Source organism: Euleptes europaea, chromosome 3 (assembly GCF_029931775.1).
Source record: "Euleptes europaea isolate rEulEur1 chromosome 3, rEulEur1.hap1, whole genome shotgun sequence".
NCBI lineage: Eukaryota > Metazoa > Chordata > Lepidosauria > Squamata > Sphaerodactylidae > Euleptes > Euleptes europaea.
In genome coordinates, this window is record NC_079314.1 from 72775369 (window position 1) to 72897264 (window position 121896).

The 121896-nt window shown below is 40.9% G+C and overlaps 1 protein-coding gene across 1 annotated transcript; it reads left to right on the forward strand.

Moving 5' to 3' along the window:
• Positions 1-36582: 36582 nt before the first annotated feature.
• Positions 36583-118455, forward strand: LGR5 (leucine rich repeat containing G protein-coupled receptor 5). Its single transcript, XM_056847310.1, has 18 exons — positions 36583-36803; positions 67448-67519; positions 73583-73654; positions 74820-74891; positions 88881-89096; positions 91061-91132; positions 92667-92735; positions 101575-101646; positions 104703-104774; positions 104876-104944; positions 105535-105606; positions 108883-108948; positions 109675-109746; positions 110966-111037; positions 112327-112452; positions 114814-114959; positions 116314-116391; positions 117365-118455. Exons 1-18 carry the CDS (start codon positions 36583-36585, stop codon positions 118453-118455), a joined length of 2730 nt encoding a protein of 909 aa, XP_056703288.1.
• Positions 118456-121896: the final 3441 nt, after the last annotated feature.

Genomic DNA, 121896 nt, shown 5'->3' on the forward strand with positions numbered 1-121896 from the left:
GTCTCTTCTGCTGGCCCCCCCATCCCCCCATCCCCTTTTTTTCTCGGTTCCTGGAAACAGAAGGCTTAATACCCCCCCCCCCAAAAAAGTGGTGGCCCTCGTCCTTTCAGAGCGGATCCGCTTTCCAGTTGGGCTGGCGCAGAAAAGGGCCAGAGGTCTCTCTGGCAGCGGCTTCTCTGCTCAGGCGTCGGGAGCGAGTTGAGCGAGGGAGCCGCTGCGGGTCACCGGCCAGCCGGGCCCTCCCCACGGCCGGGAGCCCAGCTACTCGGGAACCCCGGGGGCGGGCTGGAAAGGCAGGCTGGAGGGTGCCGAGTTGAGGAAGAGTGGGGGGATTGCAGAGGGAGGCTGGGTGGGGGTTTTCCCCCTTCCCGGGCAGGGGGAGGAGGAGAAGGTCTTGGGCTCCTTGGCCATTGATGCACAGGAGGTTTTGCCTTGGGTTTGCACAATTCCAGATGCACATTTTCCCCATCCAAATTCTCAAAACTCAACAGTAAGTGCCCCATGCAGAGTTTTGAGAATTCGGATGGGGGAAATGTGCATCTAGAGAGCGGCAAATCCAAGGCGGAACCTCCCAGGCATAACACACATTGGGAGGAAGGGAGCCTCCGGGTTTTAGGCAGGGACTGGTTACTCATTTTAACTAACAGTGCAGAATGCAAGGCGGGGTCAACCTTGCGCTAGCCCACTGAAGCCGACCTCACTGTGGGTTCAGTTCTTTAGTATCTAAACAACAACTTTGCTATTTACACACCATCTCTGCAGCAAATGCAAAAGCAAGTCATGATGGCACCTCTGCAGATTTGTCACCTGGGAAACAAATGGGTCTTTATGGTCCCCAATCAGGGAAAAGGATATTGCCTGAAAGGCAGCTTTGACTGAGCTTCCGTCCTAGTTCCCACATGCTACAAACACAAAGTAACATTACACCAAAGTGCGTTTGCAAGGGGGCTTGTTTTCTGTATGGAGCCCTCAAAGGTTTGATATTAATCCCTGTTAGGCCGCAGTCTGAACAAATCTTTTGTAGCAAAAGGAAACCAAGGTGGTTTTTCGTTTACGTCTGTCCCCTCGGGGAATATTAAACTACAGATGTGAGCTGAGTTTCATCCTAAGAAAGGGCTAATCTACCATGGTCAATGAAACTCAAACAACACTCTGAATTTGGATATAAAACAGTTCTCTTAAACACATATGAGTTGGTTTGGTGTTGTAGCTGCACTTACATTCATGGATTCATACACAAATAGACCGTCAAAGACAGAAAGCAAAATAAGGTTACACATCCAAACCTCTGTTAACATCAGAATCCACATATAGGCGGGAGAGGGGGTCAGCAACTGTTTTGTCTCTCCCTTTAATGTGTACTATTGTGAAATCAAAGTCTTGCCGGGTAAGACTCTATCACAAAAAAATTCTGGTTTGTGCTCTTCACCCTATCCAATCAACAAAGAGGGGCATTATCAGTTTGCAACTCAAATTTTGGTCCACACAAGTAAGGTCTCAGCTTGGTCAGGCCCCAGAAAATAGGTACACATTCCCATTCTATTACAGTCAGGTATCTTTTTCTGGGAAGTAATTTTTGAAATACAATATCCATGAGTCAGCATAAGCAGTTCATGGGGGGGGGGGTAAGCATAAGGAAGGGTATGAGCCAGTGAAAATTGTGTGCTTGCATTCCAAAATAGCACAGATAATGCAAATTGGGGCATTCAATCACATCTTGTGTTGGTGGTGGCGGATACCTCAGTGAAGATTTAAACACTGTGTGTGGCTGCTGTAAATGTGGATAACTCCAGGCTTGCCAAAATTATATTAAAAAAAACATAACAACATAGGAACACACAAAAGGCCCTGCTGGATCAGACCAAGGTCCATCAAGTCAAGCAGTCCGTTTACACAGTGGGCAAACAGGTGCCTCTAGGAAGCCACAGACAAGACGAGTGCAGTAGCACCATCCTACCTGTGTTCCACCGCACCCAAAATAATAGGCATGCTCCTCTGATACCAGAGAGAGTAGGTATGCAGCATGACTACTATCCATTCTAACTAACAGCCATGAAGACCCCTTTCCGCAATGAATATGTCCACTCCCCCCTTCCACCCCTCCAAGCTGGCAGCCTTCACCACATCCTGGGGCAGGGAGTTCCACAATTTAACTATGTGTTGTGTGAAGAAATATTTCCTTTTATCTGTTTATAATCTTTCTATCTCCAGCTTTAGCAGATGACCCCGTGTTCTAGTATTATGTGAGAGGGAGAACAACTTCTCCCTGACCACTATCTGTACACAATACACAATTATCCAGACCTCTGTCATATCTCCCCTTAGCCGCCTTCTGTCAAAGCTACACAGCCCTAAGCGTCCTAAACGCTCCACCATGGACAGTTGCTCTAGTCCCCTAATCATTTTGGCAGCTGTTTTCTGCACCTTCTGCACCTTCTCAAGCTCTGTAATCTCCTTTTTTAGGTGTGGTGACCAGAACTGCACACAGTATTCCAAGTGTGGTCTCACCAAACATATGTACAATGGCAGTATGATATCAGCAGTTTCAATCTGTATTCCTTGTCTAGTTATGGCAAGCTTGGAATTTGCCTGTTTTATAGCAGCCGCACTGTGGTTTCTCATCTTCATTCAGCTGTCCACTAACTCCCCAAGATCCCTCTCTTGGTCTGTCGCTGCAAGTACAGATCCCATAAGTGTTTATGTGAAGTTGTGATTTTTTTCCCCCAATTTGCCTCACTTTCCCCCCCTTTTGCCAATGAGCGCTTGCGCAGGGGGCTCTAGGTGCAGGAGGGCAGAGCACTGTACTTTGCAAGCACGCGCGGTGTAGTCTCATGTGATGGTGTCATTGCGAGGGGCAGTAGGGTTGGGGAGAGAGCCATTGGAGGCCACATAACTTTGGTCCCTCCGCCACAATCATCATGGACAATGCATGGTTAAAACGCAGAACTCCATGCCCACGATGAGTTGATGGTAGTAGCCAACTTTGCAGCCTGGAAGAGGGGAGTAACAGTATTCAATGGGAAGAGGGATATCCATGGCCACAAGCAGAAAGAGAGCTGGTGCATACTACGTACCTGACCAATCAGATTCAGGGACCTCGGCTTAGCAAGTCCGAGGGAGGCAGAGAGTCCATGTACATATGGCACAAGGCATTCTGCACTGCTGTTTTCCTTTTTGCTTACAAATTGTACAGCAAGAGGAGAGAGGTTGGCAAGGCTGCACTATTGGAATCACCCCTAATGGAGGGAGCGGACGTTGTGGGTGGCAGTAACATACAACCACCTGTAAACGTGCACCCACCAACTGCAATACTAATGGAATGATTATGCCAAAGTAGGCAATTGCGGGGGGGGGGGGAATGAGACAATTTCGAGTCAGTGCCCGGGCACGTCCGGGAAAGTGTTGTGAAATCAACAGCGAGGGAGCGACATCTATAGGCCAGATGGAGCAAAGCAGCAGCATGGGTAAAGTGGGCGGGGTTGGGCGGATTTGGGGCAGTGAGACACGAGCAGAATGGAAGGGGAAGGACAAGGGAGCAGAGGTAAGCGGTGCAGAATACTGCGCAGTTCTTCCTGTGAAAAATCAAAACTGCTTCAGGATGGGGGGGGGAAGGTACGCTGTCATGAAAAAGTAATTTAAATCGGGGGGGGGTTGCTCCACGGCAAAAAAGAAGCAAAATCTACTGTGAAAAATGCCCCTCTGAGAGCAACAGTTGCAAAGAGCTGTTACACCACTGGCCCAGCAAACCATAAAGGGGCAGTTCTGCCACTGCTTTTGCCTCCTAACGGATGGTGCAACTGCATCAGTTCTCGTGGCAAACCTGAGTATTCAATATCCAAAATATCTGATGACTTATTGCTGGTTTATAGACAACTGTCTAAAATGGATTACTTTGAATAAATATAGAAGTTACATTTAGAGAGCAATCTTAAGCCGACCTACTCAGAATACTACTCAGGTCTACTCAATGGGAAAGTATTGCAGTCATTTGACTTTCTAATTAGTTACTGAAACCTTCTCAATGTCATAACCATTGACAACCCACCACAAGCCTTTGTGTAATCAACCCATAGCAGATGCAACAAAGCCTTCCATTTTTTTCACTTTTACTATGTAATGTAGGCTGTTTTGCTCATTGTCATAAATCTAAAGGGGAAAACCCCTGGATAATTCATAAATAAGATGAACTATTCCTCTGAAAATTGCTAACGGTTTCTGTTTGCCTTTTATGTTTTTATAAACAAGTCCACCGGGATACTCTGATAGATACTATTTTGGTTCATTTAGCAATTTTATTTGTCCTTCAGTCTTCTGGAGACATAAAGTGGCAGAAGAGTCAGAGCTGTGGTAATAAAAAAAATTACATAGTAAAATTGGTATAACAGAAATGTTTGTGTCAAAGTAAATAATTCAACCAGCAGGGCAGAAAGAGGGATGTTGCTTGGCTATTTTACTCCTAAGAGTTTCTTATAATAAATGCATTGGCCTAATACTAGACTGCAATTTGTCTCTCATGGTCACATGAAGCTGCCTTCTACTGCGTCAAACCATTGGTTTATCAAGGTCAGTATTGTCTGCTCTGACTGGCAGCAGCTCTCCAGGGTCTTAGGGCCAGGTCTTTCACGTCACCTACTGGCCCTTTTTTAAATGGAGATGCCAGATACTAAAAATATGGCATGCAAAGCAGACACGTTACCACTGAGTCTCTCACTAACCCATGGTACATGTTACCAAATTCCTACAGAGAAAGGACCACCATGTAGGAAATAGTGAAATAGTCATAATTAGATTATCATATGATGGCCGCTGTTCAACCATTTTGTGCATTCAGATCATTCATGATTCCCCAGTGCATATGCATGCAGACACTGAGACCTAGAGTTGGAAAGGGCTTTCTAGGCCATCTAGTCCAACCCCTTGTTCAATGTAAGAAATCCCAAGTGAGAGCATCCCAAACAGAAGGGTATCCAGTCTCTGCTTGAAGGCTTCATCATGAGAGAGCCCACCAGCTCCCTAGTTAATTGGTTCCACTGGTGAATCACTCCTACTGTTAGAAAGTTTCTCTAGTGATATACACCCACTTGTTGAATTAACAAAAATTATTCTCCACATGCAAGTTTCAATCTATTGCCTACATGAAAGGACGTTCCAGACAGATGATGTGCGTCGTTTGAAGGAGCCTTCGAAAACAATCTGGAACTGAAACTGATATCATGCTGAGGTTTCATATTTTAACATTTTGAAATGATTGGGATGTTTGTATGGGTTTGAAGCCTATATTAACTGTTATCAATGGTTTTCGGCCAGAAGAGGGAAATTATTAATTTAGTATTGCTGTGTGCTTCAAATTCAACAGCCAACTGATAAAGTAAATATAATTGAATAGAAAGAAAATGAGGGGTATAATGTAGCTCAGGAAGGGCAAGATAGTTCAAATCCACTGCAATAACATGTAACTTTAAAAAATGGACTATGCAAGAATAAAAATATCAATGGGAAATTGTAATAAGTTTATTAATAATGAAAGCCCATGTCATACCTAAAGAGTTATTTTCCATGTATATTCCATTCATACTTGTTTCTCCTGATGGCTCATACATGTCTATTTGTTCACATACCACTTCACAAAGATTTTATCTTTTTTTTTAAATGGGCATCTTTTCACCACGTTCCTCTCTCTTTCAAGTGATTCCTATGCAAAATATCTCCCCTTTTATTTGTTTAGATCTTAGGAGTTTAGGACCACAACAAACCAACATAGCCGTATATCTGCTTTTTAATAATAATAAAAAACAACAACAAATGCACAAATGAAGACAGCTAAACTTTGCCTGGTAACCTTTCATACATTGCTGCATTCTGTCATGGTAAGGATTTTTCTGCTAGCCCAACTCTGATATCAGAAGTAAGATATGGCAAAAGGATAAGAAGAAAAGTGCTGAAAGCAGTGCAGTTTAAGGTGGGAAAGGGGTCAGGATTTAGCTCTCCTCACCTGAACTTTTGTTAAAAAATGATCACATATTTCTGATGTGAACACGTGTATAAATAAACATTGATCTGTCCTTCTAGGACATCTACTTTGGTTGTTGGTATTAGCTGAGCTCCAGTGTTCATACTATAGTGGAAAGAAATTGAGGATCTCACAATGTGTCCAAATGGTTTCACCAGTGCATTCTTCTGACAGCTACATTTGTACCTGGTCCTTTGTCTGAAGAGTTCAGAGCTGCATTTCATAAGGAAGGTTAGGCTAAAGGCAGAACTACACATAGGTCAGTTATGCATGGGTACTTTCACTCACATTTGTTTTCCATCCATCAAAGATGACCTCACTGCCAACCCTCACAAATCACAGGACTTTCCATCCCTCTATTAACCCAATTCTTCCCTCTCCCCTGAGCTCAGCCTGCTTCAAACCCCCCCCCCCCATGCATAAGTCAAAGCATGGGACAAGGAAGCTTGGGGGAGGGACGTTTTTCTCACAGAAAGAACTACAGCCAATTACAAAGCGTGTCAAGAGGTGGGGATTCAAATGCTTCCTGTTTCCTAGGAGTTATTTCTTAACCGGACAAAGGCATTTAGAAATGAGGCTTGGGTTTCCCCCCACCATTCCTTTTAGGGAGCTCCATTTTTTTTTTAAATGCTTTTTGACCTGGCACTTTGGTTTCTGGGGAGGGGGGATTTCTAAGCACTACAATTACAAAGTGGCATTTCAAGGGGCGGGAACTCACAAGTTTCTTGTTTTGAGCTTGGAGACTGCTGGCGCATAGCTTCACGAGAAGAAAGCATGGGTCCAGCAAGGGTCCAGCAAGCAACAAACTCTCATGCATAAGCGACCATAATGTTTAGTTCTGTGATTGTTTTTAAAAATAGTTTTTTCTTCTTCTTTTCAAAATGCAGCCCCTAGAGAAGGCAGGTGTTTAAACCTTTTTAAACCTTTTCCTTATTGCCATTTGTCTTTCTGTTCAACATCATGCATACCCCAAATTGCTTGCTCATCCTGTGGATGAAAAGCTGGGGAGTGGGGTGATTTTCAACTAGGGTTGCCAAAAGACCTAGAGAAAAATATCTTATCCTTTTAATAGAGGCTCAATTGAATAATTTATCCAGCAATGTTATTTACCTCCATACCACAAAAAGCTTCAACTGTCCATTTCCACCCGTTGAGATTTTATTAAAGGAACAGGACATTTTACTCCAGGCTTGTTGGCAATCCTTTTCTAAGGAAATAAGTGTCAGGAAAAGAAATATTTACACAGCTACTCCAACTGCTACTCTTGTTTGCTCTGAGAGGCTCCTTGGCATTCATTAAAGAACACAATGGAGGGCTGGACAATCATATAACTGAGCACTGCTCCAGGATACCCTGTGAGTTTCACAACCGAGCAGGGATTTAGACCTGGCATTCCATCTCAAAGCTAAACATTCTACCCATTATACCAGTTTGGCTGGCTTTCTACAACATATTCATAAAGTTGTTGAACATAGAGAATAATTTTCTCTACTGCTGAAACAACACAAAACAAAGCACCAAACATACATCCACACCCAAAAAGTGATAGCAACATAGAGCTAATTTGCACAGGGATATAGAAACAGACAGGTAAGTGTCACACTCCTGACTAGGGCTGTGCATATCGGGTTTACTGACCTGAAAATAAACCACAAAAAAGGCATTTTAGCTTTTCCCGGGTTTATTTGGAGCTGAATATTGAAAAAGAGAATTAAGCCTAAGCCAAATAGCCAATTGCCAAATCAGCCAAATAGGTATTCTCTATGGGATTTTTTTTAAGTAACTTTGGGGAAAACATTTTTAGAGGTAGAGTTACCACATTTTCAGGGTAGCTGGAAGGGACTCTTATTGCATGAAGCCCGAAGTTTGGTAAAGTTTGGGACAGGGTGTCCAGTTTTATGGGGGCCTGAAGGGGTCGTCCCCTTCTCCATAGAAAAGCATTCTTATAGGTTAAAATGGACCCGAATGTTTTCAGGAAAACCTTTAAAAAGCCAGCATACCAGTTTACTAGTATGGGTATTCAGCTTATTTCGGGTTTCCCCCAAAAAAATCAGATACAGTAAACCCGAACACAAAATTTACCAATTTTTTCCCCACAACCCTACTCCTGACTCAAAAGTATAGTTATGTAGGGAAACATTGTGTCATGTCATTCTCAATTATATTAAAGGATTTTTCCAGCTTTTGGCAGAACATGTAAACTGCATAGAAAAGAAATCCAAGAAGACAATAATTCTGTTTTCTGTGGTCAAAAGTGCATATTGAATTGGGAGTAAGTGATTGAATCCCGTGAAGTGTAGCTTAGCTGATCCAAATCCTCCCCATCCTTTCTGAGGCTAAAGTACACATCAGGGAATCTGATCACAATCTTCAGGACTTCTATTATTTGTCCTATATAATTATAAATATAATTAGTAGACCCTATTGTGAGTTTCTAAATCAGACATTTAAAAGTCCATCCAAATAGTATATAAATACCATATCTATGAATTATTCAATAACGTAGAAAATAAAGTATACCAAAGACAGAGATTATCATATTGCTATATATATGTCAAATAATTATGCCTTTTAAATTAATATATCAGACTTCACAAAGGTTATGATATGCATTTCAAAACAAATGGAAAAAATCAGATCCTGTTGCATTTGTGACCTCTAGAGGCCATGAAGAATTCAATTGATTTTATTCATTCAAAAGCTTTAGAAGCTTTTGTCTGGAACATTATCATTTTCTGAACACAGACAAGGCTAGATTTCTGTACACCTTCAAGGTCCACTTCTCTACTAAGCAGTGGGGTTGACAAGAATTCCATCTGTTGGTGGATCTTTAACAGAGGAATTGAGTAAGCACCTGGAGCAGAGAAGGGGAGTTTTTTTGTTTGTTTTTTAGAGGTTTTTTTTCCTGCCTTCAGAATTCTCATCAGTTATGTATATATTCCTGCATGGATATTCTTTCCAGCATGAATTCCCATTATGTAGAAAACACAATGGTAACAGCTACCAAGCTATTTCTATGAAGAACAGAATCTGATCAGAGTGACTCTGTGCATTTTATGTGAAATGAGTAAGGACTAAATATGCCTGTTTTTAAAATATCGGACCTACATCTCTTCTCCTGTCCCATCTTTTTTGTGTGACTGCAGACCTCATTGTCTAAGCCAAGACTTTTTTAAAAAAAATCTGAAAATTAGACCTCTGGAGGATGTTAAGGGAAACTATTTGTGGTTAAAAGTGTGGTTCTAAGTAGAGTTAGACCCTTCTAAATCAATTAAAATCAGTGGGTTTAGAACAGTGTAACTCTGCTTAGGATTGTACCATAAATCACATTAAATTTGAAGAGAAACTGTTTCATTTCAAACAGTGGGTAAACATCTTTTGCACTGGCATAATCCACTTTGAGGAGAAAATGCCTGTACTCATTAATCAAGACAATGTTTTTGAAAACAGAGCCTGCAGAATCAGGAAAATAGCCTGCAGAAATAATAAAAATATTTTAATAAGTATCTTAAGACACAATTTGTTGTTGTGATTATTGATTCCGTTTCGCCAGCTCAGTAAAATATAAACGATCCAAACCTTGATTACCCTGATGATTTCAACCAGGAATCAGCAATTGGCAAACCTTCCCCTGAATCATGGCCACAAGGCAAGCCTTTATTTGGCTTCCTGACTCCCAACTCATCTTCTTAAACTTCTGGAGGTAACAGCAACGCTGCAGCCAACCCTGCTACTTGTAGCTTCCAGCTTCACACCAGAAGGGATCTTTACATAGACTTCAATACAAAAGGAAATACTTGCGTAGCTGCCCAGTAAGGGCTCATGCAAAAATCCATTTGTTTGCCCTTTCACATTTCCTGTGGGGTGGGGAGGAAAATGTATGTTTTTGACCGTTACCAGCATTTACTTGGCAAAGGACACAAAATCTAAACAATATCAAATTTTATACAAATTAGGAGTCTGAAATGTTTAAGAAGAAGAAAAGAAGGAGAATCTACATTTAAGGAAAGGAAAATAAGTGTTTATGGAGAGAATTTAGAAGGGCTCATCTTTCTGCAAATAGGGCTGAATTAAAATGTATCACATATGGCCACAACAAAGCTAGCAGTTTGTGTGCACTGTATCGAGATCGGCCTAGGTCATTAATAATATACTCTATCAATACGGTTTCAGCAGTGAAATGGAGAAAAGAGTAAATTTTAGTGTCAAAAAGGCCTTTGATAAGATGTGTTGGAACTTCCTGTTCAGCACATTAGAAAATATGTAATTTGCTTTCAGATGTTATTCATTGGATCAAAATTACATAACTTTTAAAGTAATCAGTGGGTTTCTTTGGTCCTTTCATTCTTCTTATTATTTCATCTGGTGATTGAACCTGTAGCTTGGGCCACTGATAAACTGAGTGCATTCAAAGGGTTAATATTACAGGATTTGAACATAAATTGCTTTTATATGGGGAGGATGCTGTACTCTTTCTTCCCAATCCAGAATCTTTGATCTTCTCAATGATACAGTAGGTTAGCTATTTTGAAGAATTATTCCAGTAATAAAATTAACCAGGACAAGGTGAGGCCAAGGCTTTCCTGTCCAATCATCTGATAATGTAAACTTCCAATGAGTATCAGCTCATAGTAAATATCTGAGTCTCATTATTCCTAGAGATATCAGAAAGATCATGACACTCAGTTACGGTCATTGCATTGTTTAAGGTTCAACAGATTTCAACATGTTTGGAGGGGGGGAAGGAAACACATTCAAAATCAATGCCATACTATTTCCAGAAGCCTTGGCACGTGTCATTTTCAGAGCCCCTCACATCTACTGAAAAGATATGAGGCGCCACAGAAAACCACATTTCCAATGTCTCCTGATGCCCAAGATTCTGCCATAGCCACTTTCAAGCTAAGGAGGGAGAAAAGGAAGCCAAAACACTTCCCTGAAACTGCTGCCACTGTTATCAATGCTAGGCCAGGTAAGTGGATGACGGCTGGTCAGCTAGGCAGCTGGAGAGCTTGTGTGTTGGAAGGTTTATGGGACTTAGGTAAGATTTGACCCCATTGTGTTCCTGGCAGTGTCATCAGAAACAAGAAACATAACAGGTATGAATTTGGCTTGGAATAAACTAACCTATTTTCTTTTCTTTTTTTAAATTGTATGATGAATGAAATCAAATTGGAGTGGACTAAAAGGAGGATTTCATCTATTCTGAGTTCAAACTGTCAAAACACCTCTTGTAGCAAAGCTTATTATTGTACAGATGTGGAAATCATGATCTGAACCTTTTATTGGAAATTGGGTAAAAGACTGCTTATATCTGTCCATTAAAGAACAAACAATATATTACAAGAGGGATAAATCAGAGTGCAATTGGGCTGCTTTTTCTGGATATTTTCTGGATATGTTCTCTGACTGAACAGTAAATTTCTGCTGGAATCTCCATGCGCACAGCAATCTTTCTCCTCATCATTGTCCCCCTTAACAATATAGTCTATGTTTGATTCTTTTTATCCTTTTCAAAACTGTTTATATAAAGTTCTGGGGAAATGGAATGGATAAGGAAATCAGGAAAGGAGGACTTCATAGATCAGTATGAAAATAAACAATTATAAATATAATCTCCCTTTTAGAAAATATCCACATAAACATTCCAACTACCTTTAATGTGGAATGTTTATAGTAATTTTGATGTGCAATGTACTTGCATGTACCTCATTCCATCAGCGCAACAACATTTAACTTTTATGTACATGGTCAGTTAATTGCGTTGGGCTGCAGCCATATGCAAAATTATTTGAAAAGGAGTTCCATTTAATGTACTGGAACTTTATTTTGAGTAAACAGCCCTGGGAGAGGGATATCACAGTGCAACCTTAAACAGAGGTACACCTTTCAAAGTCCATTGATATCAATGTGATTCAAAGGATGTAACTGCTCAGGCTTGCACTGTAGCCCTGCTAAATATCTAGTGATATCAAGGACTTTAAAAAAAAACCTGATGGGCAGAAGTTGCAAATCTCTTTGAGCCTTCATGTGTGGCTGTAAATTGGTTTTTTGACCCCACTGGGACGTGTAACTTAAACTTCCTTAAAAGCATTAAGAATTCTAACCAGAACGTAAGTTACATTTTGAAGCTTTTTGGAATCAAGAATCCCTAAAAATAATCCCTGAACTGAATTTGGCATGATTAGCATGTGCAAATCCAATGTAAAGGTTAACTTGTAGTAACTTCAGCATGATAAAAATGGCCATAGGAGTCAACATTTACTCATGTTTGTGAAAGAAATAACCATATTATGTCATCATAACATTAGATGAAATGGAAGCATGCAATTGGTGCAATATTGTTGTTGTTGTTTCCACACTTTTGCTTTAAAATCTGTGAATAGGGTGTATCTAGACCAGGGAGTCTCTCGCTGGTGCCCATTGGGAGTGGTAGGGTAGAAGGATTCTGCACTACTGATCTACAAAATGGTGAAGGTACATATTGTCCAGATGGTAATTTTACATTTAGTTCATACTGTGGAAGCAGGCAGCCTGCTCTAACCTTTACAAACCAATGTTAAATTGCTGAACGGGTGGGTTTATGGAGTGATTGCTGTGGACTCTGGTGCAATTACTGTGCTCTCTGCACCTTCTTTTGTCCCTCTGCCTTTCTCCTCTGCTGAGTGTTGGCAATGCACTAGTCTCAGGATCAGTTTAAAATCCTGGAAATTAGCATACGATTAATGCAGAGAAGTCTGAAATCTGGGATCAAGGAATGGAGGTGTTATAAACACCACAACTAGAAGGCATTGTGATGGAACAATATAAAACTTTAGCTGGGCAAACTGTTGAAATGATCACATTTAAAACAATAGCTAGTGGATTAAGGTGAACATTTTGGCTTGGCATCACCTTTTGATACGTTTGAATTGACTGAAGCATTTTGCCAAGTAACTGACACGACAAAACTATTTTTAAACTGAGTTTGGTTTCGACAAGTCATTTCACTCTCCATGGTATCTTCTATATGCCATTAATATACCTTGAAGTCCAAACAAAATAGTGTACAACAGCTGTTGGCTTTGGAAACTAACATAAAACATACTTCTGAAGGAACAAATGGAAATTGAATAAAACAAGCTAATGGTTGCTGGAAGTCAGACATCAAAATTCCATGCCCTAGTTATAACTTCATCTTTAAAAATTATTTGCGGGTGAAATGTTTCTTGGGGAAGACAACACCAATGACAATAATCTTTAGCAAAGAATCCTGTTCCTGAGACAACTTCCTATCATGTAAATTGGCTTGTTTGTTACCAAGAGTTGTTTGAAGTCTTGCGAATAAAGACTTAATTGATGGGAAAATGTCATAATAAATAGGCATGAAACAAGATGACTGGCCAAGAACAGGTCTATGTTCCATATTTTTCATCCTAGAGTTTTTTCTCCACCTGTTAAAACTGGTTTATTTCAGATTTCTAATAAAGATACAGTGACAATTGTTGCAGTCTTCAGGAAGGGTGTTGCCAAAGTAAAGCAAATTGCATACACAGCTTGATCCTATGCAGGCTTACTTTGAAGTAAGTCCCATTTAATCCAGTGGGGTTTACTCTGAAGTGTTTTCAGGATTGTAGCTCATCAATGCATTGATTTCAATTGCAGAGATTTAAGATGTGATTCTCTTCTGCTGAAATACTTGGGCAGAGTCATCCTCTTTGCTAATATTGCTACCCCAACCACAGCATAATGAATAAAAGTGAAAGGTGACATCCATTCAAATAAGAAAAACTCAGGTTAGTTGCATATAATGCTCAATACATTCTTAAATCAACAGATTATAATGACAAGATTATTCATTAGGTCAAGCTGTATGTGTCTTTTTTTATATATACTCTTTCAGTACTCCAAACAAGCCCTGGTATCTGGCCATTCAAAAATCTGCTGCTTAGCACCCAAGAATCTGAAAACATTTTTTCAGGGCTGGTGCCTAAAAACGTTATGATGGTAGTGTTTAAAAATGTGAAATAAATTTCCACTCCTATCCATTTCACTGCTTTTACCCTCCTGCATGAGTAATAGTGTACACAGACCTATTTAGATCCATAAAAAACAATCAAAATAGCTGAGTGGGAAGGTAATAGAAGGCAATTCTTTCCAGTAACATGCAGTGAAGATGGAACTGACACATTTAGATATTTCTAACTGATTCATTTATGAAATAAAATAAGGGCCCATTCCAAGGCAGCATTTTAAACACCCCCACTGATTTCAATAAGAGAGTTAAGCACATGCACAATTTATCTTCCAGTGAAATAGACAAGATTTTTCATCTTTTGAAAAAAAAAAATCTGTATTGTGCTAAAGAAGCACACTAGTTCCATGTGCTTAAGGAGACATTGAGCTTGTGTTTCTTGATCGCCTACTGCTATCCACAATGTATGACAAACTCAGCGAACACTTTCCAAGCAATGTGGGGAGGGGGCAGTTTTGCTGGCCAAAAGAGGGGGGGTGTTTATTAATATTTGTGTGGACCCTAGCCACAATTTCAATTATCTTCAAAATTATAGTATATTGAGTAGAATGCAGGAAGGACTGTGGAACCCCATGAGAGATGCTTTTACGGTCATTCCTGAAAGGTGGAAGAACAAAACCTTTTCTACCCCCACCCTGAAGTCTGTCTGACTTCAGAGGAAATGCCTTTCAAACCACTAATATACCAGTTACTAAACCCCTGAACACACAAGTAAGGTTTAATAGTCACTCAAGATGTATTCTGTAGGGGAAGGTTGAACATTAGCCTCTATAATCACTTTAGTGTAGAAAATGAATACAAAAATAAGAACAAAAAAGCAAAGAGATTTATTTTTCCAGTGGTAATTCACCATATGAGCAGATTAAAAAAATTGACTGATGATGAAACAGACTTAATAGTTAATATCTCCAATCCACTTACCAGCTATGAGGCACATACAAGTCTAAAGAAAAGGAAATCCCAAAGTACATCTGGTACAAGAATGTGAGTCCAACTGCACCTTGGAAAGTGATCAGTAATGCTTTTAGACCTCCATATCCGTTTGATATTTTTATCAGATTTGGCATTATACCTTTGCTTTGTTTGAATTGTCAGTGCGTTTAGGAAATGTTTTCCAAGGACCTTAGCGCAACACATGTGTTGGGCTGTGAATGTTATCAAATGCATTTCTTAATACTAACATATACTTTTGTCCAAGAACTCTCACAATCATGCAGTGTTATGCAAATAGTACCGTTTGCTGAACAAGAGTATGCTTTGCATAGCAAGTTGGGGTTTTTTTTTTTTACATAGACGCTTTTACTTTCAGCCTATTTCTTCTTTACTGAGTTCCAGTTCATCATTAAGAATTGGGAACATCTGCAAGGTACATGTGTAGGCAAACCATTACTAGGGCTTAGTTTACACCTTGTGGTATAACAGCACTTTGTGTATCTAAATTTGCATCCAAGCAGCTTTTCTTCTGGTGCAAAAGGAAGCCGGTGCCATCTTTGACCACCCCCGAAGGCTATGCTGCAAATCATGGGACCTGCATGTACAACATCCATTTGTGATGGCATCTGTAGCATGGAGAGGAATTTGGTGAGACTGAATGAAGGTAGCTAGATCCAAATCTGGTTGCGAAGCACTGGGTCAGCAGTTGAAAGGATCGAGTTTATGGGTCACAGCAGTGGCACGAGGGCTCAGCTAGTAAACTGAGACCTAACAAGCAACACCAATGCCAACATTTTTATTTGTTTGTTTTTATTTTTTAGATTTATAACTCACCTTTCACCTAAAAGGTCCTATGGTATAAACAAAAAGGTAACCAAATACAATTCTCCCCACCCACCCCCACAAATATAAACATTAAATATAAACCGGAAACATTAAATATAAACCGGAAACATCAGCAGCAAAAAGAAGTATAAACAAAATCCCCACAGTTTAAGGCATAAACACTTCACACAATAAGAACTTCCAGAAAGTTGCCAATTGAACAAATCCAATATGATTCCCCTCTGAGGAAATTCCCCAACTGAGATTTACCAGTAAAAAAGCTCATGTCTTCGTAGTCACCAGCCTCACTTAAGAAGGTGACATCACCAGAACGGCCTCATCTGCTATCTTAACGGCTGTTCAACAATTGGAAGAATTGTGCAGAATTTTTTTTTATTGCAGGAGTGGAGAGAACCACATTTTATAATGCTCCTTCACATTTAAAAATCCCTCCATGTAGTAAATTATAATATCACAGTAAAAGACTGTTTGGCCCTCTCCTTGAAAACCTTGGCTCAGGTGAGAAGAGCCCAAAATGCAGCTCATTCCATATAAGAGGTTCTCATGTGACTTAGGCTACATTCAAACATCACACTAAACCATGGTTTGCTCAACAAACTCCGGCCAGTCTACCAGATGTCAGTCAAAATTCCTTTTTTGTGCTTGTGAAGCCCAGTTTCTTGTCTATCACCACCTCCCAGCAAGGAAGTCATCCTCCCTGTTCTGCTATCTCTGTGGTCATAGACAACACTACTCAACAACTATGGTTTTACAATCCTGCTACAAAATCCTGTTTTAAAATCCTAGTTTGGTGTCAGAGATTACACATCTAACGGGGGTGTGTGTGATCATACCATGGTTATTATGATGCCTGAACAAGGATGGATTGGCCTTTAAGTTCCTAGTGGGCTGATGCCCTGCCGAACAGGAGCAAGCTAAGCTGAGTCCCAGCAGCACCGGCAGTGCCACAGGGATTGCTCAGATTGTCCTGGATTAATATTTTAATGTCCTTGTGCCCAAATGTTGGGTTTCTGATACCTACCTTTGTGGTGTGGGAAGGAATCACACTACAATGGCCTCCCTGTGGTAAAACTACTTGCAAAATGTGCCCTGAGATTCAGCATCATCCATTTTATCCAGTCTAGCAGTAAAGAGATACATTCAAAATAGAATGTGTTGCTTCATGGATCCTATCATGCATTGGTAGTAAAAAGTGCCATCAAGTCACAGCTAACTTATGGTGACCCTGTAGGGCTTTCAAGGCATCTGTGTAGCAACCCTGGACTTCCTTGGTGGTCTCTCACCCAAGTACTAACCAAGGCCTGCTTAGCTTTTGAGATATAAGAGCCTTTTATGCACGGGTTGTTTTTGTGGCAACCCCCCCCCCACACACACACACACACACTACTTTGGAGCTTCATATTCATTCTGCACATCTTCTGATCTTTAGAAATCACTTTGCTCTCTCCCCACGTTTTCTGGATGATGTTCTGGCAGCATCCAGAAAACATGGGGGAAATGCAGGGAGAAAGCAAAGTGACTTCTAAAGGTTGGAAATGATGTGCATAATGAAGATGAAACCCAAACGTAGTTGGGATGTGTGTGACTGCCACGAAAACAACCCTTGCCTAAAAGGCCAATGAGATCAGGCTAGCCTGGGCCACCCGGGTCAGGGCATATCATGCATTATTAGTCCTTAAGTAAAGGAGAAGAATGCCTCGAGAATATTTGAGCACTGAAACAATAATCAACAGTCAGGATAAGGTTTTCTTTATATACTAACGGACTGGTACTCTGCCTCCTCAGCCACCCTGGGAATCACCCCTGCTAAATTCCTGTGCAAGCAGTTCAGTTGATTTGAGGAAATCATGCATAGAAATACAATGTGTAAATTACAACCTGAATTGTACCATTTTTACCTGGAAATAGAGTTGGTGAATCTGGAATTACTGTTCCTATTCAGCTTTCATTCCATGAATCATTCTGTAGGTGCTAAACTCTAGCCTAGTGTAAGATTACCAGTAACTCACATTTTCCTTAGTGCCATATAAGGCAAAGCTGACATTTTTTTCTTTTTTAGCTGAAGACATTCAAATTCATTCCTGAGCTCTGAATAATGGTAATGTGGCATTCTGTGGTTTTAATAATGAAGTCTTTCATGCTTTCTCATATTTTGAGAATATGTAGTCATAAAACACCTGCCTAGCCCAGCAGCAGATAGCAAAATGCTCCACAGACCAGATATTTTTATTATGTTGATAAAATATAAAATGCTCCAATCTTTTTGTGCAAGCTTTAACAATTGCATTTCACAATATACCTGTTTTCTTCTTTTAATGAAAAATAATACCTTTGTACAGACAATGTTTAGGTTACAGCTTTAAAGTGTTTATAATTTTGTTTGCATTCTTGTTAGATTGAAGAGTGTCTACTTTGTCACTTGCATAAAGCTATTCAGATTAATGATAACTGCAGACACCCATTAGGGTTGATTCTCATCTTAATTTCTGATGAGGTAATCTCCGTTAAGTGATTTTATCAACCCTTTCCATAGCGAGCATTTAGTTTGAAGGTGCCATCAAAAGAGAAGAAGTTAAATTTGTTCCAGCAGTAGGAACCAGCCCAGGGAAGGGAGGAGAAAGAACACTTAATTCAAACAAATAAGGCAACAACTTAACTGACCACAGATTTCTTCCATTTTGGCACTGCATGAGCAATAACAATAGCTGGCACTACTTGGAGATAGCGAACACCCCCAATCCTCCTGTTTGGATTCACCAAAGGAAGTAAAACTGGGTTAAGACAGAAAGTAGCAGGCAGGTCTGATTGTGTGCCTCCTCCCAGAGTCCCTTAAGAAGACTCCTACAAGGTCATGAGAGGAACGTACGCTCACATACCCCTGTACTAACTTCCCTACTGAATGGTCAAGTGCCTTAGCCAATAAGTGAGATAAAAAACCAGCAAAGAACACTGGATATTTGCTCTGAGGAAGACACAAACTGGGGTTGCCAGACTCTCAGTGAGGCCTGGAGATCTCCTGGAATCGCAACTGATCTTCAGACTACAGAGGTCAGTTCCCCTGGGAAAAAATGGCTGCTTTGGAGGCTGCGTTCTATGGCATTATACCCAATGAGGTCCCACCCCTCCTCAAACCCAGCCCTTTCCAGGCTCCACCCCCAAATCACCAGGAATTTCCCAACCCAGAGCTGGCAACCCTAGCACACACTGTAAGGCACCTGCTGCCAATCTAACCTCCTAGATTCCCTCCTAACTCTGTTAATCATGGCTATTAATTCAGGCACAGCAATTCAGCCGGATGTTTGGGAAAGCAGCTGTAAAGAGGCACTGAATACCCAACTCAGGTCACTCTTTATCCTTTGTGCAGGATAGGTCAGAAGGAAATAGTCTGGCTCAGCCTGACCCAACCTCCCTCCACCTACCCAGCTGGTCTCCAGGTAATTGGCCTGAAGGGTAGTCCACCTGCAGCAGGAATGGAGCTAGAGGCAAGAGCCAAATAGCTCAGGCTTCTGCCCTGCCCAACTGACCCCTCATCCTTCCATCTCCCCCCTCCCCCTATACTGGGCACAAGAGGGCATCCCCACATATGGTAAGGGACCAGACTTCATATTGTTACCAACAGTATTTTGGGGTACAAGCAACAGTATTTTGGGGTACAAGCAATACTATTACATAATATTGTCGAAGGCTTTCACAGTCAGAGTTCATCAGTTCTTGTAGGTTATCCGGGCTGTATGACCGTGGTCTTGGTATTTTCTTTCCTGATGTTTCGCCAGCAGCTGTGGCAGGCATCTTCAGAGGAGTAACACTGAGACACTGTCCTTCAGTGTTACTCCTCTGAAGATGCCTGCCACAGCTGCTGGTGAAACGTCAGGAAAGAAAATACCAAGACCACGGTCACACAGCAGCCCGGATAACCTACAAGAACCAATACTATTACATGTTGAACTATCTATGATATATCTAAATCAGTAGATATACTCATGAATATATGAGTAGTACAACACAAAGTCATTTTTGGTGGATTTTAGGAGTGGAGAAAAAAGTGACAAATTTTCAAAAAATTTCATTTTTGAATGAAACACAGCATCTGAGGAAAAAACAGGATTGAACTTACCTGTAACTGTTGTTCATTGAGTGGTCTTCTGTGCAGGCACTAGGGTTGCCAACAAGTGCCAGCTGGAGACCCCCTGCTATTAAAACATCTCCCTAGAGATCAGTTCACCTGGAGAAAATGGCCGCTTTAGCAATTGGACTCTATGGCATTGAAGTCCCTCCCCTCCCCAAACCCCACCCTCCTCAGGCTCCACCCCAAAAACCTCCCAGCGGTGGTAAAGGGGGATCTGGCAACCCTAGCAGGCACACATGGAACTGCACAGCCTCAGGCCAGCCACAAAGAGGTCTTACAAGCTTCCTGGAAGATTTTAGGCTCTAGGAGCGCTCCCCTTCCCCATTCGGAGGGGTCGTTTCCAGCCCAAATGGTCACATAATGGAGATGGGAGAATGCCCCCCCATCCCCGATCTCTCTTCGCTGCCATGAAGCATACCACATAGAAAATAAAAAGCCCACAGCGGGGAAAGGAAGGAGGGATGTGTGCCTGCCAGAAGACTTCGGTGCTGTGAGAGTAGCAAGCTCACTTACCGAGGAGGTGGATGTGGGCCCTTCACCTCAAAATTGATTGCAGAACTGCTTTTTCCACAGCTGCTTCCTATTTGGAGTCCACATCCACAGAGTAACGCTTGATTAACATGGCTGGCATCGGCCAGGATGCAGCTCTGCAGACTTCTAGCAAAGAGACGTTGCTCAACGTCACCGCTGAAGAAGCCTGGGCCCTGGTGGAGTGAGCTTTTAATGGTAATGGACACTGCCCTTCAGCTGCTGAATATGAGAGTCTAATGGCTGATACCACCCATCTGGCTAATGATTGTGCAGAGGTTGCCTTTCCTTTATTGAAGTGGCAAAACACAAAGAGGTTTTTGTCCTTCCTAAAGCTTTTTAGCCTATGTAAGTAAAATAAAAGTGCTCTTCTCACATCAAATGTGTGGAGTGTTTGTTCTGCTGGGAAAGATGGGCTGGGGGGGAAATTCTGGGAGGGCTATATCCTGGGCTAAGTGGAACTTGGAGACTACTTTTGGGCGCAACTCAAGGGTGGGATGGAGAATGTCCTTATCTGTTTGTTTTTTATAACAATTTTTAATTATTTTTCTGTAACATTACAAATAGACATTTCAAAAAAGAAAAGAAAAAAGATACATTATTGTTGAAGATACATTTTGGCTATTAGATAAATATAAAAAAACCCTCCCCCTTCATCTTCCTCCATCTTGTTAAATCTATTTGCTCTTTTGTATTAAGGATTCTAATCCTAATTTACTTTGTGTAACTAAATGTAATCACTTTGCTCAATATCTGTACAGCTATAATTACTAAATATTTCAAATCAAAAATGCTTATTTCATTATTTTAAACCAAATATAATGTAACCATTATGTTTTTATTATTAAGCCTTGTAAGTAATAGGGAAAAGGTGTTTAAAAATTAAAAAACAAACAAAATTAATATATCACATTTCTTTAACTATGTCTTTGAAAAATAGATTAGATCAATGAGTAACCTTTAAATTCTCCCAACTGAAGTTCATTTTCACAGTAAACCCTCTATGCCTCCCATTCACCCATAAATTGTACATTGTCTTTTTGATTTATCAATGCAGTAAGTTTTGCCATTTCCGCCATTTCTAACATCTTTTGTATCCAGTCTTTTCTGTCTGGAATTTCCATTGTCTTCCATTTAGCTGCATAAACTAGTCTCGCAGCTGTAGTGGCATATATCAAGAATGCTCTCTGAGTTAAAATAGAGTCAGGTATCATACTTACTAGCATCATTTCAGGTGTTTTAGGTACTTTTGTATAATTAACCTTATTTCATTGTAGATCATGTCCCAATAATTTTTTGCTTTATTACATGTCCACCACATATGATGAAATGAGCCTATTTCATTGTTACACTTCCAGCACTTCGGGGACATCGTTTTATAGGTCATTGCTAGTTTTTTAGGTGTCAGATACCATCTGTACATCATTTTGTAGATGTTTTCCCTTAATGATTGAGAAAGTATAAGTTTCATATCTCATGACCAAAGTCTTTCTCATTTATTTAATAATATATTATGGCCCAGCATCTGTGCCCAGCTAATCATAGTGGGTTTTATTTGATCTTGCTCACAATAAAGCTCCAACAATAACTTGTACATTTTGGATATTAAATGGTCATTTGTATCCAGTAAGAGTTTTTGGAAAGTTGATTTATTTTTATGAAATCCTGATTTCAAATCCTGAGTAAAAACAGAGTTTATCTGATGGAGAATGTCCTTATCTGGATGAAAATAAACGGAGGGTCACAAGACAGTGCTTTTAGTTCCACGGTCCTTCGTGCCAATGTGACGGCCACTGGGAATGCCGTCTTTAATGACAGGAGTGACAGTTCACAAGTGGCTATTGGTTCAAATGGCTTCTGTATGAGTTGCATTAAGACCAAAGAAAGGCTCCATTGAGAAAGTGGAGGGGACACTGGAGGGAAAAGATCGTTTAGTCCTTTTAGGAACTTTTTAGATTGTGGTGCTTAGAAGACAGTAAATTTGTCCACATTAATATAAACAGCTGAAATTGCTGCTAAATGAACTTTAATAGATGAGACTGACAATCCTCCATGATAGCGAATAATCAAAAATGACTGCCGAAGGGCATGCATTAGGGCTATACCCCTGGCATCAGCCATGAAGTAAACCTATTCCATTTGTTACTATAGGAAGAGCAGGAAGACTGCATCCTAGCTGACAACAACACATAAGCTACTCTATCAGAAATGTCTCCTAGGTGAGAATGAGCCACGCCGTTAAGTGTAACGGCTTTACCTTGTGGTGTACAATTGGACCAATATTCAACAGATCGTCTGTTGGTGGAAGTCAAGAAAAAAATCTTATTTATTTCTAAAATAATTTCTTGTGACTGTATAATTTTTCTAATAAAATAAAGTGTTCATCATCATGGTGTGGTATGTGTCAAGCTTGTACTAGCCCAAAACAAATGATGCTTTAATGGTGCTGGGGAGAGCAGTTTAACCTCTTCTTCCATGCAGCAGATCCACAGCACAATCCTAAGCAGGTCCTAATGTCACGTCTGCAATATTAGTAAAAGCTGGCCAGACAAAACCAACAGTCCATTTGCTCCAGAGTATTTACTGATTTCAAGGCACTGCTTCAAAGTAGGTTGCGGAGTACAGATTTTCATTTTACACTAATTTAGAACCATCAACCAGCAGGGGGAGCTCACCTTTTCAACTTTTTTGCTTTCTCTCTTCAGTTCAGGAACAGAATTGTAAAAGTAGAAGTATAAAAGAAACGCTCCATTTCACTATATACTAATAAAGAAGAAGGCCCAGTTTATCTTGACTATCCCTTATATTTATGAGGAGTATTTGCCATTGCTTCTCAGTCATACCTTTTTACTTGGCTGTATTGTGAAGGTAGAATGTTGATTCCTTATTCCTCAACAAGCCTAAAGGTAAACCTGGTTTAAAATTGGCTTGTTTATTTAACATATACTGATAGGCGAGGTCTGCTTGTGTCATTCTGCTGCATGGCAACCTGTTCACAACTCACTATAGCAATTATTACATTTACACGACATTTGTGTCATTAACATCCAATTGCTTTGCATAGGAACCTGTCAACAAAGTATCTTGTAGAAAGAAACTAGTCAGAAAATCTACAGAACTGTATATTCCTTTGCAGATGCATTTCAAAACCAAATATTTCATTTTTGATACATTATTCCTGGGCTATAATAAAGTTTTCCAAAGAACCAAAGTATTATATTTGACCCTTAGCTATTTATGCTGTGAAAAGCTTTGACCATGTGTGCCCTTTCAGGAATGGAGTGTTAGAATACATTATTTTGCTCTGTTTTCCTGGGTGCTGGAAAGTTGATGGTGGTATTTGCAGAGGGTGGTAGTTACAGCGAGCACTGGGATCTTTAGAGAACAGACACAAGAGTAAGGATACAAAAACAAGAAAATGCCATGCTTCTCCCAAAGACACAACCATGTAGGTCCAAAACTTAACCTGCTGTGCAGCAGACCAGGCTAGGATGCTTTTCTCAAGCTTTTATTATAAAAACTTCACTCAACCTTAATTGACTGTGGTCATGATTGTGGTATTCCTTGGAGGTTTTCCCCCATATATGTTACCCCCACTATTTCCTTTTTGCCTTCTCTGGCAGCCCCCAAAGCCTGTCCCCTTTTCATGAATCCTTCTCTTTTCCTCACCTACCCACCCACCAACCTGCCTTTATCTGCCTCCCATCTTCAGATTTCCCTTCTTCCCTCCCTTGGGGCAGCCTTTCCCTGGGAAAAGTCTGGCCAAACTGAGCAGTGGCCACCCCTAGGCCAGCAAAGGCTTTTCAGGGTGTGAAGGGGGCTGCTGGGGAAATGGAAAGGCAAGCAAGAGCCTCCTGTAAAAGCTTTTTCTTCTCACACATGTTTGGGTCCAACCCAATAAATATCTCCTCTTGAACCCTGCATGGGAGAGAGCATAACTTTATCGCTGAGGTATTTTACTTCTGAATTTCTTGGAATAACAAGTTTCTGGAAAAATGATCAAAATTACACTGACCTAGAAGTGGACAAAGAGACAACACCCTATCAAATTAAATTATATGTTGTAATATCAAACAACTGTTTTCCATAAACCCTAGTATACAGGAGAGGGATTAATTCTGAAAAGTTCATGGAACATTTTTGGTAAAACAAAACAGAGAATATCCATTCAGATCTTGCCCTCCCACCCCTTCATATTTTGCACAGACTTTAAAAAAAGTATCAGTTCATAATAAGGCACTCATCTGACTCTGAACGTACATTTGGTGTAATATTAAAATAAACCATTTGTACCTCAACAAATGTAAACGCATGCTGCATTGTCTCCAGGGGAACTGATCTGGATAATCTGGAGACCAGCTGTAATCCCAAGAGACCTCCAGGGCCCATCTGGAGGTTGGCAACCCTAAGGATGAGGCAGTGGTCCTCCAGAAACCTCCCAGCCTTATTTAGTACTGCTTCTTATTAAAAAACAAAACAAAAAAACAGAACAGCAGTCAAAGGAGACAATAAAAAAATAGGAGGAAATATCAAAAAGGTGGCAGAGCAACTTTTAAACTAATCCCAGGGAGAAGGCTGACAGGAGCTGGTGGGTCTCCAGTTCGGGGCAAGTCAGTCCAAAGGGATGACTGTGTAAGCATTCTGTGTAATAATGATAGGAGCATAACAGAACTTGGGAGTAAGAATTTTGTTAAGGTGTTGTTTTTTTAATTGCATTGTTGCGTTCCAGAGACTTAAATATGCACTAATGACAGTAGTTTTTATGTGCCAGTTAGTGTAGCTTACTGTAGGGTTTGGTTTTGTCAACTAGACATTTGGAGGCCTCTCCACAGAACAAAGGAGTACCTTGCTCACCCCCCCCCCCCCGAGAAGCACAAATGTAAGGACAGGCACATGCAGACACGGCACCCAACCAAATATTGATCATATATCCAAATTCAATCTAATCAGCTACATATAATATCCACATAAAAATTACAATTGAAACTAAGTAATAAAGACAACAGGAAAATTCAAAATATTTTCAGCATTATAGTATTTTAAATTCATTTGAGCAGGGAAAAGTCCTTATGCTGATGAAGAAGATGGGATCTTCAGTGTGCACTAAAGAATATGAGCAGAGCTCCTTCATGCTAAACAAAATGCACTAATGAAGACAGGAGCTGGATTTTTTTTATCGGAAAAAGTTGACATGCAAAGTTGAATGAATTTAGTACTTTGACTTGTAAATTATTACTGATTATATTCACAATTTTTCTACTGACAATCGATTTTATCAGGGACATGTTTGAACATACAGAGTATATTAAAGTTAGGGGATTGGCTTGAATTTGCGTACAGAATGCAACCAAATTTTACAAGCACAGAGAAAAGAGATAGGGATATATGCATCTCCACTGCCCCCATTCAGACCAAACTTTGCATTCAATAAAAAAAAAACATGCTCCAAAATTGTGTTCCTATGGTGATTACCCAAGCATTGATCCTGCAATCACAGTCAACTGGATCAAACCCAATAATTCTAAATAGAGTGAGATTTTCAGTGTGCAGTTTTTAATGTAAAATCTTTTCAGTTTTAAATAGGTTAAGGAAAATGACTACGATATTTCATCCAAGCAAAATATAGAGAAAACAAACAACTTCTTACAACACAATTGGCATTGTGGTTGGACACTCCTTTAAACATCTGCCAGCTCTCCAAAGAGGTTATCATACTTGGGGAGGAAGTAGAAATATGATAGCCCAACAATGACTCAATGAACCTGCTTAATCATGTACAGTGTTTAAGAATCTGATTCTGGCACCAGGTTTGTTATTGTATCTTATAAAAGTAATTTAATGCAAATATAGATTCAAATTTTTCAGGTTTCTGGATACTGGTATCACATTCTCAGGGTGTGGCATTCACTGATATGGGGGCTTATGTTCTAAAGCATTCTTATAGGTTGAATTCAACTGTGCAGACATAGCATCTGGAGGCCTGGGGATACATTTTGCATGGCACATTCTTGAGAATATTCAGCCTCTTGGAGTGGCAATGTTAATAGGGGCACTAATAAAGCAGCACACATCTTACAGTGTACAGCTGCTTAAACCAGCAAAATCTCTTGGACTAATTCTGGGGGAAAATCAGTGAAGTTAATCTGTGTCTGAAGCTGCCCTCAATCAAGATAAAATGGTGGTCCATTGGTGTCAACATGGGTAAGAAAGACACCTTTCTCCTCATTCTAAGGCCACAATAACAGATTGGGGACTGTCTACAAAAGGTTACAATACCATCTACTTTCTCTATACGAGTAGACTGGAGACTGGAGACAGCAGCCCTAAAATCCCACTTGCGCAGGTAGCTGCTGCATCAGAACTAATCTGGTGCAATGTAGTCACAATTCCATGCCAGTCCAGCAACTTTGCAACAATGGCTGTCAAAACTGAAGCCAAAATAGCAATAGACATATCTACAACATCCCTGGTAACCCCACTGCATTCTACCAATCAGGAGAATACTCACTGATGTTCCCATATTAGCCGTGTATTAGCCATATGTTCCCATATTAGCCATGTATTGGTAAATGCATAGAATGACCAATGGCCAAATAGTGTCATACAACCCAGAACACACGTACAACCAAGGTCACACACACAAGAATATACAAAAAGGCCACAGTGCTTGCATACTACCATGACCAAGTAGGTAAGTGGGCAACAGTTAATTTTTATAGCCACAAGCACTAAGAATATCATGTAGACAAGAGAATGCATATCCTGGCAACACAAGACTAACAACTACCCTTTTGTAATGCAAATAGGCAGGGGAGAAAAGAATACAATCCTGATTCCAATGCATGTGTGTTAAGTGCCGTCAAGTCACTTCCGACTCATGGCGACCCTATGACTGAAAGTCCTCCAAAATGTCCTATCTTTGACAGCCTTGCTCAGATCTTGCAAATTGAAGGCTGTGGCTTCCTTTATTGAGTCAATCCATCTCTTGTTGGGTCTTCCTCTTTTCCTGCTGCCCTCTACTTTTCCTAACATGACGGTCTTTTCCAGTGACTCTTGTCGTCTCATGACGTGACCAAAATACGACAGCCTCAGTTTAGTCATTTTAGCTTCTAGGGTCAGTTCAGGCTTGATTTGATCTATAACCCACTGATTTGTTTTTTTTGGCAGTCCACGGAATCCGTAACACTCTCCTCCAACAGCACATTTCAAAGGAATCTATTTTCTTCCTATCAGCTTTCTTCACTGTCCAGCTTTCACACCCACACAAAGTAATAGGGAATACGATGGCTTGAATTAATCTAGTTTTGGTGGCCTTACACTGAAAAATATTTTCTAGCTCCTTCGTGGCTGCCCTTCCCAGTCTCAATCTCCTGATTTCTTGGCTGCAGTCTCCCTTTTGGTTGATGATGGAGACAAGGAATAGAAAGTCTTCAACAATTTCAATTTCCTCATTGTCAACCTTAAAGTTGTATTCTCCTGTAGTCATTACTTTTGTTTTCTTGATGTTCAGCTGTAGTCCTGCTTTGGCACTTTCTCTATTGTGTATGCATGCATGCATGGAGAACACTTGGGCCCTGGGGGGAAAAGATCAAGTCTTCCCCATAGCAAAAATACTTGCACCGAAACACTCAACAGAAGTCTCCAAGTAATAGCATTTGGATAGTAAATAATCAAAATCTAAACATGAAAAATCTCTATTTGGTAATACTATAATGAATCTACATTTAAAAAAATAATGACCCATTGGTAATACTCAAAAATCCTTCGATGGGGATGTAAGTTCAATGCCTGGCTAAGAGTTAAAAGAGGTCAGAAGGAGGAGAGAGAGTAGCTAATGCACTAGGCATGAGATATTTACCAATCAGCAGACTTACGTAGACCTTGCCATTGAAGAAGATTGTGCTGATAGGTCTTTCCAAAGCACAAATCAGTCACAATGCTGTCTCATTAGTTTATGAAGAGTTTGGGCTGATTCCACATGGGGATTTCCCTCTGCATGGAAAGAAAACATCCACACAGCATCAGGCTCTTTGTGAGCCTTCTGGGGCTTTCCCTTTTAACTGTGGGATGACTATGGGTAGAGCATCCATGTAGCTATCCCATCCACAGCCACTAGGGCTGGGGGTGGAGCTAAATTCTGCCTTTAAAATGGCAGGGGTAAGCTCTGCATTTCCTGTCCCTCTCTTTGGCCCTTTAAAGGGGTTCTTTTCCCCTTTTCACAGTGGACCTGTGCAGAAACTTTACAACATGCTGCAGGAGGCCCAACACAATCCCCACCACATTTGTGCTTTTGTGCAAACACAACAGAGGAAAAGATGGAAGTGTGGAGTCAAGCAGTGGTCACAACAAGCAGCATAGGGAGAGGGCATGTAGATGCCATTTACACCTATTCCCAATGCTGCTTGCTGCTGCAGCCCCAGCAGAGGCATAGTTTCACATAATTCATAAGCCAACACTGAAGGCTTGGGGGTGGGGTGCAAGCGAATGCAACTATTGGAATGGATAGTCAAAAGTAAATGTCTTGCTTGCACCTTCTGAGAGGAACACTTACAAATACAGCGCTTCTTCCCTCCTCAAAAATGAAACAGCATCTGCCATGTTGTCATAATGTGTGTACTGCAATCAAAGTATTTGAGGGAGTGGGAGGGAGTGGGAGGGAGTGGGGGGGGAGAGAGAGAAACTGAAAAGGAAAGAGATTAGTGTGCCATATCACAGCATGGAAAGTACATCTTTCATTGCACAGCTGTTACACCTTGCCAGTCTTCACAAGAAAACCCTGTTATAAGAGATATCAGAATAATTCAAGACATAAAATAAAGCTTCTAAATTAATGGCGTATTCTTCATTAAGTCATATTTTGCTGAAGTAAAAAAAATCTTGGCCACATGTATGTTACGCCTCCTTCAAGTGACCCAGTTCCACCACATCTCTGAATAATCATTATGGCTACACACAAAGGGGAAACTGGCCACCCAAATCTATTGTAAGACTGCAATTCTATGCATACTTAGGTTGGAACAAGCACTACTGAATGGAATGGAACTTATCTCCATGTATATGTTGAGCTGTACATCTGCTCCAGAAAGGTGACAGAGAGATTCAGATCAGGGTTGGGCCAAGGGCTTTTGGTACCCTAGGCCAGTCACAAGTGGCACCCTTCCCACAATCTGGGCGCACGTGGACTCACCGCTGGCCCAGAGCACTTTGAGCCTCAAGCCTCTGTGAAGCCAGAGGGAGGAAGTGCAGTGAAGCTGGCACCCACCTGCTCTCTTCCCTCCCTCCTTTATGGGGGAGGGGCAGAGCAGGGGGAAGGCAGGCTGGGTGAGCCACCAATCCCTGAGCTGCTGTGAAGCCAGAGGCAGGGAATGTGGTAGACCTGGTGCCTGCCTGCCCTTCCTCCCTCCTTCCTGGGTGAAGGCAAGTAGGGCAACCAGGGGGTGGTGCTTGGGGATGCCGCTTGACCCAGCAAGCATCTTTTGGTGTAATTGACTAGGTCAGCATAGTGGGCAGGCAGCCCCTGATTTAGAACATATGGGACATACGGGACAGCCAGCGTGGTGTAGTGGTTAGCATGTCAAATTAGGTTCTGGGAGACACAGCTTCAAATCCTCACTCTGCCATGGAAGCTTGCTAGATGATCTGGGGCCAGTAAACCCTCTCTCACCTTAACCTATCTAAAATGCAGAAGAAAGAATCATATATGGCATTCTGAGATCTTTGGAGGAAGTGCAGAATAAAAATGTGCTTGTAGATGCCTAGATCAATAGGAGCACCAAACAAAAAGCTCCATACATGTAATGGGGGATGGGTTAATTTCTGATTTCATATACATAGAAAGAGACAAAAGTGGGGGAAGTGTCAGATAAATGAAATGTGAAATAAACAGGTCTGTTTTGAAGTACAATAACTGAGGCATATATTATAAAATAAAGAATTCCAGTTCAATCATATCTTGCTTCTTGTTCTTTAAAAAAATATTTGTATTAGTGATGTTATTATTGCATATGCTCTATTAGATTGCAAACATATTTCAAACAAAATAAATACCATTTGTGCAAAATATCCTTTCCCTCCCTCTCAATTATTAATCAAACTGTATTTATCAAAAGGAAGTGAGTAAAGATATCAAGCCTTGCTCATTATTTCCTCTATTTGAAAGGAACAAGGTAAATAATGGACTTTATACTCTTTTAGAACAAGTTAAATATGTCTGCAATAACTCAACACAGAGTACAAACAGTATTTAATCAGAGGCTTGAAAAATATTTACTTATCAGTTGGCTAAAGCTATTTTGGCATCCTTTGCTTGAGTATACTCTGAGTTTTAGGAAAACACAATGAATGGAACTGCCAATCTGCAGGAATTAGAGGTATGGTATTTAGGTAGTTGCTATGATATACGCTGCCCTGACCTGGATGGCCCAGGTTAGCCTGATCTCATCAGATCTCAGAAGCTAAGCAGGGTCGGCCCTGGGCAGTATTTGGATGGGAGAACACAAAGGAACACCAGGGTCGCTATGCAGAGGAGGCAATGGCAAACCACCTCTGTTAGTCTCTTGCCTTGAAACCCCTACTGGGTTGCTGTAAGTCAGCTGTGACTTGATGGCAAAAAAAGAAGAAGCTAATAAGACTGCAGAATAGTCAAGCTTATCAAGATATTTCTTTAGGAATCCCACAATGGATACAGAAATATTTGAATGTTGCAATTGCACATGGATAAATATGCATATTGAAGAACTGCTCTGCAGTAGTTGGTACACACTCCTTGGGGATTGTTTTGTGCCTCATGATAAATTAGAGATCTGCAAAGGTGCCAACTTTGCTCTCATATAGATCCTAGTAACACTATCACTGGGCCCAGCAACATCAGCCATACTACCGCAGGTTGATAGTCCTATTCATCATCTAACGTGATTTCTGCCATCACATGCCAGCAATGCCCTTCCACCATTTACATTGGACAAACAATTCAGTCCCTGTGTCAAAGATTAAATGGACATAAGACTGACATCAGAAACCACAACATTCAGAAACCAGTGCGGGGACATTTTAACCTTCCAGGACATTCAGTTGCTGATTTAAGTGCAGCAGTTCTCTTCCAAAGGGATTACAAATGGAGATTAGAAAGAGAGACTGCTGAATTAACAACCAGTAATGAAACTCAAGACAATGCATTCTCCTGGATTGAATAGGGACCTGGGACTCCTGTCTCATTACCAATGCTGATTTCTCCATGCCTACTACCCCTCTGCATATCACACCTAATCCAATCACACTGCTAATGTCATTTACTTGTGCTTGACATTTACATGCTATTGACGGGCGTCCTAATTCGCTCTTCTGTACTTAAGGATAGATAGACTCACATTCTAGCTGTATCAGAAGAAGTGAGATATGACTCACAAAAGCTCATACCCTGCCAGAAATTTTGTTGTCTTTAAGGTGCTACTGGACTCTTGCTTTCTGTAGCAGTAGCTACAGACAGACTAACACAGCTACCCATTGTAAACTAGAGATCTGACTCAGATCTTTCCAGATGTCAGTTGACTTTTTCTTCTCTATGTTCCCTAGCTCTAGCAGTTAGTGTATGCATGTATCTTTGATTTTCCCCCTCAGATAACCTACATCCCACCCCTTTATTGTCCTGACAAAGTTACAAAGCATTATATTCTTATAATAAGTCTGAAGGTGGGAACCAAATCCAGGATCCACATATATTTATTTTATTTATTTATTGAGATTTCTATCCCGCCCTCAATCCCTGGCAAAGACAGGGCTCAGGGCAGGTAACAACAATCAATTACAATAATACAATAAAATCACAATTTAACCATTAAAACTCCTAAAACATCCAATAATTTAACCATTAAATTCTTAAAATATACAGTAATATTAATATACCAGATGGCGCACAAACAAATCCTAGTAGCCGCTGAGGACCTGGTAGAGCAGACAGTCCCCCACATAATTTAATAGATGGATAAGGTGGGGGAGGGGGTTGGAAGGCCAGCACAGATGACAACCTGTGGCTGCCCTCAGTTGTAGGCCTGGTGGAATAATTCTGTCTAGCAGGCCCTGAGGAAATCTTCAGGGTCCCGCAGAGCCCTGATATCATTAGAAAGGGAATTCCACCAGGCCAGGACAGCCATACTCTCCCAGGGCCGGAGACTACCAAAAGGTTGGTATTAGTAGAACATAATGTTCTTTCTGGGGTGCACCAGGAGAGGGGGTCCCGAAGCCACCAATATAGCCAATAAGGTATGTCATAAGAGCTCCGAAACATTCTGACTGAATGTACTAGAGGCATGCACCACTCATCATTCTCCTGATACACATGGATGCCATGTTATCTAAAGGGGGCAATGTGTGGGTTTTGCCCACCCGTGCAGCATCTGTAAACACTTATACCAAAGCCTGATTTTTCTGGGTTCTGGTTCATATCTACTGAAGCTGCAAATCCATGCATTGCTCCTTGCAGACAACATGGGGACTGCCTGTAACAGGAGGATCTCTGTGTAGCTGCCTGCCTCCCAGTACATGAGACTGTAACATATGAACAGGGCATTGTTTCCAGCCATAGACAAATAACCAATGAATCCATATGACTCCAAATTGCCATTCCCATTAAATGGAAATAGATTGACAAACAACTGACCCTTGACAAGTCTACAAAAAGCTAAGCTTTTTGAATAATAATTTGCAGACTACTTTCAATGATAATATTCTGACACTTTTATGTCTGTGTAATTCCTCCACTTTAGGAAGTGGAAAATTTGGTGGGCAAAAACTAAGTTCTGTTCTAGGTCTAGTTACGTCTAAATGTAATTTCTGACTATCTTGTCGCTATCACACACAATGTATGAAACTTACTTATGATAAGCCTATGAGCTTGATATAACAACAACCTCAAAACCACACTGGCTAATCTGTCACTAACTAGATCCAATCAATGCATTGAATTTGTTTACTTTATTTATAGTCCACATTTTTCACTGAGATTCAATGTATGTAATGTTGTGAGACAGCTGTCTGATTAGCATGCATGGGTCTATAAGTAAGGGTGCATTCCTAAAGAGGAATGTTAATGTTCCTTAATGGCTCTAATTTCTCAATGAGACCTAATTGTCAGGAGATGGTTTCCAGAGATCTCTCTTGTTCAAGGACTCATTAGAGTTTGGAGAAGGTCTCTCCTATGCACAGTAGGGGATGGGTTCAGGGGTAAGTGTGAAAAAGGACAATCTTGGGATCTGGGTCAGAGAAAGAAGCAGAGAGAGTGAAAGCCATTTGTAGGGCTGTCGATTTGGTTCGTCCCGAACCCCAAAACAGTCGAATTTTCCCCGATTCGGCAGTTTCTACTTCGGATAGAACCGAAGTCAAAAAAGGCAGGAAAACGACAAGCCTAACTCGGCGAGTTCGGGCAGATGGCGAAGAAATTTGTACAAATTCGGAGCCCTCAAAGGAGCATCCTCCTGCGGCCAATCGGTGGCCAAGCTGGGTGGTCTTCTGGCCAATCAGTTGTGGGTGAGTGTGTGAGCCTGGCCGCTGCGTGGCCCGGGGAGCGAAAGAAAGAGCATCTGTGTATATTTGAGATAGATCCCCATGGGGGTGTGTGCACATTTTTTTTTGTCGGCTTGCCTTTCAGTCAGACTCCCGTGCCGGGGTAATGGTACGGCCCAACTGCCGAGGCAACCACAATGGCCTTCTCCCAACTGCAGTTCTTGGGAGAAGGCCATTGTGGTTGCCTCGGCAGTTGGGCCGTACCATTACCCTGGCCCGGGGGTCTGGTTGCCTCAGCAGTTGGGCCGTACCATTACCCAGGCCCGGGGGTCTGGTTGCCTCGGCAGTTGGGCTGTACCATTACCCTGGCCCCGGGAGTCTGACTGAAAAGCAAGCCGACAAAAATAAATGTGCACATCCCCCCCCCCCACAGGGATCTCTCTCACACACACACAGACGCTCTTTTTCTCTCCCCGGGCCACGCAGCAGCCAGGCTCACGCCCGGGACCCTCTAACCCAATCTTTACAAAACTTGGGGGTTCTTGCAAGAAGAGTCCCCTCAAGCTACCCTGAAAGTTTGGGACCTCTACCCCCAAAAATGCCCCCCCTGGAGCCGCGGAAAGCCGCAAATGTGCTTTAAATGGCTTTATTTGGCCGAATTTATTCCCGAACTCTGAATCGCATGCCGAATTGCACGGATCCGAATCGGGGGAGTTTGGACTTCGGCATTTCCCGAATTAAAATGGGCCAAATTTTGCCGAATCTGAATTTTACTGAGTTTTTTTTTTCCAACAGCCCTAGCCGTCTGGTCTGGAAAATGAAGCTTGTTACAGGGTTAAGGATTTGATGTGGGGTAGTGGATCTGCTGCCTTGTAGGATACTCTGGATGTCTCCACCTGTGTTCTACTTAGAAATAAAGCACACATTGCAAGAACAATGATAGTTTCCTGTGCTTTCTCTCCCCCAAAGGGAGCTAAACCTGAGATCTTCTCTGGATCTTCTCACTGCTTAGAGAAGACTGGCATACCTATGCAAATCTTTGTATTTGTATACTATATTGAAAGGAGAGAGACAGAGGTGTGTCTGTGTAAAGTGCTGTCAAGTTGCTGTACTTGGTGGTCCCCCATTCAACTATCAAACTGCTTAGTTCCTGAGAACTGACAAGATCAGGCTATACCATATCATTCCACTGGAAGATGTTCCTTTTACAGGGAAATAATCCCCCTGTAAAATGTTAATTCCACAAGGAATGTTAATTCCAGGAATGTTAATTCCGTCACCCCTCATGAGTTGAGCAACTATCATATGTAAAGCAAGCCCAGTTGGCTTCTTGATGTTTCTCCCCCTGTCCCCATTCCTGTTTGGATATAAGAGCCCCCTTCCCCAATCACTGTACCTTTGTATTGAGAAAGGAACCTAAGGCTTCACTTGCTGACTTTGTTTCTCATGCATTGTTAAAGGCGCCCTCTGTTAGAAAATAGGTGGAAACCCCAGTAGTAATCTTCAGAGACCTACCATAGGCAGCGGCTGATTGCTTTTTTTTTTTTGTTACACCTTCCACATAAGATCATCACTGTCATAGATCCATCCTTTCTTCACGCTCCCTCTCTCCAGCCGTTCAGTTCAACAGAGACAAGAGAGGTTGTTTTAGTCTCATTTACTTTCAATACCTGGGACTCCCCTACCCACTACAAGTGTTAACCAGCTGGATATACTTAGAGAACGGTCTCTGTACCTTTTTTTTTTTTTTTAAATTCTATTTGGATATTACACAACTACATTCCACTGTACTTCGTGGCCCTTTGACCCGGCTGTCCCCCACCGACCCTCCCTCCCACCATCTTGTCCCTACAGGTTTGCCTGTGCCTCATTTCATCTGAAGAAGTGGGCTCTGGTCCACAAAAGCTTTAACGGGGAACACATTTCCGTCAGTCTTTAAGGTGTCACAAGACTCCGGTTTGTTTTCACTGGGCCTGAGGGAATTCCTGTGCGGGGCGAGAGGGAGACGCTCTCCGTCACGAGCGACGGGTCTGAGCGGTGGCCAAGCCGGCCCCTTCCCCACATTTGGCGCCAAAGACTGCAACACCGAGGTCACCAACAGCAACCCCACGCACACACCCCTCACCCAACAGGGCGCGCCTGCGCTCCCCGCCGGCGACACCAGGCCAAGCCCCGCCCCTTCGCGAGCTTCCTGGCCCGCTCAGCCCTCCCACAGGCGCTGGCAGGAGCGGGGCGGAAGCGCCGCGACGGGCAACGTTCGGGCGACGTCAGCGGGCGCGCGCGGTTCAGACTCCAGCCGCTCTTTAAAGCGGCGGGTAAGCGGAGATGCCGCCGCAGAGAGCAGCAGCGCGCCAGCGGCGTCCCCACTGCGCCGCAAGGTCCAGGGGCTTCGGCGGCGGTGGTGGCGGGCAGCCTCCCGCCTCGCAGGCGCGCATCCCGAGCTGAGGAGGGGAGCCCGCGCAGACACACACACACACACACAGAGAGAGAGAGAGACACGCGAGCCCCGCTCAGAGCCGTCGGCGCTTCTCGGCCCCCTCCAGTCACCGCCCGGGGGATGACAGCGGCGCCCCCGGCCTGCTCCGCCAAGCCGCCGCGCCCGCTCCGCCGCCCCCGCGCCCTGGCACCATGGACACCTCCTCGGCGGCGGCGGCGGCCGCTCGCGCCCTGCTTCTGCTCGGCTGGCTGGGGCTGCTGGACGCGGCGCCTGGCCGAGGCGCGGGGAGGCGCCCCAGGCACTGCCCGGCCGCTTGCCTCTGCGAGCCCGACGGCCTGCTGCTGAGGGTGGGCTGCTCGGACCTGGGCCTGACGAGCGTGCCCGCCGACCTCAGCGCCTTCACCTCCTACCTGTAAGTGGTGGCGCGCGGGAGGGGCTCCCTTCGCCAGCCGCGGGAATCCTGGCGGTGGGAGGGGCGGGCGGGCGAGGGGAAGAGGCGCCGGCCGCCGCTCCGGGCTCCTCGGGGCAAGCGCAGGGATGCCCTCCAGCCTCCAGCCCTGCCTGGCAGGGATCACCCCCAAATTCCTATGTGCTAAGAAGTAAGTTGCTAGGAAAAGCGGAGGGCAGCAGGAAAAGAGGAAGACCCAACAAGAGATGGACGAAGCCCCAGCCCTCAGTTTGCAAGACCTGAGCAAGGCTGTCAAAGATAGGACTTTCATTCATAGGGTTGCCATGAAGCGACCTGAGGGCACTTAACACACACACACGCACAAGAAGTTAGTGAGGTTTGTGTCCCAGGTGGCAAGCGAGGAGACCTCCTGAGAATTCCATGCAACCCACCCGGGTTGCCACAGAGCAAGGAAGGTGGGCAGCAAATAAAAGAACAACTATTTCCTTTCCCTAGATTTAACAGCCACTGGCTATCTATCAACCGCTTCACCCTTTAAAAAGGGGAAATGAAATTCAATTTTGCCTTGACGCTAATAAAGAGAAAAGTTGCCACATCTCTCACACAATTGACCGATCTATTTGACAGCAGATAACTCAGTATCCGCTTCTCAGGAAGGGTCTTTAGCTGAAAATATTGTCGAAGGCTTTCACAGTCAGAGTTCATTGGTATACCAAGACCACGGTTACACAGCCCGGATAACCCACAAGAACCAATGGTCTTTAGCTGTTTTATCCAGGGAGTGATATATTTATTTCATGCAATAGCCAGTGAAGGGGGTGTCTAGTAACCTTATGCAAACAGGACAGGCATGCACCCCTGAAATATGGTTACTTCTTGAGATACTGGAAAGGTTTCCTGCAAAAACTGTGGATCTTCCTAGCTCATAAAGGTTTGTTTCATGCCAACCAGCTCTTCTGTAGAAATGCATGTGAATGTAGTTGCTGGGCTGCTAAGTGAATGTTTGTAACTTGGGATATCTGTTCTGTAGCACCATTCCAGAAGATGAAATAGACTGGAGTCTTCTTGTGGTACCTTAAAAACTCACACAGTTTTGTTCCATTAGAAACTTTCATTTTCTAGATCTTCATTATGTTGTCATTTTATGTTGAAGTATGAAAAAGAAATAAGCAGCAGGATCAGACTGTCATGAAATTCAGGAGGGTACAGGATAAAATGTAAAAGTAACACCTAATCAAGAAAAATACAGAGACCATTAAAAAACTGCTAAACTAGCTGACAGCTTTAATGGGTGTGGTATCCCTGGTTTTGCTAGAATAGCTGTCACTTATAGTGAAATAAAAATCCCAATCCCTGGGATTTAGTCCAAAGGAGAGCTGTATCAATGACACAGTAATGATCTAGATTTAGGGGGTGGTTCTGTAATGTTAAAGCAAATAGACACTTACATTGGTCTGCCACATTGTGGCACCAATGCAGTAGAGAGCTTGGGCATAGTGATTCTAGTGCAAATGTGGTACCTGGACACCAATGTAGAACTTCCAGTGCACTATAGATTCTTCAGTGTCTAACAAGATCGCACAAGTTTAGCCACATGTGAACATTTTAGCCACCATCATGAATGATGCCATTAGAATGCAGACAAGCCATGTTCCCATTAAAGCTCTATGCTCTATAGAGCAATCCTAATCAGAGTTACACTTCTATGATCAATGACCATTGACTTCGATGGATTGAGAAGGGTGTGACTTTGATTAGAATTGCACTGTTAATCACTCTCTTTATTACTTTGAAGAAGATTGCTGCACACTCAATTCTTTGAGGATTAGGATCCTTAGTGCACCTCTAAAACGTATTGTACTTCATGTAATATATTCACTATCAGAAGATACAGACTGTACAAGTGTGATATCTGGCAACAGGGATAAATCATCTGTCTGTCTGTCATGTACAAACAAACAGCATACGTATGTCAGTAGTGAATTTTGTGAGCCCGAGTGAAAAAATTACCATTGAGGAGTCTTATAGACCTCTGTATTGGAACATTTCTTTCATAAAGCATTTCATATAAGAACTGATGTATAATGTGATTATTTTACAAACAAAATATTATCCGTTGTGGCTTCTCGGTAACTTGTATGCTGTTAACACTTGCCTTATTTTAATGCGTCTTGAGGTAGTGCTGTGCAAATGGGGATCTCAATACAGAGTCAAATCCTTGTTCGCTTGGGATTCTTAGAACAGGAACTGCAGCATATTTCTTCGAAACAGAATTCATTTCTTGCATAAATGCCGTTAGTGTGTTGGTTTCCAAAAATTATTTGTTTAATCACCTGTTGATCATAAAATGGGATATAAAACATTTATAGACATGGCTATGCTATTAACCATTCAGAATAGGTACAATATACTTACACAAATGTGTTATATGATGTATTGTTTATAGGGTAATTAAAATGAGATAACAACAGAAACTTGATTGGACCTGCTGGCCATTATCTTTACCTTTGATCCTTGGGGCAAGGCTTTGAATTATAGAATGTGATTTAATTTTTAACTGATCTCTATCTAGATTTAGAGAGCTAAAATGGAGCAATTGTCTAAATGGAGCAATGGTTTCACAAAGACAGTTGTCTTAATAAGTGTCTTTGTAATGATATGATGATGGATCTATATTAGATCTATTATGTTTATTTATTATATCCATACCCTACCTGGCAACTTTGTCTTTGTTCTCTGCATTTAAATGTGTGATATTTGTGGTCTTGGTTCTTATTGGTTTTTTCCCCATTGCTGTAATATAATACAGTTATGAAAACTTTTTGCATTTCAAGTAGATAACATACCTTTTAATTGCTCCACACATCTGAGTCGTCAACTTAAAAGTATGCCCCACTGATTACAACGGAGCACACTTCCAAGAGTGTGAATTGAAGATCACAGATTAGACTTCTGATACATCTTATAAAACATATATCTGCTGCACATGACAACATGGTATTTTTTGTTTCTTCAGAAAAGAAACTACATTTTCCCTTCAGAAACCCTGTGTATTCCCATGCATAGCTGTGCTCTTAATGGGATTTCTCATTAATTTTTTCTTTTTTTTCTGGAAACATTTACCCATGTGCTGAAGACAAAATAGATTTTTATCTTCTTAAAAGCTGTAGACACATGGCTGTATAAATTGGGTAGTTTTTATGTGCATACAATTAATGTTGCATTCTCCAAATCATGCCTGTACAGAATAGTACAGTTTGTGAATAGACTAATATTTGGGCAATGGTGATGGGCCTGACAGGAGGGAAAAAGTGCTACTTTAGCCTAATTCAGAACATTTTTTTCCAAGACAGGGTGTATAAGAGGTTGCTCAATGAAATATGATGGAATATGCTGAGTTCTTAAGTACTATATTAATATGTTAAGAACTAGTATAGCATCTGGGGAAGGGATTTCTGGAATGGAGCAAATCACATGGATTTCATTTGTGCAATAGTGAGGTTTGAACCCTTCAGTCCATCTCTGACTGTTTTGGGTTCATGGTTTGCTTGGGTAGACACTGCATATTTATTCTTAATGCCCCACAAGTATGGGTACTGAGGGTCATAGAAAGGACAAATGCAACTGGAGATGATAGAGACCAGTTCCTGTGGGTGCCCAAAATTTTAAGGGTCAAGGGAAAATAAACTTGAATATAGTACAATTAGTAAAATATGAGACCTTGGTATATTAGACTGCCTTAAGCCCCTTGGTATGGGATAATGGCTTTCCCACCTCAGTGGGAATGCTGTATTACTATTTTGTGTAATTTTACGTCATTGATACTCATTAACTCTCAACTATAGTATAACAAGGTGTGAGACAGATAAGGGCATTTTTAAACATAATACAAAGTGATAAAGGTCCATTAAGCCTTAGCAGTATCATTTTATGACATACCATTTTATCACTCTGTTAGTAAACTAATCCCATTTCATTTTATTGTAAACTAATACCAATTTGTTTACTGTTTATAAAACTCATGTAGTCCAAAACCTTTAGGGGAAACATTAATACTAAATGAAGTTCCGTATCACTTGTTGTTATTAATCAGCAGCTTTGTCTTAGAACCACATTCTTCTCATTCAATTTAGAGAAATACATGATAAACAGGATGGGCAGAATATGTACCTTTTAATGGAAAGTCCTATTATACTGAACACCACATCTTAAGATAATCGCAGGCCAGTAGAATACGGCCACATTCAATGATTGCCCCAAGTAATTTCTGGTTTAGGGACCAAGTGGCAAGGGCACTTACCTACATTTTTAAAGTAGTTGATACAGGTCTCACTTGGCACTACATTTGTCTGTCCCATTGCAAATGTAAGACACATTTTTTCCTCATGTACTGCACGATCTTGTGTGCCTTAGGTCCTGATCCTAGGCACGTTTACTTTCAAATATAGCATATTTACTCAGTCATAAGTCTCGCTTCATCCAATGGAAGTTGTTCCTAAATAAGTGTGCACACATTTCAGTGTTAATTACACAAGACTGACCGACCTATAAGAACACAGAAGATAGGCTGAATAAAATCATATGCCTTGTGGTTGCAGGGCAGGAAATGTATTTCTGGGTAGTGTATTTGTGTCCTTTCAATCATCGTGATCAATGGTTAATGAAAATATCAGGTGATGCTACCCTTTATTATTTACTCTTTTGATTAAATCATTGTTTTCTAAGTTGTATGATGACATAGCTTTAGCACACCTGCCTTTTCTTATTAATGGCTAAAATATGAGCTGTAAGTAAGCCTTGCCCTGACCTGGATGGCCCAGGCTAGCCTGATCTCGTCAGATCTCAGAAGCTAAGCAGGGTCAGCCCTGGTTAGTATTTGGATGGGAGACCACCAAGGAAGTCCAGGGTTGCTGAGCAGAGGAAGGCACTGGCAAACCACCTCTGTTAGTCTCTTGCCATGAAAACCCCAAAAGGGGTCGCCATAAGTCGGCTGCGACTTGAAGGCACTTTACGCACACACAAGTAAGCCTTAGAGAGCCCCATAGAGTGGTAAGCTGCAGTACTGCAGTCAAAGCTCTACTCACTACCTGAGTTTGATCCTGACAGAAGTCGATTTCTGATAGCCGGCTCAAGGTTGACTCAGCCTTCCATCCTTCCGAGGTAAGTAAAATGAGTACCCATCTTGCTGAGGATAAAGTGTAGACGACTGGGGAAGGCAATGGCAAACCACCCCATAAACATAGGTCATTTATGCATGGTCGCTGTAACCTCCTTTATTCCCTGTTTCAGCCAGGATCTAACTTTTCAGTATGCATGATATCCCATTCCTTGGTAGCTTGATGCTGTTTTGATGCAAAACCAACCCAGGTCCTCCCACTCCTCTGTTAATCTGACTTTTCCCTCTCCCCTGAGCTCAGCCTGGCTCAAAGCAGCGTGCAGATGAGTAAACAGGGGAAAACACAGAAGATTGGCTTCTCTAACAGCCAATCACAAAGCAGTGTTTAAAGAGGCAGGGATTCAAGTGCTTCAAGAGTTCTTTCTGAGCAAAAGAAAGGCTTTTTAAAAACGAGGCTTGGATTCCCCCCCCCCTTTCAGATTGCTCCATTTTTTGTTCTTAAAATGCTTTTTTATTCTGCAGTTGGGTTTGGGGGGAAGGAAATCTCTTACGGTGAGCACTGCGAAGTAAGCCAATTACAGAGCAGCATTTAAAGGGGTGACTTGAGTTTAGGAGACTGCTTTTCTGTATTTATGTCTCGATTAGCACACAGTTTCACTCCTGATCATTCAAGCCAATGCATACAGTTTTCCCCAAATCAGGTTACATTAATGTGCAATGAACCCAGGTCCAACCAGGGAGATCCAACCCATGCATAAAAGGACATAGTTTGCCAATGAACATTGGGATGTGATGTAAAACCATGGGTTAGTAATCAACCAGTGCTTGCACCTTTATCCTTTTTTAAAAGTAGGCATTTAAAAATCTTGGATGCCACATGCTGAAAAACATTTTGAAATATTTTTGTAGAATTGATGCCCAACGATGTGATACTTATGCCCTATCAATGGTACGTATTTGCTACAAAGGTCTTACTGCAGCAGTATTTCAGCAGTTGGCATTCTGAATATGTTTTTAAACAGTGTTTTTAGGAATAGACATTACTGTGGTTCCTGTGTCAGATCAGCTGCAGTGTCACTGGCTCAGTCCTGGCATCATGTCAAAACACGGCTGAGGAAACAAAAGTATGGTTTGGTGTAATGTCTCAATTGACAAACTGTAGCTTGTAACCCCCCAACAAACCCAAATCATAAACTATGGTTTGCCAACCAAGTATGGTTCGGTGTCAGTTGACAAACCTAGTTATAGCCATTGCTCTGCCTGAAAAAGCTGTTGATCATGGAAATGGCAGTGATCATTAATCCAATTTACAAATTATGGAGTACACAGGTTGGGTGTGGGCACCCCTCCCCTGTATAACAGTCAGGCATGACTTGCTGGTTCTCCTCATTACAGTTCTTAGTTCAGCCTTCCCCACCATGCCATTTGCCTGAATTGAAATGGTCTCTAGATAATATTTGGCCCACTGAGGAAACTTATGTGTTCCAATCCTAACTGAGCACCACATGTGCAAGAACTGAGAACTTGCAACTCACATCTGACTGTTACACAGGGTAGGGATCCCAGAACCTGTGTATTCCATAATGTGTGGACTGGCAGCTGAGAGGGTGGAAAACTGAAGTTGCTTTAAATCATAGCTTGCTTGTTGTATGTATGGAAACTCAAACCATGATTTGGTGTGATTGCGCCACAGTATAGTCTTTAGTTTTAGTACCATGTTTCTGTGCTGATGATGGGCAATACACAGAAATAATCTGAGTGATTATTGAACCTTGGGCAAAAGTCAAAGATGGGGATCCCCACACCCCTTTATTCCCACCATCACATACCTCAGTCACCTGTGAGTTGTTTATTGTGAGGGTCAGCACAGTGTGAAAATAGCTGCTACATGAGCCTCAGGAGAGAAGAAAGAGCATGTGATGCCATTGTGTGTGTGCGCTTCCTTCACACATAGCTGCAGCCTGGCGTACTAATCAACCAGATAGTAACAGCGGCTGGCTTCTCAGGTGGGGCGGGCGGGCTCTGCTGTCAACAAGGAAGGACTGAATCATAGAGGAAGAGTGGTGCCTTGAACTACCCACCCACTTGCCCACCCTCTCACATGCCAGTCAGCTGTCTGTCCAGGGCAGGCTGGGTGAGTGGGCAGTGTCTTGTAGCACTCCTGCTCCCTCTGCCTGTCCCCTTGACTCGATTACAGCATTTTAAGGGCAGGGAAAACGTATGGCGGTTGTGGGGGTGAGGGTTTAGCCTTTGTCTCTCACTTCTCAGGTTGCCACTCTGGCTGTGGCAGCAGAGAGGGCAGTCAGGGCAGCTTCATGGCAGTTGGGGGGCAGGCAAGTGCCCATGTTGACCCATAGCTAAGACTGCCAGTGCAAATACGAGCGCTAAATCATCATCTTCCTCATTCAAGTATAAAGCAGGGCTACTTGGTAGACCTAATTTTAACATCAAAAGGAGTTTATGGATGAGGAGAGCTGATGGAGAGGTAGCTAAATTAAAAAATAATGATAAGAAGAAAATCTATTTGCACCTTTTAAGCTAATTTTTTGTTTACAGAGCATAACATGGCCATGGTTGATTAAAAATAATGAATACTACAAATGCATCAGCTGTACAGTTTGTTCTTGCTGTTATATTTCATAGTAGAGATATAAAAACATATCTTTTTCTTGGCAATTACGCATTTGTATATCAAGAGGCCTTTAATGTTTAAAGTGTGATTATTTCCTATTTACTTTAGGCCTAATGGCACACACATTGTTCATATTGATTAATGTAAATGTACATAGTGTCTGACTGAGGATAAACTGGGGGCCTCTGTTTCTAGTTACAAATGTAATGTTTTCTTATTAGTGTGCTGTAGGGAAAACTAAGATCCAGGATCTGCAAGTCCTTTATATGTGGAATGTTCATTAAAAGCCACAACAATTCTGTGCTATTAAGAAAACCTCCCCATCTCTATTCATTAGGTAACAGATGCTGGAATTTAAGAAGCTTATCCAAGACCACAAGAACAAGTTGGTGACAAAATCACAAATATCAGTGTGATTTTCAATTCCCCCCCCCCAATTATTTCTTGATTTTGATTGCTGTAATAGATTGCAGGGTTTATTTTTAAAATTGTACAAATATTTTTTGTTTTTAATCACTCACAGCATAATTCACTAGATCTGTTATTTTTTAAGAGAAGAAATCATATTAAGCTCATGCTACATGGTCTTAGAGTAGCCCCATAGACTTCAGTGAAACAACTAGTCCAGAGTAGGTGACTGGTCTGCCTTCCTAACAGGCCTGCCTTGCCTTATATCTCTTCTGTTAATGAGCTGAAAACTCTTCTGCATATCTCCTTTGTTAGTGAGCTGAAAATGGAAGTACATTCAATTGATGCGTGATACACTGACTCAAAGTGCTGTTGTGATGCTCTTGTTGCCAGTGCCCAGATTTTCATTCTGTTTGAGGGAGCCCTCCTCTACGATTTTGGGGAAAAAATGTTCACTGTTAAAATCTTGATTAGCACCATATTTGAAGCTGGGGCATTTAAAGGAGGGTCAAGTCTTTAGCCTCGAGTGGAGCCAGAGATCAACCTTGTCTATATTCTTTCATTTCCAGAAGAACTATTCCAAAATATTGAGATACTATTAGTCTGAACTTTTCTTAGATGATTGCAATCATTATGCTTGTGTAATATCTTGTAAAAGTGAATTCTTGTTCTCTATTAAAACTTTTAAAAATAAGAATCCTTTTAATTCAAAAAAGTAAAACTAACTGTTGTATGTAACAAATATCTGTTTATAAAATGCAAAGATAAAGGTAAGTTCAAAACATATTGTCATTTAAGATAAGTTCAGGCTAGGAAACTCCTCTGGCTTCTTGATCTATTCATCATTTTGGCTAGTTTTTGTTCTAATCATTGCATTTTATTAATAAAGGGATCCTTCTAATTTAAGACTGGACTATGGTGGATGTATCAGATGATTGCTTTATAAAAATCAGTTTTAAAATAATTTTTATTTGATTTATGTGAAAAGATAGCAATTTTCCAAGTTTTTTTAAGTACTGAATTTCCTTTTAGTTGTTAAAAAACAACTGATTTTTTTTAAAAAAAAAAACAACACTTGTAACTTTCCCCTGCTTGCTAAACAGCAGTGGTAAAGAATAAATCTCAGTGTTGTTTTTATTCAGGGCTGTGTGCCTTTAAGGGGAGGGATTGAAAAGGCACTTGCACACACAATGCTCCTTTTTGTGGTGACTGCTCTGTGGAAATGATATGTAAGCTGACGGGGTGAAGGGGGGGAAGGAAACTCTCTTTAAACTAGTAAAATACAAGGATCTGGCACAGTGAAGGCACCTTCAGTTTGCCTTAGTGTCAGGAGTGCAAAGGACAATTGGGCTGACAGAGGGAGCCCAGCTCCAGCTGAGAACGCGTGGATGGAAGTGACCTTCCCAGTCAACATGCCAGTCGAGATTAGGATTTCTTCAAGGATTTCCCTTGTTAACTCAGCCTTTTCTCCAGGCCAGTTTGTCTTTCAAAAGCTTACCATTAAAATTACAACCCATTTGCAACAGTTCAGAATGTCTTCTGTTTATACTCCCTGTGACGCCTCCATCCATTCTCGCTTAAGGCTCTGATTTATTCTACTAATGCATATTTGAACATAATTTTCACTAAAAACAATGGGCTTTACGTCCAAGTGAATGTGTAGGGTAGTATAATGCAATTTATGCTACCCTGTACTTTGTTAAGTCATAACTTACTTGCCTGCTTAGAGTCTGGGGCCAGTTTCACTATTAAAGAGCAGAATACATAGGGGATTCGATTGATGTAACCAGGAGAGCTGAATTTAGAGTATACATCCTGAAACACAATAGCACAGTAACAATGCAGTAACTTCAGGAGCAGAGGGTCTGGGCTTTAACTCCGCTGTGCCATACAAATGGCCATTCATTCCCTCATCCTCAGTGTATCCCAGCCACACCAGAGGTCTTGCCCATCAGCCATACAACCACTCGTGTTACTGCTGTGATTGGTGGGAGCAGTCAAAACATTCTGCTGTCAAGTGCTGTAGGGCCACAATGTCCTGTTCCCTGACCGAGGGGCTGTTGTGTCTGGCCATTCACAGCAACTCCTGCTCTTTGTTGTATGGCAGCTGGATTGTGAGGTTTCATGTCCACAGGTATGGCTCCCAGTGTTGGCCTAGGGGTGGCCACTTCGTGGACTGCCCTCATAATGAGTAAGTTCTGTGTATCCATGCTGGTGAAAAAGACTGTCATTTGATTCATTTGCAGTGGCAAACCATAATTTGGCATTAAATGAACAGGCATTGGGTTTGCATGCTTCCCCCCCCCCATCTTTTTCATTATCTGATTTCTTCTTTCTGGCAGCAAAATAAAGTTTGCCATTACATCCGAACTGAAATAAGCTTGTGCTTATCCTTCATAAGAATGAAAGGCTACAGTTTGAACATAGTTTCTGGTTCTGGTTTGGAGGCTAAGTGCAATGTTTGATGGTTTGGATGTAATGACAAACTATGGTTTGCCTGCCGTAGGAAGGCAAGAAGGGAATCAGAGCATGTGAGGGAAAGAGGAGAGTATATGGACTACTGTTCTCAGGCAGTGCCTGGCAACCAGTGGGAGGACTGTGGGTGGAAATATGGGGGAGTGTGATGCTGGCTGCAGCACCACATAACTTGTGGTAAAAACCCAGAAGTGGCATAGGTAGCTCTAAATCTCACTGGAAACTCCATGGTAAAACCATATTTATTTTTCTCCTACCACTGCTCAAAGTAGTGGCAGGCAATCAGGGAAATGGAACTACTAATATGGGCCAAGGCTCAGATGTAACAGACAAACCATGGTTTGGCTTCTACCATGTCAATAGGAACAAAGTTACAAAGGTTCCGAATACAACAAATGAAAACTACACTCTTCATAAAGCCTTGTTTGTTTATTTGTTGTAACAGCCCAACTCTGTAAAGCTATTTTACCTTTCACAGTGTAAATGAATAGTAATTTGCACTGCCACAGCAACGATAACAAAACCTTCTTCTTCGGAAGCCAGGTAGTGCTGTGTGCTATGGCCTAGCTTGCTAGAATATGGATGGCCCATAGTACTTTTGCTAACACGTTTTATACATTATCTTTTTCAGATGCTCTGTTAAGTGATTGAGTAGCCTTTCCATATAAAGAATGATCTACTATATTAGCATAAAAGTAAACATTTCAGATGTCAGACTGCACAAAATCAATAGCATTGAAAAATTTGTGGTAAATCTGTTGCAGAATCTGAAAACTACATTATATAATTGTCTAGCAACATAAGCAAATACTGGTGTAGATCACATATGGTATATAGTAAGCAAAAAATTATATTGTCAGGGCAGATTGGGAAGCTAAAACAGCCCTGGAAAAAATAATGCCATAGAGGCCCCCTGTCTTAGTTCTTAGCTTTTATGTCCAACACAGGGCAGCTAAAGTGGCTTGCAGCAGCATCCTGTATATGGCTACTCAAAAGTAAGTCCCAGTGTAATGTGCTTGGGAATCAGTTCCCATGTGCTTGGGAACAGTTGTGCTTGCAGAACAGTTGTGACCAGAGGAAGAGGGCGGAGTTTGGGAAAGGGAGGGACTTCAATGCCATAGAGCCCAATTGCCAAAGCGGCCATTTTCTCCAGGTGAACTGATCTCTATCGGCTGGAGATCAGTTGTAATAGCAGGAGATCTCTAGCTAGTGCCTGGAGGTTGGCAACCCTACCAGTCTGCAGAGCTTTATACCAATCTCTCCCAGGCAATCCCTGCTGCTGCCACTGGATGCTTCCTCATAGGTGGTGGAGTGGTGGTGGTGATGTTTGTACTAGGGTTGCCAGCCTCCAGGTGGTTGCTGGAGAGCTCCCGCTATTTCAACTGATCTCCAAGTGACAGAGATCAGTGCACCTGGAGAAAATGGCTTCTTTGGAAGGTGAACTCTATGGCATTATACCCCATTGAAGTCCCTCCCCTTCCCAAACCCCACCTTCCTCAGGTTCCACCCCGAAAATCTCCAGGTATTTCCCAACCTGGAGCTGGCAACCTTAGCTTGTACTAGTGCAGCAGCAGGAGCAGTAGTACGTGATTGCTGGGGGGCAGACTCTGGAGTTGCCCAGATGGGGGGGGGATCTTTCTCCACTATTGGCCTTCCAGGGCAGCAGCTTCCTGGGAGACCTCCTGGAGAGTTTAATGGCCCATCCACAACTGCATGACCCTGCCTGAGAGGTCATATGAAACTGTACGGCTTTATAGCTATACAATATTCCTATCTTCTAATATTTGTGAATACATATTCATAAACGTTTCTTTCTTTGCAGAGTAATGACGCTGCACTCTTCAGCTCAATTACCTTCAGAAAGCAAAGAATCGTGCAGAATAACAGAAAACAAATTTGGATGTTCAGTAATATGAGCATATGTCTTTCTTTGTTTACTGAGAAATCAAAGTTGTGACATTCAGCTGTCAAAATTGCTAAAATATCTTTTAATATTTCAAGGAACAACATACACATTTTGCATAGCTGCCATGATGGATTTCTATCTGTGATGTAGACATTTTAAATAAATGGGGTAGGCTCACACAAGCAGTACTTTAGTTGGAATGTAATTATATAGAGGAAGCAAGCATCACCTTTTTGTGTGAATAAGCCCAGAGCTTATAATTTAACAGAGAACGAAATATTAAATTCTCACACTATCGTTTGTCTCACACTTTGTTTATTCTGCCACACTTGGAGAACCCAAAGTGATAGAAATTCAACAGTGGCTTTTGATGTATGTAGAGGAGAAAGAATGCAGAATGAATACCTGTTGCATTGCATGTTCCGTCCTGCCTTTTTCCTGGCCAGAATTGACTTGGTGGGACTAGAAATTCCCTTCCACATTTGCTGTCACATCATTCCCTGCGCCACTGCTTGACCTTGTTGCTACCTCTTCAGCTTGTCTCAGACATCAAACTCTTGGGCTATGCCAGACCAGCTGGCCACATTACTACACAATCCAAAGACTTGTGTTTAGACATGGGTCAGGTGTAATGTCAACCCAACCCTTCTTTCCAGTGTGTGTGTGTGTGTGTGTGTGTTTCTGTGTTGCACGAATGCACAGGTATGGCTTTCTGGATGTATAATAGAAATGACAACAAAAATTAGAAGCCCCTATACAGTTGGCCCTTTGTGAGCCAATAAACGGTTGTTTTCAGGGGGTTTTAATTTTGGGGGAGGGAGGCTAGTTTTGAAAAAGGTTTCTGTTATTTTGTTTTTAGTGTTGCAACACATTGGCGTACTTTTCTCAGGATCCTTAATTGTCAGCATTGTGGAAGTACACTTCCACAGAGCTTAAGTCACCACCACCACCCTTTGCCCATGATCTCCATGGCCACTGAGGAGCATTCCCCTCTTTAATCCTTGGGTTCTTTTTAGGGTTGCCAGGATTTGAGCATAGAGCTCGATGAGGGCAGTGTTTGAGGAGAGGATGGATCTGAGCAGGATATAATGCCACACTCCAAAGCAGCCATTTTCTCCACAGAAACTGCTTTCTCTAGTCTGGAGAGCAGTTGTAATTCTAAGATATCTTCAGGTCCCACCTGGAGGTTGGCAACTATGGTTCTGCTCCTCAAAGTTCCACACAATTTGACAGAATACCATTTGAGTGAAACCTCTGGATTAAAATGAAACAAATTTTAACTGGGACAGAGCTGGAGAAATCTGTTCCTCCCAACTTGAAAAAAAAAACTTTATCAAGGAGTCTTCCTATTTTTGAAGGCAAGAGAAATGGTAAAACTAAAGTTTGGGTAATTCGTTAGCATTAGCTCTTGGGAGTTTTTTTCCTTTTTGGGAAAGGAGAAAATGATCAGACCATCCATATAAATATCAGTCTTGTATACTAGTACTTATTGGCCTTGGAATCTTGATTTACTTGGAGTTTCTACAATTTAGTGACTGTAAAAGGCCCTTCCAAAAGTGTACAAAATGCAAATCTGTTTTTCCACAAGATAGCCATATGTTAGAAACATCTTTTCTGTTTACTGTTTTTCTCTAAAATTTATCCCCTGCCCAGAGACCACCCAAGAACATTTTTATAGGGTCTACTAAATTATTGTTGGAAGGTTAGCATTTTTATACTAAATAGTATGATCAACAGATGAGGAAAAATAGTTTTCTGTTTTTGCAGTGCAATCGGTTTTTATATGAAAGATTTTGTTTTTCTGCTACTGAAAGGAATGTTGATTGCATAGTCTTAATGCATATTTAGTTTTAGTAAAATCTTAAAATACTGTTTTAATATAAGGTCAGTTTAGAAGATCCTTCATAGGAAAAAGCTGTGGGCTGGTGTGTTCCCTCCTCCCCTCCATTGCATGAGTTCCCTTTTTCACCATCCCATTTTGATACTAACCATCTTTTTTCTGAAATGTCCAACTCAAACTATGGTTTGCCCTTTTTCTCCCAATTGCAGTTGGCAACCGTAGTTTAAAGTGGGGTTCCAATTTATTTATTACAAAATGTATACCCTGCCTTTCTACCCTCATAAGGGCCACCAAGATGGCTTATAGGTAAAATAAGAACTTTAAAAACACATCTTAAAAACCATTTAACTCCCCCCATCTACATCATTAAAACAATTAAAACCAGAGCTAATATATATATAAAAGAGTGATGCGCTCTGAGTATCTGATGAGTTAAGACATGAACTTGCAGTTTGAACATAGGTATCCCAAATGCAAGTCCAGTACCCTGTTTAATATCTTGAGTCTAATCATACAATCCTTTCAGCCGGTGGCAGGCACAGTTTTCAATCAATTCAGTGCTCTGCTTCAACTACACTGCCACAAACTGAACTGATGTGATTATTTCACCGTAGATTGAATTTGGCTTTTAGCATATCGCTTATTTGTTTTTTGTTTTTGTTTTTTATTCTGTTTTAAACCTAAATCTCTAACCAAAGAGGCTTTCAGTGTAGTTACTGCTGGCTTAACCCAGGTGTGCTAAAAACAGAATTCAGCCCTCACATGAATAATTCAGGTCTTGATAGCAGTATTAGAAAAACGCCTTATTAAAAACTATAGTTGCCAAAGTTTTTGGAGTAGCCTGTTTTTTTTTATAAACAGTTTTGTCTTTTCATTTTCTACCTACCTTGGTTTCCAGAGGTACTTCTAGGACTCTTTGTTGCTTCTCCATCTCTCCCTACTAGATCTAGTCTACAATCCTAAACAGATCTACTCACAAATAAGCCCCATTATATTCAATAGGGGTTACTCCCAGAGAAATATTTTTAGGATTGCAATCATAGTCATTGATTTTGTGATTATCATTTGCATCAAAATGAAATGTCAACTGATGTGAGTTGCAAAATCATGAATTGCATGTTATTTTTCAAAGCTACGCTGTAAATTTGTTATTTTCTGAAATAAACTAAAATGGCTTTGTTTTATAGTTTAGACAACTCTGCAAGCTATATTAAATTCATTTATGTTTAATCAACAACTAGAACTTCTTTCTGTCCTTCTGTAGCACAATTAATGGATTCTGGCATTATTGGGATATCCCGCAGTAAAAGCTCTTGCTGGGAAAGCTAGGAACCTTGACTAATTCCCAGCAGTGCTGACTTCACAAACTTTTATTTCAAGCTTTTAAGTTTGACTGCAGATTAAGGGTAATGACTTCATGCTGATATCTTGAAATGTAGGGTATGCAAATACCCTCCCCTATATCAAATCTGTAATGTAAAATGTACATTATAAAAATATAAGCAACAGAATTGTATATATCATTTTGCACTTATGTGCTTTCAAAACAAAACTCATGTCATCTGCTATTCTGAAATATTTACTTTAAAAATGCATACTATTCCTAATATATGCATTATATACTCTGCCACTAAATATTTGATAGCTAAGGCCAATAGGGCTGAGCTCAGTTCAGTACATGACAGAGAAGTAAATGGCACAATTCAGAACTGTAGATGTTTTAATAGGAAAAATGGGCTGTTGATTAATTTCTTTTAACAAGAAATCCAATTTTCACTGGTAGAACAAACTGTTATTAGTTGTCCCTACCCCAACCCCCTTCAGATTGCTTTAGAATCAATATTCAGAAAAGAAAACAAAAAGGGGGAAAATGGAAAAAATATTTTCAGCCTGTCTGACAAGACTACATGAAAAGCTTGTGATCAAAGGGTCCTAAGTAGATATTACTGGTGTGATAAACATTTTTGACCCTTTATTAAATTTATTTTTCTTCTGAAAACTGCATTAACTATGGTATAGATTTTGAAAAAGGGCTGGCAGAGTTGTATTCTTTGATTCCTAATTAACACCTTTAGTCTCAAAAGAGAACTAACAGAAATACCATAAAAGTTTGCAGCTGCATTGTTATTCAGCTCGTTTGGTTTGTTAAAAGTCGGCTGGGCATTGGCAGCTGGAGTAAAGGCAAAACTCAATTGATGTTTTGTATTGTGCCCACTGAAGTGAAAGAAGGCAACATTTTATTTTAAATGGACAGCTGCATGGTGAGAGTTAAATTGATCTAAATATAAGATCTACCTTTAATGTATAGTACTTGACAACAAATAAGGGAGCCGCATAGCTAATGTTGATTATGACACACAAATTTTAGGGGAAACTTTTCATGAGAAACCAAACGTTTTAGGGAACTTCATGAATGGAAAATGTTGAGAGTGAAATATATTAATAGGAAGAAGCATTTCAAGTTAAATTTAAAATTGGCTTTTAGGATCACCCAATGAAGTGAACTTTAGAATACTGTTTGCTTAAGAGGCTAAATACTTTTTTTTCTCTTGTCAGTATTATGACAGTCAATGTCTCCCGCTTTATTGAAAGTTAATTTTTTTCTCAATTGAAAGTATTGCAGCATACATTTTTATGCTAGAGCTTGGCTTCTTCTTCTTCTTCTTCTTCTTCTTCTTCTTTCCTTTGCCATAGAAATGAAATAAAGAAAACATTTTAACTCTGGTCAGATAGGGGGCTACCGCACTTTGTATTCCCAGAGATGTATTAAGAGGTTGAAAACTATATAAAAAACATCGCTTTAAAAGGGTTTTTGGATACAACGGCTAATAAATGGTTGGAAGATGTCTTCACAGCTAAAGGGGCCAAACAAAGTGCGAACAGTATTTTTTATAACGTTTCAAACTCTTAATTCATCAGTGGGAATACATAGAAAGTGCGAACAGTATTTTTTATAACATTTTCAAACCCTTAATACATCGCTGGGGATACAAGTACAGTAACCCCCATAGTTACACACACATTCAGAAAATGCAATTAGGGAAATATGTAAATCTAGATGTTTCATCAAATGCTTGCTAAGGGTTCCCAGTGCTTTTTTTTTTTGTACAAAGACTGAACTAAAGAACTTCAGTGGCTGTGTAGGAACCATTGTTCCATCCTCAGTGCTTGTTAGAAACCAACACCAGACTGGCCGTGGGAAATACTTACATATTTGACATAGGCACTATTTTGGAGAGAAAAGGGAGGAGAATAAAACGTATGGAGATTTTACTGTTGCATTCTAATCAGCCATTATCTGCCTAATATGCTTTGATCAAGAAAATAAACTGATTTTCCTATAGTCTGGATAAAAGTAATTAGCAAGCCAGTACTTCAACTTTCATGTTTTTGAAAAGGACACAGAACATGATGGCGGGGGGGGGGGGGGAGCAGAAATTGTAACTGTGAGAGCAAAGTAACACTTTTTGGCTCATCATTGCACATTGTTAGTTCAAAATAGGATGCTGAGATAGCAGAGTCCCTGGCTAAAGACAAATATTGTAAGTTGTGATATATAATGTAATCAAAGTAAAACAAGACTTCTGAAGGGCAATTTGTTATCACATGTTTTAGTCAATGTAATGAATTTCTTGTCTGGATGGAGCAAGCAATAATAATATTTTTCAGGGACCAAAGGTTATGTGTTTCATTTTCTTAAAATTAGTTCTCAGTTATATCACTGGATTTTGCCAAATAATTGAATGTATGAATCAAATATAGTTGGTATTTTATTTTACAGATACACTTGTTCCATATAATTTATTTCTGGTAGTCTTCTTGAAAGTCTTGTGATGGGATAAAATAAAAAGCCATTTGTGGTAAAAGATGTACATTTACCCAAAGGAATTCCACTTTATTATTCCCTGTTTCCCAATAGGTCATCTGATTTACTGTTTTCATTTTGTTATCTCTGTATTTAGCAGTCCAGGCAACAAAACTGGAGTTCCTTCTTCTTCCATTCAGCTAAAGAGGGAAAGACTGAAGTTGCTTGTAGATAATATCAGGATTAAGAAAGGATGCAGAATATAATTATTGAAACAAATCAATGGTCTTTTGGATCAGGGCAAAATGGTATCCAGTATAACATAAGAAGAGTTGCTGATCAAACCAGTGGTCCATCTAGTCCAGCACCTTGTCATTGAACTGCCACATTGTCGCCCACTTACCCAATTTGTGGAGATCCTCCTGGAGCTCTTCACAGTCATCCTTGGTTTTCATCCTCCTGAATAATCTTGTGTCGTCTGCAAACTTGGTCACTATACTGCTCACCCCTCATTCCAGATTATTTATGAACAAATTAAATAGTACCAGCCCCAATACTGATCCTTATAGGACCCCACTGCTTACTTCCCTCCATTGTGAGAACTGTCAGTTTATTCCTGCTCTTTGGTTCTTGTCATTTAATCAATTTTTAATCCATAAGAGAACCCGTCCTCTTATCCGATGACTCCTGAGTTTACTCAGTAGTCTTTGGTCAGGTACCCTGTCAAAAGCCTTTTGAAAGTCCAAGTATATAATGCCTACTGGGTCACCGTTGTCTACATGCTTGTTCACTTTCTCAAAGAACTCCAAAAGATTGGTGAGGCAGGACTTCCCTTTGCAGAAGCCATGCTGATTTTGCCACAGCAGGCTTCATTCCTCTATGTGCCTAATAATTCTGTCTTTGATTACCGTTTCTATTGATTTGCCTGGGACAGATGTTACAATACAAAAAAAATCACCTGTTCTGTAAAGTTGCTACAAAATAAAGACCAGCACACAGCTCAAGTGCAAAAGTTATTCAAATAATCAAATATATAACAAGAAAAGGAAAGAAACAACAAGCGAGTGTGAAGACAATATATACAGCAGAGAAAGGAATGTAGTTCAAAAGAATTTAGTTCAATGTCTGAAGAGACTTCCACTAGGTTGCACACGGAAGGGGAGAAAAGTCAAACCCCCCAAAAGTCCACGTGTGTATAGAATGGTAGTAACTAAAGTTGTAAGCAGGGGAAAAGAACGTCCCCCAACGCAGCAGGAATAACGAGATGGAAAACGCCTTCCGGAATTACATTTTTCGCAATAAATTTGCTTCTTCAGCCTAATAAAAATAATATAACTTTAATAAGTGACTCTCTGTAGTGCTTATTAATATTTTTAACATTATATGTGTTTTTAATACATTTTTAAACACTTTTAAACATTTTAAAAACTTATTTAACGTTATACTATTGTGCCATTAGCTAAAAGCAAATAACATGCAAGGAATATAATATTCTTAAAAAACATATCGATTTTTTATCACATTTTTATACAATTGTCTCAATTTTTATATATCATCATTTCATACCTTGAGAATAAAGATATAAGCTTATTGTCCTTCTAGGTGCCTACGAGGCTGCATCTTCTCTCACAAAAGTACACTGACTGTTGCTAATGGATCATAACATACCGATTATAACTCTAACTGTGATAGTTCAGGTGTTCGTACTTAGGCTAGCAGAAACGTCAGCAGAGATTCTACTATAGAGGTCCTGTAAGGTGAAAAATTAAAGGAAACTAGCTTAAATAAAACATGAAAGATCTAGTTCCATGTTTAAACCGTGAGGGGCTAGGGTATTCAGCAACTGTATGAATCTGCATTCTTATCTTAAAAGAACTTGATGCTTCCAATATTATATATCATATAACCTGGGCATACTTATATGTTGGCCCGGCAAATCTTCAGATGCTACTGTTAGAATTTTCAATAGCTGCTATTTACTGTATAGTCCTAAGCCGAGCCCTTCTAAGTCCATTGACTTCAATGAACTTTGAAGAGTGTAACTTTGCTTAGGGTTGCACTGTTAGATGGGAGGGCTGCTTCTAGCTTTGTTTGCTCTTAGTAAATAACACTAGTCCCTAAATTATAAAAATAGAAAGACAAAATATCATAAATATTATCTTTGTAAAATTCTTTTAATTATACTAAGCATGATAGCTAAAATATTAAAGGTGATATAGAAACAGTAAAATAAAAGCTAGGCTGTATTTCACCAAGGAAATACCTTGATTATCCTTTGATTTTCCTTTTTAACAGCATCACTGCTGAATTAGAAGTATACCATTCCTTTTTATTAAAAAATTGCAACATAATTGCACAACTATCAGTTTAAGGTTCCTGAATTCAAACTGCGTATATTTGATAAAAATAACAAGCCATGACCAATAGACAAATAGATTTCAATAATTCACTAAAGAATGTCTCTACTAAGCCTTTGTGGCAAATGTCTTGTTTGCAAGACAAATGCAGAGTTGAAATAACAACCCATGAATACCACTGGTGAAATGGCTATGTACACAAGGTGAATGCTAAAGCGTTCCCTTCTGAATGGACCTTTTAATCTAGGCATTATCTAAGCTCTGAAAAAGCCTCAGTGGCCTTACATACAGATTAATGGGAAAAGCTGAGACCCAGAGCTGAGCTATTTGCAGAAAAAGTTTTAAAGATTTACTGATGGTTGACAAATGCCATTTACGTTTCAAAGCCATCAATAACCTATTGAGAAAAAAAGATTTAAAAGGAAGCCCTTCCACTATAGAAATGGATGACTTTAAAGGATCCCAGTGGTGGCTCCTTTCCCCCTGTCCTTTTCAAACCCCTTCGCTGGCTTCCTTCACCATTTGGAACCCTGAAACGCGTGGCCTTGGAAAGCAGGAGGGTAAGTCTCCTTTTAGAGACATTTGTGTATAACTGATTGTGTCAATCTTCTATTGTGCAGCCATAAGAACTGAATAGAACTGTTTCCAGAAAAGTCTCTGGGATCATGATCAGCCTTTCAGCAGTCTTTCTGCTAATAGTTTTTTAATGTGGGAGTTGGGAGTATCAGAATAAAATTGGTTAGGAATTTTGTTCAGTTGGAAACAGAAGAGGAAGAAGAAGAGGAATAGGAGTTGGTTTTTGTATGCTGACTTTCTCTACTACTTAAGGCAGAATCAAACTGGCTTACAATCCTCCTCCCCACAACTGACACCCTGTAGGTAGGGCCGAGAGAGCTCTAAAAGAGCTCTGACTAGCCCAAGGTCACCCAGCTGGCTTCATGTGAAGGAGTAGGGAAACCAACCCGGTTCACCAGATTAGTGTCCGCCGCTCATGTGGAAGAGCACGGAATCGAACCTGGTTCTCCAGATCAGAGTCCACTGCTCCAAACCACCGCTCTTAACCACTACACCATGCTGGCTCCCATTGCCCTTAACCAGCACAAGTCTGAGGAGCTCATGGTTGCCTCCTTAAATGTATTTAGTACATTCTCATCCTGCCCTTCTGCCAAGGAGCTCAAGGTGAAATACATTGTGCTGGTTCTACCATTTATCTTTACAACAACCCTGTAAGGTAGTAGTAGAACAGGGCAAGAGTCCAGTAGCACCTTAAAGACTAACAAAAACATTTTCTGGTAGGGTATGAGCTTTCGTGAGCCACAGCTCACTTCTTCAGGTATCTGTCCTTTTCAAACCCCTTCGCTGGCTTCCTTCACCATTTGGAACCCTGAAATGCGTGGCCTTGGAAAGCAGGAGGGTAAGTCTCCTTTTAGAGACATTTGTGTATAACTGATTGTGTCAATCTTCTATTGTGCAGCCATAAGAACTGAATAGAATTTCTGGAAACAGTTCTATTCAGTTCTTATGGCTGCACAATAGAAGATTGACACAATCAGTTATACACAAATGTCTCTAAAAGGAGACTTACCCTCCTGCTTTCCAAGGCTACGCATTTCAGGGTTCTGCTAGTAATTTGTAGTGGAAGAGGAAGCGAAGCGAAAGGTGGTTTTGTATGGACTAAAGGTGAGCTGATGAGCCTGAGAAGTGAGCTGTGGCTCACGAAAGCTCATACCCTACCAGAAAATATTTTTTGTTAGTCTTTAAGGTGCTACTGGACTCTTGCCCTTTTCTACTACTGCAGACAGGCTAACACGGCTACCCACTGTGAATTACCTGTAAGGTAGGTTAGGCTGAAACAGTGATTAGCCTGATGTCAGCCAATGAGCTTCATGGTTGAGTAGCAGTTTGAACCTGGATTTCCCAGATCCTGGTCTGACAGTCTAACTAGTACACTATGTTGGCTCCTAATCACTTTCCTTAAAGTTTTCTTTAAATTTTGTCAAATTCCAGTTACATGCATATGGCTATGCATTTTGCAAACACATGTATTGCAAACATAGCCTATGCAAGCAGGGTACTAAAATTTTTGTTGGGGGAAAAACCACTTTCCTAAACTGGTTAACTATTTTTTTAGTTGCCTAGAGAATAAAAATGTCATTAACATAAAAAGTTATGACAATATTGAGGCAAGTAATTATTTTTGTTATTAAGCCAACTCGGTTCCAATTAGTGGGAAAGGGCGAGGGCTAGAGCCCAGGAATGGGCAGCCAGAACAGCTGTCTAATGGCCCACAACTGGAAATAAATGTTTTGCAGCTTAATGGGGGGAAAGTCAGCTGAGCATGTGTTACATACAGCTGAGATTGTAGCAGAAAAGCACCCTGTCAAATTATTAAATTTACTATAGTGTGTATACAAACCTGTAGGAAGCCCAGGGTCTGCATCATCTAGCTAGAGAGTGAGGATTTTTTCCCCTGTCATTCATTCCATAGCCAGTCAGAAATCCATGGAAGAAAGGACATTTTTAGTTTATTTTATTCAATTTCTACTCTGCCGTTTCCAGGCATAAACGGCAAGCTTTGTTTTCTTACACCTTCATAAAAGCTTTCTTTAAATAGTAAAATGGTCCGTCCCCCCCCCCCCCCCCCGCAACTGGGGACACCAGTTCAGAGAATACTGATAGTCTGTGGTGGGAAATTAAGGCTGTTGGATGTTGATCACCTAACCTTAAGCCTTAACTTTAAGCTTCCCAGTCTGAACTCGGATTCTGTCCACTTGGTTGCATTCACCATGATGAGTTTCTTTCTCAGTATACTGTAGAATGAACCATTTGCTAAAGAAGGACCCTGAAATATTCTGAACCTGGATTATAACGGAGTGCTTATTTTAGTTGGCATATGTAAAGTGATAATTCTGCCCTACGACAAAAGGGAAAATCTGAAGTGGCACAAGATGATATTTATTCATGAGTTCTGAGATGTTTTGAGTAAAAACTTCTTTTTTCAGAGAAGTAATTGTAATTAAAACTGGAGAAAGGGAAGAATAAGGTTACTGACATACTGGTTGGGAGAGAATCAGCTACAACATGAAACATGCAAATCCAGTTGTTTGGCTATAAAACCAGGTATCTTAACGAATCAAAAATCCAAGCTATCATCACATTACAGTTCACTAAGCAAGTGTACAATATTGCCATGATTTTGCTGAGGATAGATTACGAAGTCAAAAGCCTTCAGTCCCTCATGTCCTACTTAACTGTTCTCTTTATGCTAGGGGTCGATTTCAATTTATAGACCCATTATTTGCGGACAGGGAATGGTTGCCTGCCAAAATTAAGGTATCCCTTCTTATGACCGCACAGGACCCAATAAAAATTGCATTGTTGGTAAGGTTTCTACAGCTTGCAATCAAAGAACGTGAGCGCTTGTGTATCAAATAAGGCTGGTTTAGGTCTGCTGAATTAAGTAACCTTCTTAGCCTTTTAAATCGATTTTATTGTAAACTGATGGAGGTTGATGTACTCTGTATATTATGGTCTTATTGTAATTGCTTTAGATTGCTACATTCTAATGCCAATAAAGGCTTTCGACTTCGAGGACAGATTACACTGTTAAACTACTGTAATGGAACAGTAACTAATACAGCAGAGCACAGGAAGGCCCATACACATCACAGAGTTTACAAGGAAACCAAAGAAGGTCTTACAATGGCCTCGAGCAACAAGAACAGCCCAATGTTATCATCAGTTTCTAGCCATACATATGGCCCAGCCTGCTTTCCTCTGCTTTCTCATCACTCAGTTTCCAGATTTCCAATGAACTATCCTATTTGCTTGTTTCTTAGTAACAGTGGCCTGGAAGTTAAACTCTGTCAGAGCTGAGACAGAATCTGTGGCTATAGTGACCTCCAACATTCCCTTTTTGAAGATCCTGCCCAAGGAAGAGCCTTAGAATAGGATGAATAGGGAGAGTTTTTCACTCTCTCTCCCACCAGTTGCCTTCCCTGTGGGTTCTTGGGGTTGATCCAGACCTTCCTCCCTCAGCTCTCCCAGGGCTTGCCTTTTAAAGGGTTCCCTGAGGAGGGATATCCCTAGGCTCCCCCATTCCCTTCATGCAGTGACAGACACCAGAGCCAATGGGCCACAGGCTGGTGTCTCTAGCCCCCCTGCGCCTCCCTCTTGGCTTTCTTAAAAGGGCTATGTTGTCGGCCCATGCAAGCCTAAGAGGGCCAACACCATCTGCTCCTTCCTCCACACCTGTGTTGGGGCTGTCCTGGGCCCAAGGCCTGGCAGAGGACTGCCTGGGCTTGGCCACCCCTCCTCCTCCTCCTTTGCTGGCTCCTATGAAGTAACGTTGGGCTGTCGGGCCCTGCAGTGTGTTGAGCACTTGGGCTACTCCAATCCTGGGCTCATTTTTTTTCTGCCTGCTGCTTCATTGATGCTGCCTTCCCCAGACTCTTCCCTCGATCGGCTCCTCTTGGCATCCCTGGCAGTGCCTGGCCCCGCAGTGGGCCGAGAATCAGCTTCTTTGGGGCTGCGCCTGGCTTCCTTCTACTGGCTTGACTGGCATGGGCTGGGGGTTGCTCCTGTCATGGAGGTAAATGTGGGGGTGGGGACACCAACCCCGGACACTGTCTTCTTTCTATGAATGACTACAGTTTGGATGTTGAGATCTCCATCCTGTGACCATGAGAAACCTTACCCTTGTTCGTTGAACATGAGAAACCTGTTTAGGAAAGCAGATAGGAGGGTAGGCAGCTAGATACTTGACTGGGAGAGATCAGAAGCTTCACCTGCTGGCTTGTGGCTGCAGTGTGGACATCCATGTGCAATGTTCCCAAAAACACTGTGTCTCTGTGACCTAATTTCTATGGGCCGTTGGTGGGAGTAGCATTGAAGAATAACATTAGAAACATTGGATTTAATTATATCCAGCACTTCATCATCCAATCCTACTGTATAGGGTAATTGTTCATTATTTATGTCTTGCAACCTATTATTGAAATACAATGAATGAATGGCACTTGAATTTGCTTTTGTTAACTCAACCTGGTAATTTATTGCTCGCCGCATTGAGATCTTAATTTGCAAAGGAAGTGGTGTGTTTCATTCCTGGGAGGGGTGGTGGTGATGAATATGGCAATTTACTTCTGCTCCTGAGCTTGTCAGGCAATCAAAGTTTCACATTCTTAGCTCTGAAAATATGTCAACTGCCTGCCTGATTAATTTAAGATTACAAACTATATCTGAGCTTTTAGCGTTACTTTCTTCTTCCGATATCAGTGTGCTCTTCCTGCTCCCTGTACTAGAATCTTGACTAGATAGCAAAATTGTTTCCTAAAGAGATTGAACATCCATGCCAGGTATTGTACTGTATCCCAAATGATATTTTAAACAATATGTTTATGTAAGTAAAACAGAAGCATGAGAGTTGGTGCAGTATACCTCATAATTTGAACTAGGAGTTTGAGCTGTGAGCCAGTAAATGCCTCGTTCAGATTTTGTCTTAGCCATGAACTTACTTGGTAGATATGAGTAAGCCCTTATTGGGAACATTATTTGTTTGTTTTTTAAAAACCTGCCTTTCTCCTGACACTCAAGGAAGGGAAGTGGAAATTCCTGCAGGAAAGGAGAAAAAGGAAGGAGTGGAAATTACAATATCCTGTCATTGGGGGTTACCGCACTTTGTATTCCCAGCGATGTATTAAGAGTTTGAAAACGATATAAAAAACATCGCTTTAAAGGGGTTTTTGGATACCACAGCTTATAAATGGTTGGAAGACGTCTTCACAGCTAAAGGGGCCAAACAAAGTGCGAACAGTATTTTTTATAATGTTTTCAAACTCTTAATACATTGGTGAAAATACATAGAACGTGCGAACAGTATTTTTTATAACATTTTCAAACTCTTAATACATCACTGGGAATACAAGTGCGGTAACCCCCATAGGCAGTATTCTGGCTAGCCTTAGTTTAAACAATTAACCTGTTGACATAGATAGGCATGTTATGGATCATGCATTATCCTCAGAGCTTGCTTTTGAGGTTATGTACAAATTGTTGTTATTGGGTAGCTTTATGTGTTCCTGTGGAAGTAGTGCAAAGGATGCAGTATTTGCTAGTTGTAAGGCCTTGGTACTTTTTAAAAAAATCTGAAATTCAAATGCAATTTTGGATAGACGTGGGGAAATGTAAATATATTATATTCTTCTAATGACTGTGGGGAACTGAGCATTATATGAGTCAGGTTTCTCTCGGCAGTATTCCTATAAAGCTGCATCAAGCCATATGGAGATAGTGTTAGGATTCCTGAAACTTGTACTGTTTTATGTGGTAGGTGGAGCATGGTAGCTTAAGAGTTTTCATGTTTAACACCAAAGCCTGCCGATGAGTCTCTGCCTAGTTCCAGGGATATGGTTGTTGAAAATACATTCTCAGGAAAAAAATAAAAATAAAATAACATCAGTGATTTGAACTGAGAGGCAGGCAGGGAGGCTCCAGGGGTGTGATTACAATGCTAATAGGAAGGCACTGTCAGTATCAGGACCCTGGACAGAACATGGGAGGGGGCTGGAGGCAAGGCTGGAACTAACAAGGAAACCTAAGCCACCAAGCAAGAGGTCAGGAGTGTTCCTCCAACAATGTTCAGAAGCCTATTGAGGGCTGAAATACTGGTGTAGGAAGACATGAGCTATTGGCCTCAACTTCCTGGAGGAAATCATCATTATGTTAAAGTGTAGTCTTCTGATCCTGAATGCTTCTGAGGTGTGGACTGCAACGACTATTGGCCATTCTGATCTCCCACTGCTGCCTCTGGGCCAGTGTCGTGATAACAGCAGGATGCCAGAAGCCGAGGGAGTTTCTGGGGAGGAGTTGTATTCGTGAATGTTAGCAGGACAATATTCCTGGGGACAGGTGATAGAGTAAACCTGATCTATAGAGGTTCCTTTCATTCATCACCAGGGTCTTGGGGGTGTGTGGGCAGTCCTAGCTGAAGCATCCTGAAATAATCCAGAGATAGAGTCTGTAGTAATGCTAATGGTGAATTTTGGAGTTTGCTAGTCTATTATAAGCCGAGTCCACCCTCTTGGAATTCCTAGTCTGAAATGGGTTCGGTGCCAGTCACTGAGCCAACCCTTCCTGCTGCCCCAAATGCAGCCACCCTTTCACAGAGACTTACCAAGCAATAGCTGCAGTGAGTACAAAAGCTGGTTATGTGAGTAACATGGTCATGACAGGGTGCTGAGGTATGTAGTCTCCTCCCCCTCCCAGTTCCTCCCAGATCCCTCCTTGTCTCTATGCGAATTTAACTCCATGACTGCTTTATAGGTGCATGGACAAGTTTATAAGGCAAAATACTGATTTATAGTGGCCACTGTATGGGCTAGGTGTTCCTAGGGTCAGCCACAGTTAGTACTCAGATGGGAGAGTACCGAGAAAGACTGGGGTTGCTTCATGGAGGAAGGTAATGGCATAACATCTCTGCTTGTCACTAGCCTGGAATGCCCCATGGATGGGGTCGCTATGACGCTGTTTTGACTCAATGGCACAGTCTCCTTTTAAAAATTTCATCCTATCATTCAATATCTCTCCCTCCCAGGATTTTCTAAGCCTTTATGGACTTGAGCAGGTTAATTTAATCTTCCATTCCTTTTTCCACTTCAACTAGTGGGCTCTCCCATATCCCATACCTTCTGGAGCATATTTGGTTCTCATAAGGCTGTTTTAAAGTTTCCACTCTCCTGTTTGGTTAATTTACAAAGTCATACTTTCTGCATGCCTAGGGAGTCCCCTGTGGCCCCCATGCCTTGTGTGTAGGTGGCCCTGGCATTGCAGCTTTCACCATCCACACAGAGGCCAGTCAGTTTACTAGTAGACATGATGATGGTTACCTTAGGCTGATGTACATATTTCTTGATTTCTTATGTAAATATGTATGTTTGCAGACGGGACACTGATTTCATAAGGGTCCTAGATTTAAGAGCATATCTGTCTTAGTCAAAGTATACAATTTGATATTTGGATAATTGTACTTGTACAGGATCTATCTGTTATTCCAGAATCAGTCCTACTCAGAACATGTCCCTTGAGTTATAAAGTATTCATTAAAACCCACAACTGTATTTTCTACATATACTGTCATCACCCTAAAAGCTTTATCTTATTGTCCATTAATATATAATTAATTCAATGGATGGGGTTTCATTTACTTTATTTTTGTACTTTTGCCAAAGAAAATCTTTTGTTCCTTTGCCAAAACAAAGGGGAAGCCAACTACTGAGAAAGAAAAGCATGATTAAACAGCAAAAGAGGGAAATTTAATAACCACATTGGATCTATTTAATAAATTAACTTTGGGTTTGTCTTCAAAACGTTTAATTTCTAGTAGAAAATGGACAATCGTTAAGAAATATTAATAAATATGCCATTTATTTCCTAGTCTGTCCTGTATATTTGTATGGTCCAGGAAATAACTGTAAATCTAATAAAAACATGTATGAGTTAAAAGTGTCTGTTAAAAGCAGTTGTAACCTCTCATGTGAATAACCAGCATGATTAATAAGAATTTTAAGTATTTGCAGTAATAAAACTTAGATCATTTGTTTACAATAGCCTTTCCCATGAGATGAAAGAAATTCTAAACCGGTATCATTAACTGCCTGATTTGCAGCTTGAATCTCATCACAAAATGCTTAAATTTAATGCTCATTTCCACTTATAAAACAGTAGGTTAAATGTAAGTGTTCCTTAACTGGTTTATGGACCACACTGTTGTATATTGACCATTGTAATGTTCTTAAATAAATGTGGCTGAAAACAATAGCAGTGTCTAATACAGGGGTCTTGTATCAGTGTTTACACCTGGGCAAAGGGGAACTATCCTGCTGGTGGGGAAATAAGGTGTTTTTAAATTTCTTTTTAATGTTTTTCATTATCTGTTGTTTTTGTATTTGTATTCTCAAATTATTTTATATTGTTGTTACTTGCCTTGTTTCCTGAGATGCTTATTTTAAGTAAATAAATTCTGCTGTCAGGACTAGTTCTGTGAGGTTCATGCTTTGCTTGCGGTGCTCCATTTTGCACTCCATTAATAGTCTGTGCCTATACAGGGAAAATCCACTGAGAATATTTTGAGCACACAAATTGAAACGAATGGGACTACATTCTTGTGTTGCTCCCATTCATATGAGGCTTGTGCAAAAGAACGTACCAGTGGAATTTTGCCCTGCAGAGGCTCAGGTAAACTAACTATGTTCTTGTATAGCACATTTATTTTTATGGGACATATACAGAAGAACTTCTCAGTGAATTGAGCCTTCAACAATTGTGCTGCCCTTTATGGCCTACATAAAAAAATCTGATCAATTGGACTATAGAATAAAAGTAAGGTTAATTTGAATTGGGACCAGATCTTAGAATGCTGATGGTTTCCTGTGCCAGGAACTATTGTGGAACCCCACCAGGAAATGTGCTACATAGCAGGATCACATTGCACCCTTGTTTTGTGGTTCATTTCACCGATTTAATGCAACTTGAGAACCTGCAAAAGGAGCATGTTAAAAGGAGAATGTTGGGTGGGTGTGTTTGATTTCTGTGAATCAAAATATTTGTTTTTTCATTATCAGAAGAGTAACATAGGACAAAATCTCTAGAGATGTACATCACGATCTGCAGCCAGAGTAAATTTTAGCTGTGTTTTTCGAATTCAAGTAAATGTTCAGATACTGCTGCTCAGTGCCTGCGAGAGTCCATTCTTATTAAGAAAAAGAGGCATCTTTCCTCAGACTGTGCCCAATATCCCATTTCTTAAAAGGATTGTATATTGAAATAAGAGCATTTAAAAACTGTTGAAAATGTGCTTATTAAAGCATGTTGTGTATTTTTCATTAATACAAATATTTTAAATTTTTCGTAGTTCTAAAACCATTTATTTTGAAGTAATAGCATAGAAATCCTCTGGTATAAACAAGTTTTAATCACCCAGGTTAATTTATTAGTACTTGCACATACACTGTTTTTTCCTGAATGTGCTATGTTCAAATGTATAGAATGAACAGCTGGATACTGTGGTTGTACATGTGGTATCAAGACTCTTGTCTGTTTTCCTCTGCAGTGATCTCAGTATGAACAACATCTCAAAGCTACCCTCAAGCTCCCTGCACAATCTCCGCTTCCTAGAAGAGCTGTACGTACCATTGTATCCTTGATTGGCATAGCTGAGAGCTAGGCACATTCCTGGGTTTGTCTCTTCTCTTTACTCCGGGAACCCATTTAACACGACACAGGAAAGTTGTGAGCGCTGATGCTTTTGGCACATGCGGAAACACTTAGTTGGAAAAAAAGCCCTTGCTTTTGATTTTGGAAATGAACTTATTAAAAAAAAAGAGTTACCATGAGGCTACAACTTTTCTAAGCAAAGACAGAGCCAAACAATTTTTGATTTATTATTATTTTTTAAAGCAAGGGTTGTTTAAAAGACCTGGATTGCTATTTGGAAATAGCTACTCAGCAGGATATTAAAGTTTGAATACTGGCTCATGTTTATTAAAATAGCAAGTAAAGTTATAATCAAAACCAAAACCTGCTGCTTGGTTCTGCTCGTGTCAAGGACACTTGCATGCACATTTCAGAGCTCTGCGTCTTCTTGTTGTAATCACTGTTAATTACTGTTTCCTTAGTTTTAGTTTTTTTAGCATCCCTCAAGGCTAATTCTGAAACATAGAATCTTGTGTTGCTTACTTTTGTTCTATTTGGTGTTTTTCTGTTTTAAAAGAGGGGAAAGTATGCTGTTAAAACTAGTTAATCAAACACAGGATCACAAGTGGAATGCTGATTAGAAGTGATGATGGCCAGCAAGAAGTGGAAAGTACTCAGTGCATAAAAGACTAGGCTATAACAAAGTGACCATAGTAAACCCATTAGTTTGAAAAAAGAAGCTTTAAAATTCTCGCTTTTTACAACAATAGTAATGCAAGAAAGTGAAACACCACAAATATTCTGGGAAAGTTCACTGGGTAAACTATTGGGGCATGAGTTAGTTTCTTTTTTTGTGGTGCCACAGCCTGCAACCTTTAACAACTGGCAGACTAAAAAGCATTATAGATCGTGGGAAGTTACAATTCTGTTTATGCATGGTATCCTGGCATCACTCCTTCACGCACACATATGCACACGTTAGAAAAAGGAAAATAAAAGTCTCCTTTACTTAGAAGCGTCCCAGAACCGGTTGTGATAGTTATTCAAGGGAGAGATGGTCCCATGGTGATAGAGGCAAGAGATCAGAACTAAATCCTGTATTCAATTTGCTCACTGGAAGAGTTGATCATATCTGGAGAAGGGCCCAAACTTTTACTGCCTTAACACTGGAATGCAAAATGCCCAAGATAGTGAGGGCATCCTGATGAGGACCCTGGCTATTGACTGCAGTGTCAGGGCTCTGAATGCCAATTCAGCCTACTACTCTACACCGTCTCGCCAGCCAGTCTCCAACAACTGCCTATAATAGAGTAAATGGCATGAATTGTAGAACCTGCAGCCACTTGATTGTTTCTGCAGCTCTCAAGAAGAAAGCGAATTATGTTGCCGGAGCCAGTTAGGGCACCATTGAATAAGACATATCTCATTTCCTTTATAAGACAGAAAAAAAAATGTTCTTTTTCAAACGGAGTGGGCAAAGCTCCAAGCAATTTTTAGCACACTGCTATTACTCAATAACTGTACAGCAGGTGCCCTGAGTAGAATAAAGCACAGATAAATTCACTCTAGGTCTGAACTGGTTTCCCTCCCTCCTTTCTTTTTAAACAGAATGATTTTGGAATTAGTTTCAGATAACAAGCATTTTGCAGACCAAATGACAAAGCTACCTTAAAATGTAGTTCTGTCTTGATTACAGGTGCAGACCAATAAACTTAACTTCACACTACTTTAAAAAAGGAATATAATGTATGCCTCTTGCGTGAATTCAGATTTTATCTTTTTAATCTGTGAAAGAATGCTTTCTAAAACTACAATAATTCAGCGGTGAGAGGCAACAAAAAGAAACAGCACAAATGCAAAGAAGAAATGAATTATTTTTCAAAGTAGTAATGCCATCTTAAGACAACAGAAATATAATAAAAAGCAATATTAGAAGTGAGCTTAATTTCTTCTAAGTCACATCTGATAGAGGGCAACAACAAAAGAGCTTCCGCAGTTTCCCTACCCCTACCCTAACAGGAGCCATCCCCCATGCCATTGAGGGTTTTTAAAGATTTTCTTTTAAAATGAGCCATTGAATATTCTTATGTATAAAACATTATAACTGTGTCCGTCAGGATGTCTGAATTTCAAGCTTTCATTTTTTTAAACAGCAATTTTCTAACTCCTTCTGTTGATGAAATATAAGGGGAAAAGCCATATCCCTGCAATAAATTTCCTTTTAAAAGGAAATCTGGGAATTCAGAGAACCTGACACATTGTTATAATGATATAACAATATTTAATTGCCACTTTTTAGGGGAAAATGCTCCTCTGGTATTGGTGGTGGGAAATGGCCACAGCAGGTATCTGGGGCAGGGAAAATGGCACTGATGTGGATGAGTCCAGGAAGATCCACACTTTTCCTTCCAAATGGGTGAAACTCTGGCTTTGCAGCAAAATGGGTTTGGGAAAGATGACAGGAAAGATGGGGAAAACCAAAGAGGTACATGGAAACACCATGACAACCAAATGCTATTTTTAAATCATAGTCAAGTTACAAAAAGAGTCAATACATGATTCTTTAACAAAAAGACAGCATGGGCGCAGGACTAGCCTGGTGGTCTGTAATATGAATGTTATATTACTTATGTAACTAAAAATTATTAGGATGCCTACTCTTGCTCAATGTAAACAAACGGCAAGCATTGAATAATCATGAAGTTAATTCATACCTCACAAAATCGTAAAAATAAATAAATAAAACAAATTTGAGACCCATGTGAACAAAGAGGCCAGACATCCAGTTATGTAAGAAACACAAGCAAACATTCCATAACCTGGTCATAAATCAATAATATGCCCCCTCCAAGCATCTCTATTCAACTCTCAGCAAAGGGATGTATTTACCTATCTAATTTCAAATCAGTAATCAAGGTCTATCCAAAGTCCAGTATTTTCTTCTCTCCTACACTGATACTAACCCCATCAAATTCAAATGCAGAGATCAATGCAAAATTCTAATTATATTCAGGTCAATCCAGACCCCATTAGAAAACATTCACTGCAGAAATTTATTTTCAAATATAACTTTTTAGAGGCTGGACAAACACTGTATTTAAAAAGGCAGAATAAATATAGACTCACATTACACAAACACACACAAAACTGGGAGAAGAGCTGAATAAATATCTACTGTTATGTAAGGGACCATCAAAAAGTTTTTCCTGTGACACAGAGACTGATGGGAAGAAAAGATGGGATTACAAAAATATAAAAGTACATATGAAAGACCCACCATTTTAAAAAGTGTTTGCTGATTTCTCTAGAGAATTAGCAGTGTGCTTTCTTTTTGAGTGAGTAAGCCTTGTTTCCCAAATCTTTGCCCTATAAAATTTTAGGCAACCATGTTTTAAAAACACAGCATCCTAACTGCTGGTAGAAATTACCATGATTTTCTTTACAAACTCGGGTTGCCAATTCCAGGTTGGGAAATTCCTGGAGATATGGGGATAGAACCTGGAGAGGGCACATTTTGGGGAGTAGGGGGACCTCAGTGGGGTATAATGCCATAGAGTTTACCCTCCAAAGTAGCCATTTTCTCCAAGGGTAATGATCTATGTAGAGTGGAAACCAGTTGTATTTACAGGAGATCACCAAGCCCCAATAGGAGGTTGGCAACCCTGTTCCAAACAAAGTCAAATAATGCCTATCGATATTAATATCCCCAATCCATTCTCAAAAGCTTCTGTATTGCAAAATTGTACAAGACATCGAAATGCTAATTAGTACAAACAGAACTAGTCCAGTCCTTTCACCCATGGGTCAGCAGCTTGAGGCTCCTGGAACCTGGTAGGGAAGTTACCTGACCTATAGCTTCAAACTCAGGGCTAAACTACAGTGGGAACTCCATTTAAAATCACCATAGGGGGCCTGATTTGGCTTAGAAACATGGGGAGGGAAAGGTTTGCAGGGAACAGTATGTGTAATAGTAAAACGTTAGGCTACTTTAGAAGGTGGGAGGAGCCTTTGCATTGCCTCCCATTCCCTTCTCCATCTGGCCTTCCAGCAATGCTAGATGATAAATCAGCCTTTAAAGTGTGTGTTTGATTTTCCTGCTGAATGTAATCTGATTATATAAGGCTAACCCTATGCTTACTGACTTTGAAGTAAGTGTCAATGATCTTAGGGCCAAACCACTCAGAACACTGACAAATCCAGGATTGGATTTCTAATGCAGTTTTTATTGTGAAAATACAGCTTCAAGCAGGGAGTACCAGCCCTTGGAACAGGGGAGTGTTTTTTTTAACTGTTCACCCTGTGCTGTTTTTTTGACCTCAGATGGCCCTGCAACATTGGTGCTTGCCTCACAAAGGAAGCACACAAGCTGTTTTACATAGTCTGTACATAAACTGATCTTCAAGGACCATGCTTTGGATTGTCCTTTACCTTTTTGAAGAAACAAGGGTGGCCACAAAGGACGGGGCGTTCTCTTCTGTGAAAGAAAAACCAGTATTACTTAAACGACAAAGAATGTAGCAACACCATGATACTCGCCAGTCATGATACTCGCCAGCTTGACAGAGCTCCAGCATTAGCTGAACGTAGATGGAGTCAGTCAACAGATACAGCTATGGCAAACCTCCATGATGTTACTCTGTTCCTTCTCATAGATAAAGCTGGAAGATATGAACACACCATGTACCTTTACCAATGCTCACATGAGTCCCTGTGGTGCAATCAGCAAAAGCCTATAACTAGCTCATTGCAGAAGGGGAGTGTTGCATCCCAATATACCACAAACAACTAGATTTTTGGCAGACAGATGAACAGACACAGAGGGAAGAAAGATGAGCGTTCATAAAACATCATCCAGCTAGCTCCACAGCTCAATTGGGAGAGGACAAAGAGCTTATGACCTACCCCAAACACATGGTCAAGCCTTGCTAGGTGAATAATGCTTATATAAGAGAAATAAGCCTTTTGCAAAGTAAAGGAAGCCCTCATCTGGATGGCCCAGGCTAGCCTGATCTCATCAGATCTCAGAAGCTAAGCAGGGTCAGTCCTGGCTAGTACTTGGATGGGAATACCGGCGTTTCTATGCAGAGGAAGGCAATGGCAAACCACCTCTGTTAGTCTCTTTGAAAGCCCTACTGGGTTGCCATAAGTCATCTGTGACTTGAGGGCACTTTACACACACACACACAAGGTAGGAAAAAGATACTAAGAGCAACAGAAACCACAGTTGCATATTGACACAGGACACCCTTCTCATCTACCCAGAAGCTAGCTGCCTTTTAAGGAAATTGCTGTGTTTGGTCAGTTTTTACTCTGCTGCTTCTTTGATGTTTGTTTTAAAATTTTAGATGTTTATTGTTGTAACTGTATGGATATTTCTGTGATGTTAATAATAGCCAACTGGAGGTTCAATAAATTGAGAGAGGGGAGATATACATGTTTTAAATAAATAATTTTTGAAAAATATAAATTTGTGGAAGCATATGCACATATAAAATGGAGGAGAACGATGTAAGCCCCTTTGGATCCCCATTGAGGAGGAAGGCAGGTATAAATGAAGAAAGTAAATTAAAATTGGCAATTAAAAATGAACTTGGGAGTTCCAAACCTTAAGAGTTGCATTTTGAGACCAACAAACCTCTTAAGCAACCATGCAGTGTCTTGTAGTTGAATGAAGCTTGGCTATTTATGTATGTGCTTCCAGTGATTATAGTCACAACTGTTGAAATAAAGACAAAGTTATGAAAATGATACACAGCTAGTAGTTTGTCTATATTCTAGAGTTCTGTATTGTTTGCTACTGAACCAGAACAGGTTGAACAAGTAGATGTGCACCATGAACTGGATTTATTGAAGCAAATTCATTTGTCCAGCTGCTAGTAAATGCACTGTATAGTTAAAGGATGTTTTGCACAGAACATTAATGATGACAAAACAAGGCTCTCAAATAACCGCTTCTGGCCCTGGTGTTTCCAACATTGCCGTCTTGTACATTTTAACATCCAAATTAATTCCACATGAAAAGAAATCTATCTTTTTTTTTTAAACCCTGCAGCCGTCTAGCAGGAAATGGCTTGACACACATCCCCAAAGGAGCATTTGCTGGTCTTTTCAGTCTTAAAGTGCTGTAAGTAAACTGGTTATTGTTTGTGTCATTATTCTTGTGTTACTTCTTAAAACCTTCCAGAACCTAATTTTATTGCAACAGTCTATTCAAGTGAATTATTTGTTTTGATTTGTGAATAGGAAAAGGAAGATGTACATGTCTGTAAAAACATATTTGTTACATTGTACCAATAAAGCTCTAAACTTGACCCAATGAGTGATAATCTAAAAACAGTTTACTTATCCAGTGGCTTACACAATATCAAAGACAAAATTAATTTCTGCTAATTTTTTCTTTGGCTACAGAATGGCAGGTTTCAATTCTCAAAGTTCAGAGCCATTTCTAAAGATGATGGATAGCAGGAAACAATATTTGTTTCAAACTGTGTGGGTAGATGGAAGAAAAAAAATGAAGATATTAGTTACTCTTCTCATGGTGTAATTTGGCTTTCAGTATCTTTCATTTTATGTCAAGGTGGATGTAATCAATTCAGGATAAAGTAAGACCTTTTTAAATGAAGGAAATTTTTCTATCTTTTTTAGAGGAAGTATTTTTGTTTTCTTTTAAAACACTTTCCTACATACCAATCCCTACCAGCTTGGATGACTTTGTTTCATTTCTAGCAGTGGGTTGGATACAACTAACTTCTCGATGGGGACAATGGTTATGTTTTAGTTACAATATTGCAGTAGCAAAGCCTGTTTTTCAAAAACCAACTTTGAAAAAGGAAAAGCTATATCTTATATGCCTTAAATTGATAACCAAAATCCACTATGCATAAATACAGTCAGCAGCAACTGATAATGTAAGGATTTAAGAAAGAGTTATTGCCAAAACTACATTTTCGTTAATAAGTGCCATGAAATGCTCGACATCTTTTTGGAGAACTTGCTCTGCAGTTTTAGACCCATAAACAATATTACTTTAGGCTCCCCAAACATTTATTTCCTATATCTTTTCTGTACCAGTGTCTCATAACAGATGAATAAAATAGGAGTACAGTCTCTAAAAATGTATTTTTGAAACAGAGCCGCTTTCTAAGCAGCACTAGAATTTGGGGCCAAGAATTACTCTTATTGGACCTGACTCCCAACTTCTTTCTGTGGCTTTATAGAATTGTATACGATAAAAAGAAACTGAACTCTGAACATATGTTTTTGTTTATACACATTGTATACGTGTGCAGAATGCTACAGAATAACCTGCTACAGCAAGTTCCAGCTGAAGCTCTCCAGAACCTGCGCACTCTTCAGTCTCTGTAAGTATATTTATACTTTATGTGGCAGACTATGGTATATTATTAACATAGGGACAATGCAGACATATATTATTGTCTAAACAAGGCGCCATTACTAGTAGAAATGCACATTTCTATTAATTGTGATGTGGCATGCGATCATAATGCTTTTCAGAGATATTGCTCACTGCTTAGACAATAATTCAAAAAAGGGATTACTTTCTAAAGCATTCTGTTTCGTATAGAACTGATTCAGATGTACTAAAACCCTCTAGCGATATAATCCCACAAATAATAAATATGCAATTAATCCCCTCAAGCAAGCTATTTTGCTTTAAAACTGTCACAGTAGAACATAAAATAATCAGTGATTAATTGTTCCATTTGTTCTGAACAATGTTTCTCTTTTGGGTTTCAAAGATCCTATTGAAGCCTGTAAGATTGGGCCAATTGACATATGCCCATTTATGGAATCAGTTTAGAATTCTGACAGTGCAATCTTATGCTGGGATTGCTCTGCATGGGATTGCTCTGTGAATATCATAGTTTTCATTTTAAATTAAAGTCTGTCTCTACTCCTCATGATTGCAGAGATAAGCTTGAAAACTATGATGACCAAGCAAATACTTAAAAAGAAATGAGCAACAGTGAAACAAGTCAAATGGAACTCAAATGCATTCTATTTTCTGCTTTGGTTCCCAACTGCTCAAGCTGCATCTTTAGATGCATATTAGATTTACGGAAATTATAAGCCATATAACAAGGAATTCTCTGTTGTGCTGAGGGAGACTTGAAGTTTCAGCAGGGTTTCTAAATCCTGTGTTTCCATTTTTCATTCTTTGTTGCAAATGTCTTCCCAGAAGATAGGAAAGAAGAGGCTAAGAAAATAAAGGGTGAAAACTGAGGGGTTGTATTGTTCCTATAAAGGTTTGGTGTTTGGTGACAGCATTAAAATAAAAAGAGAATAAGAGTGGTCAGTAGGAACTTTAAACAGGTGTGTAGCAGACAGCAGATAGAACGATAAGAGCATGCACAGAAAATGTACTATCAGTTGAAAGAGGATCACTGGCAAATGTGACCTCTTTGAGAAAAAGAAAACCAGGATTCTTTTGTTTGTTCCAAATGGGTTGTTCCTCTCGGATAAAGGTGTTCAGAGATTCAGTTTCTTGTTTCATACAGCCTAGTAATTTTCTGTCCATAAGGTGACTCTTGTCTTGGCTTCTGATTTACATCGGAATTGCTTTGAAACTATTGAAAAACAGGAGACTTTACAAAAATGTAAGAATTGAAAAGTTTAAAGCCAGTTAAATGCATTTTACAAAATAAAAGCTTTCTTTAAGGTATAACAAGGCCTGGAAGTTAGTTAAGTGGAAGGTATTTGATTCTGAATATTGGTGGCCTTGCTCTGTTTTGCCCACATTTACTGATGGCTCACCAAGCTGATCCCATTGTTGCTCTGTAGGTTGTACAGAATTTTATGACTATGTCTATTCTTTCTCTAAAACAAGTAAATCCTAACTGTTCTTCTGTGAAAAGACATACTCTACTTCCAAGTGCAGAGTGAATTTAGAAGATAACCAAAGGACATTTGCCTTTTTACTCCTGTGCCCCCTTTTAATTCAGCTTTTTGATTTGGAGTTGTGATAGAGGACATGTTACTTTCAGCCACCTGGTGTTTATGTCCTACACAGTTTGTACATAATATCCATTTATATGCATTCACTTCTAAACTAATTTTAACTGAATTAGAAAGCCTGTAGCTGTTGACCTAATGCAGTGGGAATAAACGATCTGCTCATGCACTTCCAGCCCATTACTGAAGGGGGGGTAGACTATGGCAGCCGGAAAAGGTCAACCACACTGCCTCCTCAGAGGCTTCCCGGCTGCTGAAAAGAAATGTAAAACAATTTAAAAGGAAATAAAATTAAAATTCCCCCATTGCAGTCGACAGGGCTTAGCTACCAAAAAAGGTGGTGCAGCAATGCGGCTGCGAGAGGGGGCATTCCCATGGCGAGAGGGGTTGGAAAGCAGCCTAAAGGCAGCTCTGCCGTGGGAACGCCCCCCCCCCCCATGCCAGAACGGGCTCCCACTTCTGGGATTCCACTGCCAGCGTTGCAGCACCAGTGGTGGAGCCTTATATAATGACCCCAGTTGATCTGCAGTGCCTACATTGTCCCCAGATGTAGTGCCCTAATTGTCACAGGCCACATCCCGAAAGGGCTATTGTACTGCATTTGTGTGAATCCCTTGCATTCTATAAGCAGGATCAGACAGTGTCTCCAGTTAAAGGGACTAGGCAAGTAGGTGCTGTGAATAGACCTCTGCCTGCGACCCTGGAGAGCCGCTGCTGGTCTTAGTAGACAATACCGACTTTGATGGACCAAAGGTCTGATTCGGTATAAGGCAGCTTCATGTGTGTTCATGTGTGTGTATACCAGATGGGAATGCTTGCTTTGTTATGCCAGTTGGATATGCCATAACATGGTGGGCAGGGGGGCGGTTCACACAGGCAATGCACCTGTGGCCTAGAATGGAGCAAATGGGTGCAGCTGCTCTAGTCAGGCTTCCCAAGACTGTTTTACCTGCTACCATTATGTGATCCCTCTGCACAGTAGGTGAAAGAAGGCACCTTTCCCTTTGCTTTTTTTTTAGGCTCATGAAATCATACACTTGTTCACTTACTTGCTTCATTACTGTCGGACACACTGTTTACATTTGCTTATTTAAATTCAAATACTTGTTCAAGTTGAAACCACCCCTCATCTACAGAACTCATTAGGAGAGGCCTTAGGCAAGCCAGTGGCTGGGTTCATATTCTCAGCACCTTCTAGCTGGGGAAGTCAGCAGCACGGATTCATCCCCAGCAGGTGCTGACAGACCAACCTTGTTTCCTTTTTTGATTGAGTGACAAGTTTACTGGATCGTGGGAACACTGTTGATGTTGTTTACCTGGATTTCAGTAAAGCTTTTGAAGGGTTCCCCATGATTTTCTGATGGGTAAACTGGAGCACTGCAGACTAGACTCTAGAATAGTTAGGTGGATAGGGAACTGGTTGGAGAACCACACCAAAAGAGTAGTTGTCAATGGTATTTCATCTGATTGGAGGGAGGTGTCCAGTGAGGTGCCACCGGGCTTGGTTCTGGGCTGGGTGCTTTTAATAAATTATCTGGATGAGAGGTGGAGGGACTACTCATTACATTTTCAGATGACAATAAATTGGGAGGAGTAGTGAATACCCCAGAAGATATAGAATCCCATGAGATCTGAACACACTGGAAAAGTGGGTGGATGTGAACAAGATATAATTCAACATGAATAAGTGCGGAGTTCTACATATGGGTAACAAAAATGAGAAGCCTGCATACTGGATGGGGGGTACACTTCTGGGTAGCAGTATGTGTGAACAAGATCTTGGCATATGTGCGGACTGTAAGCCGAATATGAGTAGACAGTGTGATGCAGCGGCAAAAAAGGCTAATGTCATCTTGGGGTGTATCAACAGAGGCATAACATCCAAATCACAAGATGTCATAGTCCCACTGTACACTGCGTTGGTCAGGCCACAGCTGGAGTGCTGTGTGCAGTTCTGGAGGCCTCACTCCAAAAAAGATGTGGACAGAATGGAGCGGGTACAGAGGAGAGCGACGAGGATGATCAGGGGCCTGGAGACCAAGCCCTCCAAGGAAAGGCTGAGGGACCTGGGAATGTTCAGTCTAGAAAAGAGGAAGTAGAGGGGAACATGATTGCGCTCTTTGAGTGTTTGAAAGGCTGTCACTTAGAGGAGGGCAGGGAGCTGTTCCTGTTGGCAGCAGAGGATAGGACCCGCAATATCAGGTATAAATGATGGGTAGAAAGGTACCAGCTGGATATTAGGAAAACATTTTTAATAGTGAGAGTAGTTCAGCAGTGGAATCAGCTGCCTAAGGAGGTAGCAAACTCCCCCTCACTGGCAGTCTTCAGGCAGTGGCTGGACAAACACTTTTCAAGGATACCTTAAGCTGATTCTGCATTGAGCAGGGGGTTGGCCTAGGTGGCTTGCATGGCCCCTTCCAACTCTATGATTCTATGCCATTGCCTGCAGCAGCATGCCAGACTACTGGCAGGCTTGCAAACAGAAAGGATTACATGAAGTCACTTACTCTGTGATTGTAGGGAATGGCACTCCACCAGGCCTCATGAATTCTGCAACTATGGTGGTTAGTTTTTGATCCATTCCAGTTCTGTTGTGACATCGTAGCAACTGCCCCTAGGGCCACCGGTGCCTGGCTCCAGAGTGTGCACGTGGTACACCCTATCCCTCCTGCCCCAAGCGCTTCTTCCCCCAGCTCCATGCCTGAGGCAGCCTGCCAGGTGAAAGTCTACCCCATGACAGAAGCTACTGTAACTCAGGTGGGTAAGGTTAACTACCATCAGGACTCTAAAGGTCCTTAACAGACATAGCTGTATGAAACCTTCCTTGTGAGGAATGGATGGGGGCTTCAAAGTACCCTTCCCCCCCAGACTCTCTCTCTCTCTCTCTCTCTCTCTCTCTCTCTCTCTCTCTCACACACACACACACACACACACACACACACACACACATTGTTGTATCTGTTGTTTCCAAGGTACTGTACAATATAAAACATTAATAGAGCAACACAATTAAAACACAATTTTTAAAATGGTTAAAACTTTAACAAAACTTATGGACATAGGAGGAGCTTTGCCCAAGTAGATCAAAGAACAATAATGTTCCCACCCTGTTTCCCATTTGGGATGCCAGGCCTCCTGCTATAGACCTCCTGGCATCCTGACTCATGGCCACCAATGGAACTGGGGGGGGGGGTATGCACTAGCACACTTAGGTCACTTCCAGTAAAAACAGGAAGTGACATGTAGACACTCTAGCATTTTATAAAAACTGGGTCGTCGGCACACTGGTGTAATATCGGCATGCCAGGCCCTGCCCTCCAATTCTTCCCGGGGGTTGCCTACCCTATTTCCCACTATGGCCAAGCAGACACACACACCCCAGGCCTACAAGCTGGGCCAAAGCTTCCCCTATTGTTGTTCTGGCTTCGTATTCGGAGCTACACTGCCCCTGAACATGAAGGTTAATTTAGCCATAAGACTGAGCAGTTGCAGGTTAGGACTAAAAAAACACACCACCCCTGGCATGATTTGGTCCACTTCGAAAAGGGGACAAGCATTGGAAGCCTTGTTTGGGAGGTTACTCCCCAACACCAGAGCAACTTATGCAAAGACCCTAATCCTGCTGGATTCTGATCTTGTCTCGACAAATGATAGTGCCCTCTGTAGGACCTCATTGGCAGATCTTCAAGAGTAGAAGTTGTGCTTCATCTAAAAGCCTCTTCTAACTGCTTTTCTACACTAATTTGAAAGTGTACATTAGTGCAAATGTTGTAACTTGCCCACAGCATTTAGGATTTAAGGTTAGGGCTCCTGGGTCATCCCATCCTTTTGCTGACTATCCTGTAATCTTGTGCTCTAACCATGCAAGTCCATCAACTGATCCTCTGCAGCAGCCAGGCTCTTATTTTATGAGCTGTTTGAAGTTATGTCTTGTTTAAAAACCAAACCTGCATTACAGACCTTTTACATATGTATTTGTTTAGCTGCTCAAGCACACCTGCCTTGTAAATAACTATAGCATTATTCAGCCAGGAATGGGTGATGTATTGGACACATCCGGAAATCCTGTCATTAGGTATCAAAAACCATCAATGTGGAAAGCACTGACCCACTTACGGTTTTTGTTTCTGCTGCTTTGTCCACTCCCCTGTTTGTAAGGTGAGGGAAAACTGTTTTCCACTTGATGAAGCAGGCTAAAGATTTTGAAAACTCCAACCACGGTGTTCTTGATAGTCTTGAAACTGATACAAAGTTAGAACACAGAAGGGAGCTGCTCTCCTGCAATATTTTCTACCTGGTACGTGGTAGATCTTTTCCCCCCCTATGGGCTGTTTTACATTAGTGCAGATTTCCTATATAAACTTTAAAACTGTTAAACAACAATCATGAAAGTCGGAAGAAAGGTAACAAACTTCCCCCTCCCCATTCCCTTTCCGCTGTTTAAAAACGGCAGCCGGATTCTCTAGAAATACTTAGGAAAGCTAAATATAATTTCTGCTTGAAGACTTTTAGCTTTCAGCCATCACCTCCTTTTTAAACCCTCTTTACTTCTTCTCAAATCCTGCATTTGTATATTCCTTGAGGTGAATGTATGTCATGGCTAGGTCCCAGAAAATACTTCATAACTACATAAGGAATCAGTGTTTTATTCCTAGATATGGCAGCCAGTCATTTTGCTGTATTTCCATTATAACTCTTCTGGTACGCTTTCCACACAAACTGCAAAACATATGGTCAGAACATGCACAATACGTTATTAAAAACGACATTGGATTACATTCCTTATGCTTCATGAATTTTGCTTGAAAGATCTGGACATTTTAAGCGAACTAGTTCACGATCAATTTCATGTTATATTCTTTTTATAAGGTATCTCTAGGAGAAAATAAAATATTCTTGTATTCCTAAATTGGCCCTCTTCTGAGCATAATAGCTACTTTTAAACTTCCCACATGTTAGCCATATATTTTGAATTATAAATAAGGTATTGTTTATGAGCTAATGGGTTTAGCGTAGAAAGTGCCAAAACTTTGATCAACACAAGTAAAACAACTGGATGAAAACTTAAGGTTTCATGGCATGTTTTATCCATCAGCATACATTATTTACATTGTGACAGGAAGCACGATCACTAATGAAATGTTTTATTATCTGCAAGTAGAAAAATAGTACTTAAGAAAAAAGGAAAAGATTAGATAACAGAGGAACATTTGTGGCGGTAAGTTTTAAGAGTACTTTGTGAACTCTTTAACTGGGTTATATATTCTGTAATACTTGCCACAGTTTGGCATGTTAAAAATTAACTTTGTTGGATCTGAATCAAAAATTAAAATGGTTACTTCTGTATTGAAATGTACTACATTTTTATTATACACCTGCATATATATTGTAACATTTAAAGGTTAAAGTTTCGTACACGGGCTTAAACTTTTTTGGGGGGAAATGGTTTCAAAATGCAAATTATTGCTGTCAACAGCCTTATAATCTGTGAAAGAGGAATTTATGAGCTAGAACATGCAGATGTCTGCGCAGATCAAATTTTGCTCTCAATAGCAGTTCTATCAGTGGTAGATCGGCTGTTTAAATTATCAGAAAAGTTTATCTTGGGCCCATTATGTTTAAATTATCAGAAAGGTTTCTCTTGGGCCCGATATTCAGGAAGGTCACTGTCCTGATGGGATAAACTGAGCCCAGCACCACGGGAGCCTGTTCAGCTCTGACTCGCCTTAGAGCAGGTGTGAAAGGAGACAGCGGTTGTCCCATTGCCTCTGCTGCAGGGGCCACTTGGCTGGACCTGGCTGGCAGCGCTGTTGAAGGAAACTCTACCATCACCGCCTCCCAGAGCACCCTCTGTTAGATCCAAGCCGAGTGGGCCTCTCCTGTGGTGAAGGTGACGGGCATTTCATCCATTGCCTGTGCTACAAGTTCTGATGGTTTGCAACCAGCTGGTGATGATGCAGCCTGGAGGCATCAGTTTGCCTGTTGCAACCTCAGCAGGAGCCACTCAGCTTAGATGTAGCTGCTGGTGCTGCAAAAAGAGACTGCAGGCCCCTCTTCTTGTGGCACTGCCAACTGCATCAAGGCCACCTGTGGTGGACGCAGCAAGCATGTCATCTTGGGTTGCCAACCTCCAGGTACTAGCTGGAGATCTCCTGCTATTACAACTGATCTCCAGCCAATAGAGATCAGTTCACCTGGAGAAAATAGCTGCTTTGGCAATTGGACTCTGTGGCATTGAAGTCCCTCTCCAAACACTACCCTCCTCAGGCTCTGGCCCAAAAACCTCCAGTGGTGAAGAGGGACCTGGCAACCCTAATGTCACCCATCTCCTGCAGTGCAGGAGCTGCTCAGCTCAGACCTGGCTGATGGCAGTCGACAAGGGCGTGTTGGGTGGGCCTGCACCTGTTGCTGCTTGCTCCTGTTCCATTTCCGTGGCCTAATCCATGCCTGGTTGCTGTTAAGAGCTGCAACAGTCCTGTGAATGTGTCCCTAAGTCAGGCCACCACCTTTCTTCTTACCAAAAAGTTTAAAATCGGTGAAGAATTCAGATATCAACTTCAGTACAACCCAATGTAACCATTTCAGCTAGACAAGGGATCTTTCAACATGTGTGTTTTTTGTTAGCTGCAAAATACAGCCGTTTTTGTAATTTATTATTTTTTATTTGTGAGTTTAGAAGCTGAGTTTTCTTGGTGCATACAAAATTTTGAGTTCCTTGGTACAAAGTATGTCTGTTCCTCCTGCCCTGGTATTTACACCGGCTGATACCTAATGTCCTATAATCCTGACTGCTGTAAGCTGCAGCCTTGGAGTTAGAAAAGCTCAAAATCTAGGTCATGTATATGCAAGGATGTTAACCCTGCTAAGAAAGAAAAATGAATTGATTAAAGCTTTTCCCCTCTTTAATCAGTGTAGCTGTCAAGCTAGTACAATTCTTTCGTCCTTTGCTTAGACAGAAACATCACACCAACAAGAATTTTTTTTCTGAGTAAATGGAAAGCCACATCGTCCATTTTTCATTCAAATTATATTTTACTTAAGAAAAACAGTACAAAGTATGTTGCTGCTTGCAGGAAGGAGAGGCTCAACATGGGTTATTCTAAACATTTCCAGCTTCTCCCATTTGTTGACAGACCTTGTGAGCTATTTTGGAAGCTGTGTCCCTGCTTTCTGCCATGTTAGTTATTATACTGAAAATTTAATTGTAAAAGGGCTTTGACACTGAACTTTATAAATTTGTTCCAACTGACCTTGTCTCGGTTATTTGCCAGCCTGGCATGAAGCCATAGAAATTGTTATTTGTTCTCGTGCAGTAGGTAGAAACACTGTGGACAAGGAGATAGAATGGACCTGACAATTTACGTGACTGTAAACGAAGAAGCAGCTTTAAATAAAAAGATTAGCAAGCCTGCTCTCAAATAACTTGCTGCTTTACATCTGTTTGCATGGGGTTTTTTTTCATTCTTTGAAAACAAATATTAAGCACATTTGAAAAATCACCATTCCTTTCTTCTAACCTAACAGGTCTGCAAAAAGTTTTCAGAGCCATTATATTAAATCTGTAACTTTTTTGCCAGTGGGCATTTTACTATGCTCCCTTCTAAATCATAACATTTGTTTTCAGTTCCCTCCCCTACTTCTACTTTTTTTCCATTTAATTCCTGATCTGAGGAAGAGCTGTAAGCAATTTGACAGCTGTTCAACTGCCTTGTGATTGTTAGTTGGTCCTAGGGTTATCAATTTCCTGATATCAGTTCCCCTAGAGGAAATGGCAGCTTCAGAGGGTGAACTCTATGGCATCCCATCTCCACTGAGTTCCTTACCCTCCCCAAACTCTGCATTCCCTAAGTACTGTCCCCAGATGTCCAGGAATTTCTCAAGCTGGTGTTGGCAACCCCAGTTGGTCCTAATGAAAGTATCATGGTCCTGTTTAGCTTATATTTTTTGTGCTACCATTCTTTAGGCCAAACTTAATGTTCTGGGAATGCCATGAACAATCTACTAATTTATTGTTTTTTTAAAAAAATCATTAGCAGCCAGACGAGCTGATCATTTGTTTGAGAAAAAGACATAGTTCAATTTTTCTGATCCAAATTTCTCCTTCTCAGGCTGCTATGTGCTCTGTGTGGAATAGAGTGATACACAGGATTATATATATCAGGAAATTAGCACGGTTCTCCCAACTGCAGTTAGTAAGAAGACGATAAAGGACAGGAAATCAGTCACAGGTCTCTTAATATGACATGTAGTTTAGCACCTAGCTACTGCTAGTCCACAAGCAAATGCTAAATACTAAAAAAAATTAAAAGAACCAAAATTATCCCCAGTAGTAAGGTGAACTGAACCAAAATTATCCCCAGTAGTAAGGTGAACTGTGTGATCTTAGAGTAATTCAGGATACCTTGATGAACACCCAGAGAAGTCCTGATCTTAGGGGAAAGTTTTTTTTGCTATGAATGGAGCAATAAACTCCTCAGATTTTATGCAGAGAGGAGATGAGTTTTCCTTTAGGGAAACAAATGGGCAGATGACCATTTGTCCACCTGCCAGGAAGGGGCAAGATAGATGGCTATTTGGATATACTGAGTTGGACTATAAAAGGTTGAGGACACACACCTTAATTTGATAGGAGGTGCAAAGAAGCACATGTGGGGACTGAAACCCAATTTCAAAATAGGTCAAAGTGAAACTCTCTGAGCTCAGAGATTAAGGGTTGAATCATCTGACATACTGGGAGAAAGAATGCAAATGAAGAACCAGGGATGGGGGAGAAATGCAGTGAAGGCCGCCCTGACGAGCCTCTATTATCAGGGTTCCAGCGGGCTTGTGTCCATTCCCTGGAAGGAGATGCCACAGTAATACTAATGACTGTACAACTTAGTCTCATGTTTTTATTTCTTTTCTTAGTTCTGTAACATCCTGTAGTGTCTTAATATAGTGTTTTCCAGTGCTCTTGTACTATATGAAGTGAGATTGCATATAAAGATTTTTTCCCCTCCTTTTAAATATTTCAGACAGTGATCAAAAGGTTTCACCAGGTGCCTGACTGCTTGTCCATTCATGAGACCAGAAACTCCTGACTTGGCTACAGACAGCTAGCCAGGGAGGAGGGGGTGTGAAGCAGTTCACACACACACACACATAGCCTCTATTTGTACATAAGGCCATCGATAGTGAAAGAAAGGGGCAGAGCTTGAGTGGTGGCAGCTACCAAAATAGGCAAGAAAAGGGGAGGCAAGCAGGGCAGACCCTCTCACATATGTGCAACTGTTCACATTACCTTTTAAATACTCTCAATCAAAGAGAGGATGGGTGGAGGATTAGGTTATTACAAACATCTTGGTGATGCTTCCATTATCCCCATATATGGACTTGATTGTTCAAGGGGCAATTATTATCACACATTGTCACAATTATTATCGCATGGTCTTTGACCATAATAAATTATTCTGTTCTACCACACAAGTTTTGCTTTTCTCAGATATTGTGGTCTACTTCTTTTACAAAATACCATGTAATAAATCACACCACTGATACCAGCCATGTTATGAATTACAAAGCCAGCATTATCTTTACATTCACGAAGCAGCACCTGGCACCCCTAGACACTTTGGATTTGGGAAAGGGGCAGAAATGCTCTGAACACCCCCCCCCCCAACTGTATGGTAATACCATAGCATTTTGATGAAATTGCTGGTGCACTGACATCGCATTCAGTTGTTCACAAAGAAGTGATATCAGTGTGTCACACAATGTTATTTCCACCCCCTTCTTTTCTCTCACTGGCCTTGGACACAAGGGAGTATGGGAGGGCTGAAATGCTGGAGAGATTGCCCGCCCAGAGGAGGCAAATGGGAAAGCTAGTCACTCTGCACACAGAGTACAGCACAACTGTGGTTTAGATGCAAAAGCAGTAGAACTAGGAGCAAGAAAGGCAACAAGATAGGTGCACTCTGTGCCACTCCCCCAGTTTCCAAACCACCAAAGTATCAGTGGGCTGAATAGCACTGAGGAGTTAACAGCAACTATGAAATCACCTTGTGCATTAACAAAAAGGCTGCATGCATTCAGGCCTTTTGTGGTTTGGCTGTCAGCCTGCATTGTTTTGTGAAAGTACAGTGGTGACAACTGCACCCACGGCATTGTGAAGAGATCAGAACAAAACATGAAGGAACATTATATTGCTTAGCCGGACTCCTATTTTGCTGGATCTGAGATCAGTATTTAATTAAAAGCTCTTTCCTGGCTTTAAATTCACCTTGGGAGGAGCACTGATTCAAGATAAAAGAAGGCAATTACTGTCTAAAAAGGCCTCATAATTTCAATTTTGGCTGCTTCCACATGGAGGTTTTTCTTGGGTTTGGCTTCCAAACTGGAGCAAAGGGGTGGGAGGGGGGGGAGCATCCACACAAAGTCATGCTCTAATTGAGATCTAACCATCCTTTTCTTGTCCTCAGTATGCTTTTTCCCAAATCTGCTTTACTCTTGACGTTTTTGGAAAGAACACACAGTCCAAGTGTGTTATCAAGCCATCTGGATGGAAAGGTGTTGATTTTCTTGCCCTGCAAGGATCCTATCTACAACGGTGCCATTTTCTACCATCAGCCATCATGGTTGTAATTTTCCCCGCCATGCTGCCAGATGGCTTTTAGGGTTAAAAAAAAAAAAGCACGGGTAATTGCTATAACACTGTACAATATAATACTGTAGCAATCATCAATTTTTTAAAAAGTCCTTCAACAACCCTCCTGTGTCCTGGCAGAAAAACAGTGCAGGGAAAATAACAGTCAGAGGGCATGCACAGAAAACTCTCATGTGGAAGCTCCACTGCCGGTGTTCATGCGCCTGCATTTATACTGGCAATAATAACATGGAGGATCCTCAGTGAGTGGAAGCAGCTTTTCATTTGGAAAACAGACAAGGACAATGATCCAGCCCCACACAGAGAACAGGCTTGATCATCCCCTTAATTTTCAATAAAATTTCATGAATTGATTTGATGTTAAGAATGGCAGGTCATATTTTTTTTAGTCTTTTGTTTGGATTGCTCTTTTGGAAAAGATTGGGCCCCCAAATTTCAAAATTTGGCCATCCCTGCTCAAGCCAACTTTATTGTGTAGATTAGCATGTGAGTGGTGGTTTGTTGAATGTCACACAGCAAGGTCTGCTTTCTATGTACATTTTTGTACTTGTAAGTCTACTCTAGAACTATACCTGTATTCTTTTATTTTAACATAAGGGGCCAGCAGCCAGCCTTGAGATATGAAACTCGATTTTCTCATATCCACACCTAAAATTATATACATCTTCATTATATTTATATCACTTTATAGTGTTATTAATGTAATCATTTTATTTATATAGTGTCATAATAAACATAGCACTTTACATACAAGCCAAAAATGGCCTTCCATTAAGGAGCTTACAGTCTGACATCTGATAGAGAAGAGCAAAGGGAGAGAAAAAAGGGATTGGGAGAAGCCAGGGTAACAAAGCAAACAGCGACATGTATTTGGAGATACAGATTAGGGGTCTCAAGCAAGGGTTTCAGGACAATTTCTAGTATTTCTGTGCTATTCTTTAACACATTGTATGTACAACCCTGTTCTGTGATTCTAAAACATCTATAAAACATCTGAGGAACCACTCTAACTGTTAGAAAATTCTTCCTAATGTTTCCGTCTAGACATTAGGAAGCATTTTCCTAACAGAGCGGTTCCTCAGTGGAACAGGCTTCCTTGGGAGGTGGCAAGCTCTCCATCCCTGGAGGTTTTTAAGAAGAGGTTAGATGGCCATCTGTCAGCAATGCTGATTCTGTAGCCTTAAGCAGATGATGAGAGGGAATGCATCTTGATCATCTTCTGGGCTTGTAGTGGGGGTCACTGGGGGTGTGGAAGGGGAGGGTATTGTAAATTTCCTGCATTGTGCAGGGGGTTGGACTAGATGACCCTGGTAGTACCTTCCAACTCTATGATTCTATGATGTTTTCGTTAAAAGACTGGATCACACATTGCGAGTGCAGAATAAAGTTGTGGTTTGCTAGTATGAATGAGCTACTAGATAGCAGATACCACTGATAAAAATTTCCTAGCACAAGATAGTATTTTATTAAGATTCACTACAGTTTTATCTTACCTTTCCTCCATTAAACTCGTGGCCTCTTTCCCTGTTTTGTAACTAATGGTGACCAGAATATGCGCCCCAAAACAATATCATATAAAGAAGAAGATTCAAGAAAGTACACAACATTTAAAAAATCAAAATAAGATGTGATGACTTAATAATGCAGAACATTTCCCATGTTTTCCTGTTTAATCAGTTTATTTGCATTTTCTAATTAAAAAAAAATCTAAATCCTACATTTCTGTTTCTCTTAGACGTCTGGATGCTAACCACATCAGCTTTGTGCCTCCCAACTGTTTCAGCGGCTTGGTTTCACTCAGACACCTGTGGCTGGATGACAACTCTTTGACAGATATTCCAGTGCAAGCTTTCAGGAATTTGCCAGCGCTTCAGGCAATGACCCTGGCACTGAACAAAATACACCACATCCCAGATTATGCTTTTGGAACTCTCTCCAGTTTAGTAGTTTTGTAAGTTTTTTTTTAAATTGCATTTTAGTGCATAACATCATAGTTAATTGACTCTTTCCAAAACTTTGGCCTGTTGGCATCTTGAATTAATTTGTTTCAGTGTCTAATATAAACCCAGAGAATGTATTTTTAGGAGGAACAAACAAAAATGTAAATCCAAAATACACCTAATTAACAGCATTTTGGGAGGAGGTTGGGACAGTATGCATTAATGCTTTCCTTTTATTCTTGCATTTTTAAATGTCAGTGTAACTTCTCTCACTTATGTGGTGGAAAGTGCCGTCACGTCACAGCTGATTTATGGAGACCTCATAGGGTTTTCAGGGCAAGAGATGTTCAGAGATGGTTTGCCATTACCTGCCTCAGTTTGGGCTGAGAGAGTTCTGAGAGAATTGTGAATGGTCCAAGGTCACCCAGCAGGCTTCATGTGGAGGAGTGGGGAATCAAACCCAGATATCCAGATTAGAGTCTGCCACTCTTAACCACACTGGCTCTCTCTCTGTGTGTGTTACTTGCTTATACAGAATCTGTATCAGCAAATAAATGAAACATTGTGGATTGTCACATGACTGGATTACTTCAATGCAATCCATTGCAGACTATCCAAACTATCTTTCACCACCTATAGAAGCACAGAATGGAGCACTGCAAATTTAAAGAAGGTATCTGAAGAAGTGAACTGTGGCTCACGAAAGCTCATACCCTGCCAGAAAATATTTTTGTTAGTCTTTAAGGTGCTACTGGACTCTTGCTCTTTTCTACTACTGCAGACAGACTAACATGGCTACCCACTGTGAATCATATTCATTATACAGACATCTGTATGTATACTCAGATTTGTGTGGTTTTAGATTGTGCGGTTTGTGCTTATATGTATTGGATTCTGCATACACAAGCTCCTATGGAAATGTGATGGAACACATGAAGCTGACCATTGGTCAATCAAAGAGAGTATTGTGTGCTCTGACTGGCAGAAACTCTCAAGGGTCTCAGTCAAAAGTCTTTCAAGTCATCTCTGATCCTTTGCCTGAAACCCTTGAGAGGTGCTGCCAGTCACAGCAGACAGTACTGTCCTCTGGAAATACTGGGGATTTAACCTGGGACCTTCTGTATGCCAAGCAGATGCTCCACCACTGAGGCACCCTAACCATCAGATTGTCTGGTATGCCGTTATTGAGCATGCAGGTTTGCCACAATCACAATAGGTATTCTTTGACCGGCAGGTTGCTACAATCCAGGCTACCCTTATCCAACTGACAGGTATCTTTTCTTAAGGTACTTTCTGCATTTGTGATTGAACTCTGCAGCTGTAGAGCATGGCTGGAATTTCAGGAAACTGGCCTATGTGTACATTATTTAAGCACCTGGGGAGCTTTGCTTGTCCTCAGTTTTTTTGTGACTGCCAGCCTCCTAAGAAAGATGCACACTGTATGCTTTCTCCGTGACCTGGATGGCCCAGGATAGCCCAATTTCATCACATCTCAGAAGCTAAGCAGGATCAGCCCTGGTTAGTGTTTGAATGAGCGACCACCAAGGAAGTCTCGGATTGCTACACAGAGCCAGACAATGCTTGTCTCCTGCATCAAAAATCCTACGGGGTTGCCATAAGTCAGCTGCAACTTGACAGCACTTTCCACCACTACCATATTCTTTCTATTCCGTAGTGTCCCTTTTTACCAATTAGAAACAATAGTTATTTTCTTACGTGGACAGCAAATGTTGCCAATCTCTTGTTTTCAAAAAGATCTGAAATGTAACTAATCTAAACTAAATCTAAAATGTTCTAATCTTTTTTGATGTTGGCCTTCCTTTGCAGTTTATTCTGTATAATTACTAATTCAGCAGATTATACATGTCTGCCTAAAAAAATAAATGTTTTTAGATTTAGCCATCAAAATATTGTCCTGAGGTCCACTCTTGAGCAGCAAATTTTCCTGATTTGTGTTCTTAATGTCCCACTGCAGACATCTCCATAACAATAGAATCTACTCCCTGGGAAAGAAATGCTTTGATGGTCTCCACAGCCTAGAGACTTTGTGAGTTGACCTTTTATTTGTTGTGCTTTATTTTCATTGTTTTCACTAACATTCTGCAAAAAGCCTAAAAGCCAAACATGCTTTTGAGATTACTAAAGGCTCAGGGTAATCATTCCTGATGACTACATGAAAATAGAGTATAACCCAAATTATAATATTGTTGTTTTTGTAGGCAGTGAAGTACAACAGTGGTATTTCAAGAATATAGCTAATATTATGAATAATAAATTCTTGTCATTCTTAAGTTATTGATCTTGGAGACAACTTTTTCCTGGATAAAGCTGTCTGTTCATATTTGCTTCTATAGATTTTAATGCAAATTACTTTAAATTGCGTTGGATGATAGTGCCTACATCAGTGGCTTGGTTTTGCTAATTGATTTCTTATGAAAAGCATCACTGCAAATGTTTTCTGTAAGAGTCATTTGAAAAGTATGACATTAATTGTTGGGACTCCTCTTGCTAAAGGTAAAGAATTAGGTAAAATTAGGCAGCTAAAAATTAGGTAAAATTAGGCAGCTGAATTTGGTAAAATTAGGCAGGTAAAATTAGGCAACTGAATTAGGTAAAATTACCAGGTGGGGGTGAAACTTGATAAACAAAGTCCCATCCCAAATAATTTCCCTCCAGTCACAGATTCTCTCTGAGGGTTAATTCAGTTCTTCCCAAAATAAACAGAGACAAATGGGAGACCTTTGAGAATGGGTTGGGGCATCTAATCTCCAGATGTATGGTGGCTGCCACCGCCAGGCCTAGTTGTGCAGTGGCCACCACTGATGAGCTAGGCCCAACTGTGCATTGGCCGCTTTTGCTGGGCCACATCCAGTTAAGTGGGTAGCGAGTCTTCAGTGATTACTGCCAGGCTTATGCCAGGTGAGTCCTCCTCCATCAGGGGTCATTACAGGAGTGGGGACAAGACCCTTTCCAGGACTGTTTTGGCCTCCAAGTCTACCCCTGCTCCCCCCGCCCAACTTTGCTTTACAGAAACCAAGGCTTGGAAGGCTCAGTAATATTGTTGTGGTTGCCTAGTAAACTGCAAAAACAGAGCTCTTAAAGGTACAGTCATTGTTTCTATTATTCTGGGAGTTTTAATCCCCCTATGTGAATGTGTGTATAGAGGGGGGAATTTCTCTACTAATCTGAAGGTTTGCAGAAAAATCTAAAATTTAATACATATATTCTGCAAACCTGGGACTTCCTTCAGGTTGGTAGAGAAATCCCCCATCTGTAGTTTATTTTGCTTATCTCTTAATCCACACTCGGTGGCCCCATTCAGAATTATATATATTGATGATTGCAGAAAGCTGCATTGGTCCAAAGAAAAGTTAAAAACAGAAGCCACATAATACCTTTTCTTAGGACTAATCAAAAAGTGAAGATGATAATGAATAAATACTTTATGCCTCTGAAGGTATCTTAGTTTATAGGCCTGTAAATGCTATGCAGGTAGGATACAGCTATACACAAATACTACAATAAGAATGCAATAAATTGTATGTCTAACCTAACTACTATGTTGTTGTTTTTTTATCTAGAGATTTAAATTACAACAATCTGGATGAATTCCCAACCTCTGTCAGAGCACTCAGAAGCCTGAAAGAACTGTAAGTACAAACTTTCAAGCTGTTAAGACTCCCTTTGTCTGGTCTTCAGATTTCTTTATTTCAGTGATGACGTCTTTCGGGATAACCGAATGCCTTGTAAATATTGGAAACAGCAAGTCCTTCGTAGCAGGCTAGGAAAAAGAAAATTAATTCTGGCTCTGCAGCTACAGTTGTACTCTTTGCTTCCTAACTTAGGGTCAAACTACATGTGATGCTGAAGTGTCTCATTTGGAAGTCCAGATGTGAGATTAACAATGCAACCCTCAGCAGTGGTACACTCTGCTAAATCCACTGAAATCAATGGTTTTTAAAGGATATGACTCTGCTTAGGATTGCACTGTTGGTCTTTTAAAGCAACCGTAGGGGATCAAGTTTGGATCAGAAACATGACACCGGAGAGATTAATTTTTCACTTCTTCACATGCTGCTTCTTGGACCCAAAATGCATCTCCCAAACGGATATTAGCCTTGGGGGGCGGGACGACAGGCATAATTACGGTGTCTGCCTTTTTTCCTTCTGCCAGAGCTTACAGCCACCCAGAGAAATAGCATAGAGTTTAGGGCCACCATCCATTGGTTTTTAGAACCAAAATACATTACTAGGAATTCCAGTCACAGAACTCAAGTGTCACATGTTTGGTGTTGCTATAAATAAAAATGAGCAGGAACTTCACCTCATGGCAAAAAGGCAACAAATTTTCAGCACTGCAAGAGGAAAGGAAGAATGGAGAAATAAACATTGTTGTATTATTATTGTCTGTGTCTTTCTGTGGATGAAACTGGGGAGGATGGGAGCATGTAGTCAAGGCAGGCTTTGGGAGATTGATGTGTGGCTGTTCTGAGACTGAGAGCAAAAAGCAGTACTGAAAAGGATGGCTTGCATGGACATACTTGCATCTAGTGATGTTGCACTTTTTTACAATAAAAAAGCCTAATTTTAAGGTTGTTTCCAGATATTTGTTTTATGAGCCCTGGAAGGACTATGGTTCTTGGAATTCCATATTGGGTTTTTTTTTACTGTATTGCAGGATGTCTATGGAATTGTCACAGTAGTATTGCCATAAAAATGTGTACCATCAAAACATTGAGGCAGTGTACAAAGAACAGTTTTAAAGCATGTTACAATCTGTATATAGCATATACATAATGTCAATTTGTACAAGCAATGGGTAATTCTTATCTTAAACACATATGTGGCTCAACATGTGATTTAAACCTCACATTTATCCAGGTTCTTTATTTGGTTTAGTTTTAAAATGAACACACATTGCTGCTTCTTGCAAACAGCGCTACTGAGTTCTGATGTATATTCATTTATTAGCTAATTACTTTTGTTAACATTAATATCTGTTATTCTAGTAACAGGTTGCCCTGACCTTGATGGCCCAGGCTAGCCTGATCTCGTCAGATCTCAGAAGCTAAGCAGGGTCAGCCCTGGTTAGTATTTGGATGGGAGACCACCAAGGAAGTCCAGGGTTGCTGTGCAGAGGAAGGCACTGGCAAACCACCTCTGTTAGTCTCTTGCCATGAAAACCCCAAAAAAGGGGTCGCCATTAGTCAGCTGCGACTTGACGGCACTTTACACACACACAGTAATAGGTTACCTGGTTTAGAGAGTGAGTTGAGATTTGGTTATAAGGAGGGAAAGAGTCTGAAGATAATTTCACTGCCAGGGTACCTTTCTACTCCACAGAGTTAACAGGTCTTGGCACTGAACGGATGATTCCTGATATGTCTGTCTTTCCACTGTGTTTCCCACAACCAGCATCTCTTTGACTGAGCTACTTCTTTTCTTTCTATGACTGAGTATTTTCATATTATTTCTGGTGCTCTGAAAATTACATAGCCTCTGTGTGACTGACTGTGTGAGAAAGAATGACATTTGTTTGCTATTTTTACAAGTGTATGAGACAATGTTGCTATATTTAGCTAATCTTTTAGGGTTTGCCCTTGTTTCCTTGTCCCTTTCATATTAATTTTAAATCTTAGTTGTGGTAAAGGTAAAGCTAGCCCCCTGTGCAAGCACTGGGTCATTACTGACCCATGGGGTGATATCACATCACAACATTTACTAGGCAGACTGTGTTTACAGGGTGGTTTGCCATTGCCTTCCCCAGTTATCTACACTTTACCACCAGCAAGCTGGGTCCTCATTCTGTTTAATTTTGTACTCTGTGCCTCTTTTAGTGTCATGATCTTGTGTGAGAGTATGGTTATCTTCAGTGCACACAAATGCAGACTTCTTGTATTACTCATTGCAGTTTACACAAAGTACACTGTGTCGCTAAGCACTAGTACTCCAGCCTTTTGTTTCCTCTAAACAATCGCATTTACAGTATGAATAGCCCAAACTGCTGTTCCATTTCTGCCATACTTTTCCCGCCTTTCCTGAGATGGCAACTGTGACCCTCTGCTCTGTCTGTTGCTGCTGCCTATCTTTTCATGCCAGCATTCCCCTCTTTACAGCTGCCTTCCTTTCTTAGGGTGTCAAATGCAAGCCTCTGCCCACAACAGAATGTTACCTGCCTTGGTTTATTAGTCTGTCCTGCTCTTCTGTCTTGCTGCCTGCTGTTCTTGGGAGGCAACATGTAAACTGGGAGCCTTTCTCCTAGCTAGCTGAAATTTGGCACAACTAGAGAAAATTTCATCTCAATTGGATGGAAAACAAAAAAGTTACTGCCTTGCAGTATGCATTTCCCATTGAATCTCATGGGAAAATAATAGAATGCAATGACAAATGGAGAAAACCTTTTGAGCAATGTAACAAAATTGCAAACCCTTATGTCTGACTTATTTACCTTCTTAATATCAATTGGTAATAGAGATAAATGTTGCATAGTTTTCCAATTGGCAACCAAGCACAAAGTTGTTGATGTGGAACCATGAACAGTAAACATATAAATCTGAAGACAATTGTTTTATCTGCTATGAATATTTACTCGGAGATTTCAGTGGAGACCAAGGCCATCATAGTATATGAAAGATCCACATGATTATCTGTTCTCAGGTGTGGGAAACAGTTACCAAACTCCAGGTGGGACCTGGAGATCTCCCAAAATTACAGCTTATCCAGACTACAGAGATTGGTTCCTCTAGAGAAAATGACTGCTTTGGAGGTAGGGTTGCCAGGTCCCCCCTGGCCATCAGCATAGGGTTGCCAGGTCCCTCTTTGTTACCGGCAGGAGGTTTTTGGGGCGGAGCCTGAGGAGGGCGGGGTTTGGGGAGGGGAGGGACTTCAATGGCATAGAGTCCAATCCAGGGGAACTGATCTCTATTGGCTGCAGATCAGTTGTAATAGCAGGAGATCTCCAGCTAGTACCTGGAGGTTGGCAACCCTACATCAGCAGGTGTGGGAAGGATCTTACCAGGCTTAACATGAGGCCTTGGCCTCAACGTCGCCCGCCCGATAACATCACTTCTGGAAGTGACGCCATCATGTCAGCGCTGATAAGGGAGATGCTCTGATATTTGGGCAAAAACTCTATTGTACATAAGAACATAAGAAAGGCCCTGCTGGATCAGACCAAGGCCCATCAAGTCCAGCAGTCTGTTCACACAGTGGCCAACCAGGTGTCCCTAGGAAGCCACAAACAAGATGACTGCAGCAGCACCATCCTGCCTGTGTTCCACAGCACCCAATATAATAGGCATGCTCCTCTGATACTAGAGAGAATAGGTATGCAGCATGACTAGTATCCATTCTAACAGTAGAAGCTGTTTTTACCATAGAGTTTTGCCCAAGTACCAAAGTGTATCCTCTGTCGTTGCCTGTGTGATAACATCACTTCTGGAAGAGACATCATCACACAGGAGATGTCGAAGCCTACGTCTCATTTTAAGCCTGGTAAGACCCCTGGTGGCCAGCTGGACGGCACCAGGGGGAGGGGACCCAAAGTGGGGGATCCCCTGCCCCCTGAGGAGGGGGGTCTGGCAACCCTATTTGGAGGGTGGACTATATGGCATCATACTCTGCTGAGGTACCTCCTCTCCCTAAACCCCACCTCTAGGCTTTAGCCTGAACTCTACAAGAAATTTCCAGCCCAGAGATGGCAGCCCTAAGTAACATTATGAATTTCCTCACCATCTTTTTACCATGTTGGCCATGGTTTCTTTCTTTCATACAATCTGAAAAGGTGGAGGAAACTTTCTAGAACAAGAGGATCGCAAGCATACAGAGGGACAGCTGGCTTTCCACTGGTCTCTCTCACTGCAGGCCTCACTCATGGCTGTAGCATGGGGAGCATCCTTTCCTATGTGTGTTTGACAATTGCCTCTAGAGAAACAAGAGATGTGGATAGTACTGAATGATGGGTAGCAGCTGCAACAGACAGCTCTGTGACTAGATACTCATTAAGATTTGTCGAAGAGTCATTGTTGTCACTTAGGTGCTTTTTTGCATATCCCACCTGTGCACACCCCTCTCCCACTGGTAGCCCCCTAATCTCTACATTTGAAAATCTGCCTGTTGGTAGACATAACATAGTAACTGAGACAATTCTCCCCCATCAAATCAATCTTTTTGTGATAAATTGAACATTGCAAATGGATGAAAAATTTCTTCCTGCTGTGATAGTTTTCCCAATGATCAATCATATACACTTGACCAGGTACTTGGCCAATATATAGACTAAATAGTAGCACAATTCTGGAAAAATCAGTTGCAATCAAGTAGCAGAACACTGCAACCTAGGACAGTCACATCAAAATTAATTGGTGTCAATTGGAATCAGTGATAATACTCCTTGCTGGATTATACTCAGGATGTGTTTTGCCTTGCCCATGGTATTTAACTTCAGTTCATTACTATATAAAAAGGCATATTAAATCTTTCCAGACAGTGCACAGAGAGTTTCAAGGGGCCCCTGGAATCAAGTCTTCCAGCTTCTGGAATGCTTCTCTGGACGACAGAAGATGCAAGTTGTATCCCAAGTGTAGTTCCCTGGCACCGATGTTATTTTGCATTATATTCTCCTTCTCCATCTAAAGTAGTGTTATTTGAACATATGGAAACATTTGCCACACTAAAAATGTATTTGGACCAAAAATCAATTCAATATTTCCCATGCTGCCACGTGCAGTACGCACTTCCAGATGCCACTAAGGATGGCCAAACACATACTTTTAGACATTAAAAAGAAACCATTAGAATCTAAATGAATGATGGTTCCACTTGCAACAGACTCTTTCCAACCCGGAGACATTGAACATAAATTATGATATCATCTGGGAGTTCTGCCAGTGAGGTTGGCTTTCAGAGGATTACTTCACAAATGACGTTCTTTTTACACAGTGAGCAGCCCTCAGTTCCCTGAATCAAAACAATACATTCAACTAGATTCCAAAATTCCTCAGACTTCATTTATTCACATGATAATTCATGATGAGTATCATCCCTTCAAAATTAGAAGGTTCTTTCAAGGATGACATATGCCTCTCATGTTTCTTATATCAGCAACTGAATATATTGCCAGATAGTGGCATTCAGTTTTTCCACCCTTAGGTTAGTCTCTCCTGTAGTCAAATTAAAAATGAAAGTATAGTACAAATTGCATAAAGTGAACCAAGGAAGGATTTCTCCCTAGGGGGATCCCTCTAGTCACTTCTGCTGAACTCATTTTGCTCTTTGGTGTCTGTCTCCTTATTTCCATAAACTGGAATCTCTGTCAAGCTCTGCGTTAACCTCGAGTTCTTGTTCTTACTCTTAAAGGTTTTCTTTTTCCCTGAGTGGGAGCAGTTTCTCACATGCATTTTTGAGCTTACATTCTTTTTGTGTGATATTTCCAGTTACTCAGAGTATGCCCATGCAAAGGGACTGCCATACTTTTTAGTAATAAACCTTCCATAGTAAGCCCTGTATCCCCCCGCATTTCTCATTCCTTCTGTTCTAGCCACGTCTACCTGCACCGTTACACCCTTTTACCACCCCCTATTCCTAGCCTGCTTTCTTCATCTCCTTAAATACTTGAAACATATGGTCAGCAGGCCGACACAATGCTGGTCTGTATCACTTCCAGCTCCACAAGGGGGTATTAAATATTTGATTGCTGCACCGCATTTTTAAAAAATAACCTTGCTCATTCAAAAATAGCCTGATAGGTATGGGCATTAAGTATATGTTGGAGTCACATTATTGTTGCATTGCTGGTGAAATAACTAGTTTGTCTGCACTCAGTTTTGCCTGCATGGTCATTACTCTGTTTTCAGTGTGCTTTCCTGTTACATTTAGGGTTGCCAACCTCCAGGTGGTACCAAGATATCCTCTGGAATTACCACTGATCTCCCGACAACAGAGATCAGATCCCCTGGAAAAAAATGGCTGCTTTGAAGGGCGGACTCTGGCATTATATCCTGTGGAGGTTCCTCTCTTCTCCAAACTATGCTTTCCCCAGGCTCCACCCTCAATGCTCCAGAAATTTCCCAGTCCAGAGTTAGCAACCCTAAATTTTTATTACACATTTTATGTAGTTTCATTATTATTTCCCTCAAAGTTTGCATGTGTATTTGTTTTTATACACAGCAACCACAGAGGCTGTGATTTAACAAGGAAGACCAGTGTGTAGGCAGGGGCATTTTCATATTTTCCCCCTTCCCTGCAAATATCACAATCCCCAATCTATTTTTACCTCCACTGGGGGAAAATATGAATATGAATCCTCTCTGGGATTCAAAGGAGCTTGTGGGTAGCAATTTTCAGCAGGGAAAAGGTATAAGAGGAAAGTGAAATAACCCTTCCCCCCACCAACTTTCCAGTTCCTTTAAATCACAGCTGCCGCTACCACCACCACCCCAACAAATAAAGACCTCCAGAAACACATCACAGAACTGCATAATGTATAACTCCACCTTAAGTAAATATGAAACTAAAGCAGTATGAATTTGGGGAGGGGGTATTAAGCATAGGAATGTGCAAGAATCATCAGTGTGGCATTCTGCCTTCATACTTCAACTGTTCAGGCTTTTCCATTAGAAACACAATTTTCTTCTGCTGCCAGATTTCTGAGCCAGCCACTGTAATGGCCCCAGCTGATAAACTTGCCCAAGCAATGAATAAGATCGCATCAGTGAACCATCCAGTGCTTTGGTTTGAAACTGGGAAGCTTTTTCATACCTGATTGAACAAATGAACATTTCCCACACAAATCATTACTGGCCCTGCTGAATACTTTGTTGCTTCTTTTGTTCTTAACAATAGATTATTACTCATGTGAATAAAATGCAGTAATTAATTTGGAGGCAATCTGCTTCCTTCTTAAAAAATAGCAGTAATTACATTGTTTCGCTAGTTCATTTCAAACACTGTCATAAAGAAGCCATGTCAAATGTTAACATGTACAATAGACCCTTGAATCTTATTCATATGCACAGATACTGACATTCCAATCCAAGACACATTTACTTGGAAGTTCTGTTAACTTTAACTGAAGTTTTGTCCAAAATGCAGGATGAGGATAATTGCCTAAAGCTGCAAATCTATGTATACTTACATTGGGATAGTCTCATTAAACTAAGCGGAACTTACTTACAGGTTAAAATCCTCACTCTGCCATGGAAACTTGATGGGTGACCTTGGGCTAGTCACCCACTCTCATCCTAACCTATTTCATGAGTTTGTTGTGAAGATAAAATGGAGGAGAGGAGAATTATGTAAGTTGCTTTGGGTCACCATTGGGGAGAAAGGCAGTGTATAAATGGAGCACATAGCAGCCCTAATAGCTCAGGCTAGCCCAATCTTGTCAGAGTTTGGAAGCTAATTTAGGTTGGTGCTTGGATGGGCGACTCCCAAGGAAGACTGGGCTGCTATGCAGAGGAAGGCAATCGCAAACCGCTTCTGCTCATCTCTTGCCTTGAAAACCCCATAAGGTGGAACTTCATGGGGTCGCCAGGAGTAGGTTGCAACTCGACAGCGCACTTTTATCTTTTTAAATGAAATAAATAAATAAAACAAATAAGCACATATCAGATCAGGCTGCAAGTTGCATAAACTTACTTCAGTAGAAATGTACCATGTAAACAGCTATCTGTCAATTTTTTTACTTCAACAAGGTCGAAGTGGGATAAATGGTTCTCCCTTTCCCATTTTTATCCTCACAACAACCCCTGTGAGATAGACTAAGCTGAGAGAAAGTGAGTGTGACTAGCTCATGGTCACCCAGTGAAGTTCATGGCAAAGTCGGAATTTGAACCTAGGTCTTCCCACTCCTAATGCTCTTACTCAGATGTGGGTAATCTTTTTGGATTGACAAATTGAATGTGTACCCGTGAAGATGCTGGTGTGCTGGCAAACAAAATTGGGGGGGGGGATTAAAATTGTACTTGGAAGCAGGCTTGGAACAAACCAGGGCACAGCAGCCCTGCCAACACTCCAGAGATTCACCATGTACAAGTCTGATAATGCTGGCCCTAAGCCTTCTCCCTCACTTCTGGCCCCAGCAGTGCTACCAGCGCCAAGCAAAATGGTCTGGTGTGCTGCTGTCAGCATGTGTGCTCAGGTTTACCTACCCCAGCTCTAACCACTGCCTCCCACAGGCTCCCTTGACTGTGTTGATGTATCTGACATGCCCAACTACTTCATTGGCACAGCATTGCAAAACATTTCATCATGCCGCCATTAGAGGGGGGTTCTGATTTTATGGATATGAGAAAAATTGTGGCATTGTTACAAAATTACAAAAATATTTCAACTATTCCTACCTTGATAATACCCAGGAAACCAAAGGAAACCCATTGCTACAGTTTTTCTCATTTGTTTCATGTTACTATACAATATAATATAAAATGTGGCTTTCACAGAGAGGTAATATTTCAACATACTTTCCTGTTGTTGTTTTTTCATTTGTAGGGGGTTTCATAGTAATAATATCAAGTTAATACCTGAGCAAGCATTTGTGAGCAATCCATCACTTATAGCAATGTAAGTAGCAGCAGTTTGTTACATACTGAAAATGAAATTAATTATAATAATTATGAATCTTTTATGAGCAGTTTATATGATAGGCCAGTGCTTCTTAAACTTTATGACACCCCTTCTTCCTTCTATAAAGGTCTGTTACCAGTAATTTGCTTCCCGCCCCCCATACTGGTCTCACATGCCCTTCTCAATAGCTACCTATCTCCCCAGTTTGGGGATCAGTGAAATAGGGTACTATTACATATTGAATTACAATGTAAAAATTAGGGATACTTGAACATTTGCAGCATCCCTAGTGAGAATGCCTGTAACCAACATTTAGAAAGTTATATTTGCTTCTAAGACGCCCACAATGATAATGCAGTCTCCCCATGCCTTTTATATTCTTCTACATCCAACTTGTTACTTCTCAAGGCCAATTTAACCATTACAGCCCCACATAGAGGTTGCTGATCCATGTGTATGAGATGCAGGGCCAAACCACATGATACAGCTTCCCCACATGCATCTCCAGGTAATATTTTGCCACCAGCCTGCAGGCCCAGTTTGGTTCAGGATCACAGGGAAAGGGTGCTTAAGCTTTCCCCAATGTACCGTTTTCCTGGCATGAAACAGGCCCAGGAGGAACATTCTTTGTCACATTAAGGGCTCCTTGTGTACTGATAGGTTGCTAGGCATCAGTTTTCTTCGGAAGTGACATTATGCCATTGGTCAGACAGCCTTTTTTTAGGAGCTGTGGAATTCAAGAAAGTAGCACAAGACAATTCTTTCTATAATAAGAAGACCAAACCATAGCAATTAATTTTTTAGGAGCTGGCAACCCTGGGTACACTTAGGTTTTCTGAACTGGACAAAGCACCCTCATAGGGCCATTTTGGGTCAGCACAGAAGAAAGGCTTATGCACTCTTTCCTTGTGCACCATGATCTTAATCTGAATTAGAGCAAGCGCACCTGGCAAGTGCAGACTTCCAGAGCTGAGCTGCTGACCTGACCTGGGAATGTAATTGGGACAAATGTATCATGTTGTTTGTGGACCCAATGCTTAAAGGCATTAGATTGTGTGTTATTTATTTCGAACATTTTCATCCCACCCTTTCTTTCTTCCATTTGTCTTCACACCAGCCCTGTGTGGTAGGGTGAGCTTAAGAAAGAGTGACTGGCCTAAGCCAGTCACCCAGCAAGCCCATGGCAGAGTGGGTATTGCAGCCTGGGTTTCCAGATCCTAATCCAACACTCTCTAAGCCCTAGACCATTCTGGCTCTCAGTTGAGCTTTAGATCTGTATATTTGTTGCTAGGCACATACAGCTCGGGCATACAGATGGGATAAAATAATTTTAAACATTAGGATCACTGGGTAACTTCTTCAACCACTCTTATTAGGATCATAACATGGTGGTTCCCAGCCTTTTTGGTGTGGTGACAATGACGGCCAGCATACCCAGAGTTGCCAGTTTCCCACCCACTCTATCACACCACCCATTAGCAGTGACCAAGTTGATTTTAGGTGTGATCAAGTTGATGTTGGTTATGGTGTGGGTTGTAAGTGGTCAATCAGGCAATGTTAACAAATAATTGTGCCAGACTGCATGCTACTGTTATAGAGGAAGCCCAGGGAGGTAGTATAGGAATCTGAGGTGATTTCTACTACTACCACCCTCCCCTTCTCCTGGAGTGATTCACACCAACATCTTCCTTTCACAACATAAAAAATAAGTGCATTGTCTCTTCTTTAAAAGGGCACATTGTTTAGTGGTTTGGTGGATAAGACAAGAAATGTAACAAGTTATTGTGTGGTTACAGCAAGGGACAGCAGAACTCTGCTTTAAAACTGCTATAGTTTCACACACCCACAGCTTTACTGAACTGACTGGGTGCTTTCTGACAAAGAGACAGAAAGAATGATTTCATTTGGAACTCTCATTAAACCCAAGAATCTCAGCCTGTCAAAAGAGGGTTAGCTTGTCTCTTGGGATATTTTCCTCAACCCCCTCACAAGTCCCTAACCTACTATATCCCTAGGGTAACACAAGGTACTGGCTCTATTCCTGCCTCTTTATTGGCCCTGAGTCCTTTACCTATACTATAGTTGTCTGAGTACTGCTCCTTCACTGGGCGAAGCCTAACTAATCTCCTGGTCGTTTTCCCTGTTCCTCGGTTGCTTCCCCAAGCCCTCTCTGAGGCAGCGACAGACTATCCCTCATCCTCCCCAACCTAGAGGTTCCACAGCCTCTCATTGGCTGATGCTGCTTAGTATCTGCCTACTCCCCCGTAGGCAGGGATTTGCTGGGATGCTTGGAGGGCAGAACTAGAGGCTGTCCATCATAGTGACCTACTTTAAAAAACGGAGCAGCCACAAATCAATAAAATTACAAAAGCCCGGGACCCACTTTCGCAGGCTTCATGACCCACATTTGGGTTGAGGCCCACATGTTGGGAAACGCTGCCATAACATTTAAGAGGAGAACAATGTAAGCCACTTAGAAATGAAATAAATAAACAAATACAATTATTATTTATTATCAATGTATTGAGCCAATGACAAAGTCAGATATGTTGATATTAACTAGCAAGAATAACTTACTCGGTCCATACTGTATTAAGCAAATACATATTACAGTGATACATAAAAAATGTGAAATGGTGAACAAAGTTTTTAAAAATTACAATGTAAACCTTTTTTACACTGGGCTTGCCTTTGAGAGCAATGACACACCAGTTAAACTGTTGTGTGAGGCCACTTAGAGCATTACCTCACATGTTCTTTGCAACTATCTCATTTCTACTCTAAACATTTTACTCGTGGTCAACACTAAACCCATGAACTCGTAACTGGTGCAAGCCATAATAAGCACATCATTGTAATATGGGAAGCAAGTTTAAGAAACAGGGGAAATCTATTTGTGGCACATTAGAAGCATGAGCCCTGGCAGGGGGGGCTTTAATGAACAGGTTGTGGGCAAGGCCATGAAAGCTTTATGAGAACCACCCAGTTTTTTGCACAACTGTTATAAGATATAAACTTTTACTGTTACATCTGTTCTTTCTTCTTCTTCACAGCCATTTCTATGACAATCCTATTCAGATTGTGGGGAAATCTGCTTTTCAGCATTTACCTGAACTCAGAAGCTTGTATGTATTCACATCTTTTAAAGCATTACCTCTGAACAGCAACCTCTTCAGTCCTATTTTTAAAAGATGTCCCACTAATTATGTTGTATTTGTAACTTTAGGACTTTAAATGGTGCTTCACAGATAACAGAGTTCCCTGATCTGACCGGGACAAGAAGTCTGGAAAGCCTGTAAGTACCAGACAGATAGTTCATGTTACCCCTCCAAGCAGATGGCATTAATTATTGCAGATGTTGACTCGTTTTAAATGAGCTGTCCTTCAACCAACCATTTGCAATCCAATCTACAACCTGTTTAAGCTAAAGTACTCAGATTTGAGCTAGTCTGATCTCCTTGACTCTGTGTCTGAATTAATTTACTTACCGGGTCAGCAATCCTCTTTGCACGGTGGGGAAAGAGTGCATTCACACACACCCTCCACCATGAACATAGTGTATCAGCTGTGGCAAGTGTTCCATGCGAAGACCAATACATACTTAAGCCTGATTCACATGGGACTCCCCCCACTTCCTTTTGAGGGGGAAGAATCGTGTACATTGTGCCTTGGCATGGAGTGTACATGTGTGCCCTGCCCAGTGAAGATCAGAGAAAAGTGTGTGTGTTCCTCTTCTGTGTAAAGAGGACTGTCAGCCTGTTAAGCTATGAACAGAGCCTGTGGCACTAAATAGAATTTTATTATTGCACTTGAGTTTACTTTGGTTGCAGATTGGACTATAGATTGATAAGCACTGCACCATAACTGTCTGTAATTTCTTAACAGTACCCTAACAGGAGCCCAGATCACATCTCTTCCTGAAACAGTCTGTGATCAGCTCCCTAACCTTCAAGTACTGTAAGTAAAAGAGGAATCTTAATTAAATGTGAACTTGCAAATATGCAACATTGCCATGATTGTATTATAAAATCACCATAGACATTCAACTACATAGAGCCAAACTAGATGTGACAGCATTCCCAAGTTCACTGTGGGGACACCTCCACCGTTGGGGACTGTGGCATGGGGTGAGAGGGATTCCTCCCCCCCAGTGCTGTTTTCAAGAGCCCAGACCCCTGGCATTGGAGCTCTTGAAAACAATATGTGGGCTGGGGAAACAGGTGCCCCTCCTCCCCTTGCTGCTGTTCCAGTCTTGATCAGGCCCAGCAGCGTTTGTAAACAGAGGGAGTTTCATCCCTAAAATGGTGGAGGCATCCCTGTGGTGGACTTGGGATGCTGTCACTTCTAATTTGGCTCTTAGAAGCCTAAACCATAAGTAGGCATATTACACAAGCGAGAAAAGGTATCAAAATTTCCATGTAATTATCACATAGGATGTAATTGCTAGCTGTAGTGCTTTTTATTCAGCATTTATCTAGTGCCATCAGTGTGCTAAGCACTGAAAAGGACACAAAAGTGGAACAAGGCCCACTCAGAGTGCGTTCAGTTTGTACTGGATTAATAGGACTGCAGTGGAGGCATGTGAGAGGATGTCATAAAAATAATGAAAAAGAGAATGGGATCACTGACAAAGCAGAAAGAGTAAAGTTACAATAGTTCAGGAAAGGTTTGGCAGATGAAGAAAGTTCTAGATGACAAACTGAAGAGGCTGATGACTTCAGGGACAGAGGAAGGGAGGCCTCCTAAGCATAAGGAGCAGCAACCTGTTAGAAGACATAGTGGTAGAGAGGCGGCTAAAGGGAGAAGAAAGAAGCCCACCTTAGAAATTGGGACCGGAAATAAAGGCACAGGAAAAGGAATGCTATGATCCTAGTAAGAAGAAGCATAGAGGATGTTAATGGAGGTCCAATCAAATCATTTACCTAGCAGGAAAGAATGCCAGCTAGGAGGAAGTTAGTTATCTAATGATACGTGACTAGACAATGGTAACTGAAGCTTTAAAACATATGCCTGAGAGCAGGCTCCAGTGGAGACAAATCTTCAGACGTGGGAGACCTGAGATGAAATTTGCTCAACTATGAATGCATATGGTGCACACAGATGAGGTCTCTAGGAATAACCTTGACTTTGTTTATTATCTGCTCATCTCACTGAAAATGGAAAAGGGTAGGGTTTATGAACCATTTACTCTTTAACTTTTTCCATGGATTTATAGAAATGTATCTAAGATATGTATTTTATGTCACTGTAGTTACTGAGATTTGGCATTTGTATAATAAATATCAAAAATTTATATACACACACACACATGAAATAGGGAATTCTGGTGGAATAAGATAAGCAAGTAGTTGCCACATCAAACAGCTGCTGCTGGAGGGACTAGAGGATGGGAAAGCTGCTGGCCCCATGTGAGCATGGAAGTAAAGGGTCCAGAAAATCATGTGGATGCAGCTAAAGTTATAGTTATATATTTAATAGTTATATCTTATATTATTGTATGTGTGTTTGGTGTGGCATACAGTCCTCATGTGGCTTTTTTGGCTTATAATTGCATATATGGCTCTCTGCAAGCCACCGAGTGAGTGCCACTGTTCTAATATTAGAATGTTGCCATGCATGACACAACAACCAATGGGAGAAGGGGGAGGCAGGTGCTCACTGTTTGTTGAGGGCAATCAGAGGGCCTGGCACAATGATGTCACTTCTGGCATGACCAGGAAGTGACATCATCATACTGGGGTGAATGCTGACATGATGACGTCACAACCTGGAAGCTATGTCATCATGCCAGGGATGCCGATAGCACCGTTATCACAGACACACACCATTTCCCCAGGCATTTCCTCTTGCCGCAAAGCTGAGTGGCAGTGGGCAATGGGAGGACATCCCCTGCCCTCCTGAAGGAAGATGAGAACCCTATAGTACAGTCAGTAGTTGTATGGCATCTGTGAAAAAAATGTTTGGAATGCATTGATTGTGCCATCCTTCCCTTAGTTAAAACCCAAACTAAGCTAATTTATTTGGGAATGGAGTGATTTTCTCTGTAGGCTTACTTAGAGCCACAATTTGAGAAATGTTCTATAATCTCAGTCCTGCAGTGTCTCCTACCATAAGCCTGTCTAACTAGTAACTGCAGCACTCAGCCCTCCAGTCCATGCCACAAGAAATTCAAAGACTGCCATGAGTCTAAGAGCTCATTTCTTCAGAGTTCACGCTTCATCTAGTCCTTACATTGGCCATTTTACAGTACCCTTCCAGCAGGTTACTACTCCAGTGTCTCCCCCTCCAGTGTTCTCTTTGGTGGTCAGAAACTCTTCCTTACAATTCCACTGTCCGCCTCTGCCCTTTACACCTCTGGAGAAGATTGTGGGTGCATTGCCGCATTTTCCCTTTCATTCGTTCAGCATATGTCTTTGGCAGGCCACTTTTAGTCCTTGTGATGGGTTGATGCCCGTGGCTTTCCACATTCCTACAGGAAGTGAATGCTCTCTGCCAAGAGGGAAGGATTTACCATCACAATCATACAAATAGAATTTGGTTTTTGAACAATGTAAATCTGCCCTGATTTTAAAGAATTAGCCACAGGCATAAAACATTACCATTTTAGGTTAAAAACCAAAGACCAAGGATATGTCCCTGTGTCCAGTTTCATAATTTTTAAGTGGGCAGAAGTCCTATTAAAGATGATGGGGGAGGGGGGTTCTCTGTGCGAAGGAATACAGGATGCAAATCTATTTCCCTTTTTTCTTTCTTCTTGCTACAATTTCTGCAAATTACCGTGGCTTGTTTTCGATTAGTTATATTATACTATAAATGAGTCCAGATGTTTTAGTTATTCTGTAATTTGTTGAGTTTTGGCTTAAATCATTTAAAGGGCTTTTTTTTCCATGCAGTGATTGATTTCAAAGTTAGTTCTAGTTCCTTAAACTACTTCCCTCAGTTAAAGATATGGCAGTTCTAGAGGTCAGAGGCAAGATTATTTAATTTAAAGTGTAGTCTGGGAAGCTAATTGAATTTCACTGTGATTGCAGCTAAAGAGATGTGATTGTCCTAGTAAAATGGTATCTAGTAGATTATTTGAAACAATTGATGTAAGAGTCCTACTTTGGAAGGATGCTGGATCCAGAAGAATTTCCAGTGCCATCCTTGTTCAGAAAGCAGCAGTAATCTGAACATGTTTTTACTGTTCATAGCAGAGCCTTATAATATTTTGTCTGCCTTTTTGTATTGCAGAGATCTCTCCTATAATAGGCTGGAAGACTTGCCCCTTTTTACGGCTTGTGAAAAACTTCAGAAAATGTAAGCTTTGATACATACACACATATAGCAAGTTTCCCCATTCACTCTAACAGAGGGGACTGCTTCATATATACAAGCCTGGATTTCTTTTAGCTTTGCTCGATCCCAACGGAAGTCGGTTTCAGGTATCCAGCTCAAGGTTGACTCAGCCTTCCATCCTTCCGAGGTCGGTAAAATGAGTACCCAGCTTGCTGGGGGGTAAAGGGAAGATGACTGGCGAAGGCACTGGCAAACCACCCCGTAAAACAAAGTGTGCCTTGGAAACGTCGGGATGTGACTTCACCCCATGGGTCAGGAATGACCCGGTGCTTGCACAGGGGACCTTTACCTTTTTTACTTCTATCAACCACAACACATACTCTTATTTTGCATCTGTATTTAAAGTATGTATGCTCCATCAGAGAAGGGAGCACAATATGACCTTAAAGGGGGGTGGGCTGCTTCTTAGCTTTTAGAGTATTCTGCCTATGGGATTTTCAGTACAGCAGGAAAGTTTTAGACGTCAATTGAGGATCTGAGGCTGTCCTTCCAGATCACCATTCGCTGCTGAGAAAGCCCTTGTACGGGTCCCTGCAAATGAAGGTTCCCACAGGGGAACCTCATCAGATGATGTCAGAATTTGGGCAGCAACTCATGGGTGGAGTTGGTCCATCTCTCTATGGATTCTAGTCAGGATTTAAAGTTCTGTAAATGTTATGCTACATATAGCCATTTTTGCCATTACAGTGACTTACATCATAATGAAATCTACAAAATCGAAGCAGGCACATTCCAGCAGCTGGTTGCCCTGCGTTCACTGTAAGTACTGCCATAAGAGCTATTCACCTTGATGCTCAGAAACATAGAAGCTCACATTCCTTTCTTGTGCCTGCTCCTACATATTTTGTTTTCAATTTTCCCCTTTGATCATTAAGTTCACTGGGTTAGATTTGCCGAAGCAAAACAAACTTTCTGACGTTGAGCGTTTCCAGCAATGAATTCACACAGCCATGAACAAAATCCCACTTTAAATAGCTTCTGCCTGAAGACATTTCTATTTAAAAAACCCTTTTATTGATATACGCCACAATCCTACTGTTGAATAGAAAAGAAGAATGGCTTTTACATAGATACAAGGGGATTTGATGAAAAGGGGACAGACGGTATAAATGTGCACAAATAAGAAGTCACAGTGAATGTAACAGGGATAATATTTGAACAAAATATTTTTAGAAGCTGGTCAAATCATTATCATATAATGTATATGTTTAGCAGTGAAATATTGCCACAAAGAGTGCCAATATGTCAAGAATGGGGGAGAGGAATAGGAAAAAATGTAGCAAAAGAGACAGAGACAAATGAGAGAAAGAGATAAGTGAAAACTGGAGCACAGAAAGATGGTCAAGAAGATGGAGAGAGAGATGAGGGAGCATTGGAAGACGTGGGTGAGAAGGAGAAGCTTGTGTGAGAGGGAAAGATTATTCCAGGTTTGCCAGTGGGGTAGCTAGATGGCTGATCAGAGGAAGGGCTGCATTCATTCAAATTTAGCAAGCTAAGTATTGACTGCAGGACTTCAGTTCAGTCTAGTGAGTTTTGAATTGAATACATCGCTCTCTCTTTCACTATGTCTGCATTTAGACATTATGATAAAGTTGGTTTATGACGGGCACACACCCATCTTGTTTGCCGTGCTTACATTCTCCCTCCCTCCTCGCCTCGTGAGTATTACACAATTGAAAGTTTTTTGATTTCAGAATCCTAGAATCAAACTCCGCTCAGCTCTGATGTCTGAGTAGGCAACTTGGGCGTTGATTCAAGGTTTTCAAAGCCAGAGAGCCTTTAGTCATATTTAGTGCATGAAGGGGAAATGGAAGGAGCGCATGAAACTGGCAAACAATCCAGGTTTGTGCCCATCATAAGTAAACAGAGATTTGCTGTGAGATCTGAATGCAGCCTATAAGACAGGTGAGGCTTTTAAAAGAGTCGAAGAAAATCTCGATACATTTCTAAGAATGTATCATTTTCATCCTCTCTGTAGGGATTTGGCTTGGAACAAAATATCGACCATACATGCCAATGCATTCTCCTCTTTACAGTCCCTAATTAAACTGTAAGTATCTGCTTATTTTTCTTTCTTTAATGTTTAATAGAAGCCCATTATTCTCCTCCAAATATTCATTGGCAAAACTCCATTACAGTGAAGAGTAAAACAAATTAGGACAATTTAAAGAATGATGATATGCAAAAACTGACAATTATTGTCCAGAATAGTGGTCTTATCATTCTACACTGAAGTTGATTTCAACTAGTGATGTTGCAGAATCCATAAATTGGGCAAGGCAAGGAGAGAGCAAGAAACTGGGCGCCCGGATTCCTGGCGTCTGTTTTCTCCACAATCAGATTAGCTCTTATGGAGTCTGGGCCCAATCCTAATCATATTAATTTCACTCCCACCACCTTCTGAATTGCCCCCATTCTCCTTCCCTAATTTATTGGGCTAGTGATAACTACTCACACTAGAATTCTGTATTAGAAATTCCTGGTACTATATATGTCTCTATGAGCATCCACAGTAGCGTCTAAAGCTGCTGGGAGGCAAAGGGAAATATACTCCCCATGGTCTGCATTTCCCATAGTTTCCAGCATCTGTCCATGCTGCTGCACATATTCTTGGCAGCACCACAAGATTCTGGGAATACCCAGTGCAATGCTTGAGATGCACCCTTCCCATGATCCAAGTAAGTAAAGGAAAGGGGGCAGTAGTATAAGGGAAAGGGGTACTGCCATGGTAGGACCCAATCTGCTCTAATCCAGTTTGGGTTCCAAGTTATTTTACTGAATGCCAGGAAGATGTTTGGCAAAGCAATTTGGGTTCCCAGTCTGTACCCCACCCTCAGTAATATCCATAGATTGTAAGCATACATACCAAGAGGATGTGGAAGAATATTGATCCTGCCTACTGTGAAGTTTAGGACCACCTGCAGATTTGCCCTATGGGTCATATTTCCAAATCAGTAACAGAAGGTCTGGTATACAAAAGCATTAACAGAGAATGTAAAAAAAGATGAATACAACTTCAGTTGTTGTTGTCAATGGGCTTGATTCAAAGGTTCCCTTCTGCTAAGTGGTAAATCTTCTACAGAAAGAAAATTCATGTCAGTGGAAGAGAATCACTCGATGCAGTCCATAAAAAGCTACAGAGATAATCCACTAAAATGGTATTTCACTGGGCGTGGAAAGGAGAACTTTGTGTAGGATGTGCTGTACCATGAAATGGCATAGACTCTTACCAGGAACCTAAGGAAAAAAATGTATTTTAACTATGACAATAACAAATTTCTTCTGGGTGAAAAAAAATCCTTCCAGAATTGTAAACTGATTTTCTTTGTTATTTTGCAGGGATCTGTCATCCAACCTTTTGTTCTCTTTTCCTGTGACTGGCCTCTATGGTTTAACTCATCTAAAATTAACAGGAAATCATAGACTACAAACTTTGATATCATCTGAAAACTTTCCAGAACTCAAGTGAGTACCTCATTAAAACTAATAAGGCACACTTGTGTTCATGTGCAAGGGGAGGAGTGTCACTGTATAATGTGTGTTGCTTCCTCTTCAAAGTCTTTGAACCACGGTACTAAAACTAAGACATATATGGTAAAAATTATGGACTTACTGCTTTTTTGTCTCAAGAAAATATGATTGATTTTGAACACCCTGGTAGCTGCTTACTCTGAAACACATCTGCTTCTCAGCAATACGGTGTTTATACGGTGTTTAACATTGCTTTGTATAATTTATTTTTATAGGGGCATGCTTCCCTCCTATTGATAGGTGCTTCCTAGCTACCATTACATATATATATATATATATATATATATATATATATATATATATATATATATATATATATATATATATATATATATATATACACACACACACACACACACACACACACACACACATATATATATATATATATATATATATATATATATATATATATATATATATATATATTTTAAAAGTAAAGAATTTGTTGCTGTAATTAAACATGGACTGCCTCTTTGGGAAGCTGGAAGCTGGAAATAAAATAAGCTCTCACAACCATTTAATGCAAAAATGCACTTGGACTAAAACGTCTGAGAACCAAACTAGACATTACTTTTTACATGAGCTTGCCATGGGGACTTGCAGCCATACTGAAGCTGCAAGGCCCCGGAGGCAATTCCTGTGTAAAAAATGCAGAAGGGCCTGATTCTGATTGGACCAAGCCGCAGTGGGAGGAGGGGCCTTTCTCCTGCACCATTTGCAGCAGTTGAAGTGACCCAGGGGCTGTCGGGGGGGTATTATTGGCATTTAGAGCACATGCACAAAAGGAGCAAATACCTCCCCTACCACAGCCCCCAGGTCATTTTGGCTTCCAAAAGTGGCTCGGGGTGGGGAGGCAGGAGCTCCTCCGCTCTCCATGGTTCTGATCAGAATCAGGTTCACCTGTTCTTTTTACACAGGAGTTGCCACCAGCACTTGGACTTGCGGCTTCAGTAGGGCTGTAAGTCCCCATGGCAAAAGCAAGTAAAAAGTAACATTTAATTTGGCTCTGAGGAAAAGTTATTAATGGCCTGATCTTGCAAGAGGTTGCTCTGGCATGTTGAAATGTACAATAAGATGCAAGGACTACATATACAGGTTCAACATGATAGTTTGCCACGTTGCACTAGTATCATTAGTCAGTCTGGGAGGCATTAGGCCAGAATACCAGCATAGGTGTGTGTGCCATCAGTTTGCAGCCAACTTATGGCAACCGCATAGGGTTTTCAAGGCCAGAGATGTTCAGAGGTGGCTTGCCATTATCTGCCTCTGCATAGCAGTCCTGGACTTCCTTGGTGGTCTCCTGTCCAAGTACAAACCAGGACCAAACTTGCTTAGCTTCCGAGATCTGATGAGATCGGGCTAGCCTGGGTAAGCATTAATTGCGCTAGTCATAGTTTATGCTACTAATTACAGTATAGATACAGTATGGAAGGTCATGTGACTGAAGATGCCTAGAAATGGCCACAATACAGCTTTGTACAATATAAAAAAATATTCCACATAAAAACTATATCTATACGAAATCCACTCTTATCCTAAGTGTGCACTATACTATACCTATACATACAAATACACATCACAAGACACACAAACCATTATTGCTATTATTGCATAGGTGGTGTTTTGTTTAATTTCTAGTATGGAACGTCATGTCAGCCCAAACCATTCTAAGGTGCTACAGTTGGATTGAAGCTTTTGACATTCAGAGAGGCATGTAATTTATGTTTGCAAATCAATTCTAGAATGATAGGTAATTTACCAATGGCCTGATTAAAGTCATTTTCCTCAAAACTACTTACAGTTATGGTTTCTAGAAGGCTGACAATTACCTGTGACCAAAATGAACTCCGAAGTCTACAGGATGTCCGTTTAGGCTTGCTATTAAATAGCTACACTCTGTTACATCAGGTGTAGGATTTTTTTGCCTGTGCAGTGATGATGGCTGTTGTGGTGGTAATGCCACTGTTGGGTCAGGCTATTTCAATAATGTAGATAATAATAGCTAAAACAAAGAAATGCAAATGTAGGGTTCCATGGCACCCATGTGTCACTGTCTTATTAACGTGCATATGTGTAAGATACCTGTGATATACAAATTATGCTGAACTGTACAAAGCTGTCGGGAGAATGTGCAAATTTTGGATATTTACCTTTCAGAGCCCTGATTTTATATGACCTCCATCTGATATTAATTACTGATCTGTAAGGTTTTGCAAAGAAGGCAGTTTGCCGAGTCATTTTTTGTGTGTGTTTGTGTGTATGTATAACCATATATTGTCTGTTTTTCCAAAGGGTGATAGAAATGCCTTATGCTTACCAGTGCTGTGCCTTTGGAGTTTGTGACAACTACTATAAAATCCAAAACCAGTGGAGCAAAGACGAAAACAGCAGTGCTGATGAATTTCAAAGGAAAGATGCTGGCATATTCCATACTCATGGTAAATAAAAATTTAAATTTAAAAGTAACAGTAAAGGGTGGTTGCTACTGATTGGAACATGGCACCCAGTGATTGAATATATGACTCTCTTAGTTTACCCTTTTAATAAGAGATTGTTAACTTGAATAAATTCCCCATAAAGAACCTATTCCATCCCTGAAACATAATGTTTTTAGCTTTCTCCAAGTCAGATTCACTAGCGACTTGAAGAATGTTCCCTATAATTTAATAAGTCATCTGAACATATCTTCTCCAGACACGCACATTTTATGGTGCACCAGTCTTTAATTATTGCTCACTGTGATATGATTTATATATAATCCTCTAAGTGAGGCAAAATTGGTACTTCTGTTATTCTAAAATATCAGCAGATTGACTGTCAGTTATTCAGTCTCCATTTTGTGGAAGCAGAATAGGCTTGGTTCTCACAAGCAGCCAATGTTTATGGGCTATATTGCTCAGACAGCACATGAACAGTTCACATGAAGGGCTTTTCCATGCAAAAAAATTCCCTGCACTTAGAGAACTAGAGAGCCAACGTAGTATAGTGGTTAAGAGCGGTGGACTCTTATCTGGAGAACTGGGTTAGATTCCCCATTCCTCCGCATGAGTGACAGACTCTAATCTGGTGAACTGGGTTGGTTTCCCCATTCCTACACATGAAGCCAGCTGGGCTAGTCACAGTTCTCTCCAAACTCTCAACCCCACCCACCTCACAAGGTGTCTGCGTGTAAACAGGTTTGATTTTCCTTTAAAAAAAGGTAGATTGTCAAGTTAATTAAGAGCCATAACATCCTATCTCTAAGTGCTTGAAAGAGAGTCTGATTGCCAACTGCTGGAGCATATATGTCCTAAAAGTCTCTTTGCGTTTGTAGAATCATCAGGACTTTGGGCTAAATCTTCTGTATTAGACAGAAGAGAGGGCCATTCTGTATAGGCTTATGCGACTCATCTCCATCTCATTTTCATTCTGTGTGGAAGCATAACCTCAGTGTTCCAAATAACGAAGGAGGTACAACATAAGATCTGTGGAGGTACCATTTAGGGAAGGTTACTGTATTTGAAAGCTAGAGTTTACAGACAAATGTGTTGTTTTTCCAAACAGCTGATATTCAGATAAAGGAGATTTTTCAGTCAACATCAATTCTTGACTTAAATGGGAAACCCTGTTTTATTTGATATCAGTATCCATCCAAAGAACATTCCCAAAAAATCAGTAGATCCAAATTCTGCAATTGGGAGATGTTTACAATGTGAAAAAATTGAATTAGTATGAAAAATGTTCTCAGCCTTTCTAGTATAAAATTGTATCACCAATGTAAATGACTGAATACTGTGGTATTTCTTCCTACAGAAGACTTTGAGGATTTTCTTCTTGACTTTGATGAAGATTTGAAAGCTCATCATTCGGTCCAGTGCTCTCCCTCCCCAGGTAAAGATCTGCTAGCTGGAAGTCTTCCGATCGGGGTTACTTTTTTTTTTAAAAAATCCTTGGCTGTGAGGTTTCATCCTGTCCTCTAGTAAACTGTGTAAAGGGCCAGCACAGCGTATAAGATAAAGTTATGCTGTGAAGTTACAAAGATATTAGTTGTAGTTCTGAGGGGTCCATCTGGAACTGGAGGCCACCGCCAGTGAAGAGTTCTCATAGCCACTGCACTGCTGCAGCTTGAGATGCACCAGTGGATACAGAATCAATATCCAAAAAATGGAGGAAGAAATGAGCACACATTGCCAGAGCCCCAGGGAGACCTGACCTGATAGGTAATTACCATATGGTCTGTCTTTGTCTCCTCAGAAATAATAAAATAAGGGGTTTTCAGATTATACATACGGAATGAGATTTTGTGTCTCTGTGTGTGTATTTTTGTATGTGTCTGGGACTGAAGAGGTCAAGACTGATGAGGGATGTCCCTCAACATTTACCTCAAATCCCCAGGTCTGCTGGGTCAGCCTGTTCTGTAGCCATCTTCAGTCAGCCTGCCCATATGTAGTCCTCAGCCACACTGAGATGTTCAGTGTTACAGATGGCCCCATAACTGAATGGAAAATAGCCAAGAAGGTTTACCTAAATGTGCTACAAGCCCACAACTGCAATGCAGGTTCCAAACAATGCGTTCTCCTTTATGTTGGGGAAAAGCCTACCCCTTTTCTCCAAAACCGATACAGAGGTTAAAATAGAGGAAGAAGGATAAACAAACTGGAAGCAGAGATGGGGAGGGAGGTTTTCTAGCAAATACAGATTTCTAGCAAATAGCCTGCTCCCAAAATCCAACAGCAGATAGGAAAGCTTTCAACATGTAATCCTTTATCCCATTCCCTCAGTTTGGGACTCACAAAGAGAAATCACAAAGAATATACGAGCTAAGGTTTCATATAACTCTGCTTTTCTCATGTTGTCATTGCAGGCCCCTTCAAGCCATGTGACTACCTATTTGGCAGCTGGTTGATCCGAATTGGAGTTTGGACCATAGTGTTTTTGGCCATCACGTGCAATGCATTGGTGCTCGTAACGGTCTTCAGATCCCCATTGTTTATTTCCTCCATAAAGCTATTGATCGGACTAATAGCCGTTGTGAACATGCTCATGGGCACATCTAGCAGTGTGCTTGCCAGTGTGGATGCGCTAACCTTTGGAGTCTTTGCTCACTATGGTGCTTGGTGGGAAGGTGGAGCTGGTTGCCACACTGTTGGCCTTCTGTCCATCTTTGCTTCAGAGGCTTCCATTTTTTTGCTGACCTTAGCAGCTCTTGAACGTGGTTTCTCTGTGAAACATGCTACAAAGTTTGAGGCAAAAGCCATCGTTGCTAGCATGAGAATAGCCATTTTCTTTTGCTTTTTGTTGGCTTTAATCATTGCAACAATTCCAGTACTTGGGGGAAGTGAGTATGGGGTTTCTCCCCTCTGCATACCATTGCCTTTTGGGAAGCCAGCTGCTATGAGTTACATGGTAGCACTGGTCTTGTTGAATTCTCTTTGCTTTCTTGTTATGACAATAGCCTACACAAAACTCTACTGCAGTCTGGAAAAGAGAGAATTGGACAATGTTTGGGATTGTTCTATGGTGAAGCACATAGCCTTGTTGCTTTTTACTAACTGCATTCTCTATTGCCCTGTCGCCATCTTATCATTTTCTTCCTTGTTAAACCTCAGTTTTATTAGTCCAGAAGTAATTAAACCAATACTCCTAGTGATTGTCCCCCTCCCTTCTTGTGTAAACCCACTTCTTTACATACTTTTCAATCCCCATTTCAAGGAAGACCTTGGAAGCCTTCAAAAGCAAGCCTTGATATGGAAATCATCAAAGCATGCCAGTATGGTGTCTGTGAACTCTGAGGATGCAGAAAAACAGTCATGTGATTCAACTCAGGCTCTAGTAACCCTTGCAAGCACCAGAATAGCCTACGATATTTCCACCAATAATCCACTAGTGCCACCATCCTATCAAATGTCAGAGAGCTGTAAACTTTCATCAGTAACATTTGTTCCATGTCATTAGCTTCCCTTCAAAAGACACCAGAGTTTACAAAGTTCTCAATCTAAAATTAAATGAATGTGTGTGCATATGTTTTGCAAAGAAGAAAACAATTGTCTGGTTTCCTTGCACGTGTTTGATGATGATGAACATTGGAAACCTTAAACCTCAGAATGTACCCACTCACCATGTTCAGAACACACACATATCAGTGATCATTAGGGTCAAGAAGATGACTAAAAACCGCTTGTTTTTACAGCATTGGCTCAATTTTTTAGGTGGGAATAAAAACAAACAAGCAAATAGGTGAGTTCCCCCCAAAAAGGACTAGAACCATCCTACCTCCTCTTTTCTAGCATTTATTACCATTGTAGTGAAACTTCCAATAAGCTAATTCCAATAAGAGGGGGATTTCAGATATTAGGAGGCCTGTCTCATTAAACAAAATGCAGGAGGTTTACAAGAATGTGTACTTATCCCAGTTTTACAAAATATTTGTACCACCCTCAGATGATCTTGTTTAAATGTCTGTGTGAAAAACAGGATGTACAGCTATTAGCTCTAAGTTAACTGAAAATATAGATGATGACTGGCACCTGATACTGATTCATCTTGTTGGCATCCAAAGTGCAGCCTTACCCTGGGAAGCCTGTTGACGTTGCTAAAAATGCTTGGAAGAGCCGCTTGGAATGTTGTGGGAGGGGAGACCTGGATTATATTGAGTTCTCTGCTGCCTGAGTTTACTCAGCTGACATGTGCATCATTGGGAAAGAAAATGAAAAATGCAGAAACTATGCACACACACACACACAGTTATATGATCATTCCATTCCTTTATCTCTTTGGCTTTTGAAGCAGTGCAGCATGCAGCTGGAGAGATTCCTAAAACCACTCTGGATTATAACAAGAGTGCATCTGATGGTTGCACAATACTTATTACCATGTTTTTTAACAGTGGTTCAGTTATGGAGTTCTGCTTAACGTCACTGAAATGGTTCCTCACATTTGAGTTTGTATACAAGTTTGAGAAGTAAATGAATACGCCTGAAGGTTGACTCAAGAAAGATTCTTTTATTTAAGAAATATTTTTAAAGATACTCCGAAAACATAAAAGCTACTATGCATATTATTTTTATATACCTACTCAAGAGCTTTGATTCAGATATTCTAAACTTGGAAATATTAAAATTCATTTTAGAGAAGCTTTTAAAAATACAATTTGTAAATATGGAACTGTATTTATTATTACAGTAAAACATACTAAAAACAAGAATATGCCATGTACAGTTTCATACTATTTGCTGTATTTTCTACACATATATTTGACTAAATTCAGTATCTGTATATAATATATGTAAATGTGTAGTGATGTAAATAGATGGTGTGCTCTCTTTTTTACTGGTGTTTCAAATATATGTACTTTATAATAAAATCTGCAGTTGGGCAGAAAAGTTATTTTAGTGCCTTGCATTCACAAAACCTTGTCCATACTTCCAAATATTCTCCAAAACCTTTGACATATCATCATAGTAGAGCCTCTTTTGTGTTCTACATTGTACTTGTCAGTTATTTCTCTAGGAGAGCAAAACAATAAGTATTTTATTTCAACACATTTAATCTCTATCACACAGACACTCATGCACTCTTTCTCACATACATTCAGAGGAGTTTATGGTACATACTTGTAGCTTTTCATGTTGCACTTTGTATTATTGTAACACATTTCTGGAACTGATTGACCCTGGTAACAGCATGTAACTATAGCACTTCAGCTTGGAGAAAGAAACATCCAGAAATAGATGTGAACCAACATTTTTGTTGATGACAGCCAACAAAAAAAAAACTAAATTATTTTTGGGAGATACACACACTCATCCATAATTCTTTAAGACGTGAGTAAAAAAAATCTTCCATTCCCTTAATAAAAACTACTTAGACAGTTCTGTATTGTCTTTAACAATTCAGTCCAGGAGTCTGGTCCAAATCTTAGAAATAATGGATGAGGTCTCTTGCTGCCTATAACCTAGGCTTAAAAGAAAATGCCAATTTATACAAATAAGGTCTTTTCCCATTTAGCTTCACCCAATGCATGGAAGAAAAATGAAACAATAATGTTGTTAGTAGTTTGTTCACGTAACAAGAATGAAAGCATTCTGCTCAACTCTCCCTGGAGAGATTGTGTCTTCCCCATAAAATAAACAGTTCTGGCATTGTCAAAGTAATCTCTATTTGCAATCCTATGCATATGTACTAGGGAAGAAGCCCTATCTCACACTGTGGGACTTCTTAAATAAATATGCACAGGACTGGACTGTGAGGATTCTAACAGTGCAGTCCTAAAAGGGTTGCACACTTGTAATTCCATTGAAGTCAATGGACTTAGTAAGGTGTAATTCTGCTTAGGATGGCACTGTAAAGCTCAGTCCTGGGGAGGAATAAGCAGTGGCCTTACAGATGTAAGTAAGACAATGACTTCCTACTGTATCCATTTACCCTGATAGACCACTGAATGGTCAAATAGATATTGCCGATTGGACTGATCTGGGGGTGGGGGAGACTTTGTAGGCCAAGCACTATAACAACATTCCACCTCAGAAAATAACCAAGAATTGATATACAAACATATCATCTAGATGCCTGAATACATGAATGAAATTAATGTATGGGCACGTACAAGCTTGAATTGCATGGTTATATGCTGGTGAGGCTGAGGAGCCATCACTAGCTGCCCTTGTTTGGTATTGGCATTGTTCTCACATTTTGAGACTGTCATTTAAAGTCACTTGGCTCAATCTTCATTAAAACTTCGGGTCTTCTTGGATAACTCATGTGCTTTGAACCCTTTCCACTCTGATTTCAGGCCAGGCTATGGGACAGAGATGGCTCTGGGGGCATCACATCCACCAGCTGTTTAGGGTGATTTAACAACTAACTACTCCTTTCACAGATTCTAAAGTGTTAGATGATTCATCCATTAGCTGTGACTTACTTGCAACTTATTTTGGGGATAAAGTTTCTATGCTCTGTTATGACCTGGCAGCCAAGTTTGTTGTCAGTAGAATACCAGCAGCTCCATCTGTACCGTCGGTCCATTTTTGGTCTCCTTCTGTTCACTTACCCCCCCACACACACACACACAGACAGGATCCTATCACCTGCCTTTTAGACCCCTGCCCCTCTTGGCTAGTGAAATCATGTAGTGATGTGGTCAGAAGTTCTTTGAGAGCAGTCATTAATTGTTCTTTCACAGAGGGTCAGTTCCTGAGCTCCCTCAAGGAGGCCATAGTAAGATCTCTATTGAAAAAAACATAAAGGGGAGCTAGCAAATCACCTCCCAGTGTCAAATTTGCCTTTCATTGATAAGGTAATTAAAAGGGTGGTGACCAAGCAGCTCTGGGGATTCCTGAATGATACGTTGGCACTTGATCCATTTTCGTCTGGCTTCAGGCTGGGCTTTGAGACTGA

What these genes read in the sequence shown, in the direction of transcription:
- LGR5 (XM_056847310.1), top strand. Translation starts at nt 36,583, where the DNA reads ATGGACACCTCCTCGGCGGCGGCGGCGGCCGCTCGCGCCCTGCTTCTG. An exon ending in CTCTCCAGTTTAGTAGTTTT is followed by an intron (nt 89,097 to 91,060) that starts GTAAGTTTTTTT and finishes GTCCCACTGCAG; the next exon opens with ACATCTCCATAACAATAGAA. An exon ending in AATCCATCACTTATAGCAAT is followed by an intron (nt 101,647 to 104,702) that starts GTAAGTAGCAGC and finishes TCTTCTTCACAG; the next exon opens with CCATTTCTATGACAATCCTA.